The following is a 144,179-nucleotide window of genomic DNA, read 5'->3' as shown; positions in this document are numbered from 1 at the left end:
TGCTCTTTATTTTTTTGTTTTTGTTTGTTTTTTTTTTTAACTGTATTTTTTTTTGTCTTTTCTTTTTTGGTACTGGGGATCGAACCCAGGACGTTGCACTGGCTAGGCAAGTGCTTTGCCACTGAGCTACATCCCAGCCCTTGCTCTTTATTTTTTAAGAGAAAAAGGAGATGCTGAATTTTTTCAAATGCTTTTGATACATAGATTAAGACAATCATTTGTTTTTGTTCTTCATTGTGTTGATGTGACATACCACATTTGTTCATGTGCATCCTTTAATCCCTGAATGAATCATAGAATAATCTTTTTTGGTGCACTGTTGGATTTAATTTGCTGGTTATTTTGTTGAAAATGTTTGCATCTGTGTTTATCATAGATGGTTATCTGTACTTTTTCAAATTTTTTGTTTGTTTTGTTTTGCTTTGCTTGTTTTGTGTTGGTACTGGGTCTTGAACTCAGTACCTGAGTGCTATCCCTTAGCTTTTTCCACTGAAGGCTGGAATTGTGGAATTGTGTGATAAGTATTGTACTAAGTTCTTCTTTAAGTGTCTTATAGTGAATTCTATAATGAGATAAGCAAATCCTGAGCTCTTCTTTTATGGGAAATTTATAAGTATTGCTTAATTTCATTCTTACTATTGGTTTGTATTGCTTTCTTCTTTACTTAATTTTGGTAGGTTATACATTCCAGAAATTACTCAGTATTTTTTAGGCTTTCCAACTTGTGAGCCTGCAATATTCACAGTATTTCTATTGTAGTAGTAGTAGTAGTAGTAGTAGTAGTAGTAGTAGTAGTAGTAGTAGTACAGTCTCCTTTTACATGTCTATTTTTATTTTTTATTTTTATCAGTCATGAGGCCTGAACTCTGGGCCTGGGGCACTGTTGCTCAGCTCTTCAGCTCAAGGCTAGCACTTTACCTCTTGAGCCACAGCATCACTTCTGGCTTTTCCTGTTTATGTGGTGTTGAGGAATCAAACCCAGGGCCTCATGCATGCAAGGCAAGCATTCTACCACTGAGCCATCTTCCCAGCCCCTGCATGTCTATTTTTTATTTGAATTTTCTATTTAAATAAGTCTGCCCAACTTTAACATACATTAGTTTTCTTTTACCACAAAAGTGTTGCCTAAAGAGTTATCCCCCAAATCAATGGATGAAAGCTACAATCATATTCTTTTTTTTTTCTTTTCTTTTTTTTTTTTTCTTTTTGTTAGTTGTGGGGCTTGAACTCTGGGCCTGGGTACTGTCCCTCAGCTCTTCAGCTCAAGGCTAGTGCTCTACCTCTTGAGCCACAGCGCCACTTCTGGCTTTTTTTTGCTTATGTGGTACTGAGAAATCGAACCCAGGGCCTCATGCATGTGAGGCAAGCACTCTACCACTGAGCCACCTTCCCAGCCCTACAGTCATACTCTTACACATCTATGTATTGATTGAAGATTGCTTTATCCAGGCTTTACTTACTTACATGAACTTGGCTTGAAGCTATAGATTGGGTCCCTCATTCTCTGTGTGTCTTTCTCCCTCTTCAGGTCACTGAGCTTTGGCACATATTCCTCCCTTGGTAACAGCTGGGGAGTAGAGCATACATGGAAATACGTGATGCTTCTTAAGATCCAGGCTCAGGACTAGGTCTCATCATTTCCTGGCTATAGTGAATCACACGGTTGATTCCATCATCAGTATCTTCAGAAATGCACTCAACCTTTAATTGGAGACTCTGAAAAAAATCCAAGGTCAAAAGTATATGACAAGGAATTGGAAATGATAACCATGTAATATACATATTTGTGAATGTTTTTCCAAGTAAATATAGGTTGAAATTATGGATCACAAAAAATTATGTGTGTGTGTGTGTGTGTGTGTGTGTGTGTGTGTGTGTGTAGGAAACACAAGAGTGAGGAGCAATTAATGCTCTTTCTGTCCCAGGGATTTCCTGCTGACTTGACTTCTACCTCCCAGTTATGAAAACATTTATGCCCTTTCATTTCATCTGAACCTCACTTGCTGATCCCTTTCATAAGAACACATAGTAAAGAATGACAGGTCAAGAAGTGGTTCTTCTAATGGGAGGTTATAGCAAAGCTTTCTATGAAAGCCTCAGAGGACAACACTTAGGTTATCATTTCAATTTCAGGAACTGTTGCTCTCGCCTGCTGAGGAAACTACACTCCAAAAGTGACACACTAGAAGGAAATGAAAATTGTCCCCAGTGCTTGTGAAGGCTGACAAGTTGCTCTCCTTGACAGAATAACAATGAAGTTTGGATAGGACTTTCATTTTCTAAGGAACAATCGTTTAAGTGAAATGTTTTAGCCAGCATGTTTGAAACCAGTACCCCTTTCTGTAGATTCCATTCCAGGTAGTAAAACAAGTCTTCAGGAAGAGTTATACAGAAAATAATAATAACCACTCATTATCTTGCCCATGTAATTGTAACTCCTCTGTATGGTATTTTCATAATAAAATTTTTTTAAAAAGAAAATAATAATAACCAAAACAACAACAACAACAAAAAACAAACAAAAACAAGCACCCAAAACTCTGAAGCCTCAAGACATATTATAAAATTGTAATGTATAATCAACTACAGCAAACATGTTACAAAGACCCCGTTGGAAGCAGAAGCTCTGAGTCCTGATCTCTTTTCCTTTTGTTCCTTTAGTATTGGAGAATAAGTATGATGTTTCTGCTCTACCACTTGAACTATTATTTGTTTATTTAGTTATTTAGTGCTGGTATTGGAGCTTGAACTCAGGGACTGGGAGCTGTCTACCACTTGAGTCACAGCTTCACAGCTGGCTTTTTGTTAATTAATTGGAGATAAGGGTCTCATGGACTTTCTTGCCTGGGCTGGCTTTAGATCTCAGTCTCCTAGGTAGGAGACTAGCTAGGATTATAGACATAAGTTACTGATGCCCAACCACATTTATTTTTGTTTGTTTGTCTCACCTCTGCTAAGTGTTTACTGGGTGGTAGCAGCAGGCTGCATAGACTAGTGTGTGTTCAATTGTCTCATTCTGCCTAGGACTAAAGAGCATCCTAGGATATGGGTCCTTTCAGTTTGGAAGTGGCATAGTCCTGGCCAAAGGAGATGAATTCTGAGTTATTATGGTGAACAGAACAAATATAGTCTGCATTATCATAAAATTAGCACTCTAGCCAGAAAGATCCTCCAATTATACACACAAATGAAATAGTGTAGGTGTGATGCCTACGTTTTTAAAGGAGGAAACAAGGGCAAAAATCGGATCGGAAAATAACCAACAGAAACTTACTTTGAATGTGCTGATCAAGAAGAAGAAAGCTTGTAAGCTTAGGAAGAAAAGAGAACTGGAAACTAGCTTGGATAGAAGAGAAGAGGACATGCCATGAGGGAACAAAGGTAAAAATAAATAAAGGACCTACAGTGATAAGTTTGGGTTGTCTGAGTTTTTGAGCAGGAAAGCTCAGGGAGAAAGGATGAGCAATGAAAGAGGTTGGAGAGTAGGCTGAGTCTTTGAGGGCTATAGTTGCAAGTTTGGGATTTTTTTTCATTAAAATAATATTCTTATGCTGGTCACTAGTGGTTCATGCCTGTAATCCTAGTTACGCAGGACTCTGAGATCTGAAGATTGTGGTTTGAAGCCAGCCCAGGCAGGAGTGTCCATTAGACTCATCTCCAATTAACCAATAAAAAGTTATCTTGGGGCTGGGAAGGTGGCTCAATGGTAGTGTGCTTGCCTTGCATGCATGAGGCCCTGGGTTCAATTCCTCAGCAACACATAAGCAGAAAAAGCCGGAAGTGGTGCTGTGGCTCAAGTGGTAGAGGGCTAGCCTTGAGCTGAAAAGCTGAGGGACAGTGCCCAGGCCCAGAGTTCAGGCCCCACGACCAACAACAACAACAAAAGTTATCTACAATTAACCAATAAAATGTGGAGTTGTGGCTCAAGTTGTACAGTGCTAGTCTTGAGTAAAAAAGCTAAAAGAGATTGCCTAGTCCTTGAGTTCAAGCCCTAGTGCTGGCACAAAAACAAACAGCAACAAAAATCTTAATACAACCAGAAATGTACCAAAGCCATAAATATTTCTTTTTTTCCTTCTTTCCTTCCTTCCTTCCTTCCTTCCTTCCTTCCTTCCTTCCTTCCTTCCTTCCTTCCTTCCTTCCTTCTTTCCTTCCTTCCTGCTTCCTTTCTATTTTTTTTTTCAGTATTGTGGTTTGAAATTAGGGCCTTGGGAAGGTACTCTTGTCATTTGAGCCACATCTCAACCCCTATCTTTTTTTAAAAGTTTACCTTATTTTTATTATAAAGGTGATGTACAAAGGGCTTACAATTACATTGGTCAGTTAATGAGTACATTTCTTCCCTTCTGTCTTCCAGTCCAAACATGATTTGTATAGTTCACTTTCATCACAGTATCCAGTGAGCTCCACTGTTGTACTTTTTCATGCTTTTTCCCTTGACTTTTGTGCTCTGTCTTTCCACCCTCCCAAAGATAGACACACAAATAAACCAGACATAAAGAAAACAGAACCATCAACAAAATAAAACAAATAAAAAGGGATTTGTTGTTTCCATATCTTGGAGTGCATATATATATAATTTTATATAAATGTAAAGAGGTACATAGGCATTACACCTTTGTATTTCACCTTTAATAGTATCCTCTTTTGGTCACAATGTGGGAGTGTCTAGAATTCTGTAAAATTTATCATATCCCAGTGTATTTTAGATCTAATTTCTGCAAATAAGAGAAAGCACGCAACATTTGTCTCTCTGAGCTTTGCTTTCCTGATGTAACATGACTTGTTTCAGGTCCTTCCATTTTCCTGCAAATGACATAATACTATTTTTTTATAATGAACATATAAAATTCCATTATGTATGGGATACCACATCTTTTGGATCCACTCATCTATTGTAGAACGTCTTGACTGTTTCCATATCTTGGCGATTGTGAATAGTGCAGCAATGAACATGGGTGTGCAAGTGTCTTTATGCCAATTCCCATCTTATAAAAAATTCTCCCATTCTCATCATACCTATATCACTATCATCATACCTGTATCTCTATCATCATACCTATATCCCATCACCTATATCACTATTATTAAGCAGGAGATCATTGGCAGATACACCCTTTCAGAACCTCCTAGTCACAATTGCCCCCCTCCTTCTCAGGGAGAAGACTAGCTTGACTTGACAGCTTTCATTAGTTTTGCCTGTTTTGGATTGTAACATAAACAAATCATGCAATAAGCACTTGTGTATTGTTGAAAGACAACAGTAGGTTAATATTTAATCATACATTTTTTAGTGTTTGAATGCTAAGTAGTTTTCCAACTAGTTAGTACTGACTTACACTCTTGCTAGCACTGTGTGTTCATTACTGCCCCATCCATCTAAACCATGGTACTATTCCACCTGCCTTTTCATTTAAGTCATCCTTAGGGATGCAGTGGTGATACAGTGTAGCTTTAGCCAGGTTCTGAGGACTTTAGCCAGATTCTGAGGACTTATAAGGATCAGCCCCTTTTTGTATGTATGTAGGCCATTTGGATATTCTCTTTTGGACAAGTATTTGGTTTATGTTTCTACTGAGTAGTCCCTATTTTCTTAGGATTTGTCTCAGTTCTTTTATACTCCCAATACAAGTTCTTTGCCAGTTATATGTTTTGCAAATACATTTTTTATTCTATTGATTGTGTTTTCATTTTTTTCTTTAGTAATTTTTATGGCTCTAGGTTTTATACTTACTAGGCAGGCACCCTACCACTTCAGCTATGCCCTCAGTACTTCTTTGCTATAGTTTTTATAAGGTAAAGCCTCTGTTTTGCTTATGATGATCCTACCAAGGTCCTTCTTTGCACAGGTACATACCACCATGCCTGGCTTTGTTGGTTCAGATGAAGGTCTCATAAACTTTTTGCCCAGGCTGGCCTCAAACTGCAAGACTCCCAATCTCTGCCTCTGAGCCTTTGATATTACAGGTATAAGTAGTGTCAAACCTCCTTCCTTCTTTCCTTCCTTCCTTTCTCCCTTCCTTCCTTCCTTCCTTCTCCTTCTCCTTCTTTTCCTTCTTTCCTCCTTCCTTTTTTCTCTCACTCTTTCTTCTCTCTCTCTTTTTTTCTCTGTTAATATTAGAGTTTGTTTGTTTTAGTGGTACTGGAGTTTTAACTCAGTGCCTTATGCTTTCTAGGAAGGCATTCTACCACTTGAGCTATACTCCCAGTCCTAGTAGTAAGCCTTGTGCTTGCTCAGCTTGCAAGCTAGCACTCCACCATTTGGCCATGCATCCAGTGTAGCTTGCTGCTAGTTATTTTGGAGATGGATTTTTATGGGCTTTTCTGTCTTGGCTGCCTTCACACATCAACTCTAAATCTCAGCTTCCTGAATAGCTAGTATTACAGGAATGCACTACTGGTGCCCAGCTCTCACATCTTTGATGAGTAAAAATGATCAACTTCCAAATAGCCCAATTTATTTTTTTCTATCTAATTACTGCTTGCTCTGTCCTTGAAGATTCTAAGATGGATTTGGAATCTTATTTCATGGTTATTGAGAGGCCAGTGAGGGGTATGGCAGGAAAGTGACATCATCTATGTAAGATCCAAGTTTGATGCTATCTAGAAATTACAGTAGAGAGGAAAGCAGAAGATGAATGGAGTCCATATAGGGGTCTGGTGCATCATCAGCCCAGGTGAGAAATGGTGGTGGCTCAGGATTGGCAGAATTAATGTGAGGAAGGTGAGGAGAGTGGAAACGAGAACTGAATGATGGCAGTGCCATTAACTGGGATGTAGAAAGGAAGGCTTTTGGAGTTGATGGGGAAGAATGTGTTTTTTTCCAGGAAAAAGTGAGACGTATATATGCTACATTTGCAAGGTCTCTGAGGCACTAAATGGAATATCTAGAGGCATATAGGTTTGGACGTCAAATGGAGAATTATATTGTGGGACCCTTAGAGACCTTCTTGACCTCTGGTAAGTGAAAAATAATTCCTCTTTCCTTTATATGCCTTTATATTTGGTATAGATTTCTATTATAGTATCATTAAATGTGTGTGTGTGTGTGTGTGTGTGTGTGTGTGTGTGTGTGTGTGTGTGTGTGTGTGTGTGTGTGTGTGCATATGCCGGTACGAGGACTTGAACTCAGGGTCTGACCACTGTTCCTTAACTTTGTTTGCTCAAGACTAGCTAGCACTCTACAACTTGAACTACAGCTCTACTTCTGGATTTCTGGTAGCTATAAAGAGACTCACACTTTCCTGTCCAGGCTGGCTTTGGACTGTGATCCTCAGATCTCAGCTTCCTGAGTAACTCAGATTAAAGGTGTGAGCCACAAATGCCTGGCTATTAACTCTTTTATAGTTAACAAAATCTGTCTAATTGTCTTTAAATCTATCTAAACTCTGTTAGTCATTGAGGGCAAGGTATCTGATAGAGTGTCTGTATATTGCATGAGTCATTATTTTTGTCAACCAGATGAATAGATTTCCTTTAGAAAGAAAACACAAACCTAGAGGAGAAAAACAAGATTTTTAAACCAAAACTTGACCATTCACCTAGAATTCACAAAATGTTCTGTAAATTCCAGTAACAGGTCAATAGGATAAAGACAAGTTTTGATACTGAAGCAAATAGAGCCCCATTTGTTTCCAGGATATTAAAATTACCACCTGACAGTGACTAATATGTGGTTCTGAGCTTGGTGTCTCAACACAAAAGAAGCACTGGACTGTCCCCAAAGGATCAACAGGAAGAAGCAGCAAATTTCCATTTAGAAAAGAGCTAAAACAATTAGAACAAAGGAAGGAACAGATACTTCCTGATTCCTGTGGCCCCCAGCATCCCTTCTGGAGTTGTTTCTGTTTTCAAGTCAACAGGGGGAGTTGGATGTAGTTAATGGAAGTTATGGCTGTTTTCTTGACTGCATCTCAGTATCTGGGATTAGATTTTTCTATCTAATGTCTCTATTGAGGTTGATCCCAGGGCTTCCAAGGAATCAAGAAGCTCAGGGATCACTGAAAGATGGCAAAATTTCAACTGGTGAACTTATCTACCATCTCCTTATGAGGTAGCCATACAGATCCAATGTGAGTCCCATTTTCAATTGATCAAAAGACAGATTCATTTTAGTAACATTTTATTTAACCAAGTATATTAAAACCATTAGTCTGACACACAACATAAAAAATAAGCAATACACAATATAAAAATAACTAATTCACACCTAGCATCCTTTTTCATTGTATGAAGACTTCAAAGTCTGGTACCTCGATTCCAGCTGGCAAGACTGCAAGTACTCAGTAGCCACATGTGGCACATGGGCTGCCCTTGCCTGGATTCAAACTCAATGTGGTCCCTGTTTACATGGTGTACTCCATAGTTCTAGCATTAGTGTGACTTTGATTGGCCTTTCTAAGATACCAGAGATATCTTTTTATTTACCTTTACTTTCTACAAAAACCCAAAGCCTCACTTGAACTTGCTCTCTCCTTATTGCTGCAACCATTTATTCTATTTGGTTTCTGTCCCCCCTAGAAACCAATTTTAGACATGATCTACTCTGTCTGTGTTGTTAGTGAAATGAGCTCCCTTCCCATAGCTTAGTCCACTCCTTCCCCTCCCCACAGCTTAGCATGCTCCCTTCCTAGGCAACATGAGGCCCACTTAGTAAAGGCAGTAACTAATCAGCCTCCACCCCCTTTACCTTGGGATGGCACTTCTTTGGGGCAGCTACCACCATATAAGGCAACAAGAGCCCCTTAGAGTGACCTTCAGGTCTGGACAGCTGCAGGACCCTTATCTACTGTTTGGATAGCAGCCATAAATCCTAGTCTGCCATGATGAAGCCCCTGGCCCACATGTCCACACCAGGGTCTCCTCCTCCTAGCCCCTTCTAGCCCCTCCTAATCCTCCTAGGTTATATAAGACACATCAGACAATAGCTGGAGCTTCTTCTCACTTCTCCATTGTGAGAAGGAGTCTTGGCAGCCCCTTTCCCTGCAATAAACTTTTCTTTGTTCTCTGTACCTGGATGTCTGGCAAAGTCTAATTTAACCCTATTAGTTGTCTTCCTCCATTTCCTTAATTTGGAGCCACAGATGCTTTCTATACTGGATTTTCCTGTTAATATCACAAGAAATTTGGAGGTAAAGATAACACAGATAGAAGAAAATAGGACATTGGAGAAAGCTTCAAAATCTTACAACTCCTTCCCTCTGCTATACCTGGCTATTGAGGAAGACGGAAAATTTGGTCATGTTTTCTCCTTTGCCTTCGTTGTTAAGAATGGAGCTCACCAAAATTCCCCAGTTCTTCAGCTGGGGAAGATACTGGTGATACCCAAAAGGTGGCTTTCTTCTAAGAGGCTGTCTTACTGCCTGTCAGACTGCTGAAGCAGAAAGGCTCAGATCTACAAGCAGACCCTCAACTAGCTGACACCCTCTCCCTGAATCTCCCCAACCAGGAACAATCAGACACCTTTGTATTTTCTTCCAAGGGAACATACTTAACATAAATGATTGCTTGGCTTGGAAAGAGGCACAGGATTATAATGACATGTAGAATGGCTGTTAATGGATTTGGGTAGGGGTAGCAAAAGGAATTGCTTCTATTAGCTTGTCTGAATTTAAGGGACACTCAAAGAAGGAAATACAAAGGGAAACCAATTTATTCCCAGGCCAACAAAGATAAAAGTGGAGTGGCTGAGAGCAGACTCTGTCATGTTTTCTAGCCTCACTCACAAACCACTAGCAGCATTATCAGCCAGGCCCAGTTCATTCTGGCATGTTCGAAGGCCGTGAGGGATTGTTTCCCACTCATTCCCCTTCTCCCTTCACCCATCTACAGTGAAATTTCTGACAAGCTTCCCTCTGGAGGGTTCTTTCGGTGACCTCTCTGGAGGAGGTCTCACTTCTGGGAGATAATCTCTGTGACCTGTACAGTCTCCTGGTATTCATGAAAGGTTGAGTAAGCAACATGGTAGCTGCAGGCCCAGGCTGAGTCAAAGGCCAGCCTGCTGAAGCAGCTTCAGGCTGTCAAGAGAGGACTGACAAGTGAACTTTGTCTTTTCATCAGACATTCAAAAGAAACAAGAATGGAGCCTTCATTCTGTCTGTAAAATTCCTCTGTGGCCCAAATTATCAGTCCTCTCCTCTCACGCCCATGCAGATCGTCTGGATATTAATAAATGACTTTTCTGCAGTCATCCTGTACCTATGTTAGGTGTCTTCGTATGGATATGCAGAGGATAGCCTGACAGTATAGTCGTAGGGTGTTGGGTGGCAAATCTATCCCTAACTCTTTCTGACATGTGTCTGAGCACTCAGATAAATGAAGGGAAAGGGCAATGCGAATATCAATTCATTATGAAAAACGTTATCCCTATTGAGGGCAATTAAGATGTATTAAGCCCATTTCATGTAAGAAATATGCAGATCAGTTTCATGGTAGGTTAATCAGAGTTGAATGCTAAAATGTCTCATTTTTTTTGTTTGAAAGGAATATGAAAGATTTAAATTTCAATGGATGATAAATATAGTTCTGGAACTAGATGAAGATTTTTTTTCTTCCGTTACTACAGGAGATTTCTCATTGTCTTATATACAAATTATTAGTGAAGCTTTCCCCACCCCCCTATATAGAACAGCTGGATCCTTCCAACAGTATTGGTGTGCTGGTCTTCTGAACTCCCACTGGAATAACCCACTAAACTGTGCCTACTGAAACCTAGGACTTCCTTAGCTTGTATCTCCAAAGTTATTATTTATAATTCCTCTCACAAACCAATTCTAAAGACTTCTAAGCCCCACGGTCACAGTAAACTTTCTGCCTTTCTGAAGAATCACAGCAAATGTGTCCATCTTTCTAAGTTAGTTAGCTTTATCTCACTGTGGCCAAAGTACCTGAGAGACTAACTTCAAGGGAAGAATTATTCATTTGGGATCATGGTTTCACAGGTTTCCCTTTTGATCAACTCCATTGTTTCTGGTCCTATGGAAAGGTAGAGCATCTTGGTAGGGAAAGGTGGAAGAGCAAAACAAGTCATGGCTGCCAGAAAGCAGAGAGAGGGAGAGAGAGGGAGACAGGGAGACAGGGAGACAGAAGAGAGAGAGAGAGAGAGAGAGAGAGAGAGAGAGAGAGAGAGAGAGAGAGAGAGAGAGAGAGAGAGAGAGAGAGAGAGAGAGAATAGGAATGAAGTAGAGTTTCAAAGGTATGCCTCACCTACTTCTACTTAGGCCCCAACTTCCAAAGTATTTACCCTCTCTCAAAATAGATTCACCAGCTAGGGACTAGATGATCAGCACATGAATCTGTTTCAGTCACCTCATAATCCAACCATATTTAACTCATTAAACCTGCTGTTAGTGTTCCCCAGGATATAAGCCATGGCTAGTCAGAGTGTGCTGTATTACCCCAATTCTCTTTGCAATTAGTTAATGGTTTGGTGTATGGCATATGATTCTGCTATGACTAATCATATGAAAGGAGCATAGGTTATTGGCTTTGGAGAAATATTTATTTTTTTCTAATAAAATACTGTTTTGTGGGATAAACTCCAAGTTGTATGTCTCCATATATTTTGTCTTAGGTTGGCTTCTCCATGGTAGCACCTCTGAGTGTTTAAGTTGGAGAAGTTTATTTGGGAAGTGATCTTGAGACAAAGCAGTAGGAAAGTGGAGAAGTGGTGGAAAGAAGTGAGCACACTGGAATATCTTTAATGTGCAAGTTCTTTCTATGAGCAACTGAACCTGAGTCCCATCCTAGGGGTAAGAAAGCCTGCATTTTTACCACCACCTCTCCTACCCCTTGAACATTGACCCTGCCATGTTTTCTTCTCGCTATTTCCAGCCTGCCTCATATGGAATGAGAACATACCTGTGGCTGCAGGGAGGCTGCAGGTATGAGTTATTAGAAATCTTTGGATCCATGTGAATTGGAAAGGTAAGCTCTGAAAAACATGGGTGGGCCTTGGTAGTGCATACTAAGTTTGTGGTGCACTTAAGCAATTCTGACCATTTTTCTCCAGATTATTCCTTCCTTCCTCTTTTCTTGTTTAAGTTGCTTTAGTAAGGTTCTTGCTTCTTGTACATTTTAGAATAGCAGCATGGCCTTTTATAGGCAATATTCGTTTTGATGACTTGCTCTTCTAGGGTTTTTTTTGTTGTTGTTAGTCATGGTTTTAAAGAGAGGTTGCCGAATAAGAACCACGCCACACACGTGGTATTCAGGGAAGGGGTAGGTTTATTCATCGTTCTGGCTGGCACCAGGCCATGTTGGCCCCTCCATACAGCTGGGAAAGGCCTGGGAAAGACCTGGGAAAGAGGGCATCTGGGCCTGGGCTAGGCCTTATCTAGGTTATGGGCGGAGAAAGGTGTGGCCACATGGAATTCAGATGTGACCTCAGCAGATGCAGATGTGACCTCTTCCAGGTGTGCCAGTTGCCTAGGTAACACAGGTACTGGACAGAGATTTTGGTGTGAGGAGGGTGGAGTCTGCTGGCCATCCAGGAGCAGACCTTACAGCCAGCATTCTACTGCTTGAGCCACAGAGCCACTTCCGGTTTTCCAGTGGTTTATTGGAGATGAGAGTCTCACAGACTTTCCTGCCATGGCTGGCTTTGAATCCTGATCTTCAGATCTCAGCCTCCTAAATAGCTAGGATTACAGGCGTGAGCCACTGGCGCCTGGCTGCTCTTATGTTTTAATTGATAAGTGTTAATGCTGTGTCAACAAAAAATATTTCAGATATACATGTTTATAGAAACATCTAACTAATGAATATTTAGATGCTGGCCTCTCCATTCCCCAACTTATCCACTGGCAAATGACTGACCCAGAAAACTTTTTCCTTTTTTTAAAAAAAATTTGAGCAGTTTATTCTCAAGTCATTACTGTGTTCAACCAACTATTTTTGACATGTTCAGATAACAGAGGTAACAGTGAATGATGGGAGGCACACATTTCCATTAAGCATGTACCACATATTTAAGGCACGTCAGATTTTATGACACTTCAAATGTGACATATTTACAGAAAAAGTGTTGTTTTAAAATAATTAAATAAAAGAATATAGACAAATATTATGAGACCCTGACAATTATATGGACATTTTCCCCATGCTATTAACTAAGGGTAATTCTATCTAAAAAGTTCCAAACTAGAACTAGTATTCTGTCATCATGAACTATAGCAAATTAACAAACACTAAAATATGCTAGCCTGGGCAGGCACTGTGGAAGCTGTAACAAAGAAAACACCATGAGGCTCTTGGGTACTGCAAAGTTCAATACAAGATTTCTTAGATGGGTTTAAGAAAAAAAGGAACTTTCAAAAAAGCCATTACAAAGCGAGTGTCAGCAGAAAATGTGGCAACTACCTAAACCTTTTCATTCTACCCTCTCAGATGTAGGTGCAAAAGAGAAAAATCTAAATATAGCTTTAAAAAACTTAGCTTATGAATAAAAAGTCAAATGGGCACTCTTTAGCATATGGACTTTTAAACTGATACTCTGTAATTCTGGTATAATATATCTTGTAACCTCAGGACCCTATCTAACATTGTAGTAGCAAATCTTTCTAGAACCTGATTTTCTTCATATAACTCTCTTTCCATTTAAAGATGACATTTCTGCACTTGACAAGCAAGGTCTTCCCCATTCTGGCCCCAATCTACCCATCTAATCTTATTACCCACTGCTGTCATATATAAACCTTTGGAAGGTACAGTACCATCTACACATTTATTGAGCGCTTTCTCTGTGCCAGACATAGTGCTAAGGAGATTGCATGAGTTATTTCACATAATTGACAAAACAGTCTCAAAGGGTAGGTAGTAGACTGATCAAACCTATTTTATTTACATTTTTATGGTACTAGATTTGAACTCAGGGTCCCTGACTACCACGTGAGCCATTCTCACAATATTTTTTTCAGTTGATTATTTTCAAGGTAGGGTCTTTTCTTAATGTTAGGCCGGACCTGGGCTGTAATCTTCCTATTTGGATTTCTCCAAGTCACTGGGATGACAGACAGGTGTAGTGTGTCAGGCATTGGTTGAGATAGAGTCTTACAAACTTCTTTTCTGCTCAGGCTGGCCTTGAATCATGATCCCCATCTCTATCTCCTGAGTAGCTAGGATTACAGGTTTGAATCACTGTGCCTGGGCATCAAAACTCTTTCATTGATAATGAAGGCTTTGACACACAAATAACAATAGATCCCAGGCCTTACTAAATAGAGACAGCATATTGTATGTTACTTCTAGGTAGACCCTGGGCTTTTAAAAGGCATGTTTATGTGTTTGAAACTTTGACCATACCTTGTGTAGTGTTTGCATATACAGCAGATTTTTTCTCTGTGTGTGTGCCGGTACTGGGGTGTGATCTCACAGCCTGGATATTGTCCCTTAGCTTTTTTCTATCAAGGCAGTGTTCTAGCACTTTAGCCACAGCTCTACCTCCAGCTATTTGCTGGATAATTGGAAATAAGTGGCTCATAGACTTTTCTGCCCAGATTGCACTACAATCTTCATATCTCAGCTGCCTGAGTAGCTAGGGTTACAGGCATGAACCCTCCAGTATTCAGCTTATAATAGTATATTTTTGAAAAAGCATTTGCTAAATAAATGTTTCCCAAAATCCATGTGGGAGACCATCTAACATCACAAATTTTCCTTTGAGTATCTGCCTACATACTTCATGACACCTCTTTATGAAAAAGAAGGAAATTATCACAAGATTGATAAGGACAATAAAATGAATCAGAGCTTATTTAAATATTTATTGAGGCCATGTGGAGAAAAAAAGGGTTTTCATAAAAATATGAGGATTTTCTGTCTTTTCAGAGAGCAATTTGACAGATCTTATTAAGATGAATAGATACATATATGTTTGTACATATGTATATTTATGAATGTATACATGCATATATATATATATATATATATATATATACCTATATGTAACAGAACTAACAACTATAAATTTCAGTTTCATTAAGATGAATATATATGTATAAATGTGTGTGTATGTGTGTGTGTGTGTGTGTGTGTGTGTGTGTGTGTGTGTGAGTGAGTGTGTATACCTAAGAATTAGCTATTGGAGGAATTTACCCTAAAAGAAAACAAAAAGCAACAGGCAGAAAACATAGCTAAACATAGGTTAAATCAATCCAGAAAATATGCCCAAAGGAGTATATATTTGACAGTAGTGGATAATAAAATTGGATGAGTAGATCGGGGCTGAATAGGGAAGAACTTGTTTGTGATGGCCAAATGATAGAAATTATGTAAATGCCCATCAAGAGTGGGCATGACTGAATAAATTATGGTAGACAAGACCCCATGAAACCTGGTGTAGATACTCATAAAGACAACTCAAGCGGTTCAAGGTGACTGTTCAAGGAATTAGTACAAAGTAATGTTGAATGATACAGTCTAGATATAGCAAAGAATATATAATCTTTTTATAAAATAAACAATGACAAAAAGGGCTGTGCATCTCTCTGCATGTGTGGATCATATGAATAAGGAAAAAATAAGAAAAAAAGTTAGCATGGATGACCTAGGAAATGGGGCAAGGTTGGCATGAAACAGAAAAGGCTTGTTTCCTCCAGTCCTGCTCTTCTGATCACATCCATTTCCTGTTTATCTTGGCAGAACACATATAGATGGGGACAGGGTTCTTATAGGCGAGATCACACCAAGTGCTGAGGTCTTTAGGTGTCATGAGGTCTTTGGTAACTGTCAATCTGAACACCTTCCTTCCCTTTGGTGCTCATGTCTCTGTCTTGGTCTCCCTATGGCACTTTTCCCATTTCTGAATTGTTGTTAGTCCTGTTGAGATTTCTGCTATGGACATGGGAAAGACATCTCTATTTCTCTTCCTAGAAAATCTCTAAAAGAAAAAAAGGAGAGTGAAAAGTACAGACACAAATTCCATGTTCAGTCTAACTAAAAGACAGCAAAGATTGCCAAACTACAATGGGACTGAAGGGTGACGCAAAGCAGAGTCCAAGCCAAGATGTTCAAGGAGCAGAGAGAAACTACAACTACACTGAGCCTTTGAAATGAGCCAGTTGCAAGTGGTCTGTGAGGACTGAGAGTAGCTGGAACTCCCTAGCTGATTCCCCTTCATGCAATAAGGGAAATGGGGCTCAGGGGAGAGTTACAATGGTGGGCTACCTTTGCAGAAGTGGGCTACCTTTGCAGGAGGCAAGCTTCTTTCCTGACAATTGAGGCAGAAAACATCTTCATGTTGTAACAGTGGTCTATCTCTCTTAGCTGAAGAGAAGGAAGGGATAAACAAACACATACTCCCAGAACCCAATAGCAATCAAGGGCACTTGGAACAGGAAATGTATACAAGGCAACTTCCTAAGTATAAGTGTTACAGAAAACACTCACTAGCTTCAATGAAGAGTAGCAAAATGTGATGAGTACAGGATCAGTTCAGGGAATAAACTTGAAAAAGGAATGGAAAATCACAGAAAACATCTAGCAGAGAAGTACACTCATTTAAGAAAATGATGTTATCAAAAAAAGTAAAAAATCATAATTTTCACCATAAGTAAACTGAATTATTCTATCACCTTTATGACAGTAGAATATAAAAGTGGAAAATAGAACAAGGGCTGAGGGAAAGAAAATGCTGTCTCTTACAGTTTGGCCTGCAATAATAGAATATTATACACTGAATTGGTAACCAAAGGACATTTATTTCTTGCAGTTCTGGAGGTTGGGAATTCCAAGGTCAAAGAACCCGGGTAAATCTGGTGTTGAGTGAGGATTTATTTCCTGGTTTGTAAATGGTTTCCTAATTGTATTCTTACATGGAGAAAGAGGGAGAGACATCTTTTTCCTGTCTCATCTTCTAAGGGTACTAATCAGATTCATAAGGGTTTCCATCTAGATGATCTAATCACTTCCAAATGACTCCTACCTCCAAGCCAATCTCCAAGCTGGGGATTTAGGCTTCAACATATAAATCTTAGTAGGACACAATGTTCATTCTTTAGTAGATAGTAAAACTTAGGAAAAGATGAAGCAGGAACCCAGCAAAATACATGAAAGAAGACAGCAATTATTAAACCACCACCTTAATAAACACGATATAGACTTTTCTAATTTTTAATTTTTTTAGACAAAGTCTCTCTTTGTAGCTCAGGCTGGCCTCAGACTTGTGATCCTCCCTCTTCAAACTGCCAAGTGCTGAGATTATTGTGTACCACAATGTCTGGTTGTAGGGAGCTATTAAAGTAATTGACAGAAATTAAAAGGAAGGATAAAGAAGGAAGATTAAATATTGATTTACTGAAGATTAATAGTTTATAGTAAGGAACATATAGATATCCAATATGTTCTAATCACCAAAATATATGTGCCACTAAAGATCAGAAGAAACACAAAAAGTAAAGAAAGAGAGTACATATTTGTTTTTGGTACGAAAACTTGGAGAAGCTTTATTGAGTAAGCAAGTAAGCAGACAAGCAAGCAAACAGACAAAATGAAGGCAAACAGACAAACAGAAAGGGTAGGGACACCATTTAACAAAGTGTAGGTGCTCTCAAGGTAGAGAAAGAGAGACAGACCAAGAGAGTATATATAGAAGAAAGTCATAAAAGTAGAGAAAGTGCATATTAGAGAAAGAAAACGTATTATGAAGGCATATACTTGGCATATCCATACTTATAAATGAACTAAAATGTCCTGTGGACAGAAGAAGCCTTTCAAACAGGAATCACTGAGATATATACAAATAAGTTTCTTAGACTTCAGGGATAAAGGAACTGAGAATTCACTTACAATGGGAAACAAGGTCAATTGGCCTTAGATTTTTTTCTCCCCAGCAATAGTCAAACTAAGTGGCCATAGAGCTATAAAACCTTCTAAGAATAGATTCCAAGACCTGACACCCAGACAGAAGTGGTTCACAGATGAAAACAACAGATTGGACATGAACCACACACCAATCATTTCTCTTGTAATTGTTTCTTGAGGCATCTCCTAGATCAAGATTGCAAATGGTGGCTGTGGAGCCAAATCTAGCACACTGCCCAAGAATATTTTATTGGTACTTGATTGCTTCCATTCATCTTTTGTATTCTGATATTAGTATTGGCTAGGTGGGGACCACAGACCTAATGGCCACCAAGCCTAATATATTTATTCTCTGGCCCTTCATGCAGAGACTTTGCTGATCCCTGCACTAGACTATACTTTTTTTTTGTAAGTTGTGGGGCCTGAACTGTGGGCCTGGGCGCTGTCCCTCAGCTCTTCAGCTCAAGGCGAGCAGCCTACCACTTGAGCCACAGCACCACTTTCGATTTTTTTTCTGCTTATGTGGTGCTGAGGAATTGAACCCAGGGCCTCATGCATGCAAGGCAAGCACTCTACCACTGAGCCACCTTCCCAGCTGGACTATAAACTCTTTAAAGGTAGAAAGCATATTTAGTTCTTATTTCCTTAGTATTTGCTCATAGTTCATAGAAGTGATCCATAAATATTTACTAAGTAAGTACTCAGTTTTCATCTTTAATACATGCATCTTGTCTCCCTCCAGAGTGATCATTCTGTTTTTCATTCTCCAAATAGATCCTTTGTTATAGCAGCCCAGGGAGATTCAATAATTTTCTTGTGAAATACTGCAAACGGTTGCAAAGAGTTAATACACTAGCCAAACACCACAGAGTCACAGAAACTCCTTGCAGAATTACATTCACTCAATTTCTTACTGCTTCAGTACAGCTAAGAATACCTTACCTTTGTGCAATGATCTACAGATAACAATTTACTTGCTTTGTATCTCTTTTCTGCCTGACTCCCATGAAAATTTATTCTGTTCTGTTGTAAAAAAAAAAAATGTAAGGGAAAAGAGCTATTTTTAGCAAGGATATATATTAAAGAATTACTTGTTAACTCAATTCTATTTCTCTCCCCTTGGAGCTTTTTCGTCTCTTTTCTTACTCCTCTTCTTTGACTCATACTGGGCTAGCTTAGAAATCTAAAATGATTTGCGCTCTGGGGAAAATGGACTTGAATTAGGACACCTCAGTTTTCCAAGACATGATAAATGGATGGTTCAGAATGTGAACTCACTCAGCTTAGCTTTTTCACTCAAGGTAGCTGCTCCACCTTCCCAGCCACACCTCTACTTCCAGTGTTTTGCTGGTAAATTGGAGATAGTCTTATAAACTTTTCTGCCCAAACTGGTTTTGAACCATGATCTTCAGGTCTCAGCCTCCTGAGTAGCTAAGATTAGAGAAATGAGCTAGTGATGCCTGACTTGTAATCCTTGTTTTATTTTTCCTTCACTGTCTGGCTTTGGGTGTTTGTTTGTTTGTTTTGTAACTTCTTTTATATCTGAGCTAGCACATATATGGTGTGCATATAGTAATAATGCCCACTGCACAATATTATGGGGAAAATCAAGTGTTTCTTTTTAGAATAAAGTGATTGTAATGGTGCTTAACACATATTTGCACGTGTCAGCCTCCTTTTTGCTGCTCAGGGAACAATTAGCCAGGGATTGGCATCAGAGGCATGTCTTCAGCATCTGTTAGAAAAGTCTGCATGAGAGGATTGGGGGCAGGGGTGGGCCCAGGAGTCTCTCAAGCTTCTGGACTGAAGTGTCTTCTTTCCCTTGATCTCTGCAGGGAGGAGACGGCCTGCTCTGTGGGCTACAATAGCTCCACATGGTGTTGATTTTGTATGGCTTGGCCAGAGCCAGCCTTTCCTCAGGAATTCCACTTCCAGCTGATTATTCAGTAAAGGAGATAAAGATGATTCCCTGCAGCTCCAGGAAGAAGTCATTTCTGACTTTGTTATTTTTGGAAAACTGGTTGGTAAGCCTCATTGCTGGTTAAACAGATAAGACCAGCTTGCAAGAGATTTCCGTGCATTTGGGGGCCTTCCAGGAAATGATACATAATGCTGCTTTAACTATTAAGTGTCTCAAAGAGTTGTTTTTGTGTGGCTGTCACCAATGGGAGTCATCTTATTTTAGAGCTGAGTCAGGCACTGGGAGCTCTAATACTGATTTGTGTGAAAGTGTGAACAATAAGATTGCACCTGGATTCATCTGCTCTGAGTTGACTGAAGACCTCATTCATCCGAACCCACCTGTTGGCCATCTGCAAACATACTCAGGGAGATGGGTTTTTCCCCCCATCTTGAAATATGCTTGTATTACTCCAAATGTTAGATTACCGAAAAGAGGAAGGGTGGGTGGATACACTCATAATAGTCAATGCACATATGTGGAAACGGAACCAGGTCAATTAAAGGGGTAGGTGGAATTGAGGCGATGAGGGAGAATGAAGGGAGGGGTGATGTTGATCAAGATGCATTATACTCATGAACTGATACATTGCATCGAAACTCTGTTGTATAACTACTGAAAGATAATTTAAAAACACATTATAAAGTGCTGGGTGCTTGCCTAGCATTCCTAGGGCCCTAGGGTACACCCCTAGAACCCCTGCAAAAATTAGCTAAGAATGACCTAATGTACACCCTCAAATCACAAATATGTTACAGTGTATCAGCTTTTCACTTTTTAACCAAATAGCACAAAGGTTCTATAGTAAATTCTTTTTATTTAAATTTGACGGATAGATTTTTTAAATTAAAAATGATCTTTAAGTAGTTGTACAAAGGAGTTGCCATTTAACAAGCAGTTTGGGAGCACAGTGCATCTTGACCAATGTCAACTTTTTCAACATTCTCACCTATCTCTCCCCTACCTACTTCCCTCTCTCTTTGTAATTTTGTAGAATAGACAGTGAGTTCTTGATCCCTAGTCTCCTTTTCATTCATCTACCCCTTTGCCTGGACCCCATTCCACCCCGTTCAACTACCCACTTCTTGACATTTATTTTGTTGAACTTTGACTGCTTTTCTAAGGATTTACACTATTTGAGATCTCTTGAATATATCATATTTCAGTTGATACATTTGTTTACACTTGCAGACCACCCCACATATCTACTTATAAGTTTATAAGCAAAATCCAGCTTCCACATATAAGGGAAAACATGCATCCTTTGTCTCTCTGAGCCTCACTTCACCTAACATAATTTTTCCAGTTCTTTCTATTCCTTTGCAAATGTTACAACATCATTCTTTCTGATAGAAACTGCATTTTAACACAAACTCGAAGTCGCATGAGGATATGAAGATTTTATTGACACTGAGTCCAGGCAAGTAGCCTTCACTCTGTTTTTGTCTCCTTTCCTGTCCTAAGCCTGCTCTGCCATCTGACTGCTTCCTATTCCTCTTGTCTAGGCCTCTTACTCTGTGTGTGTGTGTGTGTGTGTGTGTGTGTGAGAGAGAGAGAGAGAGAGAGAGAGAGAGAGAGAGAGAGAGAGAGAGAGAGAGAGAGAGAGAGAGAAAGAGAGAGAGAGAAAGACAGACAGACAGACAGACAGACAGACAGACAGACAGAGACACAGAGCAAGAGAGTGAGAGTGAGAGCAAGAGCAAGCGAGCGAGCGAGCGAGCGAGCGAGCGAGCGAGAGAGAGAGAGAGAGAGAGAGAGAGAGAGAGAAAGAGAGAGAGCGCTGGTACTGGGCTTTTATGTGGACCCTTGAGCTTTGGCTTTTTCACTCAAGGCTGGTACTTTACCACTTGAGCCACTTCTGGCTCTTTGCTGGTTAATTAGAGATCAGAGTCTCACAGACTTTTCTGCTTCAGCTGGCTTTGAATGTGATAATCATCTCCCGGCCTTCTGAGTAGTAGGTAGTAGTCCTCCAGTGCCCCACAGTCCTCTTTCTCCTGACACAAGTTCTTAGACATAGTGGTACACACACATGCTTTCCTTCAGCACATCATCTGTAACCTGTCAACAGAATTCCTGTCCTACAGGACACTGGCCTCTATTACTTACTAGTTATTTATATGAATAGTCTTGTTTGCTTTGTTGGGGTTAGAATAGTTTTCTTAGAAAATGAAGATATTCACTATTATTCTTTTCATAATACCTCAAGGTGGTAGTGACTATGATAACGGAGATAATGATGTTAATGGTACTTTTTCCAACCAGGCACTTCTTACAGCGACTCCCATAAGGAGGTTTTTATATTATTTAATGCTCAATTATAATTTATTTATGCAAATAAATAATATATAGATATCATTTATTGGTAGTAATATTTAATATTTAATGTTACTGTATTTCTCTTACAGACAAGGCAATTGATGCTATGAGAATTTAAATAGCTTGTCCAAGCCCACACCACTAACACATTTTGGAGCTAGAAATGAAACCCAAATCTGTCTACAGAGCCTCACATTTTAACTACTGAGACAATAAAAATAAATAAATATTTACAAATACCCTTTTAAATTAGGAGAACAGATGTGCAAATCTAAAAGTGTGGCCCGTCTGCCTGATTAGGCAATTTGTAATTAGTTGGAAGTAGCTGTAGGCTGGAAAGTACTATGAGATTCACTTTGCCTGTACCCCAAACACACAATTCCCCACAGGACTGGATCATAGATTGTTTTGAGTTCTTAAATAAGTGTCAGATTCATGGATTTCATAATTCTCTAATAATTTTTGTTTTCCATCCTGTTTTTTATAATGAAAATGAAAACCAAGGCCTTAAGTCCTCTTTTTTTCCCTTAGCATATTTTAATTGTACAAAGGGGTTTTGTTGTGGTATTTCTAGACATGTGTATAATGTATGGTGGCCAAATTCACTCCCTTTATTAGTTTTTCTCATCTCTCCTACTTTTTGAGCAATTTTAATGTATTTTATAATTTGATTTTCACAATTGCATCTGAAGGACTTCAGTGATATTGACCTCTCAAACAATTCCTCCCCATTTTACACCTATTTCTTTCTTTTAAGATTAGATTCCAGAACATAAGAAAGAATATGAGTGAGATTTTCTTCCTCAGTCTGACTTATTTCACTTAAAATGATGAACTTCCAGCGCTACCCATTTTCCTGCTGAATAAGACAACATTTTCTTTTTTTTCCTTTTTTTTTGTATTTTCCATCCCTTCCCATCCTCCCCCCCCGTCCCCCACCCAATCCCCCCCCCACCAAAGTTGTAAAGTTTGTTTTCTTTTTTTTTTAATTTTTTTATTGTGAAAAAACTGTACAGAGTGGTTACAATTACATGGGCAAGATAATGAGTACATTTCTTATCAAGCATTGTAGCCTCCTCCTTTGTTTCCCCTTCCCATCCCTTCCAAGCCCCCCCCCATCTTCCCCCACCCCTGCACCAAAGTTGTAAAGTTCGTTTTCAACATGACAACTTGTACTTCTCATTGTTGCAACAGGTCCACCTGTATCCTTATTTAAATGACTTGTTTTTCCCCTTCCCCTCCACAAATTATACCGATATCAAATACAGTGAAAGCAGAGGTTATATTGTGGGGGAGGGACATACAAAGCAACAAAGAAATAATCATATAAATGCTTTAGAAACAAATGTGTGAAAGAAAAAAAAAACATTTAAATGCATATCTTAGGGTTCATTTTCCTAACACCACCTTATCTGACCTTTTCTGCTTGACGCATACATATACTAACTATTGCAAATGAGGGAAACCATGGGACCTATGTTTCTTTGAGCTTGGCTTACTTCACTTAATATAATTTTTTCCAAGTCTTTCCATTTCCTAACAAATTGGGGCAATGTCATTCTTTCTGATGGAGGCATAGAATTCCATTGTGTATATATACCACATTTTCTTGATCCATTCATCTACTGAGGGGCATCTGGGTTGGTTCTATATCTTAGCTATAGTAAATAATGCTGCAATAAACATAGTCGTGCTGGTAGCTTAATATGGTCTTGTTTGTGAACATTTGGGTAAATGCCCAAAAGCAGGATTGCTGGGTCATAGGGGAGCTCTATGTGGAGTCTTTTGAGGAACCTCCATACTGCTTTCCAAAGTGGTTGAACAAGTTTACACTCCCACCAACAATGCAGTAAGGTTCCCTTCTGTCCACATCCCTCCAGTATCTGTTGTTATTAGAGTTTTTGATTTTAGCCATTCTAACTGGGGTGAGGTGGTATCTCAATGTTGTTTTGATTTGCATTTCTTTTATGGCTAGGGAGGTTGAGCATTTCTTCATGTGTCTATTGGCCATCCTTCTTTCCTCTTCAGAGAAGTTTCTCTTTAAGTCTTTAGCCCACTTATTTATTGGGTAGTTGTTTTTTGAAGATTTGTTGTTAGGGGATTTAATTTTTTGAGTTTCAGGTATATTTTATTTTATTTTATTTTATTTTTGGGTCTGGTCATGGGGCCTGACCTCTTCAGCTCAAGGTTAGCGCTCTACCTCTTGAGCCACAGCACCATTTCTGGCTTTTTTCTTTTTGCTTATGTGGTGCGGAGGAATCAAACCCAGGACCTCATGCATGCAAGGCAAGCACTCTACCACTGAGCCACCTTCCCAGCCCATCCAGGTATATTTTAGATATGAGACCCTTGTCCATTGTATGGCTAGTGAAGATCTTCTCCTAATCCGTGGCCTTTCTATTTATCTTGCTAGCTATGTCCTTTGCCCTGCAGAAGCTCTGCAATTTCATGCAATCCCAGTTGTCCAACCTTTCTTTGATTTGTTGTGTTTCTGGGTCTCTATTAAGAAAATTTCGGCCTGTGCCAACAAGACCTAGAGTTTCTCCTATTCCATCCTGTTTTCAGAGTGTCCGCTTTGACCCCGAGGTCTTTGATCCATTTGGAGTTGATTCTGGTGCAGGGTGATATATAAAGATCTAGCTTTAGTTTTCTACAAGACAACATTTTCTTTATCCATTCATTACCTATCAATTAATGGGCACCTAGGCTGATGCCATGGTTTCAATAGTGACACCAGTGCTGCTATAAACATAGATGCATGCTGGTATATGCTGGTTTACATTTCTTCAGATATAAGCCTAGGAGGGCTAAACCTTACCTTTAACCTAACAAAATTAAAGAATTTTCTCAAACATCAGTAGCTAATAGACAGCAGCTAATAACTCCACTATTATAATGTCTCGGAATCTTACGTTAGTACCAAAAGCACTTTTAATTTTTTGGTGGGTTTCTGGAATGGTAGTCATCTATGTGGGACTTAATGCAGAAGCAGGAAAGTAAACACATTTAAAATGTATGTCTTCTAGCTCTTGTGTGAGCAGCCTTAGCAATAGTGCATTTTTTCCTAACAACCCAATTTTAATATATCTTGTATTCTGTGTATCTACAATATAGCATCTTGATTGACAGGGTAGACTTCACCTCTGCCACATCTGAGTTGATGTGTAGAGAGGAATTATTTGCAACCTGTCTCTGATAAGATCATGATTCCTCTTTAAAATTTCGACCAGTCATCTCTATCCTGGAAGTGGCTATGTTTTTTGTTTGTTTTTTGAGCACAGGCATCATTTCCCAAGTCTATAATCAGAAACAGAAGAATGTCTCTATTTTCAATCATTCATATAGAATAAAGATATCTTTAGAATCCCTGTACAACGGAGATTCACTGAGGAGGTAGTTATAGCAGGTGCTCCTCATTTTAATATTAACATTTTAAGAGCAGTGGGGAAAATACATACACCCTATTCCAACCAAAGCATTGCCTTCTCCCTTAGAATCGACTTATTATTCCTATTTTGATCTTTACATCATACCAATTTTCTCAGGTTTTTGTTTACCATTCTGTAACATACGTATTTTTCTAAGCTGGATAGAATTTTGTTTTGTGTCTTGAAGCAGAATCTTGTTATATAGCCCAGGCTGGCTTCAAACTTGCTCTGTATGCTGCATTTTTTTTTTTTTAGCTTTTGTGGGAAATGGCAGAGGCATGCCTGAGAAGGAGAGGCCCCAGGGCAAAACAGGAGGCTTGATAGAAATTCAGAAGTTGGTCTTGTTTACAAACTCACTCTTGCAAAAACCTAGCCATGAATGCTCCCTTAATCCCTTCTCCTCAGATGACCTGAGGACCTTCTCACAGACCCCTCCTCTTTTATTTTGAGATAGGCTCTTTTTATAAATGGTTTTAAATTTTTCAATTATCTTTGAGTATTTGTACAATGTAACATGTCAGTTTATGAGCCTAATGAATCTTCAATGTCACCCCTTCTATCACTCTGCCTCGTCGCCCCCAATCCCCACATCCCCTCAAGTTACCTGGCTTCATTTTTGCATATGTACATTGAATATTATGATTGCCTTCACCAACCCTTCCTCTCCCATTTGTCTACCCTCCCCCCTTGACTTATACTCTGCTGACAAAACACGTGAGACAAGAGTCTACTGACCTTGAACTCTAAGTACTGCCTCAGCCGTCTGAATGATGAAACTATAGATATATACCATCACATCCATCAAGGTTTTCTACCTTAAAAGTCCCACTGCCTTTCTGCACAGCCATACTGAGAGCAACCTTTAAACACACAAATTAACTGAGAAGGCACTCCAACTATATCTAAGCCAGAGCAATGTTTACTCTTCTATCCATCCTGCATTTCTGGTCCTTTGTAAAGAAGAAGCTATACTGACCAGACCCTAAAGTATCATCCAGGCAGCATCATTGTGTATTTCCTGGCTTCAGGTGGGAGAAAATGGAAGGCTTAGGTGAGGAGAAGAGAATGTAGCCAGATCTTAGATGCTGAGTATGTCAACAAGAAGAAGTTGAGTAATAGGGCTTTGGCTGGAAAAACCAGAAAAGATAAAGAAAAATTAAAACTGGTAAGACTGTCATGTAGAATTTGAGACAGATAGCAAATACGAATCTGCAGGGGTTTAAAATAGATAAATTTCTGGTGGTCCCAATGTGCAAAGAATTTTTTCAATAGTGTGGGGATTAACCAAGAAGGTAATTTTAATCTTATAAAGGCCATTTGGTGTTAGAAAATATGTCCTCCATTCTGAAAAAGCAAAATAATACATGTTCTATATCTAACAAATATGGATTCAGATTGATAGTGTTTAATTATTAGATAGAAAAATATTATTTTGAAAATATTGATTCCTGAGTTTTCTAACTTCTAGACTTGTGTTCAATTCAGAGTTATAAATACCTCAAGAAAAGGGTATTTAGCCAGGCTTAGTGGTTCATGCTTGTAATATTGGCAACTGAGAAGGCTGAGACTGAGAAGATTGTCTTGAGGTCAGTGTGTGTGTGTGTGTGTGTGTGTGTGTGTGTGTGTGTGTGTGTGTGTGTGTGTGTGTGTGTTTGTACTTGACACAACACCATTATAAAAGCTGTACATGGTGGCACATACATGTTACCCCAGCATCAACAAGAAGCAAAAATAGAATTGTGGTACAGGCTGGCCCTGGAAAAGCAAATAGGGCTGAAATGTGAAATGCCGGTGTGGTTCAAATAGTAAGAACCTACCTAGCAAGTACAGGGCCTTATGTTCACACCCCTAGTACAACAGAATAAAAAGCATATCTCTAGTCTTTTATATTTATTTTAAACTTTGAGGAAATTTCAGACTCCCCTCCCATCTAGTATCTCATCTCATTTTACGAAGAGAGGTTGGTACTTGTCAGCAATTGCATCTCTAGGATGTCCAGCACAGACTCCTCATGCACTTGAATGCACCTGAGCATGATGGGAAGTGAGACCAGCTAAGATGGATGGATAAGAAGGTAGGCATGTCTAAACACCAACATCTGGGTAAAACTGCACTGAGAACTTACATTGCTATCATAATCCAAAATGGTTGGGCTAGAAGTCAGTCTAGATCAGAGGCACAGATCTAGAGACACAAAGAAGGACCAGGAAATCTGAGAAAGAAGCTGAAGTCAGAGCCAAAGACAGTTATGGAGATATGGAACACTGAAACCAAAGTCTTGTATTGGTTATGGACAGGGTGAAGTCAAGTGTACTGTATTGTTTAGTTGTTCATCTTTGTCTGTGTGTATGTGTTGCAAATCTTACTTGGTTGCCACAAAGAACATGGTTAAAGCTGAGTTCACTGTACTGAACTAAATGAAATCAGCTAATAACAATGTGTCATGGCTGTAGCCAAGTACTATAAGTATTCCCTACCAGCAGACAGGTCATGTTGGAAGGAATAGAAAAATCTAATTTCAACTGACCCTTTTAATGGAAAAGATTCATTGCTTTTGTACTTGAGACTCTCAGAAGCCAAAGAAGCTACATGATTGGTTCATCTAGCTTCTTGTTAGTAGCACTAAGGACTCAGTTTCTTTCCATTTCCCCACCCCAACTTTGATAGTGTTATTTTTCCCCTAAATCTGGATTCTCTCATAGTTTTCAGATGCCTCCATAGCACTGGAGATGTGGATTCCTGTTTACTGCTGGGGAGATACAGAGGACTTTTAAGTCTTAGCAGGAGATGAGAGCATCCCTGATTTAACTGTACAGCTCACATGCCCACCTTTCAAGGCATGTAGGATCAAAACAAGAGGCTACTATTATAATTAGGAAAGAAGCCAGGTACCAGTGCCTCATACCTGTAATCCTAGCTACTTAGGAGACTAAGATCTGAGGAGCATGGTTCAAAGCTAGCCCAAGCAGGAAAGTCCATGGACCTCATGATATTCTTGTCTCCAATGAATCACCAAAAAAAAAAGCTGGAAGTGAAGGTGTGGCTCAAGTGGTAGAGTACACTTGCCTTCAATAAAAAAGCTCAGAGACAGCACTTAGGCCATGAGTTCAAGCCCAGGACCAGCACACACAAAAATAAATAACAGTTAGGGGAAGGTGAGATTATTCTGAAAAAAAATATGGGATGCATGAAAATAATAGAGATGTATTGGATGGGCAAACAATCCACTGTGTACATTTATAACAAGAGTTGTTGACTAAACTATAAACCTCACCATTAGGGATATTGCTGCAGTAGGTCTCCATTTGAACCCAGATCCATCGTTGAGTCTGGTAATGAACCACTGCTGTGAACCAAAAAAGGACATAACTTTACAAAACAGGTTGAGGGAGTGTTTGACATCTTTTCCTTTATAACAGAATACATATTCATAGCCTAATATTTAGAAGAATACTCAAAAGATAAAACACTTTGAAACAGCTTTTTCTTTGCATGAGAAAAGCCTATGTTTCTTAAAAATTGGTAGAATAGTGTATGCCAAGTGGAAGTACTCAGTGTGAGCTTTGGAAATTCTATTGAGTTGCTTTTTGATAAATGCTGTACATTTCATTAGAATTCCTCTACATCTTCACGGCAATTTTGGGACACATGCCAATAGTTAATGGCCCTGCTGTATTGTTAACACATGAGGACAGAGGAGCTTTGTCATGTCATCATCAAGACTGGCTTTATGGAGAAAGTCATTAATCAAAGTAAGCAGGGCATTTTGCAAATACCCAGCTGGAAGAAGATGACCATCTCAATCAAGGGAACCTGTCCCTGGAAAGGTCTACTGTGTTTCTGCTATTCTGGAAACGACTGGCTTTCTCCTGATTGGCTTTGTTACCTGAGGGAAATCTTAGGAAAAGCTCAATTGAAGACTCCTTGTAATTGCATGCTTCAAAGGCCATCTTGTTTTCTATACCTATGTGTCCCTCTGTACAGCTGAACCTCAGAGCTGGTGTTCCTGCTCCTTGTGCTCTCTGGACAGGGAGCACAAGAACTTGCTTTTCTAGGACCATGTTCACACTGTGGGAAAAAGTTTAATTCAAACAAGGAAGATGTTGTAGATGTGATGGATTTTGAGAAATTATGGTAACACAAAATGATAATCTAGTTCTATAGCCTTCAAAGCTTTCTAAGGATTTCTGCAAGTCATTTTGCAGCACCTGAAAATGATAGTCAAAGTAGGCTGTTTTTCTCTTAATCCAATTTGCTTGTGCTATGGATTCTTTGAGAACATTAGGAAATCTATTATTTCTCTCTAGAAACACATACATGTATGTGCATGTATGTGTGTATATGTAATTATATATATATATCTGATCATTTTTAATTTTTTTTAGAAATGCAATTTGAATTCAAGGTTTTCCACTTGCTAGGCAAATACCCTATCACTTCCAATGTTATTTCTCACTTATCTCTAGACAAGATAATGGAACTCAGGTTGAGAAATGCAACTTCATGGATATATACTTAGTAAATTTGGTTTAGCTTTCCTGACTTAGGCGAGGGGTATGGCTTAGTGGTAGAGCACTTGCCTACCATGAAAGGAACTCTAGGTTTTTTTTAAATCTCTAGCACTAGAGAATTGGGGGCGGGGGGGGGGGACACAACTCTTGGGTTCAACTACCATTGCTTATTTTTTTCCTGCTTTACTATAGCATGATCGTCCTAAGCTGATTAACCTTCCTGTCCCTCTGTTTCATTATCTCCACATTTAGTGAGGGTAATATGTTGACCAACTGTGAACAATAAATGAGATAATTTTCGAACCCGCCGCAGAGTTAGTGTTGGTGATAGGTGTGAAGTTTACAGAGTTGCTAGATCTCAGCCAATCACACTGTAATCCTCTCTCCATTCTCTGATTCAGATGAAGATGTCAAGGATGCAGTTGCATAACACCATTGTAGATGAATTCAATGTATCTGCTATGCAATGTGCAGTGGAGAATCATATGGTAGGGTTTTAAGAAGGGAAGTGATTAGATCAGATTTTTTGTATTTTCATTTTCTTTGCGTCTAGCCCACAAAATGGAAGCATGGAGGTCATTCAGGGGAAGAGAGCACTAGTTCAGAATGATGGGGAGGACACATGCCCTAATGTGATTGAGCATACTAAAGAAAGAACTAGCTCATTAGTTGATGTGGGAGATGGAGGTGAATTTGAAAATAGTCCCAAGGTTTCTGTTATGAATTGGGGGTATGGTGCCATTTGTCCAGGTAAGCAACAGGGCTTTGTTTTTATTCAGAGATAGATATAATAATTGTGGGAGTATTGTTCTGAATGCTTGAGTTTGTGGGGTCAATGGACATTGACTTAGAGTTGCCTGGTAGGAATGTATATGGTTGACAAGGGTTGGAAGGTTCAGTAGGAGAGATGGATTTGAAGTACTCTAGAATCTGAAATAACAAGAGAATAAGAACAGGAGGAGAAACTAGAAATATATTATTACATTCTGAGCAAGAGGGGTAGTCAGTAAAGGAAACTGTAGCCCAAGGGGAAAAGGAAATTACTATTTAGGTCACCAATCTGAGAGGGGGGGGAGGGAAAGAGAGAGAAACATTCAATAAAGTCTCATTTGCGATTGAAACCGAAAATAAATGATGTTTGACAGAATAGGTGAACTAGAATTTGAGAATGACCACTAGGATTTGAGGAACAGAAACCATGAGTGTACATAACTTTTTGATGTCTGATATCAGGTTTCTGCTGAAGACTTCATCCTGATTTGAAGATGCCTTGCTTTATCATTGTGATCTCACATAACCTTCTTATAGTGCTTGTGAAGAACCAGAGAAACACTCCAGCATCAACTCTTATAGGGACACGAATCCTATTGGATCAGGCCCCCATCTTTATGGCTTTATTTAACCTTAGTTGCATCCTTCTAGACATTTTCTCCAAATATAATTACATTAGTTTAGGGCCTCAACATATGAATTTTGGAAATAGATATTCAGGGAGAAGATCAATTATTGATATATGAATGCCAGGAGTTTTTTCTGCTGGTTTGATCTTCAAGCTTGCTGCCTTAATCTCAGCTCCAGGGACTTCTTATTGTAAACTTTAACTTTTCTCTCAATGGTTCACTGTGCATGATTGGTGCTGATTATCTCTTGAGCATCCATTTCTCAGAAATATGCAAACACTGCCCTGTGCAATTGTTGGTGATAAGTAGGTTCAGGATCAGTGGATCCCATCAGGATCCTAGCCACAATGATGATTCACCCCTAAGTCAGGCTCATCAGAGACAAAGAGACTTTTCAGGGATTTTCTTTAAGCTCTCAGACTTGTAGACATAATTTCTTCCAGATTTGTACCATTGAAGTGCTGAAAGTCTAGCACCTCAACACACATGGGCCTGTGTGTGGGTACCTCATCTCTCTCCATGCCCTCAGACATGAAACACATAATTTACCTTCATTGCTTGGGCCAGTTACAATTGGGTTGCTCTCCACCCATAACTAAAAGCATATTAGCAAATATTACCTTCCATTTCTTTAGCCCTAGATTTAAAATAAAAATCAAAATGTCCATTTATTTTTCTCTCTGTGGTTCATGAGGGTGTTCCACATCCATTTTCTCATTTGATCCTGATCAACAGCACGTCATTTTATGGATGAAAGTCATTAGTGGGCAATTTGGAACTAGCCCTCACTTCTCTGATTCATATTCACTCTATAGCCATCAAGTACCTTTTAAATATAATCAGCTGAGTGCTGGGCTGGTGGTTTCATGTTCCACTGCTAGTTCTGTCTCCATGTTGTTTGTGTTTTTAAATCACTGAAGCCCTTAACAAAACCTAGAGCTATTCTGAATAATCAATGCCTCTGTGTCAAAACACAGCAAATATTAATGAACTCATAAGAATTCTCAAAGCTATTTAAAATGCTGTTATCCACCCCAAGCCCAGATGGATTATATCCTAAAGTTCTAAATGAGTTTGTGGGTTTTATGTTACACTGATTTTTTTTATGACAATGGTGATGATGATGATGATAATGATGATGATGATGATGATGATGATGATGATGATGATGATAATGACTTTTACTTTTGAGCAATTTTGGAGAGTGGGAGAGGCATAAGAAGGGAAAATGTACTCTTATTGTTTGAAAGAGAGACAGTAGGAATTGCATGCATAAACCTTGATTAAAATAAATCATGATAAGACAATTCTGTAAGAAAACAAAGAAACATTCCATTTATGGGAACTTGAAGAAAAATTTGACAATTCTCCGCATAATTCCTTCCTATCAAGCTAACTTGATCACCAAAAACAATCACTAATAGCTAATCAGCCAGGCCCTGGTGACATACATCTATAATCCTAGCTACTCAGAAGGCTGATTTGGGGGTTAAAGTTCAAAGATAGCCCAGGAACACAAATCTAAGAGACTGTTTTCTCCAATTAATCAGCAAAATGCAAAGTAGGGGTGTGGCTCAAGTAATTAGAGCACCAACCTTGAGCAAAAATCTAAGCAAAAACACAAAGCCCTGAGATCAAGTCTCCAGTAGTATATTATTATTATTATTATTATTGATCAACAAAAATAACTTTTAAAAGCATAGTTACTATTTCTGTAGCTCAAAGGTATTGTATATCATTCTGTGTTTCAACAAAACATTTGGTAATGACCACTAATTTTATAGTTAAGATGATAAATGAAGGCTGCAAGATCAGAAGGTTCAACAGATTTGCAGATCTTGTAAACCAACTTGAGGAATGATTATATGTCTGTCTGTCCATATGAATCTGCTAGCCAGAAGTTTGTTTAGACCTATAGTGCAATTGGTGGCTTATCACCAACTTTATTTTGAGCATGCCTTTTTTTTTTTTCATTTGCTTTTTCCCCTTTCATTCTCGTTACCATAGTCATTTTACCTGTTAGACACTTGTTCTGGTATATTTAATAAATAAACTTCCTAGCTTTTTTGTGCACAAAGTTGTTGCTCTGCTTTACCATTTGAGCCATAGTTTCACCTGGCTTTTTGGTAGTTAATTGGAGAAAGGAGTCTCACCGATTTTACTGCCCAGGCTGACTTTGAACTGCAGTCCTTAGCTCTAAGCTTCCTAAGCAGGTAGGATTACAAGCATGAGCCATTGGTACCTTCTTAAACATATTTTGACATTGCTGTATCTTTGAAAATGTGTGGTGTTATATTTATTTATTTAGTTTCAGTGTTCATAATGTAACTAAGATATAAATAAAAATTTCTTCTATTTCTCAGCCCATTCAACATGTTTTGAAGAACTATTTATGAGCTCTTGGTAACTGTGGTTTATTGTTCCTGACTGTTCCATGATTTTCATAGCATTTCATCACATGCACTTGTCACATTCACAAATCTATTCTTCTAGAGAAGAATGTTGTTTTCTTAAGTAATATTAGGATAAACTATCCATGTACATATCCTTGAACACTTGGTCCTGCATGTGAGTTTCTTTGGGGTACCCATCCAAGGGTGAATAATTCCTCATGTTGTCTGAACTAGGGTGGACCTCTGTCAGTGTCTATGAGACTCCCCCGCCCTTTTTTTTTGGTTAAGCATTTGATGCTATACAGCTTTCTATTGTTGTCTTATTTGTGTAAAGTTTGGTCATTTATCCAATTAATAGTGAAATCATCTCTCCCCATTTCTCTAATACATATGGATTTCCCAGGTATTAAAGTTCCTAATCACATCCTTAGCCTATTTTTCTTTTGCCAGTTTGTAGAAATTCCTCACTAATTCTCTGAGTTTGGATGACTCAAATATCTTGTCTCAGTTTATCACCTTTCTGACCATTATCTGTCTTTTGTTAAAGAGCCTTCTTTGCTTTTGATGTCATAATTAATCTATGTCTACCTTTTTTTTTTTTTTTTGGTCAGTCGTGAAGCTTGAACTCTGGGCTTGGGCGCTGTCCCTGCACTCTTCAGCTCAAGGCCAGCGCCCTACCACTTGAGCCATAGCGCCACTTCCAGTTTTCTAGTGGTTTATTGGAGATAAGAGTCTCACGGACTTTCCTGCCCAGGCTGGCTTTGAACTGTGATCCTCAGATCTCAGCCTCCTGAGTAGCTAGATTACAGGCGTGAGCCACCAGCGCCCATCTTTGTAATTTGTACTTTTTGGATCTAGTGTAGGGTAGACGTGCAAGTGAGACCACTTGGTCCGCAGTGAAAATGTAAAAGGTTTTGTTGAGAGAAAAGTGCTGACATGCCAGGACTGTGGGGAATCCCAGGAAACAATCAGCCTTTTATGGAATTCTTTTTTGTAAAAGATTAAAATTCAGTTATCACGCTTGAAAAAATGCTATGTAAAAATTTAATTCAAAGTGGACTATAAGATTGAACTAAAGGGTGGACAAATGCAGTAATGATACTCATTGGACACTATGTTGAAAATGAACTACACAACTTGTGGGTGATGATGGGAGGAAAAAAAAAACTGGGAGAGAGAAAAAGGGAAGGGGTGATATTGTCCAAAAAGAAAAGTACTCTTTACCTGACTTACGTAACTGTAACCCCTCTGTATATCACCTTTATAATACCTATAAAAAAAGAACTCAGTTTACAGGCTGGGAAGGTGGCTCAGTAGTAGCGTGATTGCCTTGCATGCATGAGGCCCTGGGTTCGATCCTTAGCACCACATAAGCAGAAAAAGCTGGAAGTGGTTCTGTGGCTTAAGTGGTTGAATGCTATCCTTGAGCTGAAGAGCTGAGGGACAGCACCCAGGCCCAGAGTTCAGGCCCCATGACCAACAAAAAAAACAGAACAAAAAAACCCTCTCAATTTAAAGGCCAAAGTAAACATTTGAGACTTGATCATCAGTGATATCAATAAGAAGATTATTAAATGAGCCACAAACTAGAGGAGATACAAAACAAATAACTGTCAGAGGATTAGTTAGTAAATGAGATAAATAAAGATATATGTGAGATATTTAAGGATATATAAACTTAAAATTAAAGGTAAGTAGCCTGAGAAATGGGCAAAAATAAATGAAACTAGTGTTGAAATTAAGATACTAACTTAATAATAAGCAAATGGAAAAATTCTCAATGTAATTATACATCAGGAAAATGTAAAATGAAACTACAGTAATCAGAAATGGCTAAAATTGACATAACTGGACATAAAAAAATGTTAGTGAAAATATGGAGGAACCACGAATTTTTGTAGTGCAGTATAAAATAATTACAACCATTTTGGAAATGATCTGACAGGTTCTTATAAAATTTAGCCCTCAACTATACACTAATCTTACAACCAGCAATTTTACTAGCCAGCATTTACCCAAAAGAAATTAAACACATCTTCATAGAATAATATATAAGTATGTTTAATTTTAATAATGAAAACTTCAGGTAGGTCCAGCTGGTCCTGAAGAGAGGAGAAGGAATGAAAGGCTAAATATCCTTATACAGCAGAATGTGATCCAACAATAAAAAAGAAATGAACTAAACATAGGCAGTAACATGAATAATTCTGGGAACATTACAATAGAGTATGTACTGCATATTTTTAATATATGTCTAGAATATACAATTTTGTGAGTGTATAATAAGTTGGCATTACAAATTAGAGAGGAGATAAGCAGATTATTCATGAACATAATCAAGAAAATTAACTCACAATTGAAGAAAAATAAAGGCAAAACCTGTAGGGTAACATGTACAGAACATCAGAACATCGAACAGCTGTGGTAGAAGGCAGAGATTGACTAATTTTGCTGATGTTCTACATCTTGATGAAGGTTTGAGTTACAAATGTGTCTGCATTAGTAAAACTTGTTTCATATTGATGTTAAGATGTGGGTATTTAATTGTATGCATAGACTGTAGTCACGTGTATTTTAACCCATAAGGGGGAAAAACCCAGCAAATCAATATTGAACTCTAGGTAATCATATGCATGCTAACATACTAGCAAATAAATTGCACTGATATTTGTAGTTCAATTAGAAATATACCCTCAAACTAAGATGAGTTGACAGATAAAGAAATACAGATAGATTATATGATAAAATAAGTCAAAATACCAGTGGTAAAAACTAGGTGGAAAGTATATGGGTATTGTCTGTAAAATCCTTCCAACTTGGTTGTTCTAGTAGTTTGTTCATTCTCTGGAGCTTTCTATGTAATTGATCATATAATTTCCACATAATGACTATTTTCTTCTGTTCCAGTCTTACAGCACCTGCAGTACGGTGCTCAACAATAATGATGATAACAGGTGTGGTTGATGCTTTGAATTAGCTGTGAGGAATCTTTTTTTAATCTAAATTTTATTGTAAAGGTAATGTACAGAGGGATTACAGTTACTTAGGTAATGATTACCTTTCTTTTCTTTTTTAAAATTTTATTTTATTGTAAAGATGCTGTACAGAGGGGTTACAGTTACCTGAGTAAGGTAATGAGTACATTTCTTGTTGAGCATTGTTACCCCCTCCTTTGTTGTTCTCCCACTATCCCTTCCCTCTCCCACCTCCCTCACCCTCCCCCCCCAAGTTGTAGAGTTCATTTCCAATGTAGGGTCTTATGGGAAACCAGCCTATGTTTCTTTGGGCTGGGCTTACTTCACTTAATATGATTTTTTCCAAGTATTTCCATTTCTTAACAAATGGGGGTGGTGTCATTCTTTCTGATGGAAGCATAGAATTCCATTGTATGTATGTATGTTTATATGTATGTATGTATGTATGTATGTGTGTATGTATGTATGTATGTATGTATGCATGTATGTATGTATGTATATCACATTTTCTTGATCCATTTATCTACTGAAGGGCATCTAGGTTGGTTCCATATCTTAGCTATGGTGAAAAATGTTGCGATAAACATAGTTGTGCTGATAGTTTTAGTATGGCGTTTGTGATCATTGTGGTAAATGCCTAGAATCAGGATTGCTGGGTCACATACTGCTTTCCAGAGTGGTTGAAAAAGCTTACACTCCCACTAACAGTGTAGTAGCATTTCCTTTTGGCCACATCCCCTCCAGCATCTGTTGTTATTAGATTTCTTAATTATAGCCATTCAAAATCCAACACTCTTTTGGGATGAAAGCTCTGGACAAACTAGGAATCCATGGAACATTCCTCAATATAATAAAGGCTGTGTATGACAAACCTACAGCCAGCATTATGTGTAATGGCAAAAGCTAAAGCTCTTTCCTCTAAATTCAGGAATGAGACAAGGATGTTCACTCTCTCTATTCCTCTTCAATTTAGTATTAGAATGCCTAGCTAGAGCAATAAGAAAAGATGCAAACATAAAGGGATACAAATAGGGAAAGGTGAAGTAAAACTCTCCCTCTTTACAGATGACATCATTTTGCATTTAAAGAACCCCATGGACTCCATTCCCAAGTTACTTGAGCTGGTTTGAAACTTTGACAAAGTAGCAGGGTATAAAATAAACCCTCAAAAATCAATGGCTTTCCTGTATGCCAATAATGGGAACAGCACAGCTGAAATCAGGAAAGCAACTCCTTTTGTAATAGCTCCACAAAAAATAAAATAATTAGGAATTAACTAAAGAAGTGAAGGACCTCTATGATAAAAACTTTAAAAACCTGGAAAAAGAAATTAAAGCAGAGCTTAGGAGGTGGGAAAACCTCCCATGCTCCTGAATTGGGAGGATTAACATCATGAAAATAGCAATACTTCCAAAGGGTATCTACAAATTCAATGAGATACCCATCAATATCCCATTTCTTCAATGAAATAGAAGAAACAATCCAAAAATTCATATGGAACAATAAAAGACCCTGAAAGGCAAAATCAATACTTAGCAGAAAGAACAGTGCTGGAGGAATATCAATGCCAAACTTTAAATGCTACTACAAAGCCATAGTAATCTAAACAGCTTGATACTGGCCCAAGAACCAACCTGAGGACCAATGGAATAGAACTGAAGATCCAGAAATGAACCCACAGACCTATGGCCAACTAATCTTCGATAAGGAAGCTAAAAAAAAAAAAGAATGGAAGAAAGACTACCTCTTCATTAAATGGTGCTAGCAAAATTGGTTAAACACCTTTAGAAAACTAAAACTATATCCTTTTATATACCCTGCACCAGAATCAACTCCAAATATATCAAAAACCTCAAAGTAAAAGCAGACACCCTGAAAACATTTCAGAAAGGAATGGGAGAAAATCTAGGGCTTCTTGGCACAGGCTGAAAAATTTTAAAATAAAGACCCAGAAACACAACAAATCAAAGAAAGGTTGGATAAATGGGACTGCATGAAACTGCAGAGCTTCTGCATGGCAAAGGACATAGCTAGTAAGATCAAGAGAAAGCCCATGGACTGGGAGAAGATCTTCACTAGTTATACAACAGACAAGGGCCTCATATTTAAAATGTACTTAGAACTCAAAAAATTAAATCCTCCAAAAACAAATCCTCATGAAACAACTGTCCCATTAATAAGTGGGCTAAAGACTTAAAGAGAGACTTCTCTGAAGAAGAAATAAGAATGGCTAATAGACACTTTTATGGCCATGAAAGAAATGCAAATCACAACAACATTGAGATTCCACCTCACCCCAGTTAGAATGGCTATAATCAAGAAATCTTATACATTTCTTTTTGAACAGTGTTATCCCCTCCCTCATTTTCTGCCATTCCCCCAGACTCCACTCCCCCGCAGTTGTAACGTTCATTTCCATCATAGTGTCTTTGAATTGGTTTACCGTTTGTCCTAATGTTTCTGTGATTCTCACTATATACAACCCAAAGGGCACAGAAGTCAAAAACAATGACAACAGGGAATAAACCAAAGGGGAAAAAAAAGAAAGAAAAAAGCAATAACTGCAAACAGTACAAAAACAAAACAAAACAAAACAAAAAACCTCTTGTTTCCATTTTTATGCTTCCATCAGAAAGAATGACTTTGCCATCAGAAAGAATGACTTTGTAAGGAGATGGAAAGACTTGGAAAAAAATTATATTAAGCAAAGTAAGCCAGAGCCAGAAAACAGGCTGCATGGTTTCCCTCATACAAGTTAATCCAATGGATTAACTTCATGTTTAATTAATCATGCACATGATTAATTAAACAGCACTCTAAGCACAGTGAGAACATACGAAGATATTCTTAGGAAAGGATCACAATGGCTCACTATGTATGTGTATATGATCATAGAAAATGATGGTTATTGAAATGTGAAGCATCTTTTCCAAACTCTATCTGATTTGTTCAACTAGAGAGACTACTGGGACTAAGTCAGACCTTTTGCTTGTGGTCTATAGAAGAGCTTGCTTATTGCACAGGTTTCCTGGTTCAACAGGTTATTACTAAGATAACCTCAAAGAACAATTACTGCTTAGGTAAAAAGCTATCTAATATTTGATATACACAATTTATAAATCTATAATATGCCATGTAAATTAAAAGAAATTAAGTCCCTATGTTATACTCAAACCCAGGTTTATAATTAATACTATTCATATTGTTGAGACTTCCTGTATGTCCTTCATATCCCCTCCTGGGCTGTGTCACTCACATTCGAGTGACCACTACATGAACTTTTTAAAAAATAATACCCTTTGCTTATTTTTTATTACTATTAATACTTTTGCATTGGTGATGATCAAACCCAGGGCCTGCCACATGCTAAGCAAGCCTTTGATCACTGAAGTACGTCACCACCCACACTTCTTTAGCTTTTAGATGGTGTTATTACATATGGAATTGAACTTCTTTGTGGGATTGATATGAATAAATAATTACTAGATGTGCTGATGCTTGCTTCCAAGTACACATAAAGGAATCATTTTATATTTAGTCTTGTGGCTTTTGATTTATTACTCATTGCTAGGCATCTAAGATTTTTTTCTGTATTTATATCTCCAGTTCATTTCATTTTTATTTTGAGACAGAGTCTCACTATGTAGCCCAGGCTCATTTTATACTCACGATCCTCCTGTCTCAGCCTCCCAAGTGCAGGGATTATAGTGGTGTACCACCATGCCACACTTAAATTTTAAAGCTATAAAATATTAACTGAAGTAAATATTCAATCAATTATCAATTTTCCTGTTTACATTTGTAGCTGTTCCTTTATTCATTACAATTCTGTTATAAAACACAGCCATAACTATTCAGCTATGCATGTGCAAAGGGTTCCTCGGGGTATTCCCATGCAAGAAATAGATATATCTTAGAATATGTGAATTCTCAGATTTGCAAGAGGGCCAAACTGCTCACTACATTCTCTCTAACAATTTGCCATCTGTTAACAATGTGTAAATTTTCATTGAATCATATCTTTTGGGATACACTGGTATCAGATTTAATTTTTTTGCCAATCTAGATTATCTTAAATGGTATCTTATGTGGGACACTTGTGCTTCTTGCCTTTAATCCTAACTACACAGGATACCAAAATCTAAAGTTCAAGGAAAGTCTTTGAGAAAATTATCTCCAATTAAGTAGAAAAATGGAGAAATCAAAGTGTGGTCCAAGTGGTCGAGCACCATACTGGAGTGAAAAAGCTAAGGGATAGAATTCAGATTCTGAGTTCAAACCCCAGTACTGGTAATAAACATATAAACATGCCATCTTATTATGATTTTTATTTCATATTTCTTTTACTGGTGATATGAACATATTTTCTTGGATTTATTTGCTATTTGTAATTTTTTCCTATGTGAAATATCACTTAATGAGTTTTATCCATTAAAATTTTTGATGGCTTTATTAGTTGACTTGACTAATTTTTTTCTTTATTTAGCTCTTGCTCCTATGTGATTTGTCTGTTGAATTCCCTCCTACTTTGTCTTAACTCTCTTTCTTTGAGCTCTTTTAGTGATTCATTTAAAAAATGTTTTTCATTGGGTTAGAATGATAGTCTATGAGTAAAATGGGCTGATTACTTTTATATTTTTCTAGGTTTGCTGGTAAAATTATTTTCTCTTCTTAGAGTAGCTGAAGATATTATTTAATCTTTTAGTCTCAGGGAGAGGTTGTCTTCTAGAAGCATTTTTTTGAGCATTTGATAGACTCATTAAATGATAAAAGATATCTCCAAACCAGGGCACTGGTAGCTCACACCTGTAATCATCTCTATTCAAGAGTGTGATATCTGAGATTCTTGGTTCAAAGTATCTCAGACAGGAAAGTACCAAAAACACTGTATTTAGAGCAAATGGTAGAGCACTAGCCTTGATCAAACAAGCTCAGTGACAGTGCCCAGGCCCTGAGTTCAAGCTCCAGGACCAGCACCCAAAATGTCTCTCCTATGGGAACTTTTAACTACTAGCTCTGTTTCCTTAAGGATCTTGTAGGGTGTAGGTTCCATCCATGTCCTCTTCATTCAGTATTATTATGTTTTAGGAAATTGCTCGTTTTACCTGCTGTCAAATTCATCAACATAAAATTGTGCATAATGGTGCTTCATTTTTCATCTCTGTAGAATCTAACACTTATGTTTGCCTATTTCTTTTCCTACCTTTCTTAATACTACAAATCTTTTGTCTATTTTAGTCTTTTCAAAGAACCAACTTTTCAGTTATTTGGTCTATTTTTGTTTCCTCTTTTCTTTTTTCTTTTTTTTTGCAGTCCTGTTTTTGTTTTTGTTTTTAACTCAGGACTAGCCTTATACATGCTAGGTACATAGATACATATAAATACATATATGAATATATTCATTCTGCGTAGCTGGGACCACAGGTTCAGTTTATTAGCCTAGATGGGGTCTCACTCATTTTTGCACTTGATGTCTTAAAACCACCATCAAATGCAACTCTGCCTCTGCTGGTATTACAGGCATGAGCTATTGGGCTCAGCCCTTCTATTATGAATTTTAATCCTCTGTATTTTATCTTTAACTCTGTTTTATTTATTTACTTCTGTTTTTCTTTTAGTTCCCTCTTTACTTGGATTTATTCTAGGTTTTGTAAGTTCTTATACTGGTTGTTAGCCCAATAAAATTGTCTATATTTCATTTATAAACATTCAAAGCTATAGTTCTCTAATCATTTTTCAGCTTCTTTCTTTTCTCCTTTTTTTATTTAACAAATTTAGGCTAGTAGTTTCTGACACTGTAAATGTTCATTGTTTGAGTTCATGCTATGTAACTACAAAGAGCAAGTGCACTGCTAAATGACTTTCTGAGATGAGTCTGGAAACTCTGGGGAGAATGATGGGACATTCTGCTTGGCTGGCCTCTAGGTCACTTCAATTGTGATCCATAAGGCTTGGAGAAGGCAGTCCAAGTTGAAATAGTGTAGCCACAGCTTCTGTAGTGTCTGGCCCCTCTGTACTGATGTACTGAATGTGTCTGTAGTTCTCATGAATGAAAGGCTGCATTACTTGTAGCTGTAACTGAGTACTTCACTGTCGTTCTTGTATGAAAAAAATGGCTGTGTTCATCTTGTCAAGTGGAATAAGACGATTATGTGCACTGTTGTTTTATAATAGTCAGCCCATCAATAAAACATGATTTCACATCTTTCAAGGGGAACTAAAGTGCTAACATTTATTTCTAAATAAAAAGGAGGAATTTGTAAAGGCTTTTTATGTAAAATCCTCTAAGCCACTGAAAATATTAAGAGTAGCATTTCTAAATTTATCTGTTTCTAAGTTACAGCTAACATATGGCTGGGACAAATCTGTAATAGCTTAGTTAAAAAAAAAAAGGAGCGGAACATATATGGAATCAGAAGCTCCTCCCCACTTCCTGTTATACTGTGATAGATTAATGGCGAAAACTGGAAATCCTGCTGGCAGCCCAGGATCCATGCAGTAAATAAGGTGGCATTATCACCTGTTCCACCAAAGTGGGGTCTAGAGATCACCAAGGGAAATTGAGTCCCCAAATTCTTTCATACTTCTTCCGCTGAGATGGAAAGACCTACTTACTTTCCCCTTGAGTAGGTGCTCATTGTTTGGTGGACGGAACATGGTAGCTCATCCACACTTTCACTTTAGGGGTTTTCATCACCAGGGTTAACCATGGGCCTAAAATAGTCATACTTGTCTTGAACCTTTTGTGAGAGAGAAATCACATTTGTGTGACATTTATTGTAGAATATTGTACTTATCCTATTTTATCATTAATTTGTGATTATGCTTAATTTATAAATTATAGTTTATCATAGGTGTATAGGTATAGGAACTAAATTATACTTTGTCATAGGCATATAGGTATAGGAAAAGAAAAACATAGTAAACATAGGGTTTGGTACTGTCAGTGATTCCAGCCATCTGCTGGGGCGCTTGAAACACATCCTCGTTGATAAGGTGGAACAATATTATGTATGGTGGAAGTTGTGCTGTAGTATCTGGGGCAGGCCTCAGGAAACTAACACTTCAATGGCAAAGAAATATTTTCCTACTAATTCTCGAAAGTTCTCACCATTTGGCCCTGCAATTAAATCAACAGACACTGATATGTGGATGGGTTACATGTAAAAGGTAATGAACATAGCTTATTTGATAGTTAAATAACAACAACAAAAAACCCTGATTTTTATGAGGTATGAACGAGCTATCAAAAGACAAAATTACAATCAATATACAGATTCCTTTATTTATTTATTTATTTTGGCAGTGCTAGAATTGGGCAAATCTGCATCTTTTGGAATGAACATTTCAATGTGCATATTTTGTAAGTTAGCAAAGAGAGAACAATAATGTTAGAAAGTGATCTGTTACCACCATGTTACTGCAGGCTACTTTATTTGTCAGAGTTAAAGAAGATGAAGAAGAGGCTTCCTGTTTATATCCACTCAGGCAGTTGGATCTCTGTGATTGGTTGCTGGGATTCTTGTTTTCAGAAGCAACTGACCTGTTTGGCACCTTACCTACTGTCTAAAAGTTTCAGTCTGATGATGTGACACAGCGTGCATGATTCCATGCTAGTTTGGTCTGGTCTACTGGGGTCCGGTAGGTCAATGGTCTCTCTCTCCCCAAATTGTGTTTAACAAAATCTGATAAAAATATGTTTATGTAAAATAAATATTTAAGGCTAAAATATCATGTGTTACAATCAATGAGATACCAGTGTGCTAAGAGACAAGTAATTCTTGACATCTGTGGATGTCAACATATATACACATATGTATGTATACATATACATATATGTTTATATGTATGTACGCATAGTCCTGACCTGAGACTTCACCCTTGTCAGTTTTATGAAAGAGAAAAGGAAACCAAATATTGCTATCACATAATAGTAGGATTGTCTCGAATTTTACTTTATATTCAGAATATTTCTGTCCCCTAATGCCATGGGCTCAGGAGTCTTACATGACATTGTTTCCTTCTACTCAGTTAGTGCTGGTGGGAACTGGAGTACACAGGGCACGTGCCCAATTATTGTGACACATCCTGGGATCTGTGCTACAGAGCTTCCTCAACGCTGACAGCTTCATTCACACTGATTGCTGAATTGCTTCTGAGACTGTGTTCTTTCCTGTGCCAGATTGCTCTGCTGATCTTCAACATCTGCAATTACCTCAATTCAAGGTCTTTCACTTAACCTTACTCCTCTCATCTGCTCTGTGACTGGAGTTCAGCTCAGTAACTAGCTTTGGCCAATGGAGTGCTCTCAGTCAGGACTATACAAGCTGATATTGGCTCATGTAGTCGGGCTGATTCTCCTGCAGGAGCATGCTCTCACGAGAAGAATTTGTCCCAGCCCTCAGTCCAGAGGCTGAGCAGACCCAAACCCTACCCACATAAACCCTACCCACATCCATACATGTACTAACCTGTGAGTTGGAAGTGGAATTGGAGATTGTTACACAGCAAAAACCAAGTGTAGAGTTGGAATATTCTCACTTTGTCATCACAGTCAAGTCTATAATCTAAGGAAACTTGGTAGGGCTCATCCACAAATAACTATGACATAGATATTTTACACATATAACCATATCAAATTAAGTATAAGTATTAACACCAATTAAGTATCCTGTTGGCTCTGTTAATGGAACTTTCAATAAAATACAGACTTGGATTTCTTCTTAGATGTTTGTAAACTTACTGTTTCTTTTCTGTGTCAATGTGTAATTTGCCAAAAGGCAAAAACACAGTTCTTATACAAATACAAACCGAACACATGACAACTCTTGGGCCAACTCATTTACATGAAAATAAAGTAGTAAAATTGGTTTCAGGAGCCTATAAGGAATGGTTATTTCTAAACATTAGCAAAAAGAATGTTAAAATAGAATTGTTAGGCTATATACAACTGGTTGATGTTTTACAAGACAATAAATGTGAACTTTGAGCTTCTCTTCTCTGTTAGATGTGGAAATAAATGTAAACCAATCAAACGAGAGGCAGCAAAGACTTGTTTAAGTTTGCTGTGGAATGCCACTGTTGCTTGCATTTTATAATAGGCTCAGAGGCAGGGAGTAGAGTGGGGAAAGAGAATTCTTTGGGTTTCCTCAGATTGGAGATTGTTAGCATAGAGAAATGGGTGGGTCAATCTGAAGTGTGGTCAGTTCTAGCAGCAGGGATCTTGCTTTTTCTGGTTGGCTGTAAATTAGAAGCAGAAACCCTCATTAGGAAAGCTGTCGGTTCTTGATTTCGTGCTAGTCCTTGGGGGTCTGTTGTCACTGGGGTGATGGCCAGTTGGACAGAGGGTGTCTTCCAGGGCTGTGCACTATAATGAGTTGGACTTCTAGGCTGGTTCTTTAGATGGTAGTCCAGAATTCTATTTTTACATGTGGCCTGACAAACATTCATTTGTATAAGTCATTCTTTCATTAGACAACTCTGCAAGTTAACATCAAACTTCATAGTGTTTGAGGTCCATACAAATAACAAGTAGTTAAGTACAGAGTCATAGGAAATGGAACATGCATATGTAGGCATATTAAGCAAAATTCCATTTGGACAGAAAAGAAATCCTACCTCCACTATACCAAGTAGCAGATAATTTTTAACTTTTAATTCTGTGCATTAGCAAAGGATTGACAACAGGACATTGTGAATGATCTGTGCAATTCTGGGGGTGGGGGGAGCAGGAACTTCACAGCACAGGACTGAAGCTCTGTTACTACTTCAGCATAAATTTAAGCTGGGAGGAAAATGCAGAATTAGGAAGTTCCATGTTGGCCACAGGTTAAAGAGCATCTTCCATCTGCTTTACCAGGTGTAAAACTTACATTTTTAAATCTTTGTCTCATTTACTTCTTTAATCTATTTCTCAACTAGTTCTGTCAACATGTCTGTCAAAGAGACAGACATATTCTATTCTTTTATTATATCTTAACATTGATTACTTCATAAAAGATAACTTTCAATAAACCAGATAGTTAAGTTCTTTGTTACCGAACTCTTGATCAATGAAACCATACAAACTGAATACCCAAACCTCCGTTGACTTCAACACCTTTATTTCCTTAATCAAAGTAGCATCTGAGACCATTGTTTTTAGCTTTGGCTGCCTGCCTGGCTGCCTTTGCTTCCTTCCCTCCCTCCCTCCCTCCCTCCTTCCTTCCCTCCCTCCTTTCTTTCTTTCTTTCTTTCTTTCTTTCTTTCTTTCCCTTCCTTCCTTCCTTCCTTCCTTCCTTCCTTCCTTCCTTCCTTCCTTCCTTCCTTCCTTCCTTTCTTTCTTTCTTTCTTTCTTTCTTTCTTTCTTTCTTTCTTTCTTTCTTTCTTTCTTTCTTTCTTTCTTTCTCTTTCCTCTCTACCAAATTTCTCATTATTCACCATGGTTTGTTGCCAGGTGACTATTATCTCCTAATTTATGTGCATTTGATAACTAGGTAAACTATCTCTTTGCAAAAACCATATATAGAGGAAAGCACCCAATGTTGATATTTGGATGTCTCTAATATTATGTTACTTGTCTTCATTTGCATTTAGAGTTATTAATTTTGATAGACACTTAATTATAGGCAAATATTTTATAAGGCAGAGGGATGGTATTGTTAATGAGAAAAGATTGCCAAAATGTAGAATTTATATTAAAAATTAAACTTAATTAATTGGTTTTGATTGTGAGAAAGAAAAGTCTTTATATTTCAATATTTAAATTATTTATATTTCAACTTTTTAATGATGATGGTGCATGTGTGTGTGTGTGAGAGAAAGAGAGAGAGAGAATGAGAGAGAGAGAGAGAGAGAGAGAGAGGAGATAAAGAATGAGAGAGTCCTGGGACTTGAACTCCTGGCCTGGGTACTATTCTTGAGCTTTTTCACTCAAGGTTAACACTCTGCCACTTGAAGCATACCTCCACTACTGGCTTTCTGGGTGGTTAATTGGACATAAGAGTCTCACAGAGGGCTGGGAAGATGGCTCAGTGGTAGAGCACTTGCCTTGCATGTATGAGGCCCTGGGTTCGATTCCCCAGCACCATATAAGCAAAAAGAAAAAAAAGCCGGAAGTGGTGCTGTGGCTCAAGTGGTAGAGCACTAGCCTTGAGCTGAAGAGCTGAGGGACAGCGCCCAGGCCCAGAGTTCAGGCCCCATGACCGGACCCCAAAAAACCAGCAAGAGTCTCACAGACTGTCTTGCCTGGGGTAGCTTCAAACCATCATACTGAGATCACTGACTAGAGATTACAGACATGAGCCACTGTTCCCAGCTTCAATCTTTATTTTAACAGTTTTTTTCTAGTAAGAATTCCTAGTGTATTTTGTGGCCTAGATCTTATACATTTTTGTGACCACTAGATGTCAGGACATTGTTATACTAAGAGAACAGATAGAGCATCTATCTGGTGACAAAAAAAAAAAAAATCTCTGAGCTGTCAGATGACTTTTCTGCTTTTCTCATGGTTGCATGAGATACACCACAGTCAACCTAGCTTTTCAGGCAGAGTAGGCTCCTACTACTTTTGCCCTTGTCTGATTGACACCCTCAGCTCTGCTTTAAATAACCTCTTGCTCCCTCTCATTCCACATGACAGTCTCTTCTTCTCTTGAATTGGAAGAGGGTAAAAGGGTAATTGAGGCTGTTTACCATGTTTAATTAATGACAGAATGGAACTGAATGCCAAGGCCAGATGACACTCAATTAAGAATATCTTTCAATCATGTGGTTCATGTTTAATTATCATCAGAGTGAACTATTATACATACAAGGACCACAGCCATACATACAGCCTAGCATTACAGTCATCCTGGCAAGCACTACTTTAGCTTAAGCCACTAAAGCTCATTGATGTCCTCCCAACAAAGATCTAGAAGGTGTGAGATGCATTGAGTAACAGAATTATATGCTTTTGATTTCCTGTGAGAAAATATTTTGTATTTTATTTATTTACTGGTGCTGAGGATTGAACCTAGGACTTTATATATACTATGTAAGGAATTTGTCATTGTACTGCGTCTCCAGCTTCTCAGAAGTAAGAATTCTATTATCTGATCTTGGCACACTCACAGAGGCATTCATGTAGAGGGTAACTATGTTTTATAGCAACTCATTGTATAGAATCAGTTTGTATTAGCAACCTCTGAATTACACCTGGTTGAGCTAAAGCTGCTTGTCAAAGAACTCTGAAGAATACTAGTTATGTCAGATATGAGCAGATGACACTAAAAGAATTCTACAGAATATTCTGCAAAACCAAAATCAAACATGTTTCCCTAATGCAAGTCTTTCCAGCACTCTTAATGTTCTCATGTCTAATTATCCCAAGAAGAAACTATGATAAACAGGCAGACAAGTTACTATTCACACATGAAAGAGATTTTTGGTATTATATGTTGATACTTTGCTTCATATTCTTCTACTCTTCCTTTTTACTTTCTATTTTCTACATGCTGAGAGTATATTAGGTATAATATGAGAACATGTGATAATCTGAGTGCCATGCAAAAAACAAAGTGTACTGTGACTTAATTTTTATTTTTTCCCAGTAATGTGTAGTGATCAATGTATTCAATACATTTTACATTTAGAGTGTTTACAAGTCTGCAAATCTCTGGAAACAGGAACTCCAAGTGTGGCTATTGGATCCATGTTGCATTGAAGAATGAACTATTTCTCTGTGTGGTCTGAAGAATCCTGATTGGGTTTGAAATCTTCCATTGTGAGATTGACAGTAATAAAGACATTTAGCCAATGAAAATTTAATGGGAAAAGTTAGAGCTGTGGATAGGTCAGAAGCAAGTGATTGGGCTAGAATTAAATGGCCAAAGGGCCTTCCTGAAAAACTATAGAAAGAGAATCATTAAGAACAAGAATTTGGGTAAAAGTACACAGTAAGAGAAAAGTGAAAGCAAGCAATAGGAACATGCCATGTCTATTGGAAAACAAAGACATTGGCCTCTACCATGCACAAAGCTCCAGGTTTGATACTCAGCACCATAAGAAAGCAAATATAAAAAACCTCCATGTCTTGTCTAAGTATGGAAAGAATTCCCATTTGCTCATCTCTTGTAATGGATGTCAAGTGTTTTCTCATAAACCTGCAGAGAAGGCTAGGAAAGGGAGTGAGAAGAAGAAGCAAAGATACAGTATTTCCCCATGAAAACATTTTGAAGATGATTAGGCTATGAGAATGTGCTGCATCAAGTAGAAAATGGATGTGTCCTGAATCTTCAACCAGAGGTTATGGGTTACGACGGATGGATTTAAAGCTCAATAATCATTTGTGTGCATATTTTACATCATCTGTTTGCCATACAATATCAAATTTCTTTAAAATTTTATTCTTGCAATGTATGTATATATGTGTGTGCATGTGTGTGTGTATACACACATGTATAGTACATATTCTTTTTTTTTTTTGGTCCGGTCGTGGGGCCTGAACTCTGGGCCTGTGTGCTGTCCTTCAGCTCTTCAGCTCAAGGCTAGCACTCTACCACTTGAGCCACAGCGCCACTTCCGGGTTTTTTCTTTTTGCTTATGTGGTGCTGAGGAATCGAACCCAGGGCCTCAGGCATGCAAGGCAAGCGCTCTACCACTGAGCCACCTTCCCAGCCTGTATAGTACATATTCTAAGTGTAAACTTTGATGCATTTTTACAAACTTGAATGTACCATTTTAATGAGTTCCCCAGTGGGAACCAAACTATCACGAAGAACCCAGAAGTCACTTTCGGTCTTCATCTACACTATATTCTATGCTAAGAATGACCATCCTCCAGCTTCAAACAATATGGCTTCATTTTGCTTATTTTTGTACATATAAATGGAATGGCATCTCTTTTGTGTGTGGGACTTGAACTCAAGGCCTGGGTGCTATCCCTTAGTTTTTTTCTTGCTGGTACTCCATTCTTTGAGCCACAACTCTACTTCCAATTTTTTCTTTTTTTTTTTTGGTCATGGGGCTTGAACACTGAGTCTGGGTGCAGTCTCTGAGCTCTTCAGCTCAAAGTGAGCACTCTACCCCTTGAGCCACAACGCCATTTCCAGTTTTCTGGTGGTTAATTAGAGATCAGAGTCTCACGGACTTTCCTGCCTGGGGTGACTTTGAACCGTGATCCTTAGATCTCAGCCTCCTGAGTAGCTAAGATTACAGGCATGAACTGCCAGTATCTGTCTAACTTTCAACTTTTTGGTGGTTAGTTGGAGATAAGAGTCTCACTGGACTTTGTTGTTCAGGCTGGCTTTGGCCTATGATACTCAGATTTTAGCCTTCTGAATAGCTAGGATTATAGGGATATAATTACAGCCACCAGTGCCTGGCTCTTCAATGGAATCTTACACTACATGTTTCTTTTGACATGATTTCCTTCACTCAGCATTGTATTTGTGAGGTTCAGTGCTAATTTTATGTGTAATAGTTGACTAGTCTTTCCATTGGAAAAGAGATTCTCACCAAGTGAATCTCCTTCATTGGTTTGTCTGCCATAATATGATCAGACATGAAAACTTTTAGTTGGTCATGACTGGTATGGTGATGCTATAAACATAGCTGCACTTGAATTTTGGAGACTGTATAAGTGAGTCAAATTCATTCAAACATTCAAATCTATTGTATAGAATTGACAGATCTGCTTACAAAAGGTCCATCTTGCCAGGCACTGGGGGCTCACACCTGTAATCCTAGCTACTCAGGAGGCTGAGATCTCGGTTCAAAGCCAGCAAAGGGAGGAAAGACTGTGAAACTTTTATCTCTAATAAATAAAAACCACCAGAAAACCAGAAATGGTGCTGTAGCTCAAGTGGTAGAGCACTAGCCTTGAGCTGAAGAGCTGAGGGACAGAGCTCAGGCCCAGAGTTCAAGCCCCACGACTGAAAAAAAAATAAAGTCCATCTTTCATCGTCAATCTAATCCCCAACTTCAAGGACTTAAAATACTCAGCTTATCACCTTTCAGAGGAAAATCAGAAAGTCTAGTGTATTTGCCTCTACCCCTGTGTTGGCCATTTTTTGAGATGCTGTCTGTGGCTGTATGTCACACATGTGTTTTTGACCATAGAAGACAAGATCACTATATAACACCACTGGGTGATCACTGTGACATATGCTCACTCACAAGACTCATTCATGCCATACATATTAGTGCACAGACCTTCTTCCCAAGGTTGTGCCATGAACCAGAACAGTTAAATTCGATGATATTTGGGTTCTAGCTCCTCAGAGGCAGTGTCTATAGCCAGCTATCTCTTCGTCTTTACAAAACAAAGAAAAGAAGAAAGAAAAATATGCCAACAACAATCAGGCCTTGCTTTGAAGTTTGCCTCTTAGTTTAGATTTGCCCCTCTACCCACTCTAGTGGGTCTATTCAGTATTCTCTGTTGCTTTTCCCACCTACCTGGCATTGGCCAAGACCTTGACCATTGTGATCTATTAAATGTGCCTAATATTGAGACTGAATGTGGTATCCCAAAACATAAAACCTTTCCTTTTCATACTAACTCCTCAAACTGAAAACATTTGAGAAGTTTGCAGAGGCAGAACAATCACTCTCTAGCCTTCTGGTATATTTTTTTCCTCCTAAAGAAAATGAAAGAACTCTGTCCTATCTTCCATGAAAATAGATCCTACCCTCCCACCATTTCAAACAGTCCTGCCCTGTGCCAGCAGGTCAAGAAGAACAATGAGCAATGGGACTTGCTGAGCTTCACCTAAGTTATGACATCAGATCATACATTTGTCTTTCAATCTCACTTTCAGTACAGCAATAGCTGTACTGAAATTATTTAACAATAGCTTTCCTTCCCTTAGGTCTTCATTTCTGAAGGCTCTGGCATATCCGATGCATCTCTTAAATAAATTTGTATTCTTCTTATTATTATTACTTATTCTTATTACTTATTATTCTTCTTTACTTATTATTAGTCTGTTTTTGTTCTAAGGGTTGCAGCCATGAACTTTTAGAAAGATGGGAAGAATATTCTTTTATTTCTCTACATATAAAGCGAGAAACTTGAATTTGCTTCCTTTTCTCTCCAACTGTTCAGGAATTCAAAGAAACACATGGCCAGGTTAAACCACAAGATTCCATCTGCCATGGGCTCTAAACTCTGGGCCTTTGCAGTGCTAATGCATGTTCCAATAGAGCAAGGGTTCCTGTTTTAACTTTATATAACTGAAAGGAAAAAAGAATATCTTCTCAACAGTGACTGAATATTGAATGATAGAAAAGACATTGCAAAATAATATTCACAGTAAGGTACCACTGATATGAAATTTAAACTTTAAATATTAGCATATTTAATTGACAAAAGTTAAAGATAATCCTAGGTAGGAATTCTGAGCAGGGTGGCTATAGAGAAGACTGGAGAAAAATAAAGGACTTGGGAGAGGCCTCATTGAATTTGACACCCTTTATTTCAGAATGGTTCAGAGCGAATACACCAAAATGTGAATGCATTTTCAATACTGGCAGTAGGTCCATGTGTGGTTGCTAAACTTCCCTTTATGTGTGAAAGATTCACAATTTCAAATTTAATTTCTAAAAAGGTTTCTTCATTTATACCTCCCCAGTGCAATTGAAATGTTACATTGCAATAACAATGACACAAAATTGCCTGTGTAGCCTGAGCTCAACTATATACAAAGAAGGAAGGAAGAAAGAGAGAAGAAAGGAGAGTGTGAATCAAATCATGCCAAAACCCATTACTGGTCATCTACAGTTGGCAGGGTAATGGATGGTGGCGTGTGGGTTAGAGAGACAGTCAGCATGTTAGTTATTATATTTTTTCTGGGCATCCTCAGTTTTTGAAGAGATTCAGAATATGCTACTGATGCAAAATAATAATTTTAAGCTCAAATATTTAAGAAACAACAGATGGAGTATGAAAGTGTCGGCAGACACACCTATGTTGTTCTTGTTATCTCAAACATGGAGCCTTCCACGTTTGAACATTCCATTGCCCTCAAGGTTACTGTAAGGAAGACTATCTGAAAATGCAGAGACAGAGTGGTCTTACGTGATCACTAGAGTTGGGACATAGACACTGGGAAGAGAACCTGCCTGAACAAGCATCCTTACCTCTCATACCTTCCTACTACCAATGCCCAATTTATCCTTCCCTAAAGTCATTTTGTTTCTTTATAAGTATCTTTTCTTTCTTTCTCCTTATTGTTAAAACAGTGTGGAAGCCCCAGATTCTGTCTCTTTGAGATAATTTTCTGTGTGTGTGTGAGCTTGATTCAACTTTGTCATTTTCCCCCCACTGATCTCTTGTCAGTTTAATTTGCAGGCCTCCAAATGCAGAACAAAAGGAGAACAGTTTTCCTTCACATTATCTACATAATTTTTATCACATTTTTCAATATGTAAATGAGTGTGAGAGGAGGAGTGTATTATGATAGAAAGAGAGAAAACAAAAACAAAAATCCACCTACTTGGTTCAGAACTAAGGAGCACTTAGGACCAAATCTGCACTGATTCTCCAGAGGCCTTGTTCCCAGTGAAGATTTGTTTCCACTATGCTCACAGGGCGGGCACCTGCTTCTGCTTTCTCAGCTGTAAATTCTCACAATTAACTCCCATGAAAAAAAGTCTTTATCTCCAAGAGGCCCAAGCTTCTGGAATGTTGGGAAGAGTTTGAAAAGTCCAGCAGGCTGTAAGGACTTGCATGGAACAGTTCTTAGCTTTAAGCATGGCTGGCTACTTTGGTTAAAGATATTCAAGATTTCTTATTTGAGCTTCTGGTTATTTGCCTCAAGGATGTATTTTTTGCATTGCAACAAGGCACCTATATGAAGAAGAAGCCTGGGTAGAGAGCAGATGGGGGAAAATGGGCTGCTTGTTGGAAAGAGACATTGCTGAGGCTAGAGAGTACTGACAAAGAGGCCTCAGAAAGCACCAGCCCTTAATCCCTGAGGCCTGCATCACCTGCACTGCCACCTCATGTTAGAGGCCCTTGACAAATGCCTCTGCCTTCTTGAATCACCTTTCCATCTGTCAGTGAAATTACTCCCATCCTTATTCCCTGGCGGAGTTTCTCAAGCCTTAGTGTGCATACAGATTTGTAATCTAGGCAAACCACAAATCCTGAGCCAGTGTGTCTGTAGTAAGGCCTGAGCTACCCCAATTCCTACTCTTGTCTAGGCCTCTAGTCTATAGGCCACACCTGCCACATAGAGTGCCTGATTCATTGTTGTTAGTTTTCTGTTTTTATTTTATCTTGTTTTGCCAGAGAATGTGGCAAAAAGACAGAGTATATAGGTACCTGTGAAATGTAAGCACTATAATCCCATTTATTCCTACATTAAATAAGTTCTTTCCTAGAAGGAAGAGACCATATCTTGATTTGACCAACATCTTTGATTCTGAGTAGTATCTGACATTCATTTATAATGTGAGTATTGTAGAGGAAAAGAGAACTTTTTCTTCTGTTCACTTAGGTTCTGTGTCTGGGACTGAAGATTAAACTGACAAACAAAAGATTAATAGGAGAAAAAGCAAATGAATTTTATTGACATGCATTTGCATATGAAGGGTACAATAAAAGAAGTGAATGTTCAAAGAATTAGACTTAAATGCTGTTTTAATAAAGGGTAATAAATTGTGGATGGGTAGGCTGGGATTCCATACAAAGTAAGCTGTGAAGTCAATGGGAAATAAATGGAAGCAAGGGTTGTTTTAGTAAGATTTTTATGTGTAGATTTTCCTTGGTACTAAACTTTCACGGCCATAAAATTCCATTAGAAGGGTGCTTACAGCAGCTCTTTCTGTCAATTTTCAATTGCCTTTAGTTTAGAACAATCCATATGCAAACATGTCATATTTTCTGTATTCAATAAATCTTTACTAGAGAAGCAAGAAAGAGGAAGTCCCTCAGCAATGGACCAGGGAATAGGTATCATCCCAGATTATACAGATAAGGAAGCTAGGGCTTCCAGAAGTTAACCTGCTAGAGATTACTCAGTAAATTGAAGAGACAACATTCCACTCAAGCACGTATTCCTGAGATCAGAATACTTTGAAACTGGGCTACTTCACATATTAACGAAAAAGCAGCACACCCTCAGTTATGAAAGGTGATTTTTAAATCACCTTTAGTTTAGTTTGTTTTTTTCCCTGATGTCTGCCTGTACTGGAAAAGTTCCAATACTCATTAATCTTATTTTTATTTTTAGATATTAAGTTCCTTTGAGACTACCCACTCAATTTGCGCATTATAATATACTTTCAAAATTAGCCATATGCTAATTGTATAGAGGGATTTTATTGTGATTTTCCATAATTGCATACAATGCACTGTAACAAAATTCAACTCATTTATTACTTTGTTATCATTCTTCTACTTTGAACAGTTTTAAAGGGTGTCATTCTATTTTCATGCATGCAAATGAAGTGCTTCAGTAATATTCACCCTCTTCACTTTCTCCCTTCACTCTCCACACTTGCACTGGTTCTCACTCACAAACAATCCCTTCCCATTTCATACTCATCCCATTATTTGTTCCATACAGGTCTTTCATTTCATATGTGAGGGAGAACATGATACATTTATTTTTCAGTTTGCCTTATCTCACTTAACATGATTTCCATTCCCATCCATTTTCCTATTAACAATTTAATTTCATTTTTCCTTATGGCTATAGAACACACATGCACACACGCACACACACACATTTCACATTTTCTTTATTCATATATCACTTGAAAGATCCTTGAAACTAATTATGAATAATGCTGCTAATCAATGTGGATATGAAGGTATCTCTATTGTAGGTAGAGTTCCATTCCTTTGGATATATACTGAGGAGTAGTACAGAAGGATCATGTATGTGGTAGTTCTTCTTTTAGTTGTTTGTATTTTGCTTATTTTGTGGAACTTCTATAATGATTTCCATAGTGGCTATAATAATTTGCATTCCCACACGGAGGAGAAGAGTTTCTCCCCTGCTCCTCAATATTAATCAGGATTTGATGTTATTTTTCTGGACAATTGCCATTCTGATTCAGGTAAGATGAAACCTCAGTGTTGTTTTGATTTGTATTTCATTTATGGCTAAAGATGTTGCACATATCTTCATGTATTTACTGGCTATTTTTTACTTCTTTGGAGAATTTCCTACTCAATTCATTTTCTATTTATTAACGGAATTGTTTGTTCTTTTGAAGTTTGATATTTTGAACTTCATATAAATAGAAAAAGAGATAGATAGATAGATAGATAGATAGATAGATAGATAGATAGATAGATATTAATCATTTATTCAGTGACCATCTAGTGAAGATTTTCTCTCACTCTTTGAGGTGTCTCTCTTGCTTCTGGTAATTATTTCCCTTGTGCAGAAACTGATACAATCTTATTGGACAATCTTTTCCCTTATTTTCTAAACATTTGGACTTCTAGTCAGAATTTGTTATCTATGTTTTCCCATAGTAGTTTCAAAGTTTCAGATATTTTATTAAGTGTTATGACTCATTTAAATTTATTTTTCATATAGGATGAGAGATAGAGGACTAATTTCAGCCTTCTATATGTTGAAATCCAGTTTCCCCAAAAATGCTTTTTGAAAAAGCTATTTTTTCTCCAATATATGTTTTTGGCACCTTTGTCAATATCAGATGGTGCCAGAAGCTGGTAGCTCATACCTTTAATTATAGCTACCCAGGATTGTAGTTTGAAGCCAGCTCCAGCAGGAAAGTCTGTGAGACTCTTATCTCCAATAAACTACTCTGAAAATCTGGAAGTGGCATTGTGCTTCAAGTGGTAGAGAGCTAGGCTTGAGCAAAAGAAGCTTGGAGACAATGCCTAGGCCCAGAGTTCAAGCCCCAGGACTGGCAAAAAAATCAGATAGGTATAGCTATGGGGGCTTATTTTTTGGATCCTCTATTCCATTGGTATATGTGTCTCTTTCTGTGTCATTACCATATAGTTGTTTCACTAAGACTGTGCAGCATAAGCTAAAGTCAGATTATGATATCTCCAGAATTGTTCTTTTAGCTTAGGTTTTCTTTGGCTGTCCAAAATTTTAATGAAAACACTCATAGTTATAAACTTTGGTTTGAAACATTGATTTTGCTGTGCTCAGAAATTCTATTAAGTTGCATTTTTTTTTTTTTGGTCGGTTGTGGGACTTGAACTCTGGGCCTGGGCGCTGTCCCTCAGCTCTTCAGCTCAAGGCGAGCGCTCTACCACTTGAGCTACAGCGCCACTTCCAGTTTTCTGGTGGTTTATTGGAGATAGGAATCTCACAGTCTCTCCTGCCCGGGCTGGCTTTGAACCGTGATCCTCAGATCTCAGCCTCCTGAGTAGCTAGGATTACAGGCGTGAGGCACCAGCGCCCGGCTTTAAGTTGCATTTTTAATTTTCATTTGATTCTTGAATTTTTTTGATTTTCCTATAATTCTTTTTTTTTTTTTTTAGTTTATTTTGTAGAAGACAATTCTAATGACTAGATTTATTTAATAGCAAAATGGAGGATAGTCCAAGTTTATTGCTACCAATGGGATTTAAACCACAAATCAGGTGGATTTTTTTTTTAATTGTATTTTATTTTATTTGAGAACATACTGTACAGGGGGGCTACAATTACATGGGCAGGATAATGCATACATTTCTTACCAAGCATTGCAGCCTCCTCCTTTGTTTACCCTTCACTTCCCTTCCCCGCCTCCCCCCTCCCCCCACCCAATTTTACCCCCTCCCCCCACCCAATTATACCCCCCTCCCCCCCCACACCGACATTGTAAAGCTGGTTTTGATATGACATTTTGTACTTCTCATTGTTGCAACAGGTCCACCTGAATCCTTAAACGACTTGTTTGTCCCCATCTCCTCCACATGTTATACTGACATCAAATATAGTGAAAGCGGGGGTTACACTGTGGGGGAGGGACATACAAAGCAACAAAGAAATAATCTTATAAATGCGTTAGAAACACATGCATGAAAGAAACGAAAACATTAAAATACATATTTAAGGGTTCATTTTCCTAACATCACATTATCTGACCTTTTCCGCTTGACTCATACCTATACTAGATATTGCAAATAAGGGAAACCATGGGACCTATGCTTCTTTGGGCCTGGCTTACTTCACTTAATATAATTTTTTCCAAACCTTTCCATTTCCTAACAAATGGGGAAATGTCATTCTTTCTGATGGAGGCATAGAATTCCATTGTGTATATATACCACATTTTCTTCATCCATTCATCTACTGAGGGGCATCTATAAGTGGGCGAAAGACTTAAAGAGAAGCTTCTCTGAAGAAGAAAGAAGGATGGCCAATAGACACATGAAGAAATGTTCAACATCCCTAGCCATAAAAGAAATGCAAATCAAAACAACATTGAGATATCACCTCACTCCAGTTAGAACAGCAAAAATCAAGAACTCTAACAACAACAGATGCTGGAGGGGATGTGGACAGAAGGGAACCTTACTTCATTGTTGGTGGGAATGTAAACTTGTTCAACCACTTTGGAAACCAGTATGGAGGTTCCTCAGAAGACTTCACATAGATCTCCCCTATGATCCAGCAATCCCACTTTTGGGCATTTACCCAAATGTTTACAAACAAGACCACACTAAAGCTACCAGCACAACTATGTTTATTGCAGCATTATTTACCATAGCTAAGATATGGAACCAACCCAGATGTTCCTATAATTCTTTGATGATACGCTGATGATTCAAGAGTGGATTTTTTCGGTCTCCATATATTTGGATATTTTCTGTTCTTGTTGATTTTTAGTTTTGTCCCATTGTGAACTAATAAAAGATGGCAGCTCATTTCAATGACCACTTCCTGAAAACTTATATAATGTTGTAAGATATGATTTATTTTGGCGAAAGGTCCAGGAGCTACTGAGAACAATTTGTATACTGTGGTTTGAGGGTTGAATATTTGATTCATACTCTCATATATTTGTGGGGTTTCCTTGCTGAGTTTTTTGTTGCTGTTGTTTAGATGGCCTATTTATTGTTGAGAGTAGGATAGTAAAGTCCTTACCAGAAACAACTGCCCAATAAATAAGTGGGCTAAAGACTTAAAGAGAGACTTCTCTGAAGAGGAAAGAAGGATGGCCAATAGACATATGAAGAAATGCTCAACCTCCCTAGCCATTAAAGTAATGCAAATCAAAACAACATTGAGATACCACCTCACCCCAGTTAGAATAGCTATAATCAAGAACTCTAATAACAACAGATGCTGGAGGGGATGTGGACAGAAGGGAACCTTAATACATTGTTGGTAGGAGTGTAAACTTGTTCAACCACTTTGGAAAGCAGTATGGAGGTTGCTCAAAAGACTCCACATAGAGCTCCCCTATGACCCAGAAATCCCACTTTTGGGCATGTACCCAAATGTTCACAAACAAGGCCATACTAAAGCTGCCAGCACAACTTTGTTTATTGCAGCATTATTTACCATAGCTAAGATATGGAACCAACCCAGATGCCCCTCAGTAGATGAATGGATCAAGAAAATGTGGTATATATACACAACGGAATACTATGCCTCCATCAGAAAGAATGACATTGCCCCATTTGTTAGGAAATGGAAAGACTTGGAAAAAATTATGTTGGGAAGTAAGTCAAGCCCAAAGAAACATAGGTCCCATGATTTCCCTTATTTGCAATAACTAGTATATGTCTGAGACAAGCAGAAACAGATAAGTTGATGTTAGGCAAAATGAATCCCAAGATAAGGACTCAAATGTTTTTTCTTTCTTGCTATTGTTTTTAATGTATTTATAAGATATTTCTTTGTTGCTTTGTATGTCCTTCCCCCACAGTATAACACCTGTTTTCACTGTATTTGATGTTGGTAAAATTTGTGGAGGGGAAGGGAAAAAACCAATTGTTTAAATAAGGATACAGGTGGACCCATTACAACAATGAGATGTACAAGACGTTATGTCGAAAAACAAACTTTACAATTTTGCTAGGGGGGAGAAAAAGGGGAGAGATAGGAAGGAATGTAAGGGGAAACAAAGGAGGAGGCAACTGCTTGATAAGAAATTTACTCATTACCTTGCTCATGTAATTGTAACTTCTCTGTACGGTATTTTCACAATAAAAAAAATCACTTACCATTACTGTGTTGGACACCATCTGTTTGTATATGTAGGAGTTTTACTTTGTGAAAGTTGATGTGCTGGTGTTAAGTGCATAAATTTATAACTGTTATATCATCCAGGAATAGCATTTTCTTTATCAAAATGAAATGACCTTTGTTGTATGTTCTTACTGGTTTGGTTGTGAAGTCTGCTTTTCTGATAGGAGTGTAGCTACTTCTGCTTGCTTTGGGACGTCAACAGCTTCAATAATCTTTTTCTGTTCTTTCACTCTTATTCTGTTTGTCTTTGGCAAAAAAAAATGTATTTCATGGAGGCAGCAATTGCTCATATCTTGCTTTATAACCCAATTTGCCAGGATGTCCTTTGATTAGAGAATTGTGATCACTAATATTCAGGGTTATTATTGTCAGTTGTGACAATTTATTGGTTTTTGTAGTATTTGAGTCTTTACTTTTCATGTGCCATCTACTTATCTACTGAGATTTTTTTTTTCTTCTGAACATCTTCACATTTTTGCTTATCTTCTTCTATGTGAAGAATTCCTTTTAGTATCTTTTGCAGTGTTGATTTAGTGGTAATGAATTGCTTTAGTTTTTGTTTGTTGTTACAAGTTTTTATTTTCCCTTCCATTATGAAGGATAACTTTGCTGGATACCATAATCTAAGTTTGCAGTTATTGTATTCTCAGTGCTTGAAATATATCATTCTTTGTACTACTTGATTTTAAGTCTCTCTGGATATATTCTGATGGATTTATGTTTATAGTTGAGTTGATACTTCTCTCATGCTGCGTTCAGTATTATTTCCTTGTTTTATAAGCCTAATGTTTTAACTATACTATGATACAAAAGGTTCTTATTTCATCTTACCCATTTGGAATCCTAAAAGCCTCTTCTATCTTTGTAGCCATCTCTTTCTCAACATTTTGGAAATTTTCTATTATTTTCTTGCATGTTATTTGCCATTTGACTTGGGCTTCTTTTCCTTCTTTGTATGCTCTTGGTTCATAATTTTGGTCTTTCCAAAGTGTTCTAAAGTTCTTGCCTGATCCCTCATACTCTAAAATATATTTTTATCATTTCTGAATGTTCTAATGCATTTACCTTGTCTTAAGCCATGATACTCTGCCTTCAGTTTAATCCAGTCTGCAGGAGAGGCTTTGGATTGAATTTTGTCTTTTGAACTTTTTTTTGGGGGGGGTCCGGTCATGGGGCCTGAACTCTGGGCCTGGGCACTGTCCCTCAGCTCTTCAGCTCAAGGCTAGCGCTCTACCACTTGAGCCACAGTGCCACTTCCAGCTTTTCTCTTTTTGCTTATGTGGTGCTGAGGAATCAAACCCAAGGCCTCAGGCATGCAAGGCAAGTGCTCTACCACTGAGCCACCTTCCCAGCCCCCTTGAGCTTTTTTTAAAAAGAGAATTTTTTTTAAATTGTCAAGGTGATGTACAGAGGGGTTAGTTACATACATATGGCACTGAGTACATTTCTTTTTCTTTTTCTTTTTTTTTGGGGGGGGGTCCGGTCATGGGGCCTGAACTCTGGGCTTGGGTGCTGTCCCTCAGCTCTTCAGCTCAAGGCTAGCACTCTACCACTTGAGCCACAGCACCACTTCCGGCTTTTTTCTTTGAGTACATTTCTTGTTGAACATCTCAGCCCCTTGAGCTTTTATTCTCTAGAATTTCAACTTGTTTGTTTGTTTTTTTAATTTTTCACAATTTCTGTGTTTATTGAATTTTTTGTGTTGTTCAATGTATTCTTTATTGTACCAGCTCTTTATTTGTATTTTCTTAAAATAATTAAAAAATAATTTAGGAATTTATTCATATCCTCTTTAATTCAATTGTTCATTCCTACACTCAATCTTTTGAATTATCATGGCTTGAAATATATCCTTGGGATTTTATTCACTACAGCATCATTAGTGTTTGTAACTGTGGAATTGTTTAGTTTTAGAGGAGTCATGTTGGCTTGTTTTTGTTTGTTTGTTTTTTTGGTGTGTGTGTGTGTGTCAGTCATGGTGCCTGAAGTCTGGTGGGCCTGGGCACTGTCCCTCAGCTCTCCAGGTCAAGGTACTAGCCACAGTGCCATTTCTGGCTTTGTCTGCTTATGTGGCACTGAGGACTCAAACAAGGGCCTCATGCATGCAAGGCAGCAGTCTACCATTAAGCCAACTTCCCAGCCCAATGTTGGCTTGTTTTCATCTATTTCTTGTTTCTGGATTGGAATTTGTGCCCCTAAGGTCAAGTAATTAATTAGAAAATTTAATCACCTATCGTCTTTCAGTTGAAATAACATGTTCAGGAAGGGAAGTGTGGTAGCTGGTTTTATTTATTTATTTATTTATTTATTTTTATTGTGAAAATACTGTACAGAGGGGTTACAATTACATGGGCAAGATAATTAGTACATTTCTTATCAAGCATTGTAGCCTCCTCCTTTGTTTCCCCTTCCCATCCCATCCTTCCCCCACTCTCCCATCCAACCCTCCTCCTCCCCCCCACCAAAGTTGTAAAGTTCATTTTCAACATAACGACTTGTATGTCTCATTGTTGCATGGATCCACCTGTATCCCTATTTAAACGATTTGTTTTTGCCCTTCCCCTCCACAAATTATAACAGCATCAAATACAGTGAAAGCAGGGGTTGTACTGTGGGGGAGGGACATACAAAGCAATGAAGAAATAATCTTATAAATGTGTTAGAAACAATCGCATGAAAGAAAAAAAACATTTGAATACATATCTTAGGGTTCATTTCCCTAACATCAACTTAACTGACCTTTTCTGCTTGACTCAGACATATACTAGTTATTGCAAATAAGGGAAACCATGGGACCTATGTTTCCTTGGGCCTGGCTTATTTCACTTAATATAATTTTTTCCAAGTCTTTCCATTTCCTAACAAATGGGGCAATGTCATTCCTTCTGATGGAGGCATAGAATTCCATTGTGTATATATACCACATTTTCTTGATCCATTCATCTACTGAGGGGCATCTGGGTTGGTTCCATATCTTAGCTATGGTAAATAAGGCTGCAATAAACATAGTCGTGCTGGTAGTTTTAGTGTGGTCTTTTTTGTGAACATTTGGGTAAATGCCCCAAAAGTGTGATTGCCGGATCATAGGGGAGCTCTATGTGGAGTCTTTTGAGCAACCTCCATACTGCTTTCCAAAGTTTACAAGTTTACACTCCCACCAACAATGCAGTAAGGTTCCCTTCTGTCCACATCCCCTCCAGCATCTGTTGTTATTAGAGTTCTTGATTATAGCCATTCTAACTGGGATGAGGTGGTATCTCAATGTTGTTTTGATTTGCATTTCTTTTATGGGTAGAGAGGTTGAGCATTTCTTCATGTGTCTATTGGCCATCCTTCTTTCCTCTTCAGAGAATTTTCTCTTTAAGTCTTTAGCCCACTTATTTATTGGGCAGTTGTTTCTTTGAAGGTTTGTTGTAGGGGGATTTAATTTTTTGAGTTCCAGGTATATTTTAGATATGAGACCCTTGTCTGTTTTATGGCTAGTGAAGATCGTCTCCCATTCCGTGGGCTTTCTATTGATCTTGCTAGCCATGCAGAAGCTCTGCAGCTTCATGCAATCCCATTTGTCCAACCTTTCTTTGGTAGCTGGTTTTAGATGCTATTTCTCAACACTGGATTTGGGTAGATAGTCCAATAATCAAGCATTCAGTGTTGTCTTTATGCCCAGCATTTCTCAGACTAAAGAAGACTAGCTAAAGTCTTCTGTGGAAGGATTAGTTGTCTGCTTCTTGATTATTGTCACTATAAAATTTTACTTAGGCGGTATAGTGGACACTGATGCTGGTTGATGGGGGTTTTATAGCTTACAAGAAGGTACCTAACCACTCCACAAACCTTGAAATTTGTGTCTTCAGGGATATAAGCATGTAAGCCTGAGGTGACCCAGAATGTATCAACATAAGGAAGGGTACAAGTGAAGTACTGAGTTAAACCTGGATGGGATAGAATTGAGTGTCCTAAGCACTTAGCCATCTGGTATCCAGAGGCTCTGTAAATCTAATAGTTCAAAGCAATTGAATTGAGGCCCTCCCTTGTGGTAGCCAAGGCAGACAACAATGGGGGTGGGGGCATGGTTCTGTTGGTAGAACGCTAGCCAATGAGTGAAAGCATCAGGTACCAAGTTCAAGTCCTAGGCTTGGACCAGGAAAAAAAAAAAGCATACAATCAGGAAGTAGGCCTTGGAGGCTGAATTCTAGCCATAAGTTTGGTGCTTTGTTTCTGCTTTAACTCTCAAACAAGTAATGGTATTTACTCTTCATCTGAGGAGACAGAGCATCAGGGAACCAACTGTTCCCTTGCTAGTTCTCCCTTGTTGAACATCTCCCTCTCCACAGAGTCAGGATTGTTCCTTATTTTCAAGATGCCTCACTAGCTCAGTCTCAAGAAACAGACTCTCAAAGGATGGCATCTTGATATATCTCAGAGATGTAAGGATAGACATATCATTTTTCATGGAAGCTAATCTATTCTGGAGCCACTGTCTCACCAAATTGCCACACTGCATTTGTGAGAATGTGGTGTTACCTTGAAGTTACAATTGCCAGTCTATCACCAAGGACATTCTACTTACCTTGTAGTTTGCAGCTTTAGATTTCATTCCTCTTCGCAGGGAGTCAGGGACATTGGTTGATACTTTTTTACTGTTGCCACAGTTTCTCCATAATTTTCTGCTGTTCTGCCATCCCTTTTGTGATTCCTGATGCACTTCCTCTCTCTTTTTTTTTGGTCGGTGGTGGGGCTTGAACTCTGGGCCTGGGCGCTGTCCCTCAGCTCTTCAGCTCAAGGCGAGCACTCTACCACTTGAGCTACAGCGCCACTTCCGGTTTTCTGGTGGTTTATTGGAGATAGGAGTCTCACGGTCTCTCCTGCCTGGGCTGGCTTTGAACCGCGATCCTCAGATCTCAGCCTCCTGAGTAGCTAGGATTACAGGCACGAGCCACCAGCGCCCGGCATGCACTTCCTCTCTTTGTCTTTTCAGAATGTAATCTTTCCTGTTACTTGACTCTTCTCATTCACAGATTCATAGACCTCTAAAAATTGTACACAGTACAAATTACGTCTTAATAGAATTGGAGCAAGGCAAAGTTAGGAAGCTACTCTTCCTTTTTTCTCTTTTCAGAATGTACTCTATCTTGTGAATCCTCAGTCTTTTCATCCACAGAGCTAAACCTTCTATTTTTAAGTAATGTACTTAAGCGTAATTGTCCTTAGTACAAAGAATGTCCCAACATAACTAAATCAAGGCAAATTTTGAAAGCAAGAGAGTGTATCCGCTGGTTCCACTATATTTCTTTCGCATCTTCTGTATAATACCAATGGTTGTTGTTCTATTTCCTTACTGTTTACCTCTTTCAATAGGCTAAGCAAGGAATGAACACTCATGCTTCAAGTAGGCTGAGTATTAAAGATAAGATGACAAAAGATTTGTATCACAGTAGAACTTCATACTTGCCAGAAATATTGCCCTTTAAAATACCACTCAAGTAAAATGACTGGACAACATAGAATCCAATTGGACATATAGTAGCAGATAGCTTCACTAGTTTCAATAATTGTACTCAGGTTTTTTCTTACTTCCCTGAAATGTCCAGCACCTTCAAAAGTTACCATTAGAATACTAAGGGAAATTTAAAATGGACTAGATATTAGATGAGATCAAGGAATTATTGTTCATTTTGTTAAATATTATATTGTAAGTGGGATTATGTAGCAGTATCTATTAGAACTATGTGGAAATAGTAGTAGTAAAATGGATTGATATCTGGGATTTTTCCTTAAAGTAGATAACAAAATAAAGAATGGGCAAATGTACAACAAAATATTGCTAATTTTTAAATCCAGCAAATGGGTGAGTTTTCATTAAGTTATTTTCTGTATGTTTATAAATGGTCATGGTAACAAGTAAAAAAACCAATTGCCCAATTCTTGTGAGCAAGCTACATCAAAAATATACTTGTGGGCTGGGATGTAGCTCAGTGGCAAAGCGCTTGCCTAGCAAGTGCAACGTCCTGGGTTCGATCCCCAGTACCAAAAAAGAAAAGACAAAAAAATACAGTTAAAAAAATATACTTGTACATATTTTACAGTGTCATAATATACATTACCTAATATACAGTGTCAGAATTTATCAAATAACAATAAATTCACAATCAACATCAATTTTGTTGACATTTACTTGCAAAGTACTACTGATTTTGCTTGATAACCATGAGCCAATTGGCAGTTTCTTACTCCACTCTTAGTTTCTAATGATAACTCTCAGATCATACATTATACTTCACAATAATACATAAATTGCATAATAGCCAAGGATGTTTGAAGCTGCCGTAAGGTTCAAAGAGGCCTTGCTGAAGCAGAGCTAACCCAAAAACAAAGCAAAGTGGTTAGATTACAATATTAACATAACAAACTTAGTCCTAGAGTGTGATGCACACTGCAGTCAGAATTCAGAACCACATCAATATGCAATGGTGGTGCTTTCACCCAGTCCAGGTGAGGGTTTATGTAGTTTCCTTCTAGAATTAGGGACTTTCACTTACAGTCCTTGACTTTGATCACAGAGTAAGAATTTCTGGACAAATCACAGTGGTAAGAAAACTGCAGAGGTTTATTGAATAAGCAAACAGAAAGGCAAGCAGAAAGGCAGAGGCACAAAGTATAGGTGCTCTCAAAGGGTGAGGCCCAGAGCTCTTTGACATCAGATCTATATGTATGATAACGGCAGGGTCTCATTTAAAGTTATACAAAGATAAGTGTTTATTTTTGCTCTTAATCACTTTTGATGTTACACTTTTATTACTTGGGCTCTGGTCTCTAAGAATGACCCACTCTTTATACTTTTGATCTTTATGTTTGGGGATCCCTTTCAGGAAAGAATGCATCCTGCCCCCCCACCCCTGCAAAAAAATCCTATGCATATCCTAGAGATAAGGAATGTATCTGTTGTTTATCTTTTATCAATGGTATATTTAGAAGCAAAGAAGGTAGTGCTTCTATATTTCTAAATATTTTGTTTATTTCTGAGTTCCTCACTGGTGTTTTCTATGCCTCATTTCCCCAAATTTATCTTGCCTTATTTTCCCTTAAAACCACTCTGTCCCTTAATCTTGGAAGTTGATCGGTGAAGATTAGTTTTCAGTATTTGCTTTAAGCTGAGTTTTTGAATTCCTATCTGCTGTTTACCACGTCTTCTTTCCCTAATCTATCCTGCCTCCACACATGATGTAGAACTGCTTCCATGCTTAGTTGATCTAGATGGTATGGCATTAGAGTGGGTGATTCCAGTGGGTCACATCGAGCAGGCAGATCACACTGACTGAGTTCTAGCACTGGGGACAAAGTCCCTGGCCTGTGGATCCTGGATGAATACATCAGAATGTGTAATAAAGGCACTTAAACTGCCTTTGTTGAAAAACACTGGCTTCTTACTTGGACCCAGAAATTAACTAAAAGCAGGAGAAAAGCTTGGCATCTCTTCTTCTACTTTTTATCTATGTTCTTTGCTCTTAGCTATTTTTTCTGCAGTCACTTCGTAGCCACTTTTTAATCCAGGAAGGGAAGGACAGGAATGATAACATTTTATAAGGAGAGATGGAGAAAAGTGCCCCCAAGGAAAAGAAGATCAATAAGACAGACCATCTGCCAGTTAACAATGACTAGCTTATGCAGACAGCACAACAATTTCTCAGGAACCCCTCTCCAACAAGGGCAGAAATAATGATCAACAGTCCATACCAGTGACCGAGACTGTTTAAATATGCATATCTTCCCCCCTCTGCCCCCCTGCCCAAATTCTTTGTTATTTAATCCAAGAGCTCATCAAGTCGGTACATCAAGATGGGCTAAAGTGCTTTTCTTCCTATGGTGTGCCTGTCCACAAGATAAACATTCCTCTGACCTCTCCTGTTATCATCTCTTTGCTGATTATATGGGGGTAAATGATTGGAGCTGACACATGGAACCTCTGGAATGTGGGCCTGGGGTCTAAAATTCTAGTATTGTAAGGATGTGTGGATGTGTGTTATCATACTCCAATGTGAAATGCCCCTCTTTTCACATGATCCTGTGGAGGGAGTTGCAACAATTGTTGGCCTGGTGTGTTTGGTGGCTTCATGACCCATTTTTTTTTTCTGATATGTTCTTGATATGCCCACATGTCCATGTATTCTTGATTTGGTTTTGTTAGCTTAGATTTTGTTTAGGTGGTCTCAGAGGTGAAAAGTTTTGTTGTCTCTTAAAAATAATTGTATGAAGACACACACAGAAAAGCAAAGTGGTAAAGCAAGGGGCTTGAGAGGAAAGAAACAGAGAGAGTGAGAAAGAAAAACAGAGAGAGAGAGAGAGAGAGAGAGAGAGAGAGAGAGAGAGAGAGAGAGAGAGAGAGAGAGAGAGAGAGAGAGAGAATATACTGGAAACCCAAGCTAAGTGGCTCAAGAAAACACATGTTAAAATTTTTCATTTTTCTAGGATTCAAGGCATATGGGAAGAGTTCATAGTAGTGATATTGGGATATTCTTAGGGAAATGAGGGCAGATTTTTGGTACGGACCTGAACATGTAGAAATGTGCCATCCCATAGATCTAAGTTTATGTATGAGAATCAATCCATATGCATGAAGTCTTAAGTAGGAGTTTGTTAAATGAAGGTCAGGCTAAGGACACATATGCTTCTACGGCACAGGTGTCTTAAATAGGTTAAAAATGGTTCACAGGTATTTTTATCCAGAGGGAGAAGTCCTAACAGATTACTCTCAAGTAGGAATGGCTATGAGAATAGGGAGGAGATAGGACTCATGGGTATCTCTTAGGACAGAGGAGAGGGGGTTAGGAAAGGGGGCTGGTTTCAGCATTGTTTCCCTATAGCCAATCTGCTTCACTTTGACAAGTTCATAGGTGCTCATTTAACATTAGCATAAGAAAGTTGTTACTCTGTCCTTTGGTTTGTGCTGGACAGATGGTAGTTGTTTACTTGTACAAGATATAGAATCATTCTTCCTCAGCATTTGTACTCAAAGTGGAAAACTACCATTTTATAAAATGGAGTCACTGAGGACAAAGCACATTCTGAAAGCTAGTGTTCTGTACAATGTGGAGTAACTTTGGGCCAGAACACAGCTTGATCACACCAATCCTAATAATCAAACTCTTAAGGATAAACCCAGAGAACTTCCTATTTAGAGAAGGTAGATGGCTGTTCAGGTGGAGCTGGACACTACTTACTTGTCCATCCCTAGGGAAATAGATAAGTAAAAGACATTGGAAGTACAGTGTTGGATCTACCAAGCAGCAGTTAGAAGTGAGGAAATTCTGTGGCATGCCCTTATGAGCAATCTGGCCAGAGCTTTAAAATAATAAGAGTGCTGAGAACTGAAAATAAGAAACAGAAAAACTTTATTAAAATTTAATTTGCATATGGTCTAACATATATTAACTATAAGTTAAAACTTTATTTAAGATGAAGTAAGGAGGCTGAGTCTAAGTAATTTCTTTATTTTTTATTTTTTATTGTGAGAATACCATACAGAGGAGTTACAATTACATGGGCAAGATGAGAACATTTCTTATCAAGCATTGTTGCCTCCTCCATCCTGGCGCCTCTTGCTGGGTGGAGGGAGTTCTCCACACAGTGCTAATAAAGCCTAGAGGTGAGAGAGGCCATTCATTGAATACAGATGCCTAGCTCAAGGTGAGCCAGGAGGGCTCTGCTTCTGAGAAATGCACATCATAGCCCTGGGAAAGCTCTACCTAGAGAATGCTCTGATTCCGCCTTGATTACCTCCCTAAATGGCTTGAATCACCAGCCTCTGAGTAACCTCTAAGTATACCCCTATATGGAAGGTTGAGGTCTATTTTCCCTAGATCGAAAAGTTCTGCTCCTAGCTGAGCTTGTACCTGAGTATGTCCTACAAGCTCTGCTTTTGTCAAAGCTTGGTCTCCAACCCAAGCATGTGGTTGTTGTCTTTAAAAGCTTGGTGCAAGCTCTGTTTGGGGCTGCTGGTCTTTGAGACATGACTGCACCATGCAGTTGCTGGCCTTTTAATAAAGACTCCTGATACAATCTTTTAAAATGTAGCTTCTCTGTTATACAACAAAAAATATAATTTATAGGTGAACTCACACAAAGTCACAGCAAATAGTTTCCAGAGATAATGCAAAATTTGTATCCAGAATATTGAAGTGGTTGTCTATGGTTGGGAAGGAAAATAATTTCAATAAAAGAGAATGAAAGAATGAAAGGGAACCACTGCATAAAGTAAGAAAGTGGTTTGATGGTACTGAAAATGTCACTGTACCAAATTTAGGAGTATGATTATCTCGCTCACAAATGAAGTCCAAAAGACACAGAAACGTCCCCCCCCCACTCCTCCCCAGGATGTTCTGAATTGAAATAGAAACTAGGAGAGATGTAAATCTCAAGGGATTCTCAAAAACCAAAACATTGATATGTCTTAGAACCACTTGGTTTCTAGGTCAACAGATGAGGCCATGAACAACCTAACAGTAGAGGGAAAGCCTGCAAAATTCTCTCCAGTGTCTAAGTTTTGTTTGTGCTTAAATGTGTTAGTTAAGATGGTATTACCTCTGAGAATGAGGAGCTATATAAATGCTAATTACTCCTGGGCAAACTTAATCTCCTATTTACCACTTAGGGAATTTTCTTTTCAATCCATCTGTAAAGGATGAGAAGAATCTATTGTTATTCTCACCAATGTTAATTATAATGAGTTAGGCATAACATAATAAATGAAAGAAGGAAAGACAATATCCAATGTTAATGAGAGGTAGAGAACAGGCAGCCCCTGGCTTTGATGGCAGGAATGTTAACTGGCACTGTGAACTCCAAATCCCTGAAATAGTGTGCCAGGAACATGAACACTAATGGCCAGCATAGATTGTCACTGAGAAAAGAAAGGAAGCAACCCAAATCCTTCAGTATAGAAATAACTGAACATATTATGGTATACCCAGAACTGCTCAAAAGAGTGAGACTATACAGACTAATGTAGAAACAGCTTTCCAAAATGAAGTGCTTTCAAGAAATATTGCTAAGAGGGAAAAAAAAACATATGGGAGAAAAGTACATATGATATGACACCAATTTTGCTTTTTTAGAGGAGAAAATGAAAATAAAATATGTTAGCATGTGTGGAAAAAAACCCACACAGTTGGATATATATGCTCTATGATTATCTCCAGAGGATGAGATTAGAGAAATGTCCTATTTATCTCTTTTGTATATATTGAATAGTTGTGCATCAATGAACTCTGTATTATAACTGGAAAGAAAACAATAAATAAGCACTGATTTCTTAGCATATTGTGGAGGTATAGGTCTAAAAAGATTTCTCCAACACTACATAGGATAGGACTCATAGCGATATGCTGTAAGAATGTCTCAATCATTAGACATTTTGTGGTTGAGGAAGTAACAGGCTTACTATAGGAATGATTATGTTCTCCACATAATCAAGCAAAAACTATACAGGCAAGAAGTTTAAACCAGACCAAGAACTTTTTTTATACTTAGTAGGACCTCAAAGCCCATGGTTTTTATTATAAGATCTATAATCTTTTCAACTGATTATTTGCTTTTCTATATGTTCCTATAAAGCACAGAACAGGGTTTTCTAGAATGAAATATGAAATGGATCTTAATGCATTGTCTGCATCCTTGCCCCAAGCAGAGAGTAGATCAATGAGTCAGGGAGGAAGAGGATGTCTGATTTCAGTGATGCAGATGGAATGGTGAGGAATACTTCAACAGAAGTTTCCTGAGAACATGTTAGCAACATAATCCTGTTCATGCTTGCTTAGAGGCCCTGGTACTTCCTGCTGACTGCACTCAGGCCAGCAGATACAGCTCAAAGATTTGCATTCTTTAAGTTTTCAGGAAATCAATACCCCATGGCAGACACAGCAGCATTAATGAGAGAGCCCCAGACTTAGAGTCTGAAGATGTGTGAGTCTGAGATGTCTTGGATTCATCACCAAGTAATTTGGTGATTCCTAGCGAGTCTTATATCCTTATTTGAAAACGAGACAAGTAATAGAAAAAGTCCAATTCAATTACTCATCAAGTCTAATTCAATCACTCACTAAATAAGGTAGCCCTTGCATTTGATATATAGTGATATATTGATTATCACTGTCAATGAAAGAAGGTATAGTCTGAGTCCAATAATCTTTCAGATGATATATCCCTTACTATATAAAAATTACAAGCTCATGCCAGTGGCTCACATTTGTAATCCTTGCTATTCAGAAGGCTGAAACCTGGAAGACTGTGTGTGGTTCATGGCTGGCTTGGGAAGAAAAGGCTGCAAGACTCCTTCTAACTAAACAGCAAAATATTGGACTAGAAGCATGGCTCAAGTGGTAGAGGGCCATCTATGAGCAAAAAATGCCTTCTGATAACACAAGGCTTTAAGTTCAAGCCTCAACACCAGCTCCCAGAAAAAAAATATAGTAAATACTTCCGATTTCAAATAATTTATATTGAGGCAGAAAGCTTAGGATCTCTCATTGCCACGTAATGACACCCGGGTTGCTGGCCAGCCCACAAATTCGCCTCTAACATCTGCCTCCCATGAGATACACCCTAACACCCCAAGATAATCTTCCCTAGAGTGTCATAAAAGTGTTCATGAAGATTCTGATAGTTCCTTCAGCCAAACCAGCTGGCTCCAGGTCCTGATAATCAGGAGGTTCATCCAGCAGTTAGAGCCCCTTCCATGGGGGCTGCACATGTGCAGAAAGTAAGAATGATGACTCTACAATGACTTTTTTGGACCCATGATGCCCAAGGATCACAATTAGAGATTATTTAGTCTATATGAATATGATGCACACAGTGTACCAACAAATCTAGGCATGTATCAATGACATTTGTTACATAAGCTACACCTATTCATCAGGGTAGATCAACTTGTTCGTCAGAGTTCTGGATAAATGAGGATCATCCCACACCTCTCCCCAATCCTTAAATCCCTAACAAACAAAGAGTTTGATGCTTGGGAGTCTTTCTTGAGCTCAGTGCTCTCTTGTGTTCTAGCTCACATTCTCTTTACTTTTTTATAATTTTTTTTTTTTTACCATGCCTCATATCCTGCTTGAATTCATCTCTGGCAAGGGAAAACAAATCTAGGTTAAGTTGTATAAGGTTTTGTAACATATTATGAGATTTGTTGGTAACACTATGTGCTTTCTGGTAGCACTGTGGGTCAGGAACTTGAGTGTTATCTTGATAGTCTTCTTTGGAGTTTCTCATGGGATGTTACAATGATGTCCACTGGGACTGAGGTCTTTTGAAAACTTTACTAGGGCTAGCAGAGCCTCTTTTAAGATGGCTTACTCATGGCTCATTAGTTAGGCCTGTAATTGGAAATAGGCCTCCTTTATTTATTTATTTCATATAAGGATCACTTCCTAAGGTTGCCTAAAGGCCATGTCATGAGTGAGTTTAAAGGCCAGGATATGAGTAATCTAAGGGCAAGGCAGAAGCTTTAGCTTCTTCCATGACTTATCCTAGGAAGCCCCAGGTTTTAGCCCATTCTTCTTTTGCTAATAATATAGTGTCACATATTCATTTAATTTAAAGAAAAGAGATTTGTTTATGTTGATAGTTCTGGTCCAAGGAAGAAGCAATGCATTTGTTGATGGCTTTCTTACTAGATGAGTCTCAAGGCAATGTAGGGTATCACAGTAGCATGTAGAAACAGAGTAGAGAGGAGACCCAGCCAAAAAGGCTTTTATAACAGATCCACAAAGTAACCAGTTAATCCCTTACTTCAATAATGAGGTTAAATGGATTCCTAGTCACCTCCTGATGGTGCCTATAGACAAACATTAAGTCACAATGAGGATTACATTTCATAGATGACAAATCATATGCAGATCATAATATCTTAAGTATCACATTCACAACACTGTCATAGGAGAGCCCTACCTGGTGTGGAATGGGTGGGGGACACAGGGAAATGAATATCAGAAGGAAGATTCACAAGAATCATCCTGAAGTCTGGCTCCCACAGAATTTAAATCTTCCTCAGACTTTCTTATGAAATTGTAATTCTCAGTCATCCAGCATCTCATTTGGGACTGTCATGAACCTCTTTCAATATAAGGAGATAAGTTCTAGGTAGAACAAAAGAAAGGCAAATATATTGTAACACCTTTTCTCAAGATATTTATGTGAGTGCAACAAACCAAGACAGAGAAAAAAACTTGGAAAATCAATGTTTTATTTCTTAAGCAGCAAATAGTAAGAATCATAGTCAAAATATTAACCAACATGCATTGGCTATGTGGTAGGTGATGTACTTTTAACATCTGGTAGGGACTTCCTTAACCCATACAATAATGGCAAAGTGGTACCACTGCTATCCCATCTTCCAGGTCAGACACACAGAACACAGAGAAATTAAGTAGCTGTCCAAAGACTGCACCAAGAGTAAAATCAGAGATTAGACTTCTATCTGAATAGGCTGGCCTGAGTTCCTATTAATTGCTCCATAAAATCTGTCAGGGTCTGTCTAGGTTTAATCTAGAAAGCCAAAAAGCATCACTATTGTGGAATAAGGAATTTATTGAAAGAATTAGAGTGGGAGGAACCAGAGAAATAAAGGTCCACAAATAAAAGTTGCAGTACCAAAGAACTGTCACTAAGTAGTCTACTAGGGCAGCCAGGATAAAGTAGCACATACTTGCAGGGTCAAACAACACCTATTTATCCTCTCACGATTCTAGTGGCTAGAAGTCCAAATTTAACCTACCATCAGGGCTGGTTTCTTTTCAGCACTCTCCACTTGGCTTGTAGATTGTTTTCCTCCAGCATTTCAAATAGTTTTGCCTCTGTGGATATTTCTGGTCTAAACTCTTCTTATAAAGACATATGCCATAGGTTCTTATAGTGGGTCATAGGGCCCTTATAATCTTTTCTTACCTCAATCAGGTTTTAACATCACTGTCTCCAAATACCATTCGTTCTTAAGTACTGGGGTTAGGACTTCAACACATGATGGTTGAAGAGGCACTCTACAGCCCTGAGAGAGGAGGAGTGGGAAAAGGAATTGAGTTTTCAGGGAAAGCAGAAAACTAGACACATCCAGCTGCTTGAGGGGAAGGAGGTAGAGGTCCATAGGCTGTCTATGTCCACACTTCATCGTCAGTTCTCACTGGAACAGTATAGAACAGGAAAGGACACACTGAAGCCCACCAGAACTTTAGTAATATCTCTCAATGCCTCCTACCCATGTTGACTAGTAAACTTCAGGTCAAAGTGGCTGTTGCTTTACTTCTGTGTGTCCTAAATCTTATAAAGCTTTGTTTTTGGCAACTCTAATCTAGACCATAAAAACAAAAGAAATTCTAGGAAACATAGAACCATCATAGAAAGAAGATTACAGAGTACTATGTAATGCCACATCTCCGAATGGGAAGTTGCTTATGGAAATAAGACTGCTTCTGTTTTGAAACACTCTGTATTTAGGTTTCTATAGGTTAGCATCTTTAAAAAAACCAATTCATTAAATTCAGAAATAAGCCCTTTGCAACTAGAACAAAATTAATGATCAATTCATGGTTGCCTACAGAAAGGGGGAATAATTCCTATAAAATGTTTATTGTATGTCAGGCATGATGCTAGTGTCTTTTTATGTGTTGTGCTTTTAAATCTAATAGCTATCCTAAACAGTATTATTGACACACCTGATTTGAAAATGAGAGAACATAGGCCCAGAGGGATAAAGCATTTTTCTCATAATCATATAGTTAGTAATAATAAAAGGGATGTCTTTTACTGAATGCTTGGTAAGTGCCTGACACTGATTTAAAAGCATACTATCAATTCTTATTACCATATACTTGAGTCAGAGGCTATTATTATTCTTGCTTTAGCATGGAGGAAATTGAAGCACAGAACATTTCAATATTTTATTCAAGGTCATACAGCAATTCACAGGTAAAGCCAAAGGGTGGCAGAGACAACGGTGCTTATTGCCCATTCCCACTGGTCACTGTCTTCCAGAGTCCCCTGGCCACGTGACTGCCCTACAGACAATACCTAAGCAGAGGTATCCTGTGTCCCTACTGGGCTTAAGTGTGGAGACTGGAGGTGACTTCCACATTCCCTCTTCTCTTACTGAGGTTCTGTGTGGTGAGGCCTCCATCACCACCAGAATAGCCTAGTCTAGTAACAGGTTGAATGTATAGCACAAGAAAGAAGGAATCTGGGCTGGGAAGGTGGCTCAGTGGTAGAATGCTTGCCTTGCATGCATGAGGCCCTGGGTTCGATTCCTCAGCACCACATAAGCAGAAAAAGCCAGAAGTGGCACTGTGGCTCAAGTGGTAGAGTGCTAGCCTTGAGCTGAAGAGCTGAGGGACAGCGCCCAGGCCCAGAGCTCAAACCCCATGACTGGCAAAAAAAAAAAAAATAATAAATAAATAAAAAAAAGAAAGAAGGAATCTGGTTTTGTTGAAACAAGGAAGGTTAACTTGTTACTGTAGCCTAGCTTTTTAGTCTCTATGATCCCATGATCCTCCCCCTTTACTCCTATGATATTTCTGCTATTCAGAGCCCACTAGCCCATTTGGTTTAGAGAACACCAGGGCTGAAACTCCTAACAGGCAACACCTGCTTTATGTTGAAGCTCAGTGGCAGGCAATATCTGCTACTGTTGTAGCTCCACAGCCAGTGCTACTGTTAGCTTCCTTGTGCTCTTGTCTCAATAATTCAATGAAGTCCAGGACATCTTGCTCCTAGGTGGCTGCTGCCACCATCCATGCTGCTCTGTCTGTCCATCCTGTCCATCCATCTCTCCTTCAGCTGTCTGTCCTCTCTTCTCCAGGTGGCTGTCTCTGTGTTCTGGTTGTTCTGAGGCTAGGAATTCTTGTTTCTTCTCTTTTCTTTTTTTTCTGTGCCAGTCCTGGGGCTGGAATTCTGAGCCTGGGTGTGGTCCCAAGTTTCTTTTGCTCAAGGCTAGCTCTCTACCATTTGACCCACTGTACCACTTTTGCCTTTTTCTCAGTAGCTCTTACCCAGGTGTGGGAAGAACCAGAGAAATAAAGGTCCACAAATAAAACCTGAGGCACCAGAGAACTGTCACTACCTAATCACAGCCCTTCTGTAAACCCTCTCCCCAGGGTCACAGGAAGTTTATAAAAACTAGAAGGGACTGGGGAGTGACAGAGGCATGATATTTTGAAACAATGCCTCTTTTGCATCTGGGTAAAGTCTCCTAGATCAAGATGCCATTCAGAAACTCTGGGTCCTAACTAAATTACTTTTTCAGTAACCTAACCTTCTCCTCCTCTACCCCTCCACAGTTCATTCTCCCAGGAGACTGCTAGAGATAGATAGGATTGTGAAAGGAATTAGAATCAGATGTTAATTGGGGTAATGAATTAGACTCCAGAATCTCATAATCTTTTTCAATCACTAAGCCATGCTATCTTCCCCATCTGATTCCTCAGAATGACAACTTATGTATTAAGTAATGCATGTGATTGAATTTTTAAAAATCAGAAAGTATAACATAGATTTAAGATAGCAACATGTTCTGAAAGTTCTTTCTGTCCACAAGTACTGGACTTCCTGAGGCTAGTCATAGTTCTATCAATCACTTGCAAGTGGCAACTTAAAAGATGCTTTTTGGCATCCTGAGAATTAACTATCAGTCCCCCAACTTTATGTCTGTGCTCTTTCACCTGAACTATTCTCTGCTGTAGTCTTTTTGCAATCACCTGTTTTCGGGAAAAAAAAGAGAAGATTCAATGATAACCACCTTGTATGGAAAGCAATCTGCCCCTTGAACAAGCAATATCTTCTTATTATCTTAAAGAAAACAGCCAAAACTTTTGGAGACCACCATGTGTGTTCCAGTAATAAAGTAATTACAACTTCTCTGGAACTCCTCCAGAGATAAAAGACTGAGTTAATAGTCAAGCGGGCCATCCCATGTCTTGGCACTGTTTTATTATGCATACCTTTCTTGCCCCTCTCCTTCCTTCAATTTTTCCTATTTAATCTGAAATCAGTGTCTACACTTCTGAAGACAGCTGAAGATGTACTGAAGTGCTACTGTCCCATTGCTGTCATGTAAAAAAATTTCTTCCTTCACCATGTCTCTTTATTTGGCACATGAAGGACAGTGGCCAGACCTATCTGGAGACTCCTGGACTAGGGGCCTGGGGTCTAAAAACCCATTTTTAAAGATTAGCCCCTTAGGAGAAATTTCAAAAAATAATGGTAAAAATTTGCCTTGTGGGTGGGGCTGTAATGACCTGAGAGTGAGAAAATCCACAGAGGTAATAATGGAGTTTTATTAGTTGGTCTGCAACCTTGTCCCGGGTTACCTCAGAACTAGGAGCAGCTGCAACCTCCAAGGGGGCAAGTTATTTTTTCCTTTTTACTCATTTCCACACACCTCTCCACTCTCTGCAGGCCTCTCTACTCTTCAGAGGCCTCTCTGCTCTCTGCAGGCCTCTCCACTCTCCCCGGACCTCTCCTGCTTTCTCTTTAGGCCTCTCTCACCTCTCTGAAGGCCTCTCTCCTCTCCAGAGGTCTCTGTGCTCTCCATGGGACTCTGTGCAGGCCTCTCAGTTCTCTGCAGACCTCTCTGCTCTCCACAGGCTTCTCCACTCTCTCCAGACCTCTCCTGCTTTCTCTTTAGGCCTCTCTCACCTCTCTGAAGGCCTCTCTCCTCTCCAGAGGTCTCTGTGCACTCCATGGGACTCTGTGCAGGCCTCTCAGTTCTCTGCAGACCTCTCTGCTCTCCGCAGGCCTCTCCACTCTCCCCGGGCCTCTCACACCTCTCTGTGAGCCTCTCTCCTCTCCACAGTCCTCTCCACTCTTCACAGGCCTCCATGCTCTTCACAGGCCTCTGAGCAGGCTTCTCAGACTTTCCATAGGCCTCTCTGATCAGGTATCTGGGCTCACTGCAGGCCTCTCAGCCTCTCGGCACTGTTCAGACCTTACCACTGGCCTGGGTCTCCTTGAGTCTTTCTGCTGTCCCAGCCTCTCCTGAAGCTGCTCAGGGAGGCAGGTCTCTTGCAGTGTGTCTCTCCCTCTATCTACCTCCTCCCCGTAACTCCCTGCCTTCCTATATCCTGTGACTCACACCCCCAAGCTGCCCTTTGATGCCTGCCCCTCATCAGCCCGGTGTGGGTGGTGGAGATGTCAATGTGGGGTGGGACTTCTTGCCACTCAGGTTCTCACATTCCCCACTGTTTTTTTATGTCCAATCAAATAATTGATTTTTAGATCCTTCTTTTGGGCCAAATCCTAAACTTCTCCCAGGGGAGGAGGCAGGTCCAACCCAGGCCATCCTTGAACTTTTTCCAAATGGAATCTCCACATTGGAAGAGATGGGCTGGATCTGGGCTGTGTGTCTCCCAGCAGCTTCAATGGATAGTCACACCTCCTGCTGCATTTCCTGCAAATTTCTACATAGTCTGGCTAAGGAAATATTACATAGGCTTGGCAGGCTGAGGCTCCACTTGTTTTCAAGACAGTTTTAGGCAGGGGCCTGGGGCAATTTACCAGGGTGACACATAACCAGATATAAACAGACACAGAATGCTTGAGTCTGTAACCATTTTTCACAAGTGTAGTCTCAACACCTGCATACTTGTTACCACCACTGTTTCCATGTCTTTTTCTTTAATCTTATCCTACCTCATTTTTCAAAAAATGATTTTGTTTAAAGGGCCTGATGGGTGAAGATCATCCATGTTCTGTAACTTCTTCAAGCTGACTCAGGGACACTGACCCTAATTAGCCAGGAACCTGTAACCCTAGCCTATTTTACCAAACTGGAAGTTATATACAACATTTAACTTTCAAGAACTGTACAGAAATTTTGAATACCTTCAGTTGGAGGTAGGCTGGGGTGGAGAGTCACCTGAACCTAAACTGGTCTGACTTTTTTATCCAATTTTAGACAAGAGCACTTACCAACTTTTTACATTGCCAGGACCAGCCAAATGTCCAAACCAGGCCCACAACTGTCTCTTTAGCCAGACTTCCTGAGGACCAAACCAGGCCTACAACTGTCTATGCTCTGTCTCTTGACTGCCACTACACAGGGAGGGAGATATAACAGGCCTGTGATTGGGTCCAGCCAGAGGTTGGAAATTTTATTTCCCCAGAGATGTCCAAATGAGAAACCAAAACACACATCCACAGTTAAAACTGGTAGCAATTCCAAAAACAAGACAAGACAGAAACCAAAGGCTGAGTTGAGGCCTAGTAGGCCCCCAGGTCATCCCTACTAGGACTCTGAGTCTGCTTAGCAGGCCTGCCATTCCCACTCAACAAGCCAAACTCCCTACTGTACAAGAATAGTACAAGAGCATTATCAGATACCAGATGGGCTGTCCAGAGATCCCAGATGCCAGGTAGAATCTAATCAAAGCCAGACTAAATGCCATGGTGAGTGCTCTCCCTCAACCACGACCCTACAGAAAAAACCTCATGATGCCACTGCATCCTTGGAGTAGTGGATGGGTTACTGAGTACATCCACTCCCCTTTATCTCCACTATTCTAGACAGACTGATTCCAAAAATACAGAAAACATGCAGACAGAAGACAAGACAGAGACTTACTTCTGAATAACTGAGAGACTTATTTCTGAGTGACTCTAAAAAGAATTTTAATGGCATGTCTGATGTCCATAAGCTGGCTGTCAGAGTGGCAGAAAGGCCATGGGGCCCTGAAATGTATCAGGGGGCACCTCCTCTGTGGGGATTCCATCCCCTGGTAGCCAGCCTTCCAAGACCATCCACCATGGCTCCAAGAAACCCAACTGTCAGCACCAAAAGACAGATAAGACAGACAAGTGTCCACAGACAGCCCATATGTCCCACATGACCCAGCTGACTTTTTGAGGAAGCTCCAGATGGCTTCTCAAGGGTGCTCCAGATGACTTGGAAGTAGTCCCAGATGATTTCTAGAGGAGGTCCCAGAAGTCTACTGAAGGAGGTCCCAAATAACTTCTCAAAGTCCCAGATGGATTCTCAAGGAAGCCCAAGGAGGCATGGGTGATATCTCATCCTGGCCTTAGACTCTGGAAGTAATACTATGGCCAGCCTTCAACTGAGTCCCCCAGAAGCCGGCCTGCCCAGCCCAGATGGCTTCTCAAGGAAGCCTGAGATGACTTCTCAAAGAAGTCCCAGATGACTTCTTGAAGAGGTCACAGATGACTTCCTGAGGAAGTCCCAGATGGCTTCTCAAGGAAGCCCCAGGAAGAGTAGGCAATGTCTTCTCCTGGCCTCAGACTGGGGAAGTAGGATTGTGTCCAACCTTCCACTGAGTCTCCCCAGATGCAGGCCTACCCAGACTTACCCCTTGAGGGTTTCTAAATAACTCACATCCACACTGGTGTTTGGGAAACAGATGGTCGAGAGAGGCTCTCTCCACTGAGGGCTGAGATACTCACCTACAAGAGGGGTCCCTGAGGGTCAAGGCCCAGTGGTGTCCAGATGGTTTATCTCAATGGGGCTTCCAAATGTAATGACCTGGGAGTGAGAAAATCCAGGGAGGCATAGATAAAGGTAACAAATGGGTTTTATTAGTTGGTCTGCAACCCTGTCCTGGGTTACCTCAGAACTGGGAGCAGCTGCAACCTTCAAGGTGGCAATTTTTTTCTTCCATTTTCCTCCTTCCCAAGGCTTCTCCACTCTCTGTAGGCCTCTCTGCTCTTCACAGGCCTCTCTGCCCTCTGTAGGCTTTTCTGCTCCCCACAGGCCTCTCTGCTCTCCCTGGGCCTCTCATGCCTCTCCACAGGCCACTCTCCTCTCCAGAGGCCTTTATACTCTCCCTGGGCCTCTGTGCACACCTCTTGACTCTCTGCACTTCACAGGCCTTTCTACTCTCTTCAGGCCCTCTCCACTCTCCCCGGGCTCTCCTACTAGTCAGCAGGCCTCTCTTCTCTCCACAGGCCTCTTTGCTCTCCACAGGTATCTCTGCTCTCCACAGGCCTCTACGCTCACTGCAGGCCTCTGCACAGTCCTCTCCACAGGCCTCTGTGTGTACCACAGGCCTCTTAGCCTCTCCACACTCTGCCAACATCTCTGCTCTGTGCATGCCTCTCTGCCCTCCTAGGTCTCTTCGGGCTTCTCTGCTGGCCCAGGCTCCCCTCAGGCCTGAGGAAAGGCTGGGCTGCTCTGCTGTGGGAGGCATATCTCTTGCCACCTCTTGCAGCATGTCTCCCCCTCTATCTCCCTCCTCCCCAGAACTCCCTGCCTCCCCATATCTAGTGTCTTGCCCTCCAAGCTGCCCTTTGATGCCCTGCCCCACCCAGCAGCCTGGTGTGCTGGTGGGTGATGTCCGCATGGGGCGGGACTTCTGGGACCTCCCGCCCTTCCCACCCCCAGATTCTCACAGGGCAGGGTTTCCTGGAAGTGGCAAGAGCAAAGGCAAGCAAATAAACATCTAGAGATGGAAACGGCAAACGATGGACTGCCATCTGTTTTTGTAAACAATGTTTTACTGGAACACAGCCAGACTCTTTCATTTGCTCACCCAATTATGTTTGGTTTGTGGCTAATTTTGAACTATAACAGCAGAACTGCATATCTATCTGTGAATGAGATTGTATGACCCAGCGGCCTAAAATATCTCCTGTCTGGTCCTATTCATAAAATATTTGCTAATCTTCAGCCTAGAGCTGCTGAAATAGGATTCGGACTTGTAGTAGTATTCTTTAGGGACAACTCAGAAAGAGTTTCCAGATCTTCCTGATAGGCCTGCTGGCATGTCCTGAGAGTCCTTTCTTAATCACACTTTTAGCTTAAATTAAGACCTTAAAGAAGGGCCCATAAAAACACAATTGGATTATCTATTAGCTCATTACCCCAATTAACACTTAATAGGAATTCCTCTCTCAGTCCTGTCTATCTCTATCAGTTTTCTGGGAGAGTTTCAACTGTGGAGAGGGTAGAGAAGGGGAAGAGAAAGGGACAGGTGAAGAGGGAGAGTGGAAAGTTTTTATTAAAGCATTGCTCAGAGATGGGCACTGATAGCTCATGTCTATAACCCTAGCTACTCAAGAGGCTGAGATCTGAGGATCACACTTCAAAGCCAGCTCAGGCAGGAAAGTCCATGAGACTCTTATCTCCAATTAACCACCAGTAGTGGTTACCACAAGTGGTAGAACAGTTGGCTTGAGCTAAAATGCTGAGGGACAGTGCCAGGCCCAGAGTTCAAGCCCCATGACTTACAGGAAAAACAAAAAGCATTGCTCAGCAAGGCAAATAGAGAATTGCTAACATTTATTCCAGTCTGTACTCTGTTTAGCTACTTAGGAGAATTTAAGATCACTCTCTGTAGGTGAGATAACAAAATTGTTATTTTGGTTTTTTTTAGATTTTAGGGTGAAGCAAGGAGGCTTAACTCTGATTTCAAGAAACAAAAAGGGACAAAATGTCATAAAATGTTTCCAATTAGCTCTTGTAAAATTCCTCTTCCTTGAATTCTCCATTGTACTTTCTGCTTGGCTAAACTTTATGCACATGATCATATGATGGGCTTGGCTATCATAGCACTTGGCTTATGATGTTGCTTTGACTCTGATGCCACTTGACTGAATGAATTGGAGATAAGTATTCTTATTATACTTAGGTAGGTGAATTGCAAGGTGCCTTGTTATTTGCTGCATTGTAGTGCATCAATGAAAAGGGGCTGAGCTGGGTGCTTTATGACTCATGCCTGTAATCCTAGCTTCTAAGAAGGTTGAGATCTGAGGATCATGGTTTGAAACTAGCTCGGGAAAGAAAGTCTATGAGACTCTTATCTCCATCAACCTACTCAGAAAAAGGCAGAAATGGCATTGTGGCACAAGTGGTAGAATGCTAGCTTTATGTACAAAGAGGCTCAAGGACAGCACCTAGGCCCTGAGTTCAAGCCCCAGGACTGGCAAAAAAAAAGTCTCAATACATTATCCATGGACTCCCACTTGGAGAAGTGGTTTTTGCAAAGGCTGAGAATTCACCTGGACCCTCTCTCTTTCTGGGTACCAGCTGCAGAATTCTGTTGCCTGGAGACTGCTTTCAGCACCAGGTACTCTTTCTTCCCAGTGCACTTCACTTCCTAAGGAGTGGGCATCTCTTAAAAGCTGCTGAAGTGAATGACTTTGCAAAGCTGTAATGAAGCCATGGTAGCACAACAGTCTTGAATAGAGAATACCATGAGCCAGAGAAAGGGAGGTAAGGGAGAGTGGGCTATGAACCTGCACGGAGGCTTTCTGGCCTCCCACCTACTAGAGCAGAGTTTGTGACTTGATTATTTCAAGCTTTGGCAATACAGTTCTCACTGATACCATTTATGTTGATTTATTGAACACCTATTACTATTTAAGAATATTTTGAATCATCTGAAATTAAACATGGTGGGAATATCTATATAAGAAAAATCAGCAAATATCTTGACTCAGGGCTTCCACTGATAGCAGGTGTTTAGACTCAGGCCCAGATTCCAGAAGTCTCATATTATGCCTGGCCACTCATTCCCATATGCCAAATAAAAACACATGATGAAGGGCAGAGAAAGATTAATTACATGGAAGTCAAGAAAGATAACACTTCAGAGCAACTATCTTTAGGGGTATAGACATTGCCTTCAGGTTAAATAGGGAGCATTGGGGGTAGGGGATGAACAAGTTATGGATAATTGAAACAGCTTGATTGACCATTAGCTTGGAATATTTGACTACAGACCTGGCTGATAGTCTGTGGTTTGGGCTGTTCTCTTCAAGATAATAAGAGAGCATTGCCCATCTGTGAGAGAGTTTCCCTTGAACCGCAAGATGCTTATTCTGTTCTTTCTGGAGCCTAAGGTGATTGTCAAGTCATGGCAGGAAGTAAGACTCAGAGCAAAGAGTTCAGATGCAAGGTGAAGGAGGACCGAGTATTGGAGTTTAGTTGATTCACAGGCCCAGCAAAACCATCCTTTAAATGCCTCTGGCACACTTTCTCCCCAACCTAGCTGAGTCATCAACAGGTATTGCTTAACCTGGTCCAGCCTAAGTCCATCAGAAGCAAGAGGAGACCATTTCTTTTCCTCAAATCATTGTTTTTAGAAACACAAAAGTATATATTTTCTGCAACAAATTCTTTCTTTCTTTCTTTCAGTGCTAGTTCTAGGGCTTGAACTCTGGGTTTAGGCCCTGTCCCTGAGTCTCTTTGTACTCAAGGCTAGCAGCACTTTGCCACTTGATTCAGAGCACCACTTCTGACCTTTTCTGAGAAGTTTATTGGAGATAAGAGTCTCACAGACTTTGTGCACTGGCTGGCTTTGAACTGCAATCCTCAGATCTCAGCCTCCTGAATAGCTAGGATTAGTTGAGCCACCAACACCTGGCTAGAACAAAGTCAAAAGAACAGAATGTAGGAAATAAAAGAACATCTTCCCATCCAACATGTCCTCTCTCCTACAGAAGATTGGACTTTAGCCTTCTAGAATTTTTTTCTACAGTAAACAAACACATAAAACAAGTATGTATTTTTTAGATAAGTAGAATGAAGTGATATATCTTTTTGTATCCTATCTTTTTACCTGAGTCACAGCTACACCATTCATCTTGATAATTTTAGAGCATTGTGTAGTATTGTCTTCTTAATGGGCATGTAGGTCATTTCCATTTTTTTGTTTCTACAAATTAGATGATAACAAACATCTTGTGTATATGTATGTGTGCATATATGTGTATGAATTTCTGTGTGCATATAACTTTTTAGAATGCATATTTAGAATTGAAATTGCTGAGTCCTTAAAATACCATTTTGTTGAATAGGACCATATTATCCTGCTCAAAATTGTATGAAAGTCCCCCACTTTCTGCAAGCAGCAAGAATGCTCATCCCCTCCAAATTCTAACCAATGATAAATGTTGCCAGTAACTGTAAGTTTTGAAAATTCATTAGAAGTCATATTTTATTGTTGATTTGTTTTGCATTTTCTTATCCCTTAGTGAGCCCTAATGTCTTTTGTTCCACTTGTATTTCTTCTTTCATGAATTACTAATTTATCTTTGCTTATTTTTCTATTGAGTTATTCACTCCAGAAATCAACTTATAGGAGCTATTTAAATGAAATGCATTTTGGCCCTCTGTCTGTAGCATGCATTACAAACATCAGCTTTAAGTCCATTTGTTTCAACTTTGTATTATGTTTATCTGTATAAAAGTTCTGAAAGATTAACCTAGTCAGGGAATGGTATTGTGTTATGCTATCCATACTCTAAAATGTAAAAGCATCATCTTGTATTTTTAATGCTTTCTATTTTTAGTTTACATTTAGGGTTATTTATTTTACCAATCTAGAAGGGCTTGAGATAAGGATGGAATATGTGGAAGTAGGACACTGCTTCTTTTTCTTATTGTGGTTTACAGAGGGGTTACAATCACATAAGTAAGGTAATAAGTGCATTTCTTATCAAACTTGTTACCCCTTCCCTTATTTTTCTCCTACTTTCCCTCCCCCCACCTCCAAAGTTGTACAGATCATTTCCAACATTTTTTTTGTGTATATTGCTGTTGCATTGGTTCCCCCTTGTCTTCTGTTGTTCCTCTTCCTTTTCTAGTTCAAATAAATGTATATACAATATACAATACCAGGGTACCAGAATCAAATACAGTGACAACAGGGGATATACCATAGGGGGAAAGAATATACAAAGGAAACAAAAAAAGGTAACATAGTACATTAAAAACAGCAACAACAAAGAAAAACCTCTTGTGTCCATGTCTTGGAGTTCATTTCACTTAGTGTCATCTTATATACTCACATGTGCATAGCTCATCTGCTACGATTGTCCTAGACGTCTACTAATTGTTGCAATATGTTTCTTTGGGTCTGGCTTACTTAATATGATTATTTTTACAGGTCTGGTGGCAGTAAAGTTAAACCTTGTTATCTATACTGGGGGAGGAGGGAGAGGAGCTGATTAACATATATAATGGTAAATCTTTACCACAGCCCTTATCCATCTCACAAAAGTCAGAGTTGGGTCTGTGCCTATTGACATGGAGAGCTAACTGTCTCTGTGAAATGGATGTGGTATGCGCTGCCCAGATGCTGGTCAAGGCCATGCGGGTTGTGTGGACTGTAGGGTGAGTGGCATCCCTGGGGCTGTGCCATGCTGCAGGGCTGTCCCTGTTCTACCCTCTGCACTGACAGAGGCGATACACACTGCTGATTCCCTCTGTACTGACAGAGGTGATACACACTTTGCTGATTCCCTCTGCACTGACAGAGGCGATACACACTTTGCTGATTTGCTGTGAGTCCCTCTTGATCTCTTCATTTGGAATACTCCTGGAGTTACTTTTTCTTGATAGGCTTCTTTTTCTTGATTTGGGGGTTTTTGAGAACATTCCCAGATAGGTCTGTTCTAGGGTATCTAGATGGGCCATGGGAGCCATTCCTGCCTTGCCCTGCTCTCCAGCAGTGTAGATACTCTCACCACACATAGTCCGTGTTCTCACTTTGCCAGTTTCCTGACTGCTCCTGACAGAATCAGCCATGATTCTGTTTGCTTTTCTCTTCCCCAAACCATACAGACCACTTATTGGGTTGTCTAAGAAAATGCTTATGCATATTATGGAAGTTATTGTAGATGAGCTTATAAGTTTTTACTGCTTAGCAGCTATTCTTCTGGACATGTCAATATAGCAGGGAATAACTAGGGAGGGGTTGTTGGAGAGAAAGGAAGAAAGATTGTTTATTGTATGAAAATTAAATTACAGATTCACCCTGAAGTAGGAGTATAGAACAAGTGACTATCACCATCTTTGATGCAGTCTTGTGATGGACATGGTGCAGTTCTTTGCTCTTTGCTTTCAGCCTTATCTATACAAGTTGTTTTGGACAACAGGATATCAGTGAACATAACTTAGGTAGCAATATTCCAGTGTGATTGGGCTTCTTTTGTTGACCTTCTGCACCACTGGGGAAAGACTTGGGGAAAAAGTGAATTGCAGCCATAACTTGCAGTTAAACTTTGTTGAGATCATCCTGAAGCTGTAAACCACATTTGATCCAAGGCATAGAAATTAGAAAAAAAAAGTATGTGGTGATTGGGTTCAGGGGTGGTTTACTATATAACATTGTAGTAGAAATAACTGATTAATTCTTTATCTATAAAAGCAAAAACAAAGCCCAACTTTACTGAAGCAACAATGAACAATTAGGAATCTTGTTCAAGTTACCCCTAAACCTAAATGACAACATAGGATAACATTGCATGGGAGTGAAGGATATAACTGTCTCTATTCTTTCTGGAAAGATATTTAAATAGAATATAAGAACAAGAACAAGTTACTAGAGCCAGAGGCTAACAAGGATTGTGATATGAAGGAAAGGTGTTGGTTGAGTGCTGAGTGTCTAGTCAGTATGGAGGAAGAGGCATTTTGCCAGGAGGAAGCCAGAAAAGTAGCTCTGACTTCCAGATCTAGCTCTAAGTACATGGTGACAGGATCATCTTGGGCACTGAGTCTCAGTTTATCCATCTGTGAAATAGAAACACCAAGTACAACCCCACTGACAGTTAACCGTCCTCAGTGTGATAGCTCTAGACAGAGTGAGCATGATATCTCTTGTCTTTACAGAGGTAACAGAAATGCTACTGGTACTTATCTTTTACAACTGAGGTATGAGACTGATGTCCTTTACCCAGTGATGGGTTTAAGTTTGGTGCATATTTCATTTACATTAATCTGCCTGGTTCCTACACCTGTAAGAAACAAACCTTTCTTTTGTTTTCCATCTCTGGAGGAATAAGTAAAAATGTCTGTATTCATTAACTTGGTGATCACACAATCTCAACTTTTGTGTAATTACCTGTTTTTATTTGTTTTTGTTTTTGTCAGTCATGGGGCTTGAACTCTGGGCCAGAGCGCTGTCTCTGAGCTCTTCAGCTCAAGACAAGTGTTACCACTTGAGCCAGAGCATCACTTCTGGTTTTCTGGTGGTTAATTGGAGTTAAGAGTCTCATGTCTTCCTGGGCTAGCTTTGAACCATGATCCTCAGATCTCAGCCTTCTGTGTAATTAGGATTACAAGTGTGAGCCCAGAGTAATTACCTGTTTTTAGTTTCATTTATCCCAGATTACAGGGCTTTGCTGTAAAAATACCTACATAGGACTTTCCCCCAGGGTTGTCACAAAAACCACATAGCATCCATAATAGGACAATGTGTTGAATGGTAAAAGCCTATGGGAACACTAGGAGTTTTCACTGGAAAGAGGAAAACTATGACTGACAGCCCATTGGGATAACAATAATCACTCTTGACCACGAATTCAGCAGCAAAGAGAATATGGATGCACATGCAAACAAGAAGGAAATTATATCTCCTCTCTAGATCTCCTCTCCTGAATGTGGTCTTTGAAAAAAAACGTGATAATGACAATCTTTAGATAATCGCGAATAAAGATCCAGAAATAAAAGCAACAAACAAGCACATGTACATTATCACCCAAGTTGAACCCCTTTGCCTGCTAAATGCATTGCAGTCTGATTGTTATTGTCACTAACTCCAATACGTTATTAAGTGCAAAGAATTACTTGATGATTGTGACTGTTGCAATTATGTAGCAAATTGACTCTTTTCAAGCACTCCAAAAACATTAAATAATTTTCAGGTAGCACAGTTCCCAGGGAGGGAGAGCAGCACCTGACTGCGGTGCATACATGTGAAACCTACCTCAGGAATGCACCCCACTTGCCTAGATTGCTGCCTGGCTCAAGCCTGTACTATCTCGATTCACATTTAATATTTCATTCACTTACATTCATTCATTTACTTATGCAAACTATTATGGCTTGAATATATCATATAACATTCAAACCTGCAGGCGCCTGGGCTGAACACTTGATCCTCAGCAGGTGGCGCTATTTTTGAGAGGATTGGGGAACTTTTAGGAGATGGGATCTTAGTAGAGGATGTAGGTTACTAAGATGTGTGCCTAGGACTACATCTTGTCCAGGTCCTTTCTGTATCCCTTCTCACTTTGCTTCCTGTCCACCAAGAGGTAAGTTGTTTTGCAACACCATACCTTCCCCACCTCCACGATGACTCTGAGCCCAAATAATAACTCTTTCCTCCCTTTATGTTGTTTCTGTCAGGTCAAGCACATACATTTATTGAAGTGCTTACTAAATTCAGCAGTGAACAAGCTATGGAAAATGCTATTAGCATTCTGCCTGCATTTCCTGTCACGTTTGCCTGCTCCTGAGCTCTCCAGCTGCCAGTGACTGCACCCTGTTGCCCTCAGGGACTCTCCAAGGCAGCTGGAGATCACTTACAAACGCAGCAAGCAGCCCTAACATAGGGGCTGGTGGGAGTTAGTGTAGAAACATCTCACTTCCTCAGTCCTCAGGTGGTGTAGCTTGGAGGCATATCTTCGGGCAAGTTCCCTCTTCAGATTGAAATTTAGTTACCCACAGTAACTGTGTTGGCTAAGCCACCTCTATTTATTATCCAACTTGACATCTTATATCTATTTATTTTTTTTTCTTCCAGAGTCTGCTTCTGGGATGAGTCTTGAAGGAATAAACCCTGCTACTCAGTTCTTATGGATAAAGAGTTTCAGAGAGGGTCCAGATGGATGTGGTAAATGAGAGAAGGAAATCTATATTCCTCCTGTTATCTCTACCCACTAGCAATAAATACACTTAGTATTCAGGGAGTTTTGCCTAAAGGATTTAGCTTATTACCTATTATTTCCTAGAAAGGAATGTTTGCTACCCCAGGGGCCTGAGCAGGAATGATGGACTGAATGAATGGCAGGAAACTTCATTACCCACCCACTCATTGTCCAGCACACTCCAACCTATCCATCAACCAGCCCACCCTCTCCAAACATTAAAAAGCCTTCACCCTGAATATGGGTCATATAATCAAAACAGGGAAAGCAAAGATTCTAAAAATGTCAATAGGCAGACCTCAAAACACCTTATTCTAGCTACTTCCTTTCCAATGAATCCTTGGATATATTAGAAATGTTTTTGAACACCTGAGGATTTTCTCATATCAGGAGTCTTTTGCTTCTTTATACATCTCCCTCCTCCTTCTTATTTTTTATTATTATTTATTTTTATTTTTTGACAGTACTAGTGTTGAACTCTGGGACTCAGGTACTCTTAACACTTGAGCCAAGCTCCTACCCCTTTGTTGCTTTAGATGTTCTTCAGCTTCATTTTTGACCAGGGCCAGCCTCAGATCACAATCCCTCCTATTTACTCTTCCCACAGAATTGGGTTTATTATAAATATGAACCTTCATGATCTTGATAACTTTTTGCTCAGGTTGGTCTTAAACCATGATTCTTCTCATTTCCAGAGTAGCTGGTATTACAGCTATGAGCTACCATACCTGGCCCTAAATGACTTGTATTTATCCTTCTTGTTAAAAACTACAGTTAGCAACTATAGTGGATGCTGTGCTTTGCCACAGAGAGCCTGATTCAGGCTGTGGCACTCACCCATCACCACACTGGGAGTGTTGGTGTTGATGCCCGTAGTACCCTCTTCTCAGGAGTCTGACTGGCTGATATGAATCAATGAAGTTCCTACTTTATTTTTGTCACAATTTAGAAGCTCTCCTAAAGCCAGTTTCTGTCCTGGAACTTCTACAGTGTCCAATTCTGTGGTCCTCACCACACCAATCTCTTTTACCTAGCACACCAATTTCTTACACTAAGATCACAAAGTCCCCAAGTTTGTTTCTAAGGTAAGCTAGCCTAAGACAATGTCTGGCTATTGTCTTCTCCATTTCTTCCTTTCTCTGACCCAACAAGGCAGAATAGAAGAAAGTCTTGAACATTTTATTGCTTTCTCCTCTATGCCCCTAAGGCGTTTAGTTCATTTGGAGTAAACACAGATTGGGAGGTTGGGACCATCAGTAATACCATGAATATGAAGTCTAATGTAGGACCTTTTAAATTTTATGAAAATGGGAAGTGTTGGGCAAGTGTTAGGGAATCTGAGCTTCAGAAAAAAAAATTGTCACACACATACTATTTGCCAGAAGTAAAGGCATGGGTGGACAGGGGAGTCTATAGGAAAAAGTAATGCTGTGTATGGCTGTCTGCTGATGTGAAACTCAGGGTTTTGCATTTATTAGGCTGGTGTTCTACAGTATGGACCACTACTCTAACAGAATCCTCACTTTGGCTGGCATTGGTGAACTAAAGGCCACTGTTAGTCAATAGGGCTGGCAGTTAGGAGATAATTTGGGTTTAGAATGAAAGGAGTAGGAGGGTATGCTAGGGCTCCTCTGGGCATACCTCCTTCTATTTATCTTCATTATAAGCCATTACAGTGTTCTAAAGTAATACAACAATTTCCTATCTTCCTCAGCTCTACCCAAGAGCCATAGTAGCAGGGGGCTCTAAGAAATAGTTTACAGCCATGGATAGGAGGGATTGAGCTGAGTTCTCAACATAGAGTGCAAGCCCTTTTAACATAAGAGTATTTGACATATTGCTTTGGTATTAGACCTTTTTTCTGTTGGGAAATTTCTTCTAGATTATTAGACCAATGGGAGCTTGTGGACCAAATCCTGTTTTTGTAAATAAAGTTTTATTGCTTAAACAGCCACACCCATTCATTTATGCAATGTCCATGCTGCTTTCTCCCTGTGGGGGTAGTGTTCAATAGCCAGGACAGAGACAGTATGGCCACCAAGCCTAAACTATATACTGGAGAAATTTGTGGGACACTGGCCTGTGGGACCTGTGGGGACAAGGACTGTCTTATTTATGTGTGTGTCCTTGGTGTCAGATGCCTCACATACTGTTTGGACAAGTCTAGTAAATTTCTATGAAATGATTGCATGAATTTGGGAGAGGAGACAAAATGTGAATATTAACACACGAATCAAGTATATTCGGGAATAAATACCATCATGCTTGGCTTGATAGTTTTTTTAGTCAAGTTGTTTAGAACATGGCTCTAGAACTCTCACTGTCCCCAGCTCTGGATGAGCATAAGAACACTAGCTTGGCAAAACTCAGAAGTTTGTTTTGTTTTTAAACAATCTGTAGGCCAAAATGCCACAAAATGCTGTGAGGCTGAAAGTACTAGTGCCTAAACTTGGTTGCCTGCTCTGCTTTCTTGCTTATGGCTGGTGCTCTACCACTCGAACCATGCCTTTACCCTGGAGTTTTGCTGGTTAATTGGAAATGGAGCCTTTTGGACATCTATGCTCAGCTGGTTTTGAACCACAGTCCTCCAAATCTCAGCCTCCTGAGTAGCTAGGTTTATAGATGTGAACCTAGTGTAGCCTGGTACTTTTCTAGGAGTCTTAACCCTTAGTTGAATCAGCCAGGAACTATGATCGTGGCTCTTTGTGTGAGTAGCAATGTCTCAGTTGTGAGAATACTCACTGAGTTTGGGTGGAAAATGAGCCTTTCTTTCTAAAAATTGTCTAAGTCTCACATTTCATCCTGGCAATAAGATTCACCTTTTAAAGAACAGCATCTGATTTGTCAGCAACCTTTAGGTAGCTTATTGACTTAACTTTTTTTCAGAGATGTTAAGAAATATGTGGTCTTCTGATTGCGATAGGGAGCTGTGTCTTAAAAGAAGCATCTGATGGCTTTGCTCCACGCTGTCCTGGCTTAGGGGCCTTTGAAATCACTTCTTCAGAAAATTGTTTTAAATAGAGTTTGTGCTCCACTTTGTACATCCTATGTTTGCTTCTGTATTTCCTAACAATCAATGGAGATTGCAGTTACTTTGCATGAGACACCATGGCTGGATGGAGTCATCTCATGGTGAAATCTGCTTTGGTGGACTGATGAAGTTCACTGTATAAAAGAAAAAAATCAGGCTTCAGAAATGATTTTCAAATCCAGAAGTGGATTGTCTTTATTGTTCAGAGCACTGAGACAAAATAGAATCCATGGAGCTGGCCAATGAACCAGCTTATGAGGCAAGTCAGGGCTTTCAGGAAAAGAAAAGAAAGAACTCACCTTAAAACTCATTCTTGTGGAGTAAGAGAACTCTCTAACACTTTGTTCCATCTCCTTCATAGCCCCCAACTTTCACAGGAAACTAAACTGTGCAGGCTGTGTTTTATCTGTGGACAGGCTCCCATGCCTGAATACTCAGTAAGAGCTTGAAGATTTTCTTTATCTTTCAAAATTTTTCTTTAAGTTTTCATTTGACTTGTCTTCATTGAGCTTGCTTCCTCGTTCTGGAACCTCTTGAGAGCAAGGGTGAAAGGCAGGCTTGCTGCCAGATATATGCTTCTGAAAATCCTCTAAATTGCATGGGGGGACAAAGGAGTCACTGCTTTTAGTCTTCCATTTCCTTTCTTGGGTTGTTCCAGCTGGTTATGTCAGGTCAGGAATTAGGACAGGGTGACCATCTTGTCCCAACTGGTCCAAGATTCCCAGGTTTTAGCAGGGAATATTCAGCTTCTTTAGGAGTTCTTTAAGCCCCAGGTAGACACAGATGTTTCCCTAAACCTTATGCCAGTCTCCAAACAAAGCCTTAGAGTCCAACATCCTTTTTCTTTTCAAAGTAACATAAAATATTATATTTTCCTTATACTTAATTTACCTGAATGTTAAGAATTCAAAATAAAAATAGCAACCGTGCTATTAACTTTAACTTAACTTTTAACAGAGAGCTTTGTACTGGGGATTATGAGGGATGCCTCAACTATTAATTGATTGCTATATCGGTTGATTGATTGATTGATTGACTGCACTGGGGTTTGAACTCAAGGTCTTGCACTTGGTAGCATAATAGTCATACACAAAAAAATGTCCATTTCAGTACAGTCCTCTAAACGAGCAAACTCTAACTGGACCATATTCTAGTAGATGTGTTCATTTAGGCTGGACTGAAAGCCAGAAGCTCTGAGGTTGGGGTCAGGTCTTCTAGGTGCTTAAACCACTGCTCAAACTTTCAGGTTGTTTTTGCTGACAATCAGTTTGTTAAGAGAAAATGGCATTGTCTGAGGCTACCATAAGGTCACTCCCTCTTTTCCTCCAGATTTATACAGTAGGGTGAAGAGAGTGTGTTGCACAATGGAAGTCACCACTAATAACGGAAGTCACCACTAATAACAGAAGTCACCAACTAATAGGTTGGAGAACCTATTAGTTGAAGTCCTGTTCACATTCAGTTTGGTGAGATGTTTATTGTGATCCAGAAGTGATTTCTTTCTTTGCACTGGCAAAAAAAAAATGGAGAAAAGCCTTGCCTGTGGTCTGCAAACTTCTGATTAGGTACTACTTGCATTGCACCTTCCCTTTCTTGTTTGTACCTTGGGTACAAGGTCTCCCCAAATAGATGGCAAGGTCCTGGCAGACAGAAGCTAATGCTTAGCAAAATCTTGCTGTTTTGCACACAGAAAGTATTTTTATTGCTGGGCGCTGGTGGCTCACGCCTGTAATCCTAGCTACTCAGGCGGCTGAGATCTGAGGATCACAGTTCAAAGCCAGTCCAGGCAGGAAAGTCCATGAGACTCTAATCTCCAATAAACCACTAGAAAACTGGAAGTGGCGCTGTGGCTCAAGTGGTAGAGTGCTCGCCTTGAGCTGAAGAGCGCAGAGACAGGTCCCAAGCCCAGAGTTCAAGCTTCATGACTGACCAAAAAAAACCCCAAAAGACAAAAAGTATTTTTATTTCCTTAGCCAAAGTTTGTGGCAGAGACCAGAAAGGCATCTCTCAATTCTGCTAAGGATAACATTGTACACAAGAACTGTCACTTCAGATGCAGAGGCCTTTTATTAGGTGGCCCTGAGGTGACTTTCAAGTCCATACTCCTTCATTTTAAGACAGTTGTACTAGGGGGTCCAGTTTCCTTATGATTCTATGGGTTCTGCTTCTTTGAGAAGAGGTCTGCCTGATTTGTCCCTAGCATCCAACACAGAGCACTGTGCCTTGTTACTCAGGTAAAAGGGGAATCTCGGCTCTAGGGTGGCTGGGAAGCCACAATACTTGATGGACAACATTTGATCTTGATAATTGGTTTTTATTCGTTATTTGGTTGGTGTGATACAAATGGACTCTGCCTTCACCTTACACTGGTGGCTGAGTTTGATTTACTGTACCACTTGCCCTGGCTTTCATATCCAGGAAATTGAGGCACAAGAAGGTTAAAGAATGTATCAAATGACTCCTAAAGTTGGCCAGTTAGTCAATCCATTCTTTGTTCTGTCACTGTATATAACATTATAAATGTTATCTGTGTATTATGATGTATGTGTGTGTGTGTTCATGCTCCAAATAATAGAATTGATACTTCTGCAAGTAATTTTTATTAATTTTCTCCATCATGTTGGAGAGCTCAGAAATGGAAATAAACAAATGTTAATTTGTGAATTAATATTTCAAGCTAAAGTCCTTGCTATTTCTAAAGGGAGGGGAATTGCTCTTTCCTTTCTCCTGGTTTCCTTACTTTTTCTCCCTGTTTCGATGAGCAGGCTTCCATCCTAACGAGGAGAATTTCTGAATCCTCAAAAATATCTGTCCTAGCTTTATTCTAGCTCTTGTAAATGCAGAATATACTGAGAATGTTACCTTTTGTTTTCCTCCCTCTTGACTCCATGGTGGGTCAGAGAATGGATGAAAACCTGTCTCCCTTTCCTTTCCTATCTCTTCCCACAGACATGGTAACTAGACAGGGCTGAGAAGAGGGAAAAGGTAGTTAGCTGTCTCTAGGCAGGTGGTTTTAGACCTCACTTTCTGCCACATTCACTCTTCACAGAGGTTTCTACATTAACAGTAGGCCTTTGGAACTTCTTGGGAAATGGTGATGAGAGAATTTTTATTTAGAACAGACAGCAATGACCTTGGCTTCCTATGTTCCTTCAGGATTGGCCCGTGAGGCACTCAGCTAAGTGGAGGTATTCATTGCCGATGCGGGTGCCACATTATCCCAATGCCCTACATTCTAGGATTCCTTGAACACATCTGAGAACCTCTATTGGGAGACAGAAGGTACGGTGAAACACGTTGCTCATGGCTCTCTCCAGCAATCTGTATGCTGGAGCAGCTCCCTGCTCAACCCATGAGCCCTTTCATGACCTTGCCCGTGAAGCCTTTGCTGATCTTCTCTCTTATAGTACCTCCATCTCACTCCATTCCTCTTCATGATCTAACTACATGGAAGCTGATTACCATTTTCTAAATATCCCAACCTGCTTGGTACCTACAGGCCTTTGTACACCTGCTCTGTGGATCAGTTCACCTGGAGTAACAGCTGCTCAATTCTGAAAGCTCAGCTCAAGCATCACTTCTTTTAACAAGCCCAAGAGAAAATCCAACGGAGCTTCGTCTCTCCTACCACTTTCCACCCCCTAGGCAGAACTAACTGTTGTTTCTATAACTTCTGTTTATAGCTATACTATGGTGTTTATTCTACCATTTTTTGTAGTTGCTGTTTTAGAAATAGTGGAATAGTCCTAGGATCCTCAGGAGGCTGATATCTGAGGATTTGGGTGCAAAGCCAGCTGGGCAGGTAAGTCCAAGAACTCTTATCTCTAACTAACCAGCAAAAAGTGGAAATGGAGGTGTGGCTCAAAGGGTAGAGTGTCAACCTTTAGCAAACAAGCCATGTCAGAGCAAGAGGCCCTGAGTTCAAACTCTAGTACCAGCATACACCAAAAAAAAAAAATTCCTATTCAAATTCAGTAACCTATCTCACGTATGAACTGTACTTTTCACTTCCCAAATAAAAAAATATGACTTTCAGTCCATACTCCTTCATTTTAAGAGAATTTTAGCACAAATAAAAACACCAAGTGTTCACATAGTAACAAAACGCAAGTGACTCAAGTTCTGTTTTTTTTGCACTGTTGTGCTGTTAGTGTTCATTTAGAATCCACTGTTCAAATGCAGGAATGTACTGCCCCAGGGACTGTAGATATGAGAACTCCATCTCAGGCAAACTGAAACAATTCTATACTACAGTACTTCATACTCAGAGGAATTCACAATCGAGTCTGGTCCACTGGGAGCTAGCTGTGTAACTGAGACATTTTGGAATGAACATCTGTATTACTCAGCCTGGTCACAATCACAAAATAAGTGATGCCAGCCACTTATCTAGAAAAGGAAGATTTGTTTTGGCTCCTGATTCTGAAGTTTCAAATCCAAGACTGAGCAGCCTCATAGATTTGAGTCTCTGGTGAGGAAGACACATCAGGATGAAAATGGACATCAAGAGCAAGAGCAAGTGTTCACATGGGAGAGAGAGAGAGAGAGAAAGAGAGAGAGAGAGAGAGAGAGAGAGAGAGAGAGAGAGAGAGAGAGAGAGAGAGAGAGAGAGAGAGAGAGAGAGGAGAGATTAAGAGCAGTGTCCCATAAGTCCCTCTAGAATTGTGTTTCCAATAACCTAATCTGTCATATATAATACAAGTATTTGTTAAAAGCTAAGAAGTTCTGGGCACTGAGGGCTCATACCTGTCTGTAATCTTAGCTACTCAGGAGATCTGAGGATCATAGTTCCAAGCCATCCTGGACAGAAAAGTCTGTGAGGCTTATCTCCAATTAACCAGCAAAAATCTGGACATGGAGGTATGGCTCACATGGTAGAGTATCAGCCTTGAGCAGGAAAAACAACCAAGAGTGCAATGCCCTGAGGTCAAGCCCCAAATACTGTCCCCCCAAAAAAAAGCTAAGCAGTGACAATGTCCTAAATTGAAGCTTACATATCTATGATTAAAACTCAACAGTAAGCACAGCATTGGTTAATCCATTAGATTTGTGGTAGAGAGATGACGTAATTTAAATTGCTTTGTAATTTAAATAAAAGGCAAATATTGGCCTCTGTTTGGTCTACTGTTGTTTGTAATTTCTCTATAGACTCTGTGCTTTCGTGGTAGAATAATAGCTGGCATGTAAGGCACACTCTTCCCACTGCCCTCTCTTGGTATACCCTTGAGTGCCAGGATAAAGAGATCAAGAGCCAAGAGTAAGAAAGAAACAGTGAGCTTTGGTCCCAGGAAAGTGATGCTGTTGGAAAACACATTCAAGAATGCAAAGGAAGCTGGGGTAAGAATACCAAAGGAGATTTGACCTCAGCACAAAGAGAAGGAAGCTGCTCTGGAACACAAACCATAATCCTTGTATCTAAAAGTTTTGCAGATGAACTGAGGAAGGTGGTGACAGCTGAGACTCGAACACGAAGAACAAAAACAAAAAAATATTTCAGAACTTGCAAAAAACTACAGAGAGAAGAGATCAGGGAGAAAAAACTTGTGTAAATCGATAGACAGTTCTGTAACAGTCAACTTAAAAGATGCTTTCGCTGGGCCCCGTGCATTAACAAAAAGTCCCCCAGCTTGGGATATATGCCCTTTAATCCGAGTTATTCTCTGCTGCAGTCAACTTTACAATCTTCAGGGGTCCAGGAAAGAGAAGATTAAGCATCTTGTGACCCAGCCAAACTGCCTCTCAAACAGGTAATGCTCCCATCATCTTAAAGGAAATAGCCACAAATGCAGATCACATGCCAGGAAACTGGTCTCAGTGGTAAAGTGGTAACTTCTCCACAACTCCTCCAAGGACAAAGACTGAGCTAATGGTCAACCAGGCCATCCCTGTGACTTTGAACTGTGCATATCCTTCTCATTCCCGCTTCTGGATTCTCACTACTTAACTTGAAGCCAATGTCTGTACCCCAGAAGGTGGCTGAAGATGTACTGAAGTGCTGCCTTCCCATGGTGCCGTGTAATAAATCTTTCTCTGCCTGTCACCATGTCTCCTTGTCATTTGGGGATGAATGTCCAGACCTAACTTGGGGCTCATGGACTGTGAGCCTGTGGTCTGAAAACCTGGTTTCATTTCCAGAAGCAAAGATCAGATGGAGGAGAGTTTATTTACAAACAAATAATAATGAAAATGTTATCTGAGATGAAAGAATCAAAGCTAAAGAAAATCTTCAGTCTGTAGACTTCTGAGAAATGATCTACAGCAGAGCAAAGCCGTATAATCTTATGACTCCATCCAGGGAAAATTGATTCCAATGACAAACAGAAAATCCTACCACCTTCAAGATAGGGAGCAAATTATGTAGAAGAAAATGAATTAGATTGTCATTTGAACTTTATTTTGGCAACACTACAAACTAGAAGATAGTATAGTAAAGTCTCTTTAAACCTCCAACATGAGAAATTTGTCCTTGGAGAATCTTGTATGTGGCAAAGATATTATTTTCCTGCCAGAGTGAAAAGATGCAGTTTATGGATCTCAAATAAGTCAGAACAAAAGTATGTGGCTGACTCACCATGTACAATGTAGGTCAAACAAACTGAGAAAGTGTTCTAAATGAACAAATCCCCATGGTAAGAATAGGTACATGTGAGAACATGTAGCATGTGAGCATTGGGGAGATTCTGAAGTGGGAGCTGTACTGGGTAATACTCTAGAAGCAAAGTACTCCACTGGCCTCTTAACCCTGGCTAGAGGGAAAGCTCAAATATCTAAACAGCTTCATCATCTGGGGTACAAAGAGAAAAAGGGATGGGAAACAGCTGGCTAGTCTATGACCTGTGACTGGTCTCATGCTCAGAAAGATATGTGCGTGTTTGATGGCTCCAACATTGTTCTAAATACTTTTGGGCTATTGGTCTTGCACTGTTATTTTGCAATGGGATCTTAAAATCACCTAGGTGGAGCTGGGTGCTGGTGCTCAAGCCTGTAATCCTAGCTACTCAGGGGGCTGTGATCTGAGGACTGCAGTTCAAAGCCAGCCTGGGCAGGAAAGTCCATGAGACTCTTATCTCCAATTAACCACCAGAAAACTGGAAGTGGCACTGTGGTTCAAGTGGTAGAGTGCTAGCCTTGAGCTGAAGCACTCAGGGACAGCACCCAAGCCCAGAGTTCAAGACCCATGACAGATTAAAAAAATAACCAAAACAAACAAAAAACCAAATCAATTTCAAGAGAATAGAATAGAGAGCTCCAAGGTGAAATATCTATTCTAAATTGACCTCATTTGTATCCAGATGGCTCTAGGTTGGAAAGAGTAGGAATTTTCTCCTGGTTAGAAATGGAAGCTTGAGACACTGGTTGCATTAAACAAAGTGAGAAGAGAAAAGCTGTTTGAGCACTAGTGCATAGGGATATATACTAGTGAGACACCAGCTATTTGGCAGTGTAGACTCCTTTCTTACAGAGGTGGAGGGTGGGCACAATGGAAGCCTCGCCTTCCAGAAAAAGGATGATTCTTAAGGAATGGCAGCCTTCTTAGGTGAAAGAAAGCTTTCTGTGCATGAATAGTCAGCAGCCTTTGATACTTTTATTTCAATGGGAATACTCAAAAACTGCTAGCCATGGTGCTACAAGAGAAGTCACCATGGCTATTATTCACAATTTACTCAGAGCCAGTCACCTCTCTTACAGTCTCTTTTCTCATCCTTTGAGCCCAATTTCTTTCTTGTCTTTCCCTTCTGCCATCTTTCTCAGTTTTGTCTAGTTCTACACATTTTTTTTCTAATTTAAAGCATCTCCTTTACTTCATTACACCTTCTAAGGTGGGTGTTAGTCCCTGTTCTGGTACAGAACTGATCTAATTCTGGAAATCCTCCCTGCCCAAATCCCTAGCCCTGGGGGTGGTGCCATAGTTGTGTGAATCAACTCCTGAGTTCCTGCACCTGCCTCAGGCCTCAGGTACACTGTGGGAGAGGAGGTCATATGCTCTGAGGAGCTGGGATGTCTTCCAGAGCAAGAGAGGCAAGAGCAGAAATGGGATTCTGTAACATAGAGCTAGATGTGTGGTCACCCTAGTTTAGAGAAACAACCCGCCTTACCAGTCTGAACAGAATGAGCATCTAAGAGTTAGGGAAAAAGCTCTCTCCTCAGTGATGCCTAGGAGAAATGAGCTGCCCTAGGGCTGGTGTTGGGTGAAGGTGGTAGGCTGAGAGGAAGTGTTTTCTATTCTCCTGCACAACTTGAACCTTGCCAGGCTTCTTTGTGGGATTGTCCCGTTACTTCAGTATCAGCCTTCTGCTTTCTAAACCTTCTACTCTCTCTAATTTAGGAGTTCTACACCACTATATTGGTATGGCACATGGGCACATGTATGTGTGTGCATGTGTGTTTGTATGTATATGTGTGTAAATATGTGACTGCATGTGTGTGTATAAATACATGCCAAGAGAGAGTCAGGACTTCAAATGAAACTTTAAATGTATAAAATTATATATATATATATATGATTACAAAGCATATATATACAATACACATATTGTATATGCTTACAAAGTATATATACAATACATATATTAAACCAACAATAAAATACTGTCATTGAGACAGAATCTCTCCTCCCAAAATATACATTATTATTATAACATTATATTCCTGATTATGCATGTGTTTCTATAATACTTAATATGCAAGTTGCAATGGTAGATTCTGGATTAGCTATCATTTCAAAGCAGCAGTGGGTAATATTTTGGTACACCTGCAACTCTGATGGGACATGAACTTGTCCCTTTTATATAGCACAATACATAGACTACTATAGGAATCTATGGTATAAGTAGATTCTTACCTTCAAAATGGAAAAACATGTCATATTCCAGTTGTAAATAAAGCTGTTAAGTTTTGGCCACCTAACGGCAGACCCAGGGTTGAGAGCTCCTACCTTAATCCACCCATCTTTAGCTGCCATGCAAATATCCCCTAAATTATATTTTCATTGTATTGCTTCTTTTCTGTACCTACTCTGGCTTTCTACTAAGTCAAATCCTTGGCTGGGCCTTCAAAAACTGTCATGATAGTGACAACCTGGTCCTCCCAAATTCTAGGTCAATTACCATTCACCTTGGAGTCTGCTCTCAAACTAGGCTCAGGTCTTTGTGTCTGGAGAACACACCAGTGTCTATCTACCTGCTTTATTTTGAGTACTACATTTGCTAGTGAATAAAATACAATTTGCCTAAGCAAAGAGGGATTCAAACATGAACAGATCCAGGTGCACAAATAATGCTTCTTGGTATCCTTCTAAATCTCTCAGTTGTTTTTTCTGAATTGGCTTTACTGCCAGGGAGTGTTTCCCTTTTCCTAGTAGGATAGTACCAGAATGCCAGGTTTTCAAATTCAAGGTACCAAGCCCAAGAGAACGAGAACTTCATTTTTCTGTCTACTCCCATACCTGTACAAGTATACTTTCCCTAAGGAACAACTCCCTATCTGACTTTCAATCTTATTTCTCTAGGTCATTCATCCTCCAGGCTTACCTTCCTTCCTTGGTGGCTCCTTAACTCTTAGAATGCACCTTTTCCTCTTTCCTCTGTTCCTCTGATTTTTACCAGCCTTAGATCTTTGGATCTAAGACAATCATATTTTCCCCACTTCTCTAAAAAAAAAAACAAAAACCTCCAGCTCTTGCAAAATAAAAGGGGTAGCTTTCACTGCTACTGTCTTTGAATGTGCTGTAGGAACCTATTTTCGATGTCAAAAGATGAATACATCTATGATTATTCTTCTTTAATCACATTTGAATTATTCTGCTATACATGAAACCTGGGATTATACATTTTAAGCCTGGCACACAGGTGTGTAGCACCTGTTCTGCAGTATACACTAAGTTCTATCATCATGCTCTGCTCTGGTCTTCAGTTTCTTGATCTTGAAGCAGCAGACCTTAGTGTCCACAGCTGGTGAGCAGTGGTCAAATAACCTGCTCCAGTCTCTTGTTGCTGCTATAACGAATTGCCAAAAACCATAATGGCTCGAGAATCACAAATTTATTGATTTGCAGTTTTCTGAAATTAAATCTAAAACAGCTTTCATTAGACTAAAATCAAAGCATAGCGAAGTTGTATGCTTACTAAAGGCCCTGGAGGAGTTCCTTTCTCTATCTTTGTTATTTTCTAGAAGCTGTGTGCTGTCCTAGGCTTATATCCTTGCGGCTTTCCTTGTTTCTTTCTTTTCTTTTCTTTTCTTTTTTCGTGTGTGTGTGTGTGTGTGTGTGTGTGTGTGTGTGTGTGTGTGTGTGTGTGTGTGTGTGCATGCCAGTACTGGGGCTTGAATTCAAGTCTAGGTCACTAGCCCTTAGCTTTTTTGCTCAAGGTGGCTCTCTTCTGCTTGATTCATGCATCCACTTCCAGCTTTTTGCTGGCAAATTGGAGATAAGAGTCTCATAAACTTTCCTGCCTGGGCTGGCTTTAACCTGCCATCCTCAGTGCTCAGCCACCTGAGTATTTAGGATTATAGGTGTGAGCCACTGCTATGTAGCCTATCCAAACTCTGTTTCTGCCCCCACTTTTTCTTTGACTCTGACTCTTCTGATTTCTTATAAGCACATCTGTGAGTCAATTGGGCTGGATTGGCCTCTTTCTGTGAACTTTTCCTTATTTCCCAGGCCACTTTGGAACAGGATAGGCGCATCTGTGGTAGTTTTACAAAAAAATAAGAAAGAAAGAAAGAGAGAGAAAGAAAGAAAGAAAGAAAGAAAGAAAGAAAGAAAGAAAGAAAGAAAGGAAGGAAGGAAGGAAGGAAGGAAGGAAGGAAGGAAGGAAGGAAGGAAGGAAGGAAGGAAGGAAGGAAATGGAAGAAAGCAAGCAAGCAGGAAAGAAAAGGCAAGAAAAGAAAGAAAGAAAGGCAAGAAAAGGAAAGAAAAGAAAAGAAAAAGAAAGAGATAGAAAAAGAGAAAGAAAAGTATTGCTTACTATGAGGCTTTTGTAATTGACACAAAGGCAACTGAAGAGCTAGAAATGACTTTGGCACCAAAGAATGGCTACTCACAAGCAGTTACTGGGTTTGATGAGGCCTCCAACACCATGAAGTCCCATTCATGAACATGCTAATATTCCTTCCACCTCCTAGCCACTGTCTGGAGCACATTTCCAGGAGAAATGAGAGGTAGCTTTAGAGCATCCTTAACCAATTCTCTTATGATCCTGGGCTGTCTTTCTTCCGTTGTTCCATTTCTCAGTCATCAGAACTTTCTCTCCACTGTTGGCTCTCACAGAAATGTCTACCAGGATTTATATTTAGATCTACATTTAGAAATATATAAACATATAGATAAATATTTTGAACCTTGTGATCTCCAAATTTCCTGGTGATTCTGCTGAAAACAGAGAGCTTCCACTCTGTTTTTAAAACATTCACTTAATCTCCTGAATGGGAACATTTAGGCATGGACATATTTTTGAGTGTATCATTTAAAACAGTATGTTCTTCATACACTGCATTGCTAAACAGCAAAAAATTATTTTTATCATGTTTAGTTGTGCAAATGAATTGCTATTTAAGAAAGCAGTATATGAATACAGTGCATTCTGATCACTGTCATCCCTTTCAACATCCTCAACCATTCCTCCCTTACTCACTACTTCCCCTACTCTTCCTAATTTTTTAGCATATACATTGAATTCCTGTCTGTGTTCTCCCCCTCTTCTCCCCTTCATTTGTCTCTTCCTCTTGACAAGGAATTCCCTGTGCTTGAGAACGAGTACTCGGGCACAGTTTCTTCTTCCTGCCTCATCTTTGCATCGCATGTCCATTTTCATGTGAAAAAAGGATTTCAGGCATCAGCAAATGAAGGAAGGTGGACATGATGAGCAATGGGTAAGATGAAAAGAAATGCAAAGACTCTTCTCCCTTGCTGGTGCCCACTCGAGCAGTATTCAGTGTGCGGGAGGGCAGATTTATATACAGATTAAAACAATTTATTGTAAAGGTGATGTACAGAAGTGTTACAGTGACACAAATCAGATAATGAGTACATTTCTTTTTTAACAGTGTCCCCCTCTTCCTCATTTTCTCTCATTTTTCCCCTCCATTTCCTAACCCTCACCCCAAGTTGTATAGTCTATTTTTCATATAGCATCTAGTGAATATCACTGTTGAATTGGTCCACCCTCTGTCTCACTGTTTCTGTGCTTCCCCTTTCCCTCCCCAAGTGATTTATATACAAGACGAAGGGTACAGAAATAAAAAAGTGACAAAAGGGAGTACACCAAAGGAAAAAGAGTAAAAAAAGAATCACAAGCAGTATAATAAAAAGCCCCTTGTTTCCATTTCTTGGAGTTCAGCTAGATGTACATAATTTTATATGGTCGTGTGCACATAGCTATTGAGCACATAGCTATCCTCGCCTAAGAATATTCTCCTTTAGTCTCACTGTGAGAATGTTTCAACTGCTGTGTAATGTAATTATTTGTCTTTTACTATCCATTGGATTTACTTGTAGATGAATAGGTACATTTGAGTTATTATAAATGGAGGAAACCATGCAATCTATGTTTTCTTGGGTCTGTCTGTCTTCACTTGGTACAATTTTTTCCCCAAGTCCATTTCTTACAAATAGGTCAATATCATTCTTTCTGATGGAAGTACAGAATTCTATTGTTTAAATATAATACATTTTCTTGATCTATATGTCTCCTGACAGGCATTTGGGTTGATTCCATATCTTGGCTATGGTAAACAATGCTACAATGAACATAGTTGTTTTAGTGGGGCCTGGTTTGTGGTAATTTGGGTAAACACCCAGGAGTGGGATTGCTGGGTCATAGGGAAGCTCTATGTTTAGTCTTTTGAGGAACCTTCATACTGCTTTCCAGAGTGGTTGGACAAGTTTACATTCTTACCAACAGAATAGTAGCATTCCCATTTGGCCACAACCCCGCCAGCATCTGTTATTTCTTGATTATAGCCATTCTTACTGGGGTGAGGTGGAATCTCAATGTTCTTTTGATTTGCATTTCTTTTATGGCCAGATATATTAATCATCTCTTCATGTGTCTATTAATCATCTTTATTTCTTCTTCAGAGAAGTTTGTCTTTAGCTCACCTATTAATGGTACAGTTGTTTCTTTGAGAATTTGTTTTTTGGGGCATTAATTTTTTTGAGCATTAAGTATATTTTAGAAACAAGGGCCCTTGTCTGTTGTATAGCTAGAGAAGATCTTCTAATCTGTGGGCTTTCTATTTATCTTGCTTTATCCTTTGTCATGCAGAAACTTCAGTTCAATGCAATCCCATTTATCTAGTCTTTCTTTGATTTGTTGTGATTCTGGATCTTAGGAAGTTTCTACCTGTGTTAAGAAGCCCTAGTGTTTCCCCTATCCCTTCTTGTAATATTTTCAGGTCTTTGATCCATTTGGAGTTGATTCTGGTTCAGTTTGATATTTAAGGATCCAACTTCAGTTTTCTGCATGTATATAGCCAATTCTGGTACCACCATTTGCTGAAGAGGCTGTCTTTCTTCCATCCTGTGTTTCTGGCTCCTTATCAAATATTAGGTGGCTATAGGTCTCTGGATTCATATTTGAGTCTTCTGTTCTATTCCATTGATCCTCAGGCCTATTCTTGTGCCAATAGCAAGCTTATACACAGATTTTCATATAACCTTTTCTAAAGACCTATAGGAATTGCAAATACTATTGTCCCTATTTTACAGATGGAAAAAACGGAGCTCAAAGAGGTTGCATGACTTGGCTGAAACAGAACAGCGAGGATATGACAAGGCAGTTTTCAAATCTGGGCTCTTCATTTGTTCAAGCCTGTGTTACTCTAGTTTTGAGATTACTACGGGCAGTGGAAGTATTAGAGATGAGCTCTAGCTGCATGCCTTTGGTTCCTAAATTATATTCCTTGGGTCAGTATTTAGCAAATATAAGGAAATGTTCACTTCTTTTGTCTGTGAAATGCCACTTCTAGTAGTCTGGTCTTGAAGAGCTAGCTAGCATGCATCAACATACTGAAGACAAAGAACACACCACTAGGAGGTAGTTTACTTGGGTTAAGCCTGTTTCCCCCACACACACATCATGATGTTCCTGTTTTTAAGACAATTTGCTCCAACTTCTGGTTGAAAATGTGGATTGTGGAGAACTTCAGCTTGGCATGTAGGCTGTCCCCTGTTTTGAAGGCATGGAAGAAAAATAGAAGGCAATAAAGCCACAGGGAAGAAGCATTTGCTGCTTTCTCCTTGGAAAACAAGAAAATAACACCCAAGCTTCCAAACAGACAAACTTTCCCCTATCTCCTATGCAATCTTAGTGACGGAACATGTGGGCTGCCCACTGTGTACAGAACCCTTATTACAACTGGAAGCCACTAAGGAACTACTTCTCATCCATTAGCTAATGTGGCTTAGAATGCATGATGGTAATATCTCTATCCTGATTTTCTGAGCCGAGGAGAGCCACGTGGCAGGATGGAGCTCTCCTCAGATTTCTTGAGTCTTTTTGTTTGCCTGATGCTGAGCCTTCAGCAAATATACCCCAAGATACAATTTTAAATTACAAAACAAAAAATGTATTGTGTTAATTCATCATGACTGCCTTTCTACCCGGAGCAAAACAGACTTTCCAAGCTGCCCAAACAAACTTGCAGGAGATGTGGCACAAAACATGGACTGGATTTCTCTAATGCTGCAGCATACATCTTAATACCAGCAAGAGGGACTTTGGGACTGAGAAGGGAAGAGAGACACCCACCTGTCCACCTACCTACCTGTCCACCTGTATCAAAGATAAGGATGTCAAGCAGGGCACCAGTGGCTCAGAAGGCTGAGATCTGAGGATCGAGGTTCAAAGCCAGCCTGGGCAGTAAAGTCTGTGAAACTCTTTTTTTTTTTTTCATTGTGCAAGCTTTTAAGTCTGTGAAACTCTTATCTCCAGTAAACCACCAGAAAACCAGAAGTGGCACTGTAGCTCAAGTGGTAGAGCGCTCGCCTTGAGGTGAAGAGCTGAGGGACAGCGCCCAGGACCAGAGTTCAAGTCCCAAGACCAACAAAAAAGAAAAAAAAAAAGGTAAGGATGCCATCCTGTTCTTTCTCATTGGCTCTTTTATCTGCAGATTTCACTGTGTATTGCTGAAAGATGTGGAATTGGAAATGCTCTGTGATTAATTACATAGCTAATAAACTCTGGAAGCATGCTTTCAGGTTTGATCATCTTGGCAATCAGAGGAAAAAATGCCACACAATATCCTTTGCCCTTTCAGAACAAGTTAAAAGAGATCAAGTCAGAGTTTTGAAAGGCAACCCAATCATCAGAACAATTTAAAAGAGATCAGGTCAGAGTTTTGAAAGGCAACCCAATCATAAGAACACATAGAGTTTGTTCCTGCTCTTGGACTTCCTTGTGTTCCTTGTATTGTGTTCTAAAGATGCCCATGGGCATCAAAAGCAACCATGATAACAGTAATAGTAACTCATCTAAGAGGCGTAGGTGAGAACTGTGTGCTTCCAAGATGTTAGAACTTTTTTTTGGGGGGGGCAGAAATCAGGCATCTTTCTTCCCTGGCTTTCCTCTGAATTCTTAGACTACTATGGAGCAAGAAATAGCAAGGCTATCTTGACTGTGATTTTGTCTAGGGAGGCATTCAGGCCAGATCCCATCTTTTGAGCTTCTTTGCTGAAAAGTAATTTTTCTCTTTTCAAATTCATATTGACTCCCTACTTGGGAGAATGGTCCAGCTGATTTAGCCTTCCCGTCTCCATGAATAGTAGCACATTTTACAAGGGCTCAATCCGTATGCCATGGGAAACATCCACAGCAACAGGGAAGGCAACAAAATGCTGAGATGAGACAAATACTTGTGATACGAGGAATGATGACCAGACATAGAAGCAGCATTTTTTTCACTTTCTTGAAAGATGTCTTTATTATTTTTAATACTGTTCTTCTTTAAAATTTAATTTTATTGTCAAGGTGATGTACATAGGAGGTTAGTGAGTATATTTCTTGTTGAACTTGTTACCCCTCCTTCATTTTTCTCCTGCTTTCCTTCTCCCCAGTCCCCCCAATTGTACAGTTTATTTACAAGATATTGTCTTGTGAGCATTGTTGTTGCATTGGTTCATCCTTTGTCTCATTAGTTTGTTGTTCTTCTTCCCTTCCCTAATTCAGATAAATGCATGTACAAGACACAGGGTACCAAAATCAAATACAGTGACAACAGGGGATAAACCATAGGGAAAAAACACAAAAGAAAAAGAAATCATGTTGCACATTAAAAACAACAACAACAAAGAAAAACCACTTGTGTCCATATCTTGCAGTTCATTTTGTTTAGCATTATATATATATATATGTATCTGTGTGTATATATATATATATATATATATATATGTATATGTAGCTAGATATTGAGCTAGTCTGCTCATCTGCTAGGACTATCCTAGACATATACTAATTATTACAAATGGGGGAAATCATGCGATCTCTGTTTCTTTGGGTCTGGCTTACTTCACTTAATATGATTTTTTCCAAATCTTTCCATTTCCTTATGAATAGGGTGATGCTATTCTTTCTGGTGGAAGTATAGAATTCCATTGTGTATATCTATCACATTTTTTTTTATCTCTTTGTCACCTGAGGGGCATCTGAATTGGTTCCATATCTTAGCTATGGTAAATAATACAGCAATAAACATGGTTGTGCTGGTAGCTTCAATATGGTCTTGTTTGTGGTCATTTGGGTAAAATGCCCAGAAGTGGGGCATCTAGGGGAGCTCCAGCATTTGTTTTTAAAAGACAACTTCTGTAATAATAATATAATTAAGTTTAGATTGCTGTGACTTGATATTTTTTCAGTTATTACTGATCTCCAACCACATACATCTGTTCCATGCAAACATCTATCCCAATTTAAAAATGAGTAAACAATCCAGAGATGCACCTTGTCTAGACTGAAGTTTAGGTATTATCAGTCAGTGTAGTCAGGATTTCAACTTAGGTTCATCTGACTTCAAAGTGTATGCTTTTCACACACTTTGGTGGCTACTCTATCCTAGGTCTAGGCATCTAGTATTTTCTGAACATGTGTCTTAAACATGGGTGACCCCAGTGAAGACTATATGACTGAACTTTGTGAGACTTGTGGTCTCATCTGTATAGAGATGAGTGAAAAGCACAGACACAAAAATCATAGCTAAAAAATAAAGCCATATGTAACAATTGCCCAGACAGTCCCAAATTTTGCTGATCTATATAAATAATATTACACAATAATGATTATAATTCTAATAATTATAATTCTATAAGTAATTATAATTCTATAATTAACTAGAATTAGAATTCTAATAACAACTAGAATTATAATTACTGACACTAGAGTTTGAACTTAGGGGCCTCACTCTCTGATGGTTTGCTTGCTCAACTGGCATTCTACCACTTGAGCCATGTCCTTTTGTTGGCTATTTTGGAGATGAAGTCTCTTGGACTTTTCTGTCTGGGATGGCTTTGAAGAGTGATCCTCCAGATTGCAGCTTCAGGAATATGTAGGATTCCAAGCATGATCCACCATGGCCAAGCCTGAGAATAATTATTGATAGAACTCCTTCCTTGCTGGGCGCTGGTGGCTCACACCTGTAATCCTAGCTACTCAGGAAGCTGAGATCTGAGGATCTCGGTTCAAAGCCAGCCCGGGCAGGAGAGACCGTGAGACTCCTATCTCCAATAAACCACCAGAAAACCGGAAGTGGTGCTGTAGCTCAAGTGGTAGAGAGCTCGCCTTGAGCTGAAGAGCTGAGGGACAGCGCCCAGGCCCAGAGTTCAAGCCCCACGACTGACCAAAAAAAAAAAAAAAAAAGAACTCCTTCCTCTCTGTCCAGCGTGTCCTGGTTTGGATGCTAAATGAGTGTCAGTAGTAACAGATACAGGTCAGGCCCCATTCATAAGCTCTCATGTCTCCCATATAAGGAAATCCATCTGCTTCCCAACTTTTGGAAGCAAGGTTTCTCTCATCTAGGGTATTTTCTTGCTGTAGGAACTGCTTAGAACTGTGTTGTTAGTATACCAGAAGTGCCTGAGAGCTAGTGCAACCTGGGCACAGCCCTTGAACGATGACTGACCATGGTTGTGGCCTGGGCTTCACACCTGCCTCCCTGCTGGGTGCGATAGTGAGGTATGTTCCTGTGCTGGCCCTTCAGTCCCCATAGAATGAATTCTTAATTGTGCCTAATGGTCACTGGCCTCATAGCATACCTGCCTTATCTCCCTGTCCCTCCTTTCTCCTCTATCTGATTTACCTGTAAGGTCTGAGTAACATCTAACATTCATTCTTGTCTGAGCCTTTCAATTGTCAGTGATTTAAACTAAAACAGCTCTGGCCTATAGAAAAGACTTGTGGACTGGGTAGTTTGGTTTAAAGTACTATCTTTAAGGGCATAGTAAAGCTTGAGCAAGACCTTGCCTGTTGGATGTGATTTTGGTCACCAAATGGTGGCAACAAGGACAAAAATGGGGAGGGCAGTGTGACCAGGCATGCAGGGGAAAGGTAATGGGAATGGGATAGTGGCAAGGATACAGGTTCTGTGACATGAGGACAACTCAGAAGCAGGAAGTGGAGGGAGCTTTGGCCAAGGAGGAAGGGGAGATATTCCAGGTATCTGAATGGGGGAGTGGAATGCTGGGTACGTGATTTAAGACAGCCATGTCTGGCAGTAGACAGGCAGATGGGAGGAGGGAAGAGAAGGGAGAAAGAGACAGAGTGTGAGAAGGAGAAAGGGAGAGACAGAGACAGAGAGAGAGACATAGTGTATGTGTGAGAGAGCTGAATCAGAGAAGCCAGTGGGTAAAATGTTGATATGATCTTTATAGAAAGAGAGGAAGGCTGAGTCCAAAGTAGAGGAAGAGATATAGTGAGGGAGGGTGGTATGGACTTACTCAAAGAAGAGGAATCCCTTGCATTTAGTGGGTGAGTGACTTCAAAGGATAGAGGGACAGGGATGGATCACTAGTGAGTGTTCTTGTCAACCCACATGCCACCCTCCATTCAAACAGGGACCACCAGCACAGAAGACAGGCCAATGTGTGTCTGAGGGAAACCAATTCTCTTATGTGGGAAAGTGCATCCTGCATCTTTCTCTCTCAATTTTTCCTCCCAGAGGCCACTCTGAGTGCTAAAAGGAAGCTTCTGTGTAGAATGTACCTTCCCTTAGCCACATGAAGCCATGGTTAAGAATGTAGGCACAGAACATACTGAGCAAGGTTCGAATCTTAGTGCGGTGAACTTCTTATGTGGCCTTTAGCAAACGAAATCATATCCTGGATGTCCGTTTCCTAATCTTTAATGCAAATATATTTCATTGTTTTTTTTCCTTTAGGGATTATGTGAGATCTCTACAATATGTGAAATAAGTGCTTAGGAAATGATACTAAAATTGTAATTAGCAACATGGAGTGAACAATTTTACCAGGTCTCACAGTGGCTGCAAGAAAAGAGGACTCTTAGATGGCGCTGGTGACTCATACCTGTAATCCTACACACTCAGGAGGCTGAGATCTAAGGAACAACATTTGAAACTAACCCTAGCAGAAAAACAGAGAGACACATCTCTAATTAACCAGAAAAAACTGGGAGTGGAGGTGTGGCTCATGTGGTAGCATACCAGTCTTGAGTAGAAAAAACCAAGTGAGAGTGTAAGGCCTTTACTTCAAGTCCTAGTACCAGCACCAACCCCCCTCCCCGCCCCCATACCCAAACCAACCAATCAACCAACCAAATTAAAAAAACGAGGACCCATTGCAACAATGAGATATACAAAACACTATGTCGAAAAATGAACTTTACAATTTAGGCGGGGGTGGGGTGGAGGAGGGACAGAGGGGTATAGCTGAGAAAGTGGGAGGGAAGGGATGATAGTGGAAAAAACAAAGGAGGAGGCAGCAATGCTGGATAAGAAATGTATTCGTTACCTTGCTCATGTAACTGTAACCCCTTTGTACAGCACGTTCACAATAAAAAAAACTTAATTAGAAAAGTGGGGAAAGAAAGAAAAGAGGACTGTTAAAATGAAAAGAAAATTTATCCATATCTGTCCATAGATACAGCTCCACATCTTCCCCACCCCCACCTCCACCCTCCACCCCCACCTCCCATCCCTGTAACTGAGGAGCAGAAACAGTACTGTTCTGGATTCTGCAGGAAGCTCAGCACCAGGCCTGTGGATGAGGAAATAGCCACCTCCCATCCAATTTCTCTTTTATCTTTATATAGCTACCCAATTGGGGAGTTTCTTATTTTATTCTTTGTACTAGAGCTCATATCCCATTTCACGGAAGGCTTTAGGTCAGTAAATAGGTCTATTTTTGCTCTTCAAAGGGCTCCCAAATACAAAGCATTTCAAATATAAGCCACCACCTGCCACCAACCCCCTTTTCATGCTCCTTCCCATTGAGATGGTCCTGTAAGCACAGAACTCTGGTGGGGGAGGATGCTGGGGCCAATCCCACAGACCTGAGCACCATGGGCACCTGTCTGGTCTGGGAGTAATGACAAAGGGGCTCTCTGATCCCTGCCCCTCTCTTTCTCTTGTGGGATTAGCCTGGTTTTGAGTTTGCAAATGGCTGTTTCACATTGTAGGGTTCAGGAAGGAATGGCTGGGTTGTTTGAGGCAGACTTTCCTGGGCTGGAGCCACCATCCTTGGGGTGGGGGGAGTCCTTCCAGCCAGCCCACACTCTGCTGGGATCCATGTAACTTTCTGCATCCCCCAACCCAAATTTACACTTTCTGATACTAGAAAAAAAACTGCCCTTGGAAGTAAGAACAGAATTATAAACATATATGTAATTACAGACAGGGTCATACGCAGTTATACACAAATAAATTGACTAAAGTATAGTATACACAGGGGATGAATCCAATGGTATGAATCACTAACTTATAGGTTAGCAAAATGAATACCAAGAAGCTGGAATGTGAGTTGAGGAGGGAGAGGAGGCAGACAAATGAAGAAAAGAAGAGTGAGCCTAGCCGGGCTCACACCTGTCATCCTAGCTACTCAGGAGGCTGAGATCTGAGGATCATGGTTCAAAGCCAGCCCAGGCAGAAATATCAGGGAGACTCTTATCTCCAATAAATCACTATAAAACCGGAAGTAGTGCTGTAGCTCAAGTGGTAGTGCGCTAGCCTTGAGGTGAAGAGCACAGGGACAGCGCCCAGGCCCGGAGTTCAAGCCCCATGACTGACCAAAAAAGAAAAAAGGAAAAAGAAGAGTGGGCCAATTTAGTCATAATATTCAGTGTATATATGTAAAAAATGGAACCAAGACAATTTGAGGAGATGGGGGTGAATGAAAGAAGGGGTGATGTTGATCAAGATTCATTGTACTCATAGACTGATATGTTGAATTGAAGATGAATAAATAATAATAATAATAGAAACTTGCCACTGCCTCAACTTCCTTGTCTAGTCTCCTCTGGCCTAGCCCTGAAGGTCCTGCTCAGGGCTCAGTCCCCACCCCTGGTTTCCTAGAGCAGGTCTTGGGTACTGAAGAAACTCAAAGAGCATGTGGCGGCCTGAGTGCAGCCAGGGGGGTGGTGAAGAGTAGGTAAAGTGAGACACATACCTTTTCATAAGGTCAAAATGCAGACTTGTAGGAAAGAGTCATTCTGCTTCTCTTAGATGCCAGCACTGGGGAATTACAGCCTGGGATGATATGAGGATTTGTTTTCTTCTTTAGGAAATTACTAGAAAACGATTGAACAGGAGGTACCCTGGTGGAGCATTCACTCCTGCTGCTGGCTGGTTTCACCCGGCTGATTGTTGCTTGGTTGGTAACAGCCACCCATTCTCGGGAAAAGCTCTCTCCTTGTTGATCTTGCTGTGCCCAGAGTGTGGGTGCCTGCCTTACCAACCAACCCTAACTCTACGAGGCAGCCTGTACCCTCCAGTGGCTTACTGGATATCAAAGTCCAGCAGCCTTATTCTGGATAATATTGTGGCATCAGATAAAACTGGACCTCACCCCAAACCTGCCTTTCCCAGTGTTTTCATTGTCTGACCTGGGCCCTCTCATTGGTCTTACCTTTCATCTGAGGTCTCCCATTAATCCACAGGCCCCCAGATCCTTGCCTGGGCTCTGTTTGTACACAGCCTGACATGACACTGGCTTCATCATTGCCTTGCTCTAGAGTAAATTCAGGCTCCTTACACAACATGAGTTGCATCATTGCCAGAACATAATCATCTTAAGTTAAAAAAAAAAACAATAGAAAAAAAGAAAACAAGTAACTGCCTGTTCTCTTGATTTCTATAGGATTTTTCATAAAAAATGCTCACTGTGGCCTGGGATTCTTAGAAGTTTTCTACTAATTAGAAAGTGACTCTGCTCCCTCCCAACACCCTTATATAATTATCTGACTACTCTAGAAAATTGCAATTTTGATTTTCATACCATGTGTTTCAATTCTTTTTGCCAAAAAAATCATGACTTTGAAATGCTTGAGTTTCCTCTTAGAGCTAATTAGCTGTAAGTATATTAAAATACCCCTTTCTTTCCAAGAAAAAAATCTATCCATAAAAACATTCCAAAGTGAAAAAAAGTTATTTAATTTTTTAGGGCTTTCGTTCTAAGGGGGTGTTAGTGAGAGGGAGCTCTTAAGCAGGAGATTGGTGGGGGTGTCGAACCAGTGTGCACTTTGCCCTCTGTTTTTTTATTCAGTCTCTTGGTGAGAAAGGACAGTCACTTGTGCAGCTGGTTGAAGCACATCCTGCCATGAGAAGGCACGTGCAAGATTTGTTAACGATCCTGGGAGAAACTGGGGAGGGAGTGGCTAGAAAGGCTGGGAGGGGTAAGAAGTGGAAGGAGACAGTCGCTAGCAAGATCCTTCCCAAGAGGGAAGAGTCTGGGAGAAAGGAGAGTGGGAGTATAATGACACCGTGGACTCATTTCCCTTGGAGTGCTCAGCTTCTGGTTCTCCTCATTTTCTAGTCCTTGGTCAGAGGCCTACAGGAGGGTATGAAGGACTCATATGTCTACTCTTTTTCTGCGGGCAATCCAGCTCCTGAGGCCCAAGAGCAGTTGTCCATAGCTAGTCGATTCAAAGTCAAATCAAACAGAAGCAGAGAGAGAAAAGGGGACCCAAAAACAGTGAAACTCTGACCAAGCTCAGTGAAGCTGATGGCAGAGCATGTGTGGAGTGCAGGGAACTTGATCCAAGCCCATCTGAATCTGAAGCCTTCAGAGGGAAGAATGAAGGCCAAGTAGACTACAGCCTTCTCTGGGTCGAAGCCAATCCACACTGGACACTATGGTGTCGGTTGGAGTTGAATGAATTCAATTTATTGGAGAAATGAAGGCTGATCATTATAGATATGAATTGTGAGATGCAGAAGTTTCCTGAGTCTGTGGATACAGGCAGATTAAACTCTCTTGGAAGTGCTAGCAGACAGATCAGGTGCACAATTCTTAGAGAACATGGTGGGCTGTACCCTCCCCTGATCTCATAGTAAAGAGAATTTCTTGGCTATGCCAGGCAGGTAAGCACAGATAAAGGAGTATAAGCGGGCCAGGTTTGGTGATTTATACCTGCAATCTCAGTCCTTGGTATTAACCTTCCAAGGGAGATGATCATGAGTTCAAGGACAGCCTAGGCTGGATAGGAAGAGCTTGTCTCAAAACAAAACAAGATAAAACAAGACAAAGCGATGTCCTAAATACTGCATGGGGAATGCTTATACTGAAAAAAAATCATTAAGAATATCTTATGTACTATTTAGGACATACTTATGCTAAGAATAATTTGCTATTCATCAGGAATTTAGATTTCTTAAAGAGTTGTGTATTTTAACAATGAACACCATGTTCAGCGCTTCCAAACCAGGGCTAATTAAAATGTGACAGCTGTATTTCTGCTCTTGTAGGTAAGAAACTCCTGTCTCCACAGTGAGAAGATTGGGTAGAACATGCTTGTTGTCTTGTAGATAGATTTCTGTCCATGCAGAGGAGGAGAGGATTGCGTTCTTATCTAAAGCAAGAAAAATGTAGTCTTGGAGAGTTCTTGTTAGACAACCCCCCAACCCTTACCCCAAGCCCAAATATCTGCTCAGCAAGAAGAGATTTTTATTCTCAAGGTAGATCTCTTAGAGAGAATGACCTGGCTGAATGACCCCTGGGCCTATCAAAGAGGGAACAAGAGAGTGAATATGGAACTTGGGGATAAGGTGGCTGAATGTAGTGTTCCCATTTAGTTTGAAAAAGATAAGCCTACAATCAAGGGGTCTGTGAAGGAGTCAGCACTCATGCTGGAGTTTGTTTCTCTACACCCCTTAGAGGACACCCTGTTGGTGAAGGTGAAGATACCCTGGCACAGCAGAAGCCAGTGTGCTGGGGAGGAGTGGATTTGGAGCTGGATCTCTGGTTCTGGAAGCTCACTTATATGTTGTAAGCACTTAGGATAGGAGAAGGAAGAGGCCTGACCCTACTTCTTGAGGTCTTATGGCCCAGACATGAAAGCCAGAGAAGCAGCCACAGTAGTAAGGAAGAACTGGTCTTGATTAGTGGCCAGGGTAATGATACCTCTCCTTCCATTTCTCAACCCAGGAACCTAAGCAGAGGTGGTGGGAGGGTGGGGTGTGGGAGATGTGCAAATTAGCCACCCTCCCTACTGTTCAATGGGTGAGGGACCTAGAGGACTCTGAAGTGGACCCAAGATTGGACATTTAAATGTGATCTAGGCTGATTTTCATAAGGAAAATTAAGGAAATCATTTGGAACTCCCCCAAGATACTATGAAGAGACAGAAAATGAGCATTTGATAAAATAGGGAGAAAAGCAGAGATGGGAAAAAATAGAACTCTTTTATATCTATCCTCCAATGAGAAAAAGTGCTCAATAAACCAATTCTATCCAGCAAATGGCATCTGAGCAGGGTAGAATTCCCCTGGTGATATGCCAAGTGGAGCTGTCAGACTGGCTGCCCAAGAAGAAGACTGGCCACCCCTGTCTGCCAACACAGCTGGGGGGGGCATCTCTTCCCTGCTAGAAGTGCCCCAAGAGGGCATCTTCCTGAAGATGCACAGCAGAAGACTTGGCCCAAACAGGGCAGAGAGGAGCCTGAGGGAGCTGGGTTCCAAGAGCATGAGTTTGCAAGGATGGGAATAACTACTACAAAAAATGGGTGATTTTTTTAATAAATGAGAATGCATTTTCTAGCCAACGAAAGTTTAAAAAGGTGAGCTGTACCTGTTATTTCTTGAATCTTTTCTCCCACTCTCTTTCTCTTTTTTTTTAAACTCAAGGCTCATAGCATAAGCTACACCTTTACTTCTGTCTTTTTGCTCATTAATTGGAGACAAGAGTATCTTGGATTTGTTTGCCCAGGATGGCTTTGAACCTCAATCCTTAGATCTCAGCCTACTGAATAACTAGGATTATTGGTGTGAGCCACCAGTGCAGGGCTATGTGGATAATACTTTTTGTTCATGTGCCAGTCCTGGGTTTGAACTCAGGGCCTGGGCACTATCCCTGAGGTTTTGTGCTCAAGGCTAGTACTTTACCAGTTGAGACAGAGATCTCATTCTGGCTATTTGGGGGGGGGGCGGGTATTATTTGGTGATAAGAGTCTCAAAGACTTTCATGCCTGGGCTGGCTTCCAACCCTAATCCTCAGATCTTAGCCTCCTGAGTAGCTAGGATTACAGGCATGAGCCATCCTACCCAGCATATGTAGGTAACTTTTAAATGAAGTCCAAATGACTTGTTCTAGCCAACAAAAGTTTAAAATGGTGAACTATACCTGTTATCTCTTAAATCATCTCTTTTGTGTGTATGTCAGAACTTGGCTTTTTCATTCGTCTGGACCTCTACCATTTGAGCCAGTCACCCACTTCCAGCTTTTTGCTGGCTAATTGGAATCTCTTTGAGTTGTATGCCTGGGCTTGTTTCAAACTGATTCTCAAATCTCATCCTCCTGAGTAGCTAGGATTGTAGGCATAAGCCACTAGTGCCCAGCTGAATCATCTCTATTTTGATACTGAAATAATTTCTGCTTCCATTTAACCTCAATATGAGTCTACATATATACAAATACATTCAGGTAAAACTGCTGTTAGCAAGAGATGAATTTCAGATTCTCTTCCATCTGATGGCATTATTTTGAATAAATGTTCCTCAGTGGAAACTCAGCCGACAGTTGTGCTGATGATATATGAGGTGGGATTGGAGCTGCTTCACATTTCCACTCTCACATTAACCCTGCAGGCTTAGGGAGGAAGAACTTGCATATGTCAGTGAAATGTGAAGCCCTGACACAGGTTGCCGCTTGGAACCAGATCTGATAAAGGAACTAGGCTCCATTTTTTTCCCCATGGTCAATTCCAGCTGACAATTCTTCCTCTAAGCCCTACTTTATACACCCCCTCTGCCTTGTCAGACACAACACTCTGCTTCTTTTGCTGAAGATACTGTCAGAAGTATTTTTCTATTAGCCAATGCAAGATTTTCTGAAATGATGGGCAACAATATTCACATTGATCTTGCAAATCAGAGTTTGCAACAACCAGCTTTTTCCTATATCTCCTTTATCTCCTGCAGTTAAGATAGATCTGGCATGGTAAGTTTGCCAAGTATGAAGACAAAGGTGGTGTTTTCAAATCATAATCACATGAAGAAGGATGAAATATTGAGGTTCAAAGCAAAGTTAACAGAATTCTTTTCTCCTTGCCTGGCATTGTTAGGTAGGATGTTTGTGGAAGAGGATTATTGTTAAATAATCACTATCTTCTGTAGCTTTGAGGCCTTGAGAGAATAACCTTGTGGCACTTTATTTGTATAATATTTAACAAAGATAATAATAGTGTCTACCTCTTTTTATGTATGTACATTTTAGGTACAGGTGTAGGACAAGTTAAAGATACTTATACAGATATGGTCCTGACATTAATTCTTAATAGTTATTATCATTACAATTACCACTAGTATTAACAGTTTTTAAGACAGAATGAAGGGGTATAAAATAGTAGGAGGGCTTAGATAAAGTGAATTCTCACATCATGAATTTGCTACTTCCTGGGTGAGCCAAGGCTGGATAAATGACTTCTCTGAGCTTCAGTTACCAGATGGCCAAAGGTGCTAATTCTGGTACAGAATACTCCATAGGAAAGGTGACAGAATAAGACAATGTGCCTAGTATCTGCCAATTAGCTTCTTCCTCTGTTTTCAAGGTCTAATAAATGATATTGAGTTTTACATCTTGTCTATTTCCTTTATCCTGAAAAATCCTCTTCTTTGTCCTAGCTTGTTTTGAGGAGGAAAAAGGTATTGTTTCCAATGTATTTATTATGTACCACGTGATTTTTTTGTTTCTTTGTATGTTCCTCCCCCACAGTATAACCTCTGTTTTCACTGTATTTGATGTCAGTGCCCTGAATCTTGTATGTACACTTCTCTAGCTTTGGGAGGGGAAGGAAAAAACAAAATGCTTAAATAGGGATACAGGTTGACCCATTGTAACAATGAGATGTACAAGACACTATGCTGAAAAAGGAACTTTACAATTTAGGTGGGGAGAGGGGAGGGAGTTTATTTGTGGAGGTGGGAGGGAAGGGATGGTAGGGGAAAAGGAGGAGGTAACAATGCTTGATAAGAAATGTACTCATTACCTTGCCCATGTAACTATAACCCCTCTGTACAGTATTTTTACAATAAAAAATGTATTACAAAAAAAAAACAAGACTTGAAGTCCCTGGACCCCACCCCACCCAATTCTTCTGCAGAAGGATAGAGATATCACAAGCATCAAGAGATAGTGTGGATGAGGTGGGCAATGGTGGCTCTTGGCTATAATCCTAGTTACTCAGGAGGCTAAGATTTAAGGATCCTGGTTCAAAGCCAGCCTGGGCAGGAAAGTCAGTGAGACTCTTATCTCCAAAAACTACCCAAAAGCCTAACGTGGAGCTGTGGCTCCAGTGGTAGAGTGCTAGCCTTGGGCAAAAAGAAGCTCAGGGCTATCACCCAGGCCTTGAGTTCAAGCCCCAGGGTGGGCACAAAAAAGAAAACAAAAGAGAAAGAAGAAGAAGTAAGTATGGATGTGAATCCTCTTGGTTTTTCAGGACCAGCTGAGTCTAGCTAGTTGTTCAGTGAAGACTGTGGGCTCAGGTGCACCTGTGAAGCTAGATTTGGCTCCACTTAGAAAACCTCCTCCTGGAATTGATTAGTTCAGACCACAGCCTCAGTTCTCTCATGGATTGACCCTAGGGACCTTCTTGACCTCCAGAGGCACTAGGGGTCTCTACATACTGCCTGTCTCTGTTGAAGGAGCCCAGAGAGGGCAATGAGGAGTCAGAGCAACAGTAGCCCCCATTCTATAGGCTTTGTAAAAACCCCAGGTACAGGCTGTTTTGTAAGACTACAGAATTAAACCTCAGCAAGCGTTTTTACTGTGCAGGCTAAGTTGAGAATTATCATCTTAGGCAACTCTATCTAGATCTTCACTCAGGAAAATGCCCTTGTAAATCAGTGCCCTCTAACAGAATTTCATAATTGTGTCTATTTAACATAACTGTGCTGCATTCGTGAACTGTCAACCTATTTTTAGAATTCTCATACAGTTTATTGAAGTTTTAATTTACACAGAATAAAGTGCACCTATTTTAAGTATATAGTTCAAAGAATTTTGATGAATATGCAGATTTACGAAAGCACCAGTATAACCAAGGCATAGGATACTGCTATCAAACAAGAACTTTCCCTGTGGTCTTTTGCATTCTATGGCTACAAGTATCTGTACAGTCATCTTTTGGTGGACATTTGCCAATCTAATCCCAGAACTTTTTTTTTTTGCAGGGAGGAATTTGGGTAGCTTTCCAGAGGCTTGAACTTAGGGCCTGGGTACAGTCCTTGAGCTTTTGTGCTAAAGGCTAGCTTTCTACCATTTTATCAACAGCTCCACATCTGGCTTTTCTGTGGTTAATTGGAGTCTCATGGAGTTCCTCAAAATCTCAGCCTCCTGCGTAACTAAGATTACAGGCATGAGCCACTATCACCTGGCTAGAATCACTTTACCAATTATTAATGATGATAATGATGATGATGTAGTTAAATAGAGGGGTTACAATTTCATAAACCAGATTATGAGTAAAATGTTTTTTGGTCAATGTCACTCCTTTCTTAGTTCTCTTTCATTTCCCCTCTCATTCCTAGCCTCAAGTTTGTGGCTCAGTTGTTACATGAACATTTAATATAATGATTATATTTCTCATCCTTCCTCCCTCCATTCCTGAACTTCTCTTTTGCTGTCTCCAAAAAACACATTTCCACATTCTGGTTCTTTTTGATAAATAGTACATTGGTTGTTCAGAGGAGTTATACTTTCGGATTTCCCCCCCAAGTGCACCATCCTTTAGTCAGTTTGTGTGTAAATGCATTGAGCCCTGTATATGTTATCATGAGTATTTGTATTTTAGATCTAGCCTCCACATATGAGAGAAAACATGCCATTTTTTTGTCTCTGAGCCAGGCGTCACTTAACATATTTTTTTTTTGGTCCATCCATTTCCATGAAAATGCCATAATATTATTTTTTCTAATGGATGAGTAAAATTCCATTGGCATATGTACCACTTTTTTATCCACTCTTCCCTTGTAGGGAATGTGGGATGTTTTCATAAGTTGACTATTGTGAATAGTGTAATAATGAACATGGATATGCAAGTGTACTTACCTTATCCTGACTTGTAATGCTCTGGGTAGATACTCAAGATTGCTATGGCTGGATCATCAGGAATATGTTTAGATTTTGAGCAATCCCCAAACTCTCTTCCAGAGTGCTAGTTCATATTCCCACCAACAGTATAATAGGGTTTCTTTTCCCCTGCATTTCTGCCAGCACGTTTTATTATTTGAATTATCAAAGCTGGCCAATCTTCCTGGGGCAAGATGGAATCTCAATGTTGCTTTGATGTGCATTTGCTTTATGAGCAGGGATGTTGAGCTTTTCCTCTGATGTATTGACCATTGTTGTTTCATCTGAGAAGTCTCTGTTTAGGTATTTTTGCCCATTTATTGATTGGGTTATTAATTTTTGGAAGGGGTTAGTTTCTTGAGCTCCTTTATATATTCTGGATCAGAATCCCTTTTTAATTGTACTAATCTCCTTACTTTTTAAAAAAAGCTATTTCATAGTGAAAATAAGAAAAGTAATGTTTCATCAAAGCCCACATTTATCTATGAACTGTGTGTTGGGCTCAAGCAAATTGAGTGTTAAATGTGCAAACAATCTAATTGCTTCCCCGAGGTAGCTTGGAGCTGCCCCTCCTTACCATCCATCTCCCCAGCTTCAATACCATTGGCTTACACAAAACATGCTCTCCTGGCCTCTAGCCATCTTGTTGATGCTGAGCTACTATTTTTCTATTATATTTAAGCTCTACAGTCACCAAGAGCTAAAGTGACTTTTTAATCATCTCTCTTTGTTTTCTTGCATTTAAATGTGTATTTAATGAGAACTGGAGGTGTGGCTCAAGAGGTAGATATGCCTAGAAAAGGGAAGGCCCTGAGTTTAAACCCCAGTACTAAGCAAAAAATTAAAAATTGAAAAAGAGTTCGGCTTTGTAGCCAATCCATAAAGCCCTTTAAACATCATCAAGGAGCCTCTTATTCTCTTTGTTTTCATGAAGTGAATACACACAATAGATTATAAATGTAAATATGGAAAATAACTCTGGAAAATCTGGAAATACAGAACATATACATATATACGCACATGTATATATGTAATGAGATTACAGTAGGTTCTCCCTATCCATGGGTACTACTCTGTAGATTCAACTAATCTGAGATTCTAAAAATTCAGAAAAATTACATCTGCTCTGAATGTGCATATTGTTTTCTTACTATTGTTTAATTCCTTATTACTCTTTAGCAATCAAGGATAATATGGGTTTCATCATTCCTTTTTCATAATTGCAAATAATCTATTTTGACCATATTCAACCTTCTTCATCCTCCTGAGGTCAACAGCTTTCACTGAAGTTCTTTATGCTGCTTTCATGTATATTTGCAATGTGTAACTCAATTATTCAGCCTCTATCTTTCTTTTCTTTTTCTTTTACTTCTTTTTTTGGTCAGTTTTGGGGCTTGAACTCAGGAACTGACCTGGGCACGGTCCCTGGGAATTTTTTTTCCTCAAGGCTAGTACTCTACCACTTGAGCCACAGCTCCACATCTGGTTTGCTGGTGGTTAATTGGAAATAAGAGTTTAATGGACTTTTCTGCCTATGCTAGCTTCCAACCCTGATCTCAGCTTCCTGAGTAGCTAGGATTACAGGTGTGAGCCACCAGAGCCTCTATTTTTCATTTTCCCTTCCCTCTTTTTGACCTTGGCTTATCTCAGTCAATATGTTGTCCTCCAATCACATCAATTTTCCTGAAAAAAATTATTTTTCTTTACTCCACAGTATTTATAAACTTTATTCATTTATCTGCCAGGCCCCTTGGCTGATTTCTTCATTTGGCTATTGTGAGTAGTGCTACAATAGATACAATATTGTAGGTGTATTTTTGGCATACTGATTTATTCTCTTTCAGATATATGTCTAATAGTGATATGAAGGAAAATACAAATTCTCAATCTATAGGTTGATACCTTATACAGAATTAACCCAGAATGGATTAAAGCCCTAAGTATAAATGTAAAACTGTAATTTAAGAAAAAAAATTGTGATTTTAGTTAGGCTAATGAATCTCAGATATAACACTATAACACAATGCACAATGCATAAGTTAAAAATAGAAAAGTAAATTGGACTTCATGAAAAGTGAAACCTGTCACTCTATTAAAAATGCTTTTAAGAAAATGAAAACCTTCAGTCTGACAGTATTTGAAAGTTATGTATCTAATAAAGAAGTTGTATTAAAAACACACAAAGAGTTCTCAAAACAACAATAAGGAAAGAAATCTCAGCTTTAAAATGAACATGCAGTCATGACTTTCACTAAATATATACATGGATCATAACAAAAATTTTAATATCACTAGTCATTAAAGAAATGAAAATTAAAACAGCAATGAACTATCACTATACACATCAGAATTTCTTTAAAAAAGAAGTACAGTTGATATGAATTGTTGAAAGTATTTGAACAATCTGAATTCTTTCACATTTATTGTGAAAATGAGAAATGGTATAATCATGGAAGAAAGCTGTTTGTCAGTTTCTTATAGCTAAACGTATTTGTCATATAAGTTTTTAAATTACCTTTAAGTAGTTGTACAGAAGACTTTCCAACTCATGTCAGTTTATGAGGACAATGCATCCTGATTGTGTCAACCCTTTCATCATTCTCTACCCAAATTATCTTACCCTTACTTATTCTCTCAAGTTACATGGCTCCATTTTCATATATGTACACTGAAACCACATGACTTAGATATCTCACAAAATCCATTTATGAATGATTATGGCAGGTTTATTAGATATCTCACAAAATCTACTTATGAATGATCACAGCAGATTTATCCAGACTGTGTGATTATCATATAATAAAGTGCCACTTTGTGATAAAAAAGAACGAACTATTGACAGAAGCAATAATGTGACTGAGCCTTATATGTGTTATGCTAAATTTAAAGGAGCCTGGCATAGAAGCCAACATACAACCCCATTGCTACAACACTCTCATATAGAAAAAGCTACAGGTTCAAAGAACAAATTAGTAGTTGCCAGAATTTAAGAGCAGGAATCTGCTTTAAGAATAAAAGAGAAGCAGAGGGGAATTTCCTGAGCTGATGAAGCTCCTCTTTATGCCTATTGTGGTGGTAGTTGTACAACTCCATGTATTTGTCAAAATTCATGTGTTAAAAAGAGTGGATTTTACAAGCTAAGCACTATGTGAAAACTAGATCTAAAATATAACTGAACATTAAAGCCAAACACTTGGTGGCTCATGTCGGTAATTCAAGCTACTGAGGAGGCTAAGATCTGAGCATCTCAGTTTCAAGTTAGTCCAGGCAGAAAAATCTGAGAGATTCATATCTTCAAGTTACCCACAAAACCAAAAAAACAATAAACAAAAAAACTGTAAGTGGAGGGACAAAGGGTGAACAAATGTAGCAGCAATACTCACTAGGCACTGTGCTGTAAATGAACTATATAACTTGTGGGTGGGGACAAGAGGGAGGAACAGAGTGAGGGAAGGGACAACACTTAAAAAAGAAATGTACTCCTTACCTGACTTATGTAATTGTAACCCTCTGTATGTCACATTTATAAAAACAAAATATATACACATACATGTATATATACATACACATATATAAAATGATGGAAGTGGAAAAATGACATGTGGTAGAGCAGCAGCCTTGAGTGGAAAAGCTACACAACCTAATTAGATGTGTAGCCCTCAGTCATTCCTTTCTTCTTGTTTTACCCCTTTCAATATCCTAGTGTCAGTGAAAGCCTGGGAGAGGGTAGAGGGAAGAAAACTGAAGACCTGTGTCACTACCTAGTAGGCTGAGAGTGGAGAGCCTCACTCTCCTGGAGGGTGATCTGTCAGAGCGCTGTTTACTGGGGATGCTTGTCTGTAGCATATTAGCTGACTCTGCTCTTCTGTGTTCAGAGAGGCAGCTCCAGAAAACCTTGCACTCCCAAACTAGGAAAGAAAGGAGGGATGAATTTTCCAGAATTGATTAAATTGTTTTCCTGCTACCAGTTTAAGAGAAATGGATGCAGGCAAGAAGACCATAGTAGCAAGTAGGGAAATGGCACTACAAGAGGGACTCTGAACAAGGAGAAGTAAAATAATGATTCAACTTTTTGTGGCTTCTACAACTGGCAATGCACTGCTGGACTTGCAAACAGCAATGGATCAATCACAATGTGAGTCACAGCTAAGAAAAGTCAACGGAGTTGTGGGCTACCTGTCTTAGTTCCTGTAAAACATCCAAATGGGTGCTCTGCTGACAATTAAAGCCCAGCTTTTGGTATTTAAGGAGAAATATTGAGCAAGAGAGGAGATTTAGGATGGCTTTGTTTCCAACACCTTACCATTTTAACAAGCTTTGGGAAGAAATGGCTCTTTCTTGTCTCAGCCACACTGATTTAACCTTTTCTCATTTCTTTCCTCCTCTATCATGGTCCCATTTCTGCCCATATAAAACAACCCAAAGTAAAGCAAAACCAATACCTAAAATGCTGGGAAGGGGGTAGGGATCCAAGATAGTTCCATGGCAATATCCCTTCCCCCAACATTTCTATCTATTCTGACTTCTTGTTTATTTTTTTTCTTGCTAAATGGAATATGATTGAAAGTGTAAAGCAGACTGGACTTTTTAAATTGCCAAATAATTGAAAAGTATAGAATCTCTCCAAGTGAAGCAACAGGAGGGATATTCAACAAAGCTAGGTCAAAGAGAATACTGGAATGAAATCAAATCTTTTTCACACTGTCTAGCCAGATTCAAAGGACTGTTCCACAGAGCTGTCTTCAGCAGGTGGTTTTATGTTAACTAAGTTTAGTGTGTGCTTGTTACTGCCAATGGAAAGCAATTCTTCTCTCAACTGCTCTCAAGTTAGGAAAACCCATATTCCAGGCCTCAGGGCCTGATGGAGGGTGTATTTTTTTTTAGAGCAAGGGATGCATTCTCTCTTAGAAACATTTTGGAGGTGTCTAAACCAGGCTTACCTTTGACTTTTGAAGACCAACGCATATATTGAAGATGAGAGCAGAAAAAAGAGCATTGCAGGGAAATCAGGGCAAGGGGAAAGGCTCCATAGTGGTTCCCTCATCATGGCCTCCAACAGTCCTGTGTGCAAGCCATTGGACATCACATTACCGTGTCCTTGAGCAATTGTGCATGCAGGCCTCTGAGCATCAGTCATGGCCCATTGCCCCTGGAAGACTTCAACATGAACTAAAAGACAGCTGGGACCCCAGAGGTATGGGCCAGAATGGATATCCATTTAGTCAGAGAGGCTCAAAAATTCATGGAAAGCTTATGCAGGTTCTGATTGGATGTTTGGGCTAATATGGCTCACTGGCTGTCTGATGATCTTGAGAGTCACATAGCACTCTCTCTCTCTCTCTCTCTCTCTCTCTCTCTCTCTCTCTCTCTCTCTCTCTCTTCTCTTTCTCTCCTAGAAACATATAATTAAGTCATGCACAATGCATCCTAGGTGATGCCCTCTCTTTCATCCCCTCCTCTCTAGCAGGAGCACTGCTTATCTTTTACTTCAACAAATATTTGTCATTTTTGCCTCTCCCTCTGTTTCCATGGACTCATTCTTCCAGGCTATAGAGACAAAGGACCTGACTTAGGTGTGACAGTTTCTCAGTTTTAGTCTTACTGTGCCCAACAAATCCACTTTGAAGATAAGAACTGAAAAGGACTGATGGATCATTCTGTGCCAGGACTGCTAGCTCTGAGTGTCCTCTGGACTGTGGGATACAACCATAGAAAACAAGGATTATAGGAAGGCAAAAACTTAAAGTAAAAGGGCAAAGTAGCTATCCAATGTTATAGAACTATGATATTAGTTCTGAGATTGTTTTACCTTAAAAACTATGTCTATTCAGGGTATACTTAGGGGAGAGGCCCAAAGGTATAATTCCTCAGAATAACTAATGAATGGCTTATCAAAATGAATACTAGGAAGTGGAACTATATTTAGGGGAGAGTGTAAAGGGGAAGTTCATGTGAACGGAGGAAATGCAGGCATTATAATCAATGTACTTTACATAAAAATTGAACTATGTAAATTGAGGGTAGGGATGTTAAGGGCAAAATGGAGGAGAACTATGGAAGGGGCAACATTGAGCCAGAAGTATCGTACTCAAACCTGACTTACAGAATAGTAAGTACAACTAGTAAAACTACGGAGTAGCATATAACCTTTTGTTTTCCCCTCTTCTTCCCCCTCCTCATCTCCTCCTATCATACCACCCTCCCACTCTCTCCCCTTTCTTCCTCATCCATTTGCTTCTTTGTCTATTCTTCTCCCTTTCTCCTCCTCCTCTTTTTTGTTCTTCTCTTTAATTTTTCTTCCTCCTCCTCTTTGGACTTCTTTTTCTCCTTATCTGCATTCTCTGCTTCCCATCCTCTCCTTCTTGGTGGTTCTCCTCTCTTTCTTCTTCCTCCCTCTTTTTCCACCTTCTTTTGTCTTCCTCTTCCCCCAATCTTTCTCCACTTCCTTATTATTTTGTGGAGCTGGGGCTAAAACCCAGAGTCTTGCGAATGTTAGGCAAGTGCTATATTGTTGAGCTAGCCTCTCATAGTCAACACATTTCCTTTCATCTATGACCACTTCTGATGCAGTTCTCTTCTACCTTTTTATCAAATTCAATGGCATAGGTTTCATTAGGATGAGAGGCACAAAGTCAAGAGGTTTCCCCTTTGAAGTTTTTAGTATCTTTTTAAAGACTGAGGGGTAGAAAGTTTCAGCAAATTCTAAGGGCTGGGACTGTGCTGTTTGCTTTGCTGAGCGGCACATTCAGCAGCCATTGTACCTGTTTAGAAATTCATAGCTTAGCCATGAGAACAACACTCTCATGTGCTGTGATGGTGGTGTGCAAGCCACATAGGAAAAACACTGAAATAGATGATTGGCTTCTCCCATCGCTCACCAGTCTTGGCACAGCTCCTGTCTATGTGTTGGCTGCCTGGATCCCTTCAGGACTCACAATTCCGATGCATAAGAATCACTATTCTAGACACCTGTGACTTGCAGCTTGGGAATTGATGGCCAGAGCAAACTAAGCCTTGCAACGGCAAGTACCAAGGAGTTTGAGCCCTAAGGAGCAGCCATCTATCAGTAATGGATACTTGCCAGAAGATAAACACTTTAACTTCCTTAGTCCTTGGAGGGATACTCCAAGATATTTTGTTTTCCACACATCTCTGAGATTGCTGGAGTGGGCACAAATCAATCCATTGGTTCATAGAAGTATCTGGTTCCTGGATGCATTCTGTGTTTATTTTCTTTCCTTTGCTGTTTCTGTATTAGTATTCTTTTCTTTCCACCATCCTACCAATGCTCTGGAATCATTTCCAGAATATACTACATACATCCAATTCTTGTCTCAGAGACTGCCCATTAGGAACCCACCCTTCTAAATCACATTCATTTGAAAAAAATGGTGGAACTTCCCACATCATAAAAATCATTGTCTATTATACACACACTCTTGAAATCTGTAATCATATATATATTAATATGCATGTAATGGGTTTCCATCATTCAGTTGCAAGTTAGGTTTTCCATCTGAATAGGTCATACCTGTCTCTTTCTAGAGCATTAACAAAGGCACCTATTTCTCTCTCTGCATACAGCATACTTCCATTTTTGCTTTGGTTCTTTAGTGTCATTTGTGCCAGTAATCTTTTTTGGCCCACTTCATCCCAGGAGCAATTTCTAATAGTGAGAGCAGTTTCTCTTTGCTCTCCTCAGGCCAGAGCAAAATGGATATAACAGGGACACCAACTGGGCTGACGGAATCTGGTCATCAATAATGGAAGCCATTATGGGGTGCTGGTGGCTCATGTCTATAATCTTAGCTACCAGGAAACTGAGGTCTGAGGATTGCAGTTCAAAGCCAGCCTGGGCAGGAAAGTCCCTGAGACTCTGATCTCCAATAAATCACCAGAAAACCAGAAGTGGTGCTGTGGCTCAAGTGGTAGAGTGCTAACCTTGAGCTGAAGAGCTCAGGGACAGCACCCAGGCACAGAGTTTAAGCCCCACAAACAAACAAAAAGAATGGCAGTCACTGGGGCAGTTGTGGAAAGAGACGTGCTCTGTCACCTCTCCAAAGACAAAGAAATGATCTGAGCTGGCTATGTTCTCGTTTTAGATGGGGTTTGTAAGACCTGTGCCCTTCTTGACTATACAGATCACCTCCTCAGAGGTACTGCGGGTGCCTGATGTGCTGGTACTTAAGGCTGGGAGCAGGAAGAGTGCTAAAGAGTGGTTTTATTGCTCAAGATTTCCTGGGAGGTGAGTCTATGAAAACCAAGTAATTCTTCCTACTCTCTCCCCACAAGATCTCCACATCCTAATCCCTAGAATTTGGGAACATTGCTTCATGACAAAAGTTTCTACAAATAGGCAACAGATCTGAGGATGGGTAATTATTCTGGATTGCTCACTGTAATAAAAAGTATTCTTTTTTTATTGTGAAAATACTGTACAGAGGGGTTACAATTACATGGGCAAGATAATGAGTACATTTCTTATCAAGCATTGTAGCCTCCTCCTTTGTTTCCCCTTCCCATCCCTTCCCATCCTCCCCCCGCCCTCCCATCCAAACCTCCCCCCCTCTTCTCCGCCTGTACCAAAGTTGTGAAGTTCGATTTTGACATAACAACTTGTACATCTCATTGATGCAATGCGTCCACCTGTATCCCTATTTAAACGATTTGTTTTTTCCCTTCCCCTCCACAAATTATATCGACATCAAATAGAGTGAAAGTAGGGGTTATACTGTGGGGGAGGAACATACAAAGTAAACAAAGAAATAATCTTATAAATGTGTTGGAAACAATCGCATGAAAGAAAAAAAACATTTGAATACATATCTTAGGGTTCATTTCCCTACATCACCTTATCTGACCTTTTCTGCTTGACTCAGACATATACTAGATATTGCAAATAAGGGAAACCATGGGACCTATGTTTCTTTGGGCCTGGCTTACTTCACTTAATAATTTTTTCCAAGCCTTTCAATTTCCTAACAAATGGGGCAATGTCATTCTTTCTGATGGAGGCATAGAATTCTATTGTGTATATATACCACATTTCCTTGATCCATTCATCTACTGAGGGGCATCTGGGTTGGTTCCATATCTTAGCTATAGTAAATAATGCTGCAATAAACATAGTTGTGCTGGTAGCTTTAGTGTGGCCTTATTTGTAAACATTTGGGTTAATGCCCAAAAGTGGGATTGCTGGGTTATAGGGGAGCTCTATGTGGAGTCTTTTGAGGAACCTCCATACTACTTTCCAAAGTGGTTGAACAAGTTTACACTCCCATCAACAACGAAGTAAGGTTCCCTTCTGTCCACATCCCCTCCAGCATCTGTTGTTATTGGAGTGCTTGATTTTAGCCATTCTAACTGGAGTGAGGTGGTATCTCAATGTTGTTTTGATTTGCATTTCTTTAATGGCTAGGGAGGTTGAACATTTCTTCATGTGTCTATGGGCCATCCTTCTTTCCTCTTCAGAGAATTTTCTCTTTAAGTCTTTAGCCCACTTATTTATTGGGCAGTTGTTTCTTTGAGGATTTGTTGTTGTGGGATTTAATTTTTTGAATTCCAAGTATATTTTAGATATGAGTCCCTTGTCCGTTCTATGGCTAGTAAAAATCTTCTCCCAATCCGTGGGCTTTCTATTGATCTTGCTAGCTATGTCCTTTGCCATGCAGAAGCTCTGCAACTTCATGCAATCCCATTTGTCCAACCTTTCTTTGATCTGTTGTGTTTCTGGGTCTCTATTAAGAAAATTTCTGCCTGCGCCAAGGAGACCTAGGGTTTCTCCTATTCCATCCTTTAATGTTTTCAGAGTGTCTGCTTTGACTCCAAGGTCTTTGATCCATTTGGAGTTGATTCTGGTGCAGGGTGATATATAAGGATCTAGCTTTAGTTTTCTACAAGTAGTCAACCAATTTTGCCAGCACCATTTACTGAAGAGGCTGTCTTTCTTCCATTCTATTTTTTAGCTCCCTTATCGAAGATTAGATGGGTATATAAAAAATATTCTTGTAAGAAGGAGGCTGAGCGATTTTTTTTTTACCACAGATAAAACCAATGTGATAATAAAAAGCAGAGATTGGAGTGACAGAACCACAAACCAAGGAATGCTAGCAGCCAGAAGCTGGCAGAAGCAAGAAATAGAATTTCCTCCAGAACCTCCTCCACAAGGATCCTATTCTGTTGTTCACTTGAATTTAGCCTTGTAAAGTTCATGTGGTACTTCCTACTCAGTAATTGTAAGAAAATAAATTTGTGTTGTTTTAAGATACTGTGTTTGTGGAATCTCACCAAAGGTTTTGATCAACTTGAAGACCCACCCAACAGTCATCCTTGCGGAAATTACTGAAATGGTATTTGTGAGTGAAGAACGAGGTCCATTTGAGTTCTATGTGAAAACCAGATTGCATTAGATAGGTATGGAGAGTAGGAGGGCAGTTAGAATTAAATTACTACTGATTTTTTTTCTTGGTGCCAGTCCTGGGGCATGAACTTAGGGCCTAGAAACTATTCCTGAGCTTTTTCTCTCCTTCTTTTGTACTTCTCCAGGCTAGCAGTTTATCACCTGAGCCACAACTCCACCTTTGTCTTTTTTATGCTTCGAGATGAGTCTTACAGACATTCCTATTAGAGCTGACTTCAAACTGCAATCGTCAGATTTCAACCTCTTAAGTAGCTAGGACTACAAGTGTAAACCACTTGCTCATGGCAACTCCTGCTCCTTTTGGCCTCTCGTAACTCCCCTCTTGTGTATGCTGCCGAATTTCCTCTCTGCTAGGAACCATACTTGACATTTGTATTAATATAACAAACCAACAAGAGGAGTATCATCGAGCTGTGGTGTACAGATGGCACTGGAACAGGTTAATCACAAGGTCTGGGTTTTATGGGTAGGATGTAGTAGATGTGGGGTTCAACCTGGGTTTATGAAACATAGAAATCTGATCCTACATGATGTCCCATGCTTCCTCTCCTTATTCTGGTGACCTGAGATGACTGAGGACATTTCCTCCTTCCCCTTTGTTTTCCCCAATGGCACTCTTCTGCTAGCAGCACAGAACACCTAATGTGGAAAAGACTGGAGGGTGCAAGTTGATGCCCATTAAAAACATGTCATGTGCTATGAAAGAGACCTATGCAAACAGGACAAGGAAATGGTTTGTTTGAATTTGTCCTCAATCACAGCTTTGAGTCATAGCACCACTAAAACCACCACCAATGATGTGCATGTCACACACAGTTTACACTTTTGTGAAATCCATTTTTACGTTTCCCTTTAAATTTTTTTCACAGAAATAATACAGCAAACAAAACTCATCATTTGGAGCTCTAAATGGTCAAATAGGAAACAGTTCGTTTTATTTCATCCCCAGTTCTACTTTCCAGTTCATCACTAAGAATTTGTTCTTGCTGTGCAAGACATCTGGGCATCTTTCAAGTCTGGGCAAACACTCTCTGGGTAGACTTTGATGGTCTGAAGTGTATTTTATGCACCATAAGTTGGCCACTTTCAGCAACAGAGAGACACTTTTATGTGGTAACCCTTATGAAGCCACGGTCACCTGTGCCTTCAGAGGAAATCAAAAGTCCTTTCAAAATTCTTCTTCCTTCTTCAATTTGAAGGACACCCTGGCCTTTTGACTGGTATTACTTCCCTTGTTTGCAGTGAGCTGCCCCTGATACCATTTTCTTATTTTGTCCATTCATCCAATAGCTATCGTCTATCCCTCTCCTGGTGCTCCCAACCCCTGGATGCTACCGGGAGCTGGGACACTCACCTGGCTCTGGAGCAGCAACTTAGCATTTACAGAATAAAATGCAATGACGTTTGGATAAGATTACATGCATCTCTCATTGACCCAACAGCCAACAAGTACAGCTGGATACACAGCTGAGAATGCCATCCTCCACACAGTCTCCACCCCAAAAGGACCAGAAGACGTGTGGGAAGCAGATGTTTATTGTCATGGAGATTTTGTGATTGTTAGCCCAGTGATAGTTGAACAACACAACATCTTTGACAGTTCCAAAAGAATTATCCAGAAAAAGAAATACCCTGACTTAACTCTGTTCTCCCTTTTTAATCTTTGGAGCTCAGGGCAAAGGAAGCCATTAGTATACTCCTTGTAGATCAGGCATCTGACATCTGAGGCAGAGAATGGGAAGGGAGGGACAGAGTGGATATGGAAGGGAAATGAAGACTATGTCACTCAGAGATCTAAAGGATATTTTTAATATGTATTTTTTATTGTAAAGATACTGTATGGAGGGGTTACTTACATGAGCAAGGTCATGAGTCCATTTCCTATTGAGCATTGTTATACCCTCCTTTATGTTTCCCCTACCAACCCTTTCCTCCCCATCTCCCCAACTTCTCCCTTCCCTTCCTCCCCCCCAAAACAAAGTTGTAAAGTTCCTTTTCAACATACTGTCTTGTTCATCTCATTGTTAACAATGGGTCATCCTGTATCCTTATTTCAGCACTTTGTTAATTCCCTTCCCCTCCCCAAATTAGAAAAATGTATATACAAGACTCAAGGCAGCAGAATCTAATACAGTGACAATAGGGTTTGTACTATGGGGGAAGAACATACAAAAGAAACAAAAAAAATCACATAGTACGTTCTAAGTACATCAAGAACAACAAGAAAGATAAAACCACTTCTGTCCATATCTTAGGGTTAATTTTGCTTAGCATTGGTTATATGGTCATATGTACATAGTTTTGACCTATGTCCTAGCATATACTAGTTATTGCAGATAAGGGAAACCATGGGACTTATGTTTCTTTGAGTCTGGCTTACTTCACTTAATGTAATTTTTTCCAAATCTTTCCATTTCCTAACAAATGGGGCAATGTCATTCTTTCTGATGGAGGCATAGAATTCCGTTGCATATATATGCCACATTTTCTTGATCCATTCATCTACTGAGGGGCATCTGGTTTGGTTCCGTATCTTAGCTATGGTGAATAATGCTGCAATAAATATGGTTGTGCTGGTAGTTTTAGTATGGTCTTGTTTGTGATTGTTTGAGTAAATGCCCAAAAGTGGGATTGCTTGATCATAGGAGAGTTCTATGTGGAGTCTTTTGAGGAACCTCCATACTGCTTTCCAAAGTGGTTGAACAAGTTTACACTCCCACCAACAATGCAGTAGGGTTCCCTTTTGGCCACATCCCCTCTACCATCTGTTGTTATTAGATTTCTTGATTTTAGCCATTCTAACTGGGGTGAGGTAGTATCTCAATGTTGTTTTGATTTGCATTTCTTTTATGGCTAGAGAAGTTGAGCATTTCTTCATGTGTCTTATTGGCTATTCTTATTTCCTCTTCAGAGAATTCTCTCTTTAAATCTTTAGCACACTTATTAATCGAATGGTTGCTTCTTTGAGGATCTGTTGTTGGGGTAACCAAAGACCTTCAAGTCAAAGCAGACACCCTGAAAACATTACAGGAAGAAATAGGAGAAACTCTAGGGCTCCTTGGCACAGGCTGAAATTTTCTTTTTTTAAATTTTACATATTTTTATGGTAAAAATAGTGTACAGAGGAGTTACAGTTACATGAATAAGGTAATGAGTACATTTCCTATTGAGCATTGTTACCTCCTCCTTTGTGTTTCCCTTACCATCCCTTCCCTCTAAAGCTAGCAGCACAACTGTGTTTATTGCAGCATTATTTACCATAGATAAGATATGGAACCAACCCAGATGGCTCTCATAGATGAATGGATCAAGAAAATGTGATATATATATATATATATATATATATATATATATATATATATATATATATAAAATGGAATTCTATGCCTCCATCAGAAAGAATGACATCGTCCCATTTGTTAGGAAATGGAAAGACTTGGGAAAAGAAATTATATTAAGTGAAGTAAGCCAGGCCCAAAGAAACATAGGTCCCATAGTTTCCCTTTTTTTTTTTTTTGCAATAACTAGTATAAGTCTAGGACAAGTAAAATTTTCTTAATAAAGACCCACAAAGACAACAAATCAAAGAAAGTTTGGACAAATGGGATTGCATGAAACTGCAGAGCTTCTGCATGGCAAAGGACATCACTAGCAAAATCAATAGAAAGCCCTCAGATTGAGAGAAGATCTTCACTAGCCATACAATGGACAAGGGTCTCATATCTAAAATACTTAGAAGTCAGAAAATTAAATCCCCCAATAACAAATCTCTTCTAAAGGATAGTTAAGAGTTAACTAGCAAAGGGGCAAGGTCTTGGCCAGTGACAAAACGTGCTAAGGCCTTGGCAATGGGGCTGGGTTGTGCATCCTTAAACACTAAGTATCATCTTTCTTTTAGAACCAAAAAAGGTTTCCATCTAAGAAAGCAAGCAAATTCTTAGTTGTATTTGTAAACAGACTTCTCTGGTTATAGACAGGAGGTGAAGGACAAAGGATGCTAGTTAGAAAGACATACCTTTCCCTACGTCTGTAAATGTTGTTGCTCTGCAGAGCAAAAGATGTACCAGGAGCATCTCAGATGGAGGAGTAGCTGGCAAAAGTCAGGGCAGAAATAGCAAGAATTGTGTCAGAGGGTAGGAAAGAAGCTGGCTTCAAAGCCTGTTCTAGGGAAACTGAGTTTTCCAGCTGCAGTGACCGTGGCAGCCGAGTTTCTGGAGCGTCACCAAATGATTAAGGAGGAAGGCCATGCTTCAGAAGCACGTACCTGTCCACAGGGACTGGAAATGATGAGGTGGGCCCTTCGAACACCTGCCATGTGGCTGCTTGCTTCCTGTGCTTGTTTGAAGGATGCCTCTCATTTGCTCTTTTCTATTTGGCTTTCCAGGAACAAGCAGAGCACAGGGAAGTTTCCAGGAGCCTCCAGTTAGCAAATTCAAGACACACTCTTCATCTTAGCTCCCTCTGTGGCTGCTGCGGTGACTGCTGTCACTGCTGTTCCCTCACTGCTCCTCTGCATAAGGAAATCGTGGTCGTGGGAGAGATCCGCAGTCCCTTGGGACCCCCCCTCCCCGCCCCCTGCACTGTCTGCTTAGCCATCACTCCTGTGCCTTGTGGTAATTATCTGCCAATGGGAGGGAGGGCAGCTGGGCAGAAAGTGGAAAAGCTGTGTGAGCTACAGCTCTCTGATTCCCCACTTCCCTCTCCTACCTCTTTCTGCATTTAGCTCTCTCCGCCTTCCCCCAGCCCCTGCTCTATCTGTCTCCAAAGTAATAACCCATTTCTCTGCAATTTCCTCAATCTGATGATCATTTCTGTTGGGCCCAAGAGACAATCAAGTTAATGAAATTTCTGTCAATAAAAAGAGGACATTTATTAACTGGAAAATATGGTCAAAGATGACAGAGAACATCACTCAAGGCCAAAGGTTGGAGATTATTTGGGAGAATATTTTGTTGGGAGGATCTGTATTGGATGTCAATATGTACAGGATGTAGTGATTCTCCTTTGTGGAGCAGATGGGGGTGGTATTGAATTTCTAGGTCAAATGACTCAGAATTTTGAATCAAATGAAAGTTACCCATGCTGTAGGCTAATTGAGTGTCTATAGAAAGGTGATTTAACTTCTCTGCCTCCATTTCCTCATCCACAAAATGAGAATACAGATACAATCATAAAATGGGAGCCATATATAATCCTACTTCACTGGGACTCATATTTGTAATTACACAAGAGGTGGAGTTTTTGAGGATCTTGGATGAGGCTGGGGTAAAAGTTCACAAGACTTTATTTCAATGAACAATCTGGGTGTGGTGGCACACATTTACAATCCCAGCTACATGGAAGGCATAGGTAAGAAGCTATTGTTCCTAGGTCAGTCCCAGGAGGGAAAAAGCAAGAGCTTATCTGAATAACTAAATAACTCAAAGTAAAAAAAGTCTGGACATGTGACCAGGTGGTAGAGCACCTACTTAGCAAGTGCAAGGCTCTGAGTTCAAACTGAGTGAGTTGATGTCACATACTAAATTAGATAATGGCTTGCACAGAGCAAGCATATTATTAATATTTGCTGTTATGATTAGCCTGAAATGAGGTTACTACAAGAATAATTAATCTCATTTTACACATGATAACATTAATGAGTTTCCTTTCAGAAAGAAAAAAGACAGGGAATTCAGTTGATATATTTTAAATTATACATTTTAAAAATGAGAGGAAAAACAATATAGATAGCATAATTATTACAATACTTCTGATGGACCACAGTTAGTTATTTAACTGGAAGTTTCTACAACTCTATTTCCTCATCCATAAGGGTTTGAGAGAGTTGAATCAAATAAATCTCTGGCTGTCTTCCATGTGATGAGCCAAGTAAATCGCTGGGTCTGACGCTGACTTCTATCACTTGAGATACCTCCATGTTTCTCCATCTTAGTCTTACACTGTGTTTAGATTTTAGGGCAAGGGCAGATGTTCACTGTAAGGGTATGATGTCTAAATTAGATAACCCAAGTAACATTCTCTTACTAAAAGGATGATATAACTTTGGTTAGCACAATTTGCCTTATTTGTGGTTGAATTTCTTCAAGTTCATTCTGCTGCAGTCAGAAGTATGTAAATATGTGATCTCTATTCAGCTCTTTTGGAATAAATTAAGGGTGCAAAGCAAGGAGATCAAGTGTGGTTCAAGTGGTAGAGTGCTAGCCTTGAGCAAAACAAACTCAGGGACATTCCCCAGGCCCTGAGTTCAAGACCCAGGTAACAACAAAAAAAATTTAAAAAATTAAATGAAATGAAATTGAAAGTTTTTTGAGAGCAAGGAATGCATAGATAGCCCTGCTAAGAATTAGGGATCAAAAACTGTAGCATCCATGACTACCTAATTAACTCCTGCCCTGAAACTCTACTTCACAAATAAAATATACAATATTATTTGTGCATTGGAGAATGAGCAGAATTGTTTCTAAATGTCCCTGGTGAATTATCTGGACAATGAGTCACCTGGGATCATGGCCATCTTTCTCTCAGTGGAAGGCATTCCACTTAAGATCATCTTATGTAGGCTTTTCAGCATTTCAATAACCATGTTCTCCCAATCAAAACAGTTGGCCTTCTTAAACATTTCCAATCAATAGCTGTGTTATGCTTTAAATCTAAAAATATTCGGCAAAGGCTCAAGTTGTTAAGGGCTGAGTTATCAGCTATTGAACTCTTGAGAGGTGATTACACAGGAGGGCTCTAAATTACCAACAGATTAATCCATTCATGAATTTATAACTGAATGGACGGTGAGAAAATGAAGTCTGGTTGGAAGAAGTAGGCTACTGGAGCATGCCTTTGATGGGCACATATTATACTCAGACTTCTGCTCTTGCTCTCTCTATTTCCTGCTGTCATGAGGTAAACATCCGTGCTCCTCCATACATTTTTTTCCATGATCCTATGTCTCACCACAGGCCATGGATATTAGACCATGGACTGAAACTCTGAGCCCAAATAAATCCTTCCTCTTTGCAACTGTTTTTCTCAGGTGTTTTGTCACAGCAATGGAAAGGATGATTAACCCAAGCTGGCATCCCATCCAGACTGCTTTGCAATAAACATTTTTCTCCTTCACTGTCACAGAAAAATGCAGTATAAAAAGGGAAAGAAAGCCAGGCACCGGTGGCTCACACCTGTAATCCTAGCTACTCAGAAGGCTGAGGATCTGAGGATCACAGTTCAAAGCCAGACTGGGCAAGAAACTCCATGAGACTATCTCCAATAAAAAACCAATAGAAAACCGGAAGTGGCACTGTGGCTTAAGTGGTAGAGTGCTCGCTTTGAGTGAAGAATGCAGGGAAAGTGCCCAGGCCCAGAGTTCAAACCCCACAACCGACAAAAAAAAAGGGGGGGGAGGGGAAGAACTACTTCTGGAGCAAAACCCAGGTTCTCCAGAAAGCAAGGCCCACCTACAAGCGCAAGCTGTAACATTATTGGGAATAATGTCTATGAAAGATAAGGGGAGAGAAGCCTGTTGAAGTAGGGGAAGGTTTCAGACCACATGGTGGATCTCATACCTGCTGGGTCAAAAGAGGCAGAAGCAAGGCCGATTTGGAAGGAAGAATCTTAGACTCGGGGGTGGTTCAGAGATAGTTTTAGTCAGTCCAAGGTAAACCAAAAGAATGCTCCTTGATGAATTCTATGTTGATCAAACATGGCCAAGAACTTGTAGTCACTTGTACTCATGATGTTCAGTGACTGACCAGAGCTACTTGCTGGCCTCATAGGGGTGGATCTGTGAGGCCCTGGAATGTAGACTGCCAGCTCTCTGGCTGTACCCTCTATGTCAGGTTCCCTGAAGCGGATGATGAGGCTGCTTTATTCATCCTGCATTTATTTATTTTTTGTGGGTCTGTGCACTGTCCCTGAGTTTTTTTGCTCAAGGCTAGGGCTCTACCATTTGAGACACAGCTCCACTTCTGGCTTTCTTTTAGGTGGTTAATTGGAGGTCAGAGTCTCAAGTATTTTCCTGCCTGTGTTGGCCTTGAACTGTGATCTTTAAATCTCAGCCCCCTGAGTAGCTAGGAGCCATGGGTGCTGGCCTTACCGGAATGCTTTTTAAGGGCACACTGGAAGACTAAAGTCAGAGGTAGATTTCCATATTGTTAATCCTTCCTTTTAAATTCCTCTTTTCCTTTGTAAAAATCTATTCCTAAGCCTTATTGTATGACCTTGTAGAATTTATTTTGAGATCTGGCATGGAAAGAGGATAGAAGATGGTGTGTGTATTGGGGCAGGGGGGGGGGGAATGGGACCTACCTACTTATAATGAAGTAGTTAACCCAAGCAGGAAAGCTGCTCTTCCCGTTTCCCTTCTATGGCCCAGGAGAAGTTTCTGGGCATAGCTGTCTCTCCAACCACAGTGGTCAATTAGTACCCTTGGCCTTTCAATTATTCTACAGCTCAGAGAAGTTGCTCTTCAATGCATGTAGATTGAATAGAAGAATTCACTTGTGATTTTTAGCAGCCACAAAAGATGATCAGCTTTAGTGAAATGGCATCTATTTAAGGACATTTGTACAGAACCTATAAAAGCAGTAGAGTGGGTGGGTTCGTTGCCATTATGTTCAGAAAGGCACAGTTGTTCGTTTTCTCCAAGAATGGAGTAGAAAAGACTTGTCAGTGTCATGAGGTTTGTTATTATAAAACAGTCCTATGAAAGCAATTTCAGAAATGTGTGAGAAGTGTGCTAGGGATCCCACTCTGTAAGTTGTGAGCAGGCCAAGTACACTAAGGATAGTTTTGTGTGTGTGTGTGAAAGAGAAAGAGAGAGAGAGAGAGAGAGAGAGAGAGAGAGAGAGAGAGAGAGAGAGAGAGAGAGAGAGAGAGAGAGAGAGGGAGAGAGAGAGAGAGGGAGGGAGAGAGGGAGGGAGAGAGAGAGACAGAGAGAGAGAGGGAGAGAGGGAGAGAGGGAGAGAGAGAGAGAGAGAGAGAGAGAGAGAGAGAGAGAGAGAGAGAGAGAGAGAGAGAGAGAGAGAGAGAGGGAGTGTGTACTGGGGCTTGAGCTCATGACCTGAATGCTGTCCCTTAAGTCCCTTAGCTTTTTGGCTGAAGGATAGCCTTCTACCACTTGAGCCACCACTCTACTTATGGCTTTGGCTGGTAAACTGGAAATAATACTCTCATGGACTTTCCTAGGGTGGCTTCAAACCACAATCTTTAGATCTTAATTTCCTCAGTAGCTAGGGTTACAAGCGTGAACTCCCAGGTAGGTATCCTGCACTAGATGTTGTTCAACAACCAATATGCCTTGACCTGTTCTTCCAGCTTTCTTTCATCCTCTAGAAGCTAGATGTCTGTGAACTGTAATTCTATGTCTCTTGTTCTCAGCAGTGTGGACAGGGATTCCTTGACTTATGAGAATGTATCGGCAAAGTGAAATCTAATGTCTGCTCCCTGACTT

The sequence above is a fragment of the Dipodomys merriami genome, unplaced genomic scaffold, assembly GCF_024711535.1.
Source record: "Dipodomys merriami isolate MVZ:Mamm:240054 unplaced genomic scaffold, mDipMer1.0.p SCAF_7, whole genome shotgun sequence".
In the NCBI taxonomy this organism is placed as follows: Eukaryota; Metazoa; Chordata; class Mammalia; order Rodentia; family Heteromyidae; genus Dipodomys; species Dipodomys merriami.
The sequence above is the reverse complement of the archived record's forward strand: the minus strand, read 5'-3'. Positions refer to the sequence as shown.